Consider the following 123,093-nt stretch of genomic DNA (forward strand, 5'->3'; position numbering starts at 1 on the left):
GATCACTGGTCAAATAGTTTGACCATGGATATTATACCTCAACAAAGACAGAGAAGGTAGTGTCAGCTTTTCTCCAGCTCTGTGTGTCTTTGCATCATATCACCTCAAATCAATGAAACATATCTGGGGGCAAAACTCCAATCTGCATATTAATTGAATTTAACAATGCAGCACTGTAGTCTCAAACACCCTGTAGTCAGTTCCTTTATGAGAAAATTTACTTTTCTTGTGATTTCTTTCTGCATTTGCTCATTTATCTGCTGATTTTCTTCATAGTATCTGTTCATCTAGTATCTTTCTGTCAAGGATCGCAAGGAACATTTACATGCAGGTCAAACGGAAAGGATAAAACAGGAAGATAGGGAAGCCAGCGGGGAAAGGAGGGAGGAGGAAGGACTGAAGAGGAGAACAGTGAAGTAGTATTTAGGGGAGGGCAGGAGTCGAGGTGCTCTGTGAACAAACAAGCGGGTCTTTGAAGGCCTTGGCATTTCACAGCAGGATGCGAGATAGGAGGCAGAAAGATGTGAGGGGAAAAACTTAATTTGGTTTTTACAATGGAGATGGAGTAGTCTGAGCGGACCCCTGGATCTTTTTCCGAACCATCAATCAGTCTGGTGCATTTATCAGAGCCAGACCAAACATCAACAAAATCAGTCCTGGCGGCATATTTCCCGGCATGAAATGAAATCACAGGTTTGGTTTTGTCAGAGCATCTTGCCCTTCTATTTAAAATATGAGTTGTTTTTATATTTGTTTTAATATTACCATCTAAAATATCAGTATAACGATTGCACCATGGGAACTTGACACAGAGACTGTAAACACACATACCCATTTTCTTATAAAATGGGCGCATATACGTTTAGTTTTTTGAAGCCTGGGAAAACCTGCTGAAAAGAGGACTCCTTTCCCATTCCAGCAGACAAATATGCTTTCCTTTTTTTCGGGTGTGTCACGTTTGCTGTGATCTCGCATAGCTATACCAGTCTCCACAGGGCTAAAGAAAGGTTTGGCTCCAGACGTTACCATTCTGGTAGTTGGGAAAGAAACGCTCTGGCTTCTTCTAAACAGATCACAACCTTCTTGGGCAACGCTAAGCCCAGAATGTAGCGATGGTGTCCATGCAAAATAGAGGAAGGCTAGGATAACGTAGAGTGAGATGCACTGCCAATGCCAAGCTTTTATACACAGTCTACATCCGGTTAGTCAGACTACACTCGACATCACAAACGCACCTGAAAACAGGGTTAGTAAACAGTAGAAAGCAGCATGGAGGCAAGTGAAAATGTTACGTCTTTTTTACATCTGTTACTTATTCGGTCTCTATTTAAACTAGGCGCCGACTAATTTGGAACAATGTTTGAGTGCTGCCTTGATGGGAAGCATGGGAAAAGGAGCGGAAATTAGCATTAGCATTTTTGGGATGTATGTGGGTTTTTTTGGTCCAGTCGGAAAGGAGCATGAGTTAGCAGTGGTTGGAGTTGGAAAGCGTTACAGTATGTAGAATAAACAACAACAATACTATCACATTTTAGCAGTGAAAAGCATCTAGCAGTTGACAGTTTGAATTCCAACATTTCAAGCTAGTCAGTTAAATGTCCGTTCAAGTTTTTTGCAAGATCAGTTCTGCTGTTGTCTGGTAGCTCTTTCTTGGGAATTCCCTCTGCTGTATAAGAATTGATGAGTTTTCCATTCCTTTGAGAGTTCTTGAGATTAGCGGCAACACTTTGATTTGACAAAACAGTATTGGGCTGTCAACATTAGCAGGAGCAAAAGCCTCTGACTGAGAAAGCAATGAATAAATGAATACACTAAAAAGAGTTGAGCTCTTATAACAGTACTCTTAATACGTTTTGTTCTCAATGTGGTTTAAAGTGGCAATCCTGAACATTTCACTTCTGGTTGATTTAGAATTTTTAATTGAGTGAAAACATTGGAATTGAGTCTTTTTGTTGATACATACACTTCAAGTTTTCAGAATTGTGTACATAGTTCCATTTTTTATGTGATACAATGGAAATAAACTGCTAGTGGACATTCACATGTTGAGAAACATTAGCCGTGCCACTTTCCTCCTCTTATCCAAGGTGCTTGGGGAGGGTTGCGCTACTATCACGCCTGCCTTTACTGAGCAACCAAAGCCTGCGTGTTGCGATGAAAATTATGATGAAGTGGTGCTTATTTAGCAGTTAGCCTCAGTGACTGAACTAAAGAAAGTTAAAACCGAGAGAAATGGATTTCAACCGTATGTTGTGACGTCCTTGGACAGGAAAGTGCAATGTAGATAAAGAAATCCCGTAGGACAGAGAGTAAAGCTCCTGGTAGCTCGCTTTGACAACAATGGATTTGAAGGCACTAAAAAATGCCACATGTGAAAGACCCCATTCGCTGCACTTTTTCTCTGGGAATGTCACCACAGATGACAATGTCACCCAGTTCATGATTCTGCAAATATATATAAATATTGCAAAAACTGTCATCAGTGGGCCATAGGCTCAATCACCCTTGTGTTATCTCATTCTGCGATAGATAGTGACTCAACAGACGTTTTTTTTAAAAGGCAAATCTTCCAGATTGCCACTTTAAATATTCTATGGAGGAATGAAAGCCATTACATAAGTTATAGCAGTCAATTGGAGAGCTTTATCACTTTGATGAGACACAGAGAGACCGCAGAATACTTGCAATTTCTCACAACGACACTGCATTGCTATAGAAATTTTGAAAGGCTGCATTAATAAAGAGACAGAGGCGCACACATGTCAGAAAGGCACACTGTGTTGTCGTCTGTTAAACATGACTTGGCAGGGCGGCTTCTCACAGGAACTCATATGAACCGATGAGAGACAGAGAGAGAGCTGCTTGTCGACTGTTATCAACTTGAGGACCTAAATAAGTTCCAGCACCAGTTGTGTTGTTGTGCAACTTGATAGAAGCATGAAAACAAGCATACAGAAATAGAGCAGAAAAAAGCTTTTAATGAGCCTCTTTTTTTCTCTCTCTTTTATTGTGTAAACAGATAAAAATGCCTTTGGGTATTTAAAAAATAAAAATGAAGTTTGATCATCATAGCAGCTATACAGCTTTGGAACTGGAGTAATTTTAGAACAAAGCACTGCAAAACTGTAAAAGCCAATATGTAAAGTCGAAAGTAACTATTGTCTTTTTAACTCCTGTGTTGTGCACCTTCAGCAGAAGATGGACAGCAGAGGCATGGGGTGGTGAGGTGGCTCATTTCAGCTGTTTGTTTAATCGCTCCATTTCTCTCCGGTTTATTGTCTCCTTGTGGTTTACAAGCATTACCACCCACTGATTTACGGCATGTAATGTGCAACAACGGGACATTACGAGCAAAATCATGGGCACAATCATGACCGCTCCGAATTAACCATACACAACACCTGTGGGAAATATCTGGCTCTTAGGCTGTTAAAGGTGGTTTCCTCTGAACAACCAACATTTTACCTTCAGTGTTACTCACCACAATGCATTGTGGGTATCCTTGAGGCCTGAAAAATGTGTTTAATGCATTTTTTTTAATCCACAATCACGAGCAAGTGGTCTCCTTCTTTCTCCCTGCCTTGGGATTGCTACATTTCCTCGCACGTTTCTGCTGGCAATGGTCAATTTCTGAGAAACAAATGTGGGACTGGTCACTAGCGTGTGCATTGCGTCACTCGTGTACTTGCCCTTTAGTATCGGTCTTGGACGCGTCAGGGTCAATGTAGCAGATCCAGCTTCATACATGCATAGTGTCTTTTTGAAAATAAAGTTCCATGTTCACAGGAAAGTACTGTGTCCGGTTGCTACAAGCACACAGTGTTTTTTTCAAAATAAACTTCCAACATACATTTACTTAATGTGAAGGTTTACTCTGTTTAGGTTTAGGCAACAACATTACTTGGTGAGGCTTAGGAAAAGATTGTGGTCTGGAGTTGTTACATAATATTAGTATGTTTGCTAAGTTACTTGCTCATAGTTAGCGTAACACAATTACCGTAAACTCAATGTTCACTTTGTTTTACACAGGACACATTCCGCGGCCTCCTGGGTGAAAGTCTTGTGTTTGTTTGACCCATCCATCCGGCCCAAACTCCTACCTAATTGGAGTGTGTCCCTCTTTATACCACATCACTTGCTGTGACCGTCTAAAAATGACGCAGATGGGTTTCACATTGGAGTTAGTTGAGGGGCATGGACGAAGCGTCTGTAGTTTACGAGTTGGGAGTGCGAACAGGTTGACCAAAATGGTCAAGTTGCGGGCAAAACAATTAGCCCTAAGACGCTAAGACACAGCAATATAGCTGTCAAAGTTGACAAAGGTTGACTGACAAAGTTTGATTGACAGATTGTTTTCCCTTCACCTTCCAAGAATATTTTTTTAATGCCTGCCCTTTGTCAAACAGATTCCAATGACGCCCTCTCATGGGTCAGGTAAGGACCCCTGTGTCATAGCTAGCTTTCCTCCCAGTGCAACTGCAGGCCTAATTAACGATGTGTGAGCTTTGTGTTTGCATTCTCAGATTAACCTTATCTAGACAGCCACCTAAACGTCAATGGGTAATTGCCTAAACATGTGGCTGATTGCAGTTGGCAGTATAAATGGTCCTAGAACTTAGCAAATCAAGGGCCTTTCAACACTAAGAAGAATTAAGTGCACACTTCAGTTGATCGTATCAGTTTTGTGACTCCCACATAACTGTTAGCTGTTTTTTCCCACAACGACAGTAGATGGCCTTTACAACACCATAAATTAGCCAGCTCTTCTTCATAAAGGTATCAGCACTGCTTGTTTTGCAATGTAGCTGTCAAACACACTTCCTAGAGCAGACAGAAATCATTGAGCCTGTGGTCCCTCCTTCCTGAGAAAGACGGTCAATACATTGACCATGCATACAGTTCATACACACTGCTGTTATGTGCCATCCTCCTCTTCAGTTCCTGGGTTAGTATTACATTAAAGTGATGTGCATCACATTAATGCTCTTGGTCAGCGATGGAGCGTTGAATAATTAAAGGGTAAATCAACAGCCAATTGCAAACAGGAGTGATCTGTTGCGCTGCTCTATATGGATCAAGACTTTTAAGCTTGTTGTTTTTTTTTATCATCTCCATGCATGTTTTCTATGGGCTGTCAGCAGCGAAACACCTCCTGTGACATCACGGATTGGAGTGTGGTTGAAACCAGGAGGCAACCTGCATTCTCTCTACTGGCCATCAGGGGGCGACTCCTCTGGTTGCAAAAAGAAGTCAGATTGTATCGAAGTCTATGAGAAGATGAATCTACTTCTCACTTAATTTATTAAATCAGTAAACATTGTAAACTTGAGTTTATGGTCTCAGTCTTTAGATTCAAGTCTTTTTCAATACAGCATGATGTTCATTTAGTAAATTATGGTCCCATTTAGAGTCAAATAGACTAAAAAGCAGGTAAGGGGTTACAGAGGGGCTACCTTGTGATTGACCCTCTCTACTGCACATAATAAAAACACATAATTTTTCTCCAATTGTCTGTCTGAATGTACCTGTATTCCCCGTCTGTCTGAAACACTCCATTTTAACACCTGTCTCTTTAAGCCCCCCTTCTGAAAAAGCCTAGCCTTAGATAAGAAGGGGAGCCAAATCTGCCTTGTTCTATCCAATGTTTTCTGATTTAGGCAGCCCACAAAAGAAATATTGGGTTGTTTGTGGTTTGGTGGGAACTCCAGATACCCAATTTTTACAAGCACTGAAAAAGTTGTTTTTTTTAAGATTTTTAAGAACTGTATTGTGTCAATGCAAGCCTGAAGGAGACTTTGGGTCTCCACTGGAGTCTGATGAAATAAGCTGATGGTCAAACAGTCTTTTTTGACTTCCTCTGACCTCTGACAGAAATTCTGCTTTAATCATTCATGTCAATGACAAAGTACAGACATAACCTTATCCCTAAAGATGATTCTTGCCCATCTTGGAATATGTTATCTTGGAATTGCCTTCCTTTGAAGTTGGGCAAGAGCTTTACAGTTTTACTTTTATATTCAGCCATTACTTGAGTTGTGTAAAGGCTTATCTACACAGAGGACATTACAGTTGCGCTTTCCAGGATGCTGTGCTAACGTGCATCCTGTTTAGACAGTGGGTAATCCATTACAGTGAACAATGCATCTGCTTTCATTTTTTGTTAGTGTTATATTATATTGTAGCAATACATGTCTGCATTGCTTTACATAAGAGCCAAATTGAAATGCAGATATGATTTTGAATGTGATAGATTGCACAAGTTGCAAGATTCTACTCATTGATTGTCATGTTGTATGATGTGCCCAGATTTTTGTTTATATGAAAATATAGATTTTTGCAGCTTAATATTAGCTACCTTAAATATATTAAGTTTATGTTATGTCATTCTTTTTTTAGGAACAGACTTGCATTTTGAAAGAGACAAATAAGTAACAAACTTGATTGTTATTTTTACAAAACAAAAAAACACGACTTGTGGCTTCAATGCCTACATTGCAGATATGTTAGTTATCCTCCGAGAGAGGAAAGCTGTCCTGACCGCATGAGATGACCTTCAGTGCAATCATAAGCCATCAATGGCTCCATTTATCCCCTCAGCCTGCAGACTGAATTAGACAATAGCCAGGGCATATCCATTCAATAGCTAATGAACCATCTCTACACTCACGTCATGTGTGATCAAATTATAAAGCATTCTTCTTCTGTTTGTGTGTTGCAACAAGTTTTGCCATTCTTACATATAACGTTAACGCCGGCAAAATACCTGCACCCATTAAATCCATGCAAGAGACTAATATCCCTTTTTGGAAATTACATCCGCTAAGTGTCTTTCACCGATGTTTCTGACCGTGAGTTAACATAATTCAATATTTTTCATATCTTAACATTATAAATCTATAGCTGTTCTTTTAGGTCAAGTCTGTCCCTCTTGTTTTTCCTGAACCAGAGTGTATTTCACTGGTGTTTCTGACTTTGAGTGTTTTAGGTGTGTGACATATATATGTATATTGCTTAGAAGTTAATGCAGTGTTAAGTGTTTGTATGGGGTTCTAGAGAAAGTTGCAATAAGCAGCACCATAGACTGAGCATCTGAACAGGCCCGTTCTGAACAGACACAGCACTAGCACTGTAAATGCACTTGTCCACTGTTCACTTTAAAAAACGCTTATTGACAAGCTTTGTATTCTTGCTTGATTGTAGTGTGAATATGCAATAATTTTATTGTCACTTCTAATTCCATATTATATTCAATAAATCAACTTAGAATTTTAGCATTTCTGGGAAATGCTTTGTCCCATCCAGACATTATATCCACTGTCTAACACACCCTGCGAATTGAAAGGTTCTTTTTTTTCATGGCCTGGAGTGAATTCCTAATGTAATCTGGGGAGGATTTGAATTAGATTTTCCTATTAGCCAGTCCCTGGCTGAACCAAGACATCTGCTTTGAATCTCGCCTAATACAATAGCATTATCTCTGAGTCTGTTCAGTCCATGTCTTCCTGTCCTATCTCTCTCTCCAAGAGCACATCTCTCCATCATGATCTTCCACTCCTCTTAATGCTGTCTATATATCTCTTCATGTGATCTTTACAATGTAATGTACTGATTTTGATACATACTGTACTTGATTGGTGGGTAATTATGAGTGTGATATTTACTGGAGCAAATCGTGTAAAGTGAGGATCTACATTAGCACTGATGAAGTCGTTGTCCGTCGCTCTGTTGTCCAGAAGAATTTGTCTTCCTTACATAAATCCTGAATTTAGGGCATTGCATCGGCACTTGAGCACCTTGAGGGAATCCACAGAAATAACCCAGAGCCAAAAAGAATCAAAACTTCTCCAGTCAAACAATACCTGTATTTGATATGACCTGTATTTGATCCTTTTTTAGTCCAAATATAAAAGTAACTGCTCTGTGAGGTTGGGTATTGAATAAAGTATTGGTATCAGTACCACTTTAATGGCACTGGTATTGGTACCGGCATTGTAATGTTATAAACAATATTTAGCCCTATCTGAATTCCTCACTATTTCTCCAGTATATTTCCTGCCACTAATGATATACCTCATGTAAATCATGTGAGGCAGCAATTCTAGTGCTTTTAAACCATTTAAATATTTATACATCCTACAGAGTTTGCATGCACGCAAGAATTTAAGGGCTTTTCTTACAGCATGGACACCTTTAGCACAAAGAGTTCTTTCTGTTATCTGTAAAATGCTTCTTAAATTTAAAATGTATAGTCAGTGAATGTAATAATGTATTATTGGGAACCTTATTCTTCCAAATGGTATGGCGTTTTAAGTAAGCATCTCTTAAATCAACATAGATTGCTTATCATAACATGGATACTGTTGATAATGAAAAGCATGAATATCCTGAGATTAGTTGTCTCCATTTACAGACACTAAAATATTGCCAAAACAGCAAGAATGGCCTATTAAGATTTAAAATAATAATCATGTCCCTGCACTCATTATGGGTATTCAGGGGCATTTTATGAATTACTGTTTTGCACAACTAAGTGCTTCCCCCAACAGACACCAAAATGTTAAGTGTGAGGTGGGGGGAGTGCGGTGTGCATATATGCAAATAAAATCAGATCATTCCATTTTGCTTATGCTATTTTAAGAGCTGATTTGCATTAAGGTAATCAGAATATGTTCTTGACACGGTTTATGCTTTGATGAGCATTAACAGCGAACATGGCCACTCAGGCAATATTTTGATATTTAATTACAGCCAAACACTGTAAAGAAGAGTGAAGGCAGGAGATAGACTTTCTCAGCCAGGCCTTGGACTGTTAGGTCTCAGCTCTTATAAGGGAATTACAGGCCAGATAGTATCGAATAAACATCATGCAGGAGGTGTAATGAAAAAGAAGATGGAAGTGATAAATATCATATACTATCCAGTACAAAGTTTAGAGGGGGTTGTCGCGTAAACATGAATAGGAAGGAATAACAATGGATGGTTAGAATACAAGGGAATATTTTAGGCCACTTTCAGTTTTCCTATTGAGACCAGATTAGAGAATAAAAAGCAGCTCACTCATTAAATAATGTAGCTCAAGAAATCCCATAGCTTCTAATGTATTAATGTTATATTGAGAGGCTGCACAAGTTATTCTTGTGATTTTACCAATTGACTTCAGACAAACCTCCCTGAAACAATACACAAGAGCACATCAAGGTGCACATTTTCTAAATCCGTGGTTTTCCTTTCACTTCTGAAAAGCAAAAAGAAGCACATCTGTTTCGGAGACTCTCTCCCACTGTAACTCTCAACAGGGATCGATGGATACACCTGGACGCACAGCACACTTCAACAAGCTGCATCCCCTGCTAATTGTGTGTTTGTTTGTCCTTAAAATGAATGAGAGCATTTGCTCATTAGTCGGGGTGTGGTTTCCTGCATCCAGCAGTAGCACTTTACTGGGAGTGCTGCGATGGCTGAGAGATAGCAGATCCACACGGAGCCATACGCCTTCAAATGTCAGTGCATGGATATGGCTATATTCAATGTTTATACCGCTTAAGCCGACAGTCAGCAGTAAGACTATAACGTAAGGTACTGCAGCTTTTCCAGAGTAAAGATGTTTTATAAGTTGATTATCTCCATTTAAATATATTATTCAAGCTCTTAAATCAAGTGCAAGCTAGTACACGAGTATAGTATGTCTGCTATGGCACCAAATGCACTTATGAATACATACATGATTGCATTATCTGTTAAAAAAATATGCCATTATAGATAGTATCTTAAAGGTCACATATTATGCTGATTTCAAGGTACATTTTTTTATTTCTGGGGGTCAACTAAACAATGTTAACATGCTTTAATGTTCATAAAGACATTATTTTTGTTCATATTGTCTTTTGACAAAGCACCAGTAGTCACTTTACATCTGCTCCATCGGCGTCTCTGCAGCCGGGCATCAGCTGTTACCGAGCAACTGTCCTCGTGTGTCACACCATACAGAGGCTGTAATTTGCTTAAATAGACTTTATCCTGTATATACCATGTCGACATAACTGAAGATGGAATCATTTATTTGCATAACTTGCTCATGTTGTTGAAAAAACTCAGAAACTAAAGTATAAGCAGCTTTACTGTGGGACTTAATCTTTTCACTTTAAAAGCTTTTTGTTTTACTTTTCAGAGAGTTGCTGCAATATTAATAAATGTTTGACAAAGCTGCAGATCATCTGTTTGATGGCCTTTTAAAAATACGGAAGAGAATATTGTAGTATTCTGTCAACACTGTAATAAAGTTTGAATGTGAAACAGTGGCAGAGAAATGTGTTTACTGAAATTCAGTATTTACTATCTATAGAAAGGTTGGTTTTTTTAACTAACCTTTGTGAAAGAACGTTGAATGTTATTATTTCCCTAACTGATGTCCAGCATTGTTAAAGCCCCAATGAAGAGGTAACCTCATCGATCCTTCACCTTATCAATGTCCGTCCAGATGAGGTCTATTTGACAGTCTCTTCATTGTTTGTGGATCTTAGAAAGGGAAGAGGAACTGCAGCGGGAACAGTGGATGTGCCAACGCCAGAGTCAGTGGAGGACATGGAGGCCTTGACAGTTGTATGAGAATGTTATTTTCTTTTTTATTAAACCCAAGCAATACGACGCAAGAAAAAATATCTATCAATACAACATTGTAACTGCGGGTCCTGACTCTCCAATGGGAGATGTGAACGCGAGCACAAGATTATGAAAGATTATTTTGCTCCATGGTCACTTTAGTAAATATTGGACCCATTTTTCACGAGCCACATATTTTCATTACTGGCTGACATGAATAAAAAGGCATTTTTCAAAACACACAAATTAGGATAAAATTGTTCTCGACCTTTCTTTGTTTTAGCAAAAAAGGTCTTGCGAGATCGGACAACTAACGTAGGCAAATGCTCTAGCTAACAAATTTTTGTGATGCTGATAATGTGTAACCCGTGCTAATATCTGTTAGCAAAATAAAATACAATATACAAACAAAACACAATCTGCTTTGCGTACATCCACACCACGTCGACGAGACTTCCAAACGAGGCGGGGGGATTGGTTGGAGGGGCCGGACTAGCCATGGCCACACCCACTTAGGCGGCAGGAAGTGCATACAATTTAGCGTTGTTTTATTTGTTTTGTATGTTGATGCTTATGCTAAGCAATTTGAATTGCCTTTGTGACTGCAATATTCTACATAAATTAACTTTCCACAACAAGTAACAAGTCGTGCCAGTATCCTTTAAGACGGCATTATTGACAGAGCTTTGTTTAATGCTTACGGAACAAAATAAGTGAAATGAAAGCAAGTCAGTTCGCAAAGTGAGAAAAATAAAAACTTCCCCATGCCCAATTAGACGTCAAAGCTCGGACATCTCCCTCTGCAGAAAAAGATGCTGTTATGTTATCACAATGTGTTTTTGCAGCTCGAGGAAGGTCTGAAAAGGTCACCCAATAAAGCCCAGCGTAGTGTGTTGCTGTCTATGTGGCCTGCAGAAGTGTGTCGTGACCGCTCCATTACATTCCTTCGCCTATACACCTCACTCCTGTCTCTATAGCAACTAATGTCCTTCATCACGGCCAGGACAGACAGTGGATCCCCTTTGTTCTTCAGAGCCCCTCCACCGCACAAACAGGATTACCACTGGTTATACAAAACGTACACGCAATGCTGTTGAACCCGGCTGGAACAGTACATGGAGAGAACAGAGTAAGGTAAAGAAGAAGTGATTAATACTGGCTTTGTGACCTGCAAATACCCACATGTCCTGTGCATTTGACTTGTTACAAAACAATACACAGTCACCCTATGAGCTGCGCATTGCTCTCTATTCTGAAGGATACCTGCACATAAATCAGGCTGTTCTCATCCAGCGTTCGTTGCGATACCCACAAAAAATGTGCTGTAATTCGTAGATATCTGACGTAGTAAGTCTTATGTGATCCACTTGATCGTTAACCAGGAAGTATAAAGACTGCAAGAAAACATGCCAGCTTGGGGCAAGTGGTGGTTAATGGCTCAAACAAACACCGGTCATTACTCCTGTAGACCGCTGTTTGTGGTGCGTGTGAAACTAAAAGTCAGATGATTTATTAGTAATGGCACTTCTGTAGTTATTTTAATCCAAACCACCATCTTTACTTAAACCCAACCAAATAGTTTTGTTACATGAACCTGACTGAGTTGTTTACTGTGAAGATGGAAGTATATTTTGAAAAGACTGCTTGCATAAAACAAGCGAATGCCTGAAAAAAAAATGGTGGCATTGTGTGTTTCTGCAAACAAAGGGGTACATTAAATATAAATCCATTTCATATCAGCCCTGTGTCAGGCTTGCAGGACGGCATTTTCAAATGTTGTGAATTGAGACTTGAAATGAAATTGTTGTGCATCTCATGTCAAAGAAGACAGCTGATGATGTGTATCAGAATGTTTCCGTAAATGTTAAGGTGGTTGCATGAGCCTCAACTTACAAATACCTTGGTTTCTTCCTAGAAGTCCTTTAAACATCATGCTGAGTCGTGCGGAGAAATTCAGCCTTGTAGTTGGATGAGATTGAGGTCGAATCGCGTTTCAACAACAAACTTCTCCAGAATTTCTTTGTGACCACAAAGAGACTGCTTCCTCTTAATCAGCTGAATTCAACCTGATTTAATACAGAGGCTCGTTCGAAGCTGTTCGTTTTATTTGCACATTGTAAATAAAGTAATTTAGTAATGATGATAGGTAAATCATTTTCTACTCAGTGCTCCATTTCACACTGAGTCACTCAGTGTTCCTTTTAAAAACAATTTCTAACCATATTTCTAAGGTTCCACTTGATGATGGGCCATCGATTTCTTTCGGGCACTACTTTATCTCAGCTCACTGCACTGTGCTGAAGGCTTCTAATATTAATAGCTGTATGACATGATCCTGTCCACTCCTAATGCACGTCTGGTGTCTCCTGTGCTTTTAGAGTCCGTTATCCGTGGAGCCGGCTACTGAAGGTGTTGTTTCAAACCCATCTAGGGATTAGATAGAGAAATAGTGAGGCATATTAACATCGCTTAGGAAGGAATGATGGAAAAAAAAGAAACCGCCAACGGAAATAGACACAATGGGAATTCCCATCTTATACGGTCAAATGCAAGTGCAGAATTTCATTTACGGAAACTGGACAAGTTCAAATCAAACATGTTAGGAGGCACGAGTAAACAAACATGAGTGGACATGAAGTATGATCAGGCACCAGCCAAGATGTTGTGACCGCCGGAGCCAGATGCGCTACTCGTTATGTCCCAGAATTCCCTGTGATATGGGCAACACGGCATAAAGAGTTTTGGTAGAATGGGGGCATAAACAAAAAACAACCGACTGTTGGTGGTCTCGATGCAGAAAAAAGGCCTTGTTGATGTGGAAAATGCCAAGGTTCACATGAGGCAGCCCACGTGTATGCAAATAACAGGTCAGCACAATAGATTAATGACCCTTGAATGAGCGGTATAGGTCGGTACAATTCAGCACCGCAGACAGCTCTGGAGGCAGCAAAATCTCTTATCCCTGATTCTTTCAGCCTTTGTTCACATGATGCCTCCTTTTCAAATAGCAACAGTTTTTTGCATGAGTAATGTATAATAAATTAGGTTGACTTATGATTATAAATATTATAGTATAGTTTCAATTTTTACTCTGTGTCTGTGTTCGGCATAACTAATGATTGCGTGGAAACATTAAACTACGATGACAAATGATCCTGTTGCTGATTCTTTAAAAAAAAAGCACGGAATGACACGCATCAGAAATACGGTTAGAGCCTTCTGTCTCCACTGTCCGTCATAAACAACTCTTATTTCCTGTTTGAGAGTGTGAGTGCATTTGGGATTCAGTTTAAACGCCTTGGGCGCTTATTGTTCTGGAGATAAGGAGCTTATGCATAACACTCTTTTTTAGCATGTGGCACCTTATTGCCCGGGGGTAATAGTTTATTTTCTGAGAAATGTGGGCCTTTTCTTTAAAGGGACATTTCACCTTCAAAATGACCAATTGTATATCAGCTACTCAGCCCAGGTTTCCTTGAATTTTTAATCCAAACAAAGCATTTCTGCTAAAAAAAACACTATTTTAAACACGGATGAGTAGCGTGTTTGTGCAAGCGTGAGACTGTTTATGCATATGGTGTTTTAAATATTTATGTTTTAGCAAAGATGCATGTGTTTGTCAAGTAGTGAGCAAAAGCTGCATGAAACAGATGTTTTGATATAGTTTTGCTGTTTTTATACCTGGCCCAAGTTTACATTAATACATCAAGACTTTTCTCCATTTTTGGATTTGTCGTTCATCCTGAAAGCAAGCAAGAAAAACAAAGTTTTCTTAAAGATTTAAAGGGAACTCAAAGTAACTTTTTTGTCATTTTGTGGGTAAAGTTTTCCTTAAATATGCATAAAAATGTTTTGACCCCTTGCAGGCAGCTCAGAAAGCTTTAAAAACCACACTGACATATTATCAAACTAGCAAACAGTTTGCTGGTTGTTGCTAATTTACACACCAACAGACAAGGAGCAACATCAGTATTCATATGGAGTTGTATAACTATACACCGTATGAACATAAGTCCAATATTCACTCTCCTTTTAGCTCTGTTTTTGGTCTCCACCATCTCCTGAGGCAAATATCTGGCGTTCAGCTGCTAAATGCTCTGCTATGTTCACTAGATACTTGTCAATTTTGTTGTTCTGTTGCTAGGCGGGGATACAGTGGGTTGCTGCTGGAAACTAAGTGAATAAGAGCTTTGAGACTGAACCTAAACATATATGTTTGTGGGCCGTAAAAGAAAAACAATGCTGAAAAATGCCTTAACGACTGAAACATAGAGCTGAGGGGAACTGCAGAGTTGGGTGACCCCCTTCACATTACGTATTCAATCGTTTATATAAAATATTGACTAGCTCAGCTTTAACAATTAGCTCCTGTGAATATTTAGTTAGTTGGCTAAGCAAAATACTTCCCCTGCATAAACTTTAGGCCTTATATAGTACAAAAGATTTGGTATAAAACCAACTTTAGAGAACCGAAGGAGTTGTGCGTGGGACTGTTTGCTAGTTTCGTTTAACAAAACAAACCGGATCTGTCAACCCTGTATTACTTAAAACCAAAACAAAGCTGAAAGACTATAAAACGCTGGTGATAATTATTGGGTTGTCACTATGAGCTACAAAGTTCACATTACAAACACATTTCAACTGTTGTTGAAGAGGCGGTCTTCATTCAATATCGAACAAATGATTATGGACTTGAAGCTTTCATTTACATATCTTGCTGTGTAATATAACGCATGTCTGTCTACAGAAGACATGTCAAAAAGGACTGAGAGATCTTTAGGCAGGTTCAAGAGGAGAGTGAATATTAAAGGGAAAGAAAGTTTAATTTTCCGGTAGTTTCACTGGGAAATGAAGCAGAAGGGGTTTTCAAATTTGCTTGCAATATATATCTATAAAACGAGGATGTGTGGGATGACAGGTTGAAAACATGTCTGCATACTTTGGGGATTTCTGCATTATTAGATCATATCAAATGAACAGTATACAGGAACAAAGAAAAATATATCTTCTATCCTTAATCTATGTTGACTCACCCATTTATCTCTTTATCTTCACAAACAAATGCAAATGCGGACGAGAAAAAGTCTATGGAATGGAAAAGCTGAAGTTCCACAGTGTTAGCGCTGCAGTGAATTTCACTTGAATTAAACCTAATTAATTTCTATACCTGGGGTTGACTTGGCATTCACCTCGGCTTGCTGCCCCAGGGAGCGTCCTGGTAATTACATTTTTAAGAGCGGCGCCGCTGGAAGTCAGAAGACCTGCATAGTAGGAGAGAGACAGATGAAGTGAAAGAGTGAGGGGGGGAACAGAAGGAAAAGGTCAGAGAGCAATTGTGAAACAATTCTAGGAACAAGGGGGCACTTTGGCACACAGCAGAAACTATACCTTTAGCTGTATGTAATGAGCAAGATGAAGTGATTTAGACAGACTAGGATGAGTAGTCGTGAGTTGAGAGAGATATTCAGCCCGTCGTCACTCCCAACTGATGAGTGTCTTTCCAAAATAAACTTCCAACTATAGACTGTATATAATAGGTGGACATATTCATCGTGACGCCACCAATTGGTTTGTGGACTGCCGTTTTGAAGCCTCGAGTTTGGTGGTTTCGCTGTTACCATCTTGGATTACGGCCGTCGCATGCTTTTATTTGACTTCTTGCGGCGGGTTAGATGAGAAGATACCACTCTCATCTGTATGTCAACTATAAGGATGCAGCTGCAGTTAGCTTAGCTTAGCACAAAGGCTGAAAATGGAGGAAACAACTGCCCTGGCTCTGTACAAATTTAAATCTGCCAACAAGCACTTCCAAAGCTTACTAATTATCATGCTTTAAGCCGTTTGCGACTTCCTGTAGTCTTGTTGGTCGAAAGGAGATAGTAAGAACTCCAGGTCAGTGGTAGTGTTACATATAACATCACATGAAACTACAACTTTTTGATTTTACACCTCTGTTTTTGTACAAAATTAACAAATGGATGTATCGACTTTAGCCAGAAAGCTAACCTGTCCTGTTGTTCAAAGCTTGTATTTAAGGGCGCCATCATGAAACCAAATAATGTCAAATATAAATTTATTCATTTCGATATCTATTTTTCTTTCTCAAAGGCCAACATGGGACAAGTGATTGAGTGTGAGTGGTGTGAGAGCCTGAGCTCTTCTTTTTTTTCACTTCCTGTTGCCATTGACAGGCATTAAAATCTCATCATCTGCCAAAAACAAAAACTAGCCCCAAAGGTTGATGATAATGTCAGATCCCGAGTGTGGTGGGAGGTTAACATCACTCATTCAGTCTTGTAAACATATACATTGTATGCACATGCACATGCATATCCACAAACATACCAGACACAAAGTAAATGTACAACTTTGGCCTCGTCCAAGAGAGAAACATGCAGGAAACAGCAAATATGAGCAAACAGTGAAACATATCGTGGACAACACACACACACACACACACACACACACACACACACACACACACACACACACACACACACACACACACACACACACACACAAACACACAAAGCTCCATGGATTACTCCTGTCACTCCTGAAAATGAACCCAGTCGGATGTCTTGCTGAGACTTTATGGATATTTTATAGGTCTCTACCACATATTGTATGAATCTTTTATGAGGTTACATTGCATTGTGTGTGTATGTGTAGTTGGGGTGTGTGTAGTGCTTAGCCAGAAGATTACAAAGTGGTGGTTAAGAGTAATCTGATCACCTTAAAACAAGACAAAATCCTCAACTTATTCTACTTTGCCATGTTTTCTGACTCGCTGAAAACCAATGCTTTATAGTGGGCTGTTTTTTTTTACAGTTACTAACCCCACAGTTCTCTACTTTCTTTTTTCTTTACCGACATGCAGCTTAGCTAACCAGTTTATTAAACATCCAAAATGCACTTATGCATTTAAAACATGTGATACACATCTCAGGATCAACTCTGGAACCAGAACACTGACGCTGGTCTCCCAGCAGCACACTAACGGCCCAATCTTACACCTGTTGCAAAGCGGGAAAAGCGACGCAGCAAAGCACTGAAGAAGGTGCTGCAAGAAAGCGCCACAAACAGAATAAAGGATGAAGTGAAAAAAAATGATGCAACAACGCGGCACAACAAAGCGGCACTAAGGGGCACAAAGCAGCGCACAGTGTCACATCTGGCATTACTCGTTTCAGACCGACGCAATTGTCATTTTCACGCCACGCCCCCAGTCTTATAACTTGCCGTCCTCTTTTCCTCAGGCGCATTGCTATCTTGTGGCAGCAGAAAGTAATTGCACCATTGGCAAAAAAAACAAGGTCAATGGTGCAGTGTTCTCCTGCTATTTAACGGGCGCATTACTTATATAGTAAGACCTACATAGGCGGGTTCGCAAAGAGGGCAAACTGGTCACACACAGGAATGCACAGCAGCCTTTTCTTCCTCCGTTAAATATTTATTCTGTGCATTTGCTCATAAGCAGTCAAAGGAAGTTGATGACACTGATTGGTTTGATTTATACTCCCAAAACACACCTATGATTAATTAACAGACTAAATACAACCCCTTTGCCCATTGTTTTTTTTCTTTGCGCACACATTATGCAACGTTTTACTAGCAGAAGTGGTGTTGGACACGCAATCCTTTGTCACTCATTAAACATTGACTGTCAGCATTACGTTTACAATACAGTATTTATTAAAAGTAAATGTATTATTAGTTATTTAGCATAAACCAATAATTCAACAAAGAGTCAAGCTATTCTTTATAGTATGGTTTTTGCAAACTTATGTCACGTAAAAAACTTACATTTTTCAGCGAGTGCAGTCTTTTACACCAACTCTTCACACAGTCTTCAACAGAAGTCAATATGGACTTCACAGTCACTATGACATTGCTTTAATAAATATTGCAGTGGTTTCAAAATTCATGAACTGTTTTCTTACTTAAACTCAACCACCTCCAAACCTTTGTGTATCTACACTCCATTTCTGCAGATGTTTAAATATTGTACAAATTGTTATGTTTCCATACAAAAACTTAACATAAACTAAAAATAAATTAAAAAAACGCATGAACTCCTAATGGGGACTGTGCCTGGTGAGAAAAAGGGGCCATTTTGTAATTGTATGTGACGATATTGAGTTTCATCTCTTCCCGTCACAGAGTAATTTACACTGGAATGTTTCTGACCAACAGCCACATGAGATCGCCCTCTTGGGCCCAATGAATGCTGGATGTCTGGATATATATCTGCAGAAGATTGCCAGGGATGGATCAGACATGCAAAATTATTATTTGCCCAGCTGTGAAACAAGAGAGGAGATCATGTGTGATGTGGATGAGAACTTGTTGCCAAACGCAGCAGACAGTGCTCCCAAGCACTGTTGTATTCCTCTATTTGTAGCTGTCCAATGCTAATATAGATATTGATGATGTAGAATTTTGTATCGCATTTCTATTTTTTGAGATCGCCACTCTTTCAGGTTGAAAGAACATAGGACTTCAGAATTTTAACAAAAGTGTGTGTGTGTGTGTGTGTGTGTGTGTGTGTGTGTGTGTGTGTGTGTGTGTGTGTGTGTGTGTGTGTGTGTGTGTGTGTGTGTGTGTGTGTGTGTGTGTGTGTGTGCAGAGAGTGACGTTGCACAGGTGTCATTGATTTGGCATAGTGCTCCAGACCTATGGGGTCATGGTTGTACGTTAACTGAAACTATAAACAACATAATTCCTCTGTTGAGTCACCACCTTTACAGCTGTGTGGGGAAGAGAGAGCTCTGTGCCCCTATGGACCGATGTCATGGAACACATAATGATAGTAATAACAATGATAATATTTGTTTATATAGCTAATTTAATACTTAGATTGCAGCTCAGCTTTTTAAATTAAGGCAAGGCACGCAAGACACTTGTTTTTCATGCAAAGTCATTTTTAAGACTTCCATAACCAGTATTCTTTCAGACATTTATTGTTTATTTGACTACTTTGTTTATTTGCGTCTGCAGTTTTCTCCTAAATTCACAGAGAGTGACCATTAGATAATGCCTCAATTATGTATAAAGAAATACTATATTGTGAAGGTTTTTAAAGAGGGGTTTGTGCATATATAAAACATAGCCAGATTTTTATAATCTTTTATTCCGTTAAAAAACATGGAAAAGATGTATTTCTTTATGACTGTTGACAGTATCTTCTGATTTATGGAGTGCTTAAAAAAATATTCAAAAAACCCTCTACAAAAACTTTTGACTCTAATATGACAACAGGGTGAAACAAGAATTTTGATCCTGGCTTTGTCCACCGTTCGGATTTCTGTTGTATAAGAATACGCAAATAATTCATAAGATGAGGCCTCATTTGTTTATTGACACATAATATGTAAGGTAAGTGATCTACTTGAGGAATATACTGATTTGTATCAGTTAAAATTTGTATTCACTTGTAGTGCATCCTCTTACACAAAAAAAGAGAGCAGACAATTTCAACAGTAAAACATTTTAGAAATCAGCAAAAGGAAGCCAAAATAATATTTTAGTTGAGGCAGAGTCTGGGGTCACTATGACAGCTCTCATTCTGCATTAAGTACTTTTTTTCACACTTAATACATTTTGTTAGTTATACTTCTGTACTTAGGGTTAGTAATCTTGAGAAACTAGTTAGAATACACTGGATTTAAAAAAATATCCAACCGTGAAAACCCAGTCCGATGTTTCCAACTCCTTTCCAATGAAAGGTGAAACAAAATGTGTTAAATCTAAATCTCTTTTTTCCGTCATGGCATTTCATTCATTGACTGTGTCGGGATGTAAAGAGAATTCCTGCTTTTACTTGAAGGACAAGCTCAAAATCTAGTCCGTCTTGAAGCAATAGTCAGGTCCCCATATGAACATTGAATAAATGTATTTTTAGGCCTTCTCCTCAAAAGACTGTAGGATGTTGTGGTACTCTTGCTGCAATGTGGCGCCATCTCATGGTAGAAACTTGCTATAATACAGAGGCCTGACAAAAAATAAAATACTGAAGACCTCAACAGAAGATCTAATGTGTGCACCTTTGCTAGCACGTTAGCGTCTTATCCTCTATTTAACCTTGTCGTGTTCACATTAAAGTGCAGCTCCGTGCTAAGCTCTGTGTGGAATATGCACCAGATCTCAGGTACATTGGTGAAAGCTGACAACCAGATGTTGTCTGTCAGAACAGAACAGGAAACAGGCCCAGGTGGCTCAAAAAAAAAGAAATGTAAAAAAGCACCAGATGGACAACCGACAGCAGCCAACCAGGAATTATCCATTAATGGCAGTGACAACTTGTTGGAAGGATATCACTCAGAATATCATCTGGATCACCACGGGTAGTAATAAGGCCAGAAAGTCTTGAAACTCTTAAAGTCAGACATCCATTTATTTATTTATTTTCCGACTTGCTAAGGCTTCAGTCTCCCCAGTCAAAAATAAGCACTGCTTTGGGAGGTTATGGTGATATTAGATAATAGCACATCTCTTACACTGTAGTCTAGAATTAGGAGCAAGAAATTGCTTTGTTGCTATACAATGGGGTGGCTGTGGTGTAGTGGAGAGCAAGGTAGTTCTCCAATCAGAGGGTCAGTGGTTCGATACCCGGCTTCGGCAGTCGATGTGTCCTTGGGCAAGACACTTAACCCCAAGTTGCTCCCGAAGGCTTGCCATCGGTGTGGACTGGATGTTGCATGAATGTTAGTTAGAGTCTGATGGTGGCACCTTGCACGGTAGCCTGTCATCAGTGTGTGAATGGGTGAATGATATGTAATATACTACTGATTGTAAGTCGCTTTGGATAAAAGCGTCTGCTAAATGACTGTAATGTAATGTAATGTAATGTAATACAATGTAATGTAAAAAAATAAAGCCAGTAATCCTGCCAGCTGGAAACACCCTTTGTGTCTTGCATGTGGACAAAATACAAAATGTACTAAATGTACTCAAGGTTAACAGTTATTATCAACTGTGTGTATTTCTTGCACTAAGGTGGTGTAACTTTACCACTTCATCCACCAGCTCCTGCCCCCGTGTGAGGACTGGAGGACGTGTCAGTTGGCCATCTGGAGATTATTACAATAGAAAACTGCAGGGTTGGTTGGACAGCAGGGTCTGAACAGTCTCGGTTTGTTCCCTTCTGTCTCTCTCTCTCTCCCTCTTCTCTTTTGGTTTTCTCTCTCAGATCTCAAGTACACAAACTCCAGAGAAGGGAAAAGGGTGGGGAGAGAGACATTCAGAGAAACTTGGAGAGAGAGAGAGAGGGGGGGGGCTGGGAGGTACCGTGGGAGGGTGAGGTTCACTTGGATCCAAATCCACTGGAGAAACAAGACAGAAAGCTCTGCAGCTGCAACTCTTCAACGCAAACTGGACACACCAGCCATTAAAGGACCATTAAGGATTTCTTTCAACACGCTAAAGACTGTTTTAAACTGTGACTGAACCCGGATGAATTGATCTTTTTGGTTTCTTTTTTCTTCAGTGTAGAAGACTGTTTCAGTGAGTTGTTCTCTGCATGAGTGCTTGAAAGAAATACAGGAAACAGTCTCTTTGTCATTGACAAGGCTTTTCAGACACAGAAATAGTGAAGTTGGTACAGTTTTAGCTTGTGATTTGTCTACAGAAGAACTGATGTCGGGCAGACTGGTTCTTGTCCTTCTCCTGTGTCTCTATCTGAATGTGGGTTCAGTCAAGACACAGGGTTCCTCCCAGGACTCCTTTATAATCCAGTACCTGGAGAGGAGACTGTCTCAGATGGAGGTAAGGTCCCCGTGCCGCATCTGTCAGGTGATAGCATTTCTTGCTATAATGTTACAAAACATTTGACCTTAAAACGAATAACATGAATTATGAATTACAAGAGGCTCAGATCATCTGGCTGCCAAATGTTGTGCCATGCTTTCATTTTTTATAACCTCTTCCTGTGACGGGATATCTGGCGACAGATCTCTAGAATATATCTGTGCATGTGTTAGTCAGATCTGTATAGATACTGTGTGTCTCAGTGAGGTAATATACTATAATGTACTTCATTTAAAAGTGCTCTCCTGTACTAGCATCAATACGACAAAGTGTAACAGTAACCAGCGCTGGAATGTGACTCAGTACATTAACTAAAATACTGGCCTTTTGAAGGTACTTGCACTAGACTTGAGTAATGCTACTTTATACTTCTACTCCACTACATTTTTTAGGCAAATGTACTTTTTACTCCACTACATTTAATTTACAGCTTTTTTATCATTACCACAAAATATAATTCTAAAATGGAGAATCTATTTTTATAGATAAAGCTACCCAGCAATACATAAAGTAATTAAAACTAGCTTCACCTTTACCAGCTGCAACATTAAAGTGATATACTCCATCACTATTTATAATCCAGTAATATAATACATTCTGAAATGGGCACTTTTGCATAGTGAGTACTTTTGCCTTTGGCACTTAAAAGAATAACTTTTTTAATGTTGTAAACTAAATGGTATGACTGTACTGTGATGATACGCATCCATGCTGGTGTTTATATTGACATTTCTAACTAAATTAACAAAATGTGCATGGTTGAAAATCACCATCTACTGTTTTAAATCAGCCTGAATTTTTTAAGGCCAAACCTGAGATGGAGTTTACCTTTTGGCTCTAATCTACTTGGTGAAATAAAAAAATGTTAAAGCCCTCTAATCAGACCCCCCTCCCCGCCTCTCCACTCAGAAATCATCCTTACCATAATAACACAACTGTGGTACCACAGTTTTGCACAGCAGGCGTGTTAGAGAACTGCGTAGGCCTGCAGGTAATGTTAAAACGTGATCGGCTCTGGCTAGAGCCGGTGGTTGTTTTGTCTGCTCCCGGCTACTGTAGAAACATTCTACAACATGCTTAAACCGCATAAAACAACAATTCTGTTTTAGTTGATTATACACAAATTAAAACAGATTTGTGAATATTATATTATATTTCTGCTAATAAATTCCCAAGTAAAAAAAATAATGGAAGAATTATTTTATTTCTCTCAAAATAAATGTATTCTTGCTTTAATTCTGTGTTCACCACATGTTCTCTTTGTCAATGACATTAGGAGCGTCTGAATCAATGTGAGCAAAAGACAGTGAGCGTCACCCAGAAGACCTATGACCTCTCCTCTGAAATCAGGGGTTATCTGTCCACGCTCAGTGTTCTGAGGTAGGCCTGTCTGAAAAGAAAATACTTTATCATGTGACTTAATGAAGGAACTACAGTAGTCACTTAAATCTGCAGAAAAAACTTAAATGAAAATAACTTTTATTCCTATTTGCTCAAATGTCACTAAACACTGACAGTAGTACATGAGACAAATACTCTGTGAAATAATCAGCCTCCTTTTGGTGCTCCTAATGGCATTTGCAAATTCCCCACGCGCTAAAGAAAAACAACCAGTCAGAGCTGAGGAGTTTCTAACGCAGCTGTCAATCACCACTGCTTCAACTTTGATCAAACTATGAAACTGGGAAGCGCTGATCTAATATAAATTAATATTCTGTGACCATATCGCCTATTTCTGTCCTAAAATGTTTTCAGATCAATTTTTTCTGGTGGGCGGTGGTTGGTTAGGCTCGACTGGTTTCAATATGGCGGCCGGTTCACAATTGTTTCCTTTCCAGCTGAACAGTTAAGTAAGATATGTTTCTGAAAACATTTGCGGCGAAAAATAGGCAATGCAATAATCTTGATTCATATTTGAACAGTGCTGCCTAGTTTAACAGTTCATTTGGAGTACATTAGCATTGATTGACAGCTGCGTTAGTGACTCCTAGGCTCTGATTGGTTGTTTTTCTTTGGGGCGTGGTGGACTCTTGCAAAATGCTATTCGAAGCAGTAAAAGGAGGCAGAAGAACCTGACGTTTTCACAGATCATCTGTCTCACGTGCTATTGTCAGCTTATAGTGACAGTTTGAGCAAATATGACAAAAAGTTATTTTCATAAAAATTACCAACAGCATCTTTAAGATGCCTTAGAACTAGTCCTTTTTTGTTTTTGCTGCGTAGATCAGAGGTGAGGAGCCAGGTGGACAGCGTTTCTGTGCGTGTCGACCGGGTGGAGAGAGAGTTGGAGTATCTTGAAAACAAGATTCCCGCCCAGACCGACATTGAGATTGAAGAGGCACTGCTGGAGCAGCAGATAAAGGCCGCTGAGCTGGACCAGCTGCAAAAGAAAGCCAAGATCAAAGTGGATAATGGTAGGAAGTGGGCCGGTATACGGATAACGATTTCAGCATGTTTTAGTGGTCAGTGCTTATGTATTACAAGAGAAGAACCAAAGATCAAAAAGAAAAGATACAAAAATGTAATGAACAGGATGTTGTGCTACAGTTTATTCTTTTCCCTCCAACATCTCCAGACTGCAGAACGGCGCTGAGTCAAATCAAGTCCCTCAAGATTGTGAAGAAGGCAGGAGACACCTACGGTTCCTGGTTCAGGGACCCCACTGAAGGATCAGCTAAGGTCAGTTCTTTTTTAACGATGACGTGATTTCAGTAATAATGGTCTGTTTCCATTAGAGGGATAGCTGATTTTCTTTCTGGCCAGCAGACTGTGTTTTTCTCCTTCTCCATGTGGAGCTGCTGGTGGACGGATGTAAATTCATTGTATTTTTTTGGGACCTAATTCACCCAATGACATTCATCAGGAACGGAGATATGTGATGTAAAAAAACACACCAGCTGTTAACAGTTGATTGAACGGGCTTTATCAGTGGTTATCAGCATCATAGATATGGGTTAGAACAGTCTTTCCCAAAGACTGGGTCGGGACCCAAAGGTGGGTCGCGGGAGATGTTTTCTGGTCCCCAAATGTTTGTATTGTTCTGATTGTTGTAGCCTACTTATAACAGTGAATCTAATATGAAAGGCTAACTTACATACTCTTTGTTTTACTAATGAGAGAAAATGTTTTCTCCGATTAAATGCATTTATTTGGCCTCATTAATGAAGTATTTTACATGTTTTTATGTTTTCAATAACACATGCATTAAGCGAAGTTTGGATTTATCAGACATATGTCTCTGTGAAATGGCTTGTTTATCTATCCGAGATAGTATGGGGTGATGCAGAAATGGCACTAAAAATGGTCATGAACGTTCTTTTCACACAAATTAGCTCTTATAAGTGATTAATAGATAATGCCAAATTGGGTCAGGATGGTTTGTCATTTTTTAAAGTGTTTGGCCAGAAAAAGAGTTCAGGAAACATTGGGTTATTTTTAGTTATTGTGGATTTTTTACTTTTATACTTATTTAATATTCTTTACTGTGTTATTACTTATTTACTTATTTATAATACTTGTTTTGATCTTGTTTTTTATTATGTCTCTTGTTTGCATCCTCTCTGCTGCTGTAATCCTGTAAATTTCCCCGCTGCGGGACTAATAAAGGATTATCTTATTTTATCTTATCTTGTCTTACCTTATCATCAATTCAGTCATCAAAATTGAGTGATACAAATATAAAAAGACGACGCCGATGCCACCACTCTTACTCCTCATGCCTAATCCTAACTAATCCAGTCAACAAAGACAACAAGTACTCGTACCAATCAGAGGCAGAGTAGGACGGGTCATGACCTCACTATAGCAGGATTAGAATTTCTTCACCCTGGAGACCGCGGTTCGTGTCCCGCGTGAAACCAAATGTCAACGTTGATGTGTTTTACCGTATTTTTGTTACCTAAGTTATGTACGCCAAGTTACATAAACAGCATACTTATTTGTATCCAAACCATAATCTTTTCCTTAACTTAACCAATTAGTTTTGTTGCCTTAACCTAGATTTGTTATGTATAACTTTGTTAGATTAGACTTTCAGCGCAGGAGGTGCAGTTTGGCCCACATAAGGCATCGGAATGCTAGTGATAAATATTAATGATATCATTACATTTCAACCAAAAATGGGAAGTCAAACCTGAGTCCACAATAATAATTTCCACTCACTTCTTATTCTTATTCTTCTCTTTCAGGTCTACCTGCTCAGTGGAATCCGTAACAACACCCTGCTGGAGTACGTCTCTCTGCACAGTTTCACAGAGAGGACCACAACACCACCAGTTAGGGTGGTACAGCTGCCCTCACACTGGCAGGGGACGGGTCAAGTGGTCTACAACGGATTCCTCTACTACCACAAGGCAGACACTCCCAGCCAGATCCTGAAGGTGTGTTGAATCAAAGCCTAATACCTGTAGGTTTGTTTCACATCAAGGCATTTCTCTGTTGATTTGAATTATGTTGGCAAAATATGAAAAGCATTGAATAAAATGGTTTGTTCATTCAGTGGTCACGTTGAAGGAGCACATTGCTTGGCAAACTGCTGTGCAGCTTTTGGCTGGAGACTGACTTCAGATCATTTCAAAGGAACTTAGTCATTGGAAGTTGATTGTTTTTTTTAGCTGAGGTCAGTGAGCTAACAATGCCAAAATAAACAATTTTGTTTCCAGTGAGATGAGCTGACTTTTCTCAAGATACAGGAAAGTATCAGGATTGTCTGAAATGTCTCAACAACTATTGAATGGTTTGCTATGAAATTTTGTTCCAACATATATAGTTACCAGAGGATGAATCCTATATACTTTGGAGATCATGGCCTTTTTCTCTAGCGCCTCAATGAGGTTAGGTTAGGGTTAGGTTGTGTCATTGAAATATGCATTTTAATTTTATGTTTTGTATTAATGTGAATAATTGAGCATAGTTAGTGATAAAAATCGCTAGCTTTTTAAGATACCAAATTAATATAGTTTTTATTAAACTAACCACTTGTTAGTACCTCTGCAGCCCACTAGATGGCTCTCTAAGGGCCCCCAGTAGGACCCAGCCCACTGGTTGAGAATAGCTGGTCAAAAATGCATTAAGGGCATATCCAACTCCACTTTTACTAGTAAAATGGTGCATAATCTGGGCGCAAAGCAAGATTTAAGGGGCAAAGGGGTCGTATTGAGTCTCTTAATAAATCATTGGTGTGTTTGTAAATCTGCATCATTACCATTTAAATGGCGCCTGGTGAAGCAAGCAGTTTTCTGCAGTGAAAATGTAGTTTTTTGAAAGGGTAAACGCCAACAGTAAGATTTAAGGAAAATATTTATTTAGATAGAAACATATTGTGAATTTTTGAGAATGACTACAACTATCTTTTTTATTTTTCAATTCATTTTGACTTTTGGTGTAAGATAGGACCAATACCTTGCTTTACCCATCCGATTCTGTGGTTAAAAACACGTCTGACATAACTGAATAGAAATCTAAACTATAATGGTAGCATTTCTGAATTTGTCTATTTCCATCTGCTCCCAACACATAAAGGTAGACCTGTTGAATGGTACCGTGGTGGACAGTACACTGCTACCAGGAGCTGGTCGTCTACCAGTCTACAGTCTGAACCCCGACACATACCTGGATCTGGCTGTGGACGAACTGGGCCTCTGGGCCATTCATGCCGACCCTGAGTACGGAGGAAACCTGGTCATCACCAAACTGGATAAAGGTAGACGGTATCCACATTTTTGCATGTACATACATATATAAGTAACCTGGTATATATTAGATCTTTGTTTTGTTTCTCACCTCAGCAAGTCTGGCAGTAGAGTACACCTGGGATACTCAGTGTAGAAGCCGTGATGCTGAAGGAGCCTTCCTGATATGCGGGACCCTCTATGTGGTCTACAACACACGCTATGGAGGTCGCTCCACCATACAGTGTCTCTACGACATCCATGACACCATCCACAGGTTGGAATACACACAGACGGACCAACAATATAGCCCAAAAACTCACGCAAACTTGTATTCTTAAACCATCCGCATATGTAAACACAAAACGACACCAGATCTTTTTTTTATCCACATTCTGAAGCAGTAGTCTTAATTTGATTCTGTATTTTTTGCCCTTTTCTGCACCACCCGTCTGCAGCGAGGAGAGTCCCGTGATGTTCTTCCCGAAGCGCTACACCAGCCACAGCAGCATCCACTACCACCCCGGGGACAAACAGCTGTACGCCTGGGATGACGGCTACCAGACAATATACAAGGTGGAGACGCGCAGAAATGACCAAATCACTGCAGAGTGAAGATCCACCGTGTTGATCCTTTCATAAACTGAGTATCTTGTAATCTACTGTTGTTATGGTGATCATTTGCTGGCAATGGATGCTATACCTTTTTCACTTTTAATCCTTCTAGAGATCAAGATCATGTCCAGCCCAAGGCATTTTTATACATCTTGTAGGCTTTTTCACTTTGTATCACCACAATAAAGAACATTAAAGTGTCATGTGTGTTTTCACTTGTCCTCAATGAGTGATTTTAAAGTATTTACAGTAAGATTGGCTGTGCTATGATGGTCCAGATGTGGCACACATTTGAGCATTTTTGGCATTTTTGGCTCATCAGATAATCTGGTATTGCATTTAGCATACTAAATTACCGAACAAAAAGATTATATTAAAGTAGTGTTTTGATCAAACAGGAACCAATGCTCCTCTGTTGCTTGCTACCTGTTACTGGTTCATCGACCGTGATAAGCTGTCATTCAATTTGCCTACCTTTGTAACTTTATTCAATCAGGTTCTCACATTTAAGATCTCTTTTTTTTTCTTTAATAAACCTGAGAACCAGAAACATTTATAGTCAAACAACAAAATACAAATAAGACAGAGAACCAAAAATCAAGTGACTAAGTAGACGAAATAGAAACTAGTAGAGTCCTAAAAAACATGAGATAGAGAATATTTCAAATCTGAAAGGGGGAATAAAAAAAATCTAATAGTTATTGGATTTAAGTAAGAGAAGATATGTTAGGTACTTTGGAAGCTTTAACATCTTTACACTGTAAATGGATATCACAAGATGATTAGTCCTTCCTATACACATATTGTGATAAAGAAAGTGGTGATGAATGGGGAATTTGTCATCGTTGACAAAGCATAAAACTGCAAAAGTGATGATGAGGCAGCAGCAGGAAAATACAGTGTGTCTTTAATAAGGTACAAACAGATTACTAACTGTCCCAGCAAGAGTGATAAGGGCGTCTATTCTAATAGCAAGAATATGTGGTCTTCTCCATTTAAAACAAGTTTATGATTAAGAAAGATATCTGGAAAGCATCAAAAGTGTTTGGAATGCACCCACTTTCTATCTGTGGATGACCAATCTGTGAGTCAGCCTAAGTTACTCTTCTATATGACTACATGAGCCTGGGCTTTCCATGCTGTAATGCATCTCCCTCGCTGTGTAGCTGCTCCACAGCGGACAGCCGCTCTCTTCTTTGTTTGAACCGTCTCTGATTCATCCCGCCCATTTTCGGTTGGTGGTGACGTAGTGAAAGGGGGCGGGCCGAATGTGACCGTTGAGTTTGACAGGACAGAAGGGACTCGCCACCAACAGGCTGTTGGCTGCCGCTGGGATTTTTGGGGGAACGGGCGAAATTGTGTTCAGAACAAATGTCTTTTAAAGCTATGAGGAGGAGAAACAGCAGCAACGCCGGCAGGAGAAGCTCAACGATAAGGAGGCGTTTTGATGAATTCGGCTTCGCTCTTACTAAACGAAGGGACCAAAAAGTCCATCACCGAAGTCATGATTACAGGTGCGGGGGGCAGGGTGACGTGAAGGCTATTTAAACGAGCCGCTAGCCAGTTAGCTTTATCTCGAATCGAATTGTCATTAACAGAACATTTATAGTTCTGGAAGACGGTTGAATTAACGGCTTGTATTGACTTAAGTTTTATTTCATTCCGCCGTTGACATTCATTTATTGACGTTACAGAACGTCAGTTACGTCAATTTGACTTTTAGAACATCTGTTAATTAGAACGTTGTGTCGTTTTGGAATTGTGTCTCGAGAGATTTCTTGCAATATTCGACACAAATAACTGAGCAAACATGACGTGAGAACAGTATGGGTACAACAGTAAAGTTATATTTCAAACTCTATTGTTCAAGTTTTCATTCAACATTAAGAACAAACGCTTAATGGCTAATAAATAAAATAGCGGTGCAATTTGAAAATGAAAAAGTAAACTCAATTGGTGCTTTCTTGTCTCTTGTGGCTCATAAGGGGGGGTCATTTAAATGTTTCCTCTGCCTCACAAATTAAAGTTAATTATTTTATGTTGATAATCTAACTTCAATACTGTATCATTACTGAATCAGCCCGAGCTCACCATGTATTATTAATCACATTACTATCCCTATTTTCATAACTATAATTCTACTGTAATAATTGCTGCTGTTATTATAAGTAGTCTTATTATATGAATAATTTATGTCATATACATTGAATGTGTTGTATCTCTGTTATGCTGCTCATTCTGTACACATGACATCTATTGCATTCTGTCCATCCTGGGAGAAGGATCCCTCCTCTGTCGTTCTCCCATAGGTTTCTTCCTTTTTTCTCCCTGTTAAAGGGGTTTTTTAGGGGAGTTTTTCCTGTGCCGATGTGAGGGAAGGACAGAGGATGTCGCATGTGTACAGATTGTAAAGCCCTCTGAGGCAAATTTGTAATTTGTGATTCTGGGCTATACAAAATAAACTGAATTGAATTGAATGTCCTGTTGTCTCTGTCAGCTTCCCCCAGCTGAGCTCAGTGAGGGTCAAAGAGCTGTGTGAGCTGCTCAGCTACTGGAATGGAGCCAGCTTCATCTGCAAGAGCCAGGTGAGACCCCTACAAACTACTCAACCAAAAGTTAAAAATGTAAAAAAAAAAATCTACCTTAATTTTGCAGAAACATAACCATGCATTAATTGGTTTCTCTTTCCGTGTTTTCAGATCGAGCGATTCATCAGGATGGGTATTCCTCCCAGTCTGCGAGGCAGAGTGTGGAAGTGTCTCCTTGCCATCGACAGTCTGAGAGAAACCAGTGACTTTAACTATCAGGTACGAGACATGCACTGGAGAGGAAGTCTATTTATCCTTATATGATTATTGTTACATAGGGCATAACAAAAAAAAATTCCAATGTAATGATTTTACTCTCTTTTATTGAGGCAATGATTTCCAGAATTAAGTTAGTCCGGTACCAAAAAACAAAACGTAGAATAGCGTAATCATTATTTAACAGCCACCTCTGCATCATTTCCCCCAAAAAATGTCACTATGTCAAAGTCAAAATCATAAAATCAACCAGCCAGCAATGTGCGGGTTGGCATTTGTTCTACAATCGATGATATGGTTGATTGTTGGAAAAAAAGCTGACAAATATTTTGATGATCGATTTATAGTGTAAGCTATTTTTCAAGCTGGGAAGAATAGGACCAGATCTGAATAAAGTAATACCAGATTTGGGTAGAACCAGACCAGATTTGGGGAGAATGTGACCAGACCAATTCAATTCAATTCAATTCAGTTTATTTTGTATAGCCCAAAATTACAAATTTGCCTCAGAGGGCTTTACAATCTGTGCACATGCACAATTATGTGATCATAATTAATTCTCTTCACTGATATACTGTATGTGTTTTATGGCTTTTTTTCCCTCGATGAATACAGCATGATCAAATCGAACATGCACAACAATCTAGGCTTGGACAGTCATTGAAATATGGAGGAAGAGGCACATGTTAGGGTCTCATTTAGATGATTTTCAAAACTCTCCCTTCATGCAGATCCTTAGGACTTTTATTCTCTCATTCTGAGCGTATTGGGGACATAAACTCCCGTTCCTATAAATGCAACACCACGGGTTGGCAAATAGATGTCGCCATTTCGCAATTCAGAAATCAGGTTTAGTAAAAACTCTGAGTTAGTGAGATGAGAAAAACTCTGAGTTTTCAGTTCCAGAAAGAGAGGTTACTTAAACTCTGGGTCTGTTACCATGGTAACTTACTCCATGAACCTAACCTGCTCACTGGCAGGTTTTCTTTAGCAAACCCTGAGTTTCTCTCTGTGTCCTCCTCTTACAGAGCCAGACACCCTATCTTATTTCTTCATTCATTCAGTCTGTATAAAAGAAGCGCGTATCGCCACTCAGTAATGAGCCGTGGTTTACTGTCTGTCAGAATGTAAATCCTGGTTGACTATTAGTTTGTTACACAGGAAAATCTAAAGTAACTGTTTTTTTACCTTCACGTTCAAATAGTACACTGAGTCAAGTCCGCTGCAGCTCACAATAAAACCTCTGCATGTCCTTCCTTTTGCTAGTTTATAAATATGAAAACCAACTCGCTGTGACTCTATGCACACAGTTGATGTCAGCTGCCACTGATGCAACAATATTTATTAAATTAGTGATTATATGTCATTTTTTTTGAGTGAGCGGGATCGTGGTGCAGATGTAGAATGTAGTTTTAAAGTGAGTTTTTTTTCTTTTTTTTAAATAGGCTGCTCAAGTGAACATGTTTCAACAGCATTTCAGTGAATTTGTTGAAGTAGCTGAAATAAAGCCACTGAATACGTTTGCAATGCAAGCAACCTTTTAATCACCAAACACATTATTACTTGATCAGATCGGGAGCTTATTGAGCTATATATATTTTTTCATTTCAAGTATATTTTTCATCCTCAGTCCCCTGGGTTTTTTAGACAAAATAAAGCTGTAAAATTGTATTTAAAATGTAAGGTTCAACCACTTTATCATAGTCTTATAAATAATGAATTAATAGACAATACAGAATAAAACCTAATTGTGTTAACTTCCCCTCTCTGACTCAGGCTCTTATTTTAAAGATAAATATGCACAGTCCATATATAGTTTACATGCATTAATATCTCTACTTCCATTGGATTAAAATAGAGGCCTAACTTTTGTTTACTTATTTCCAAAGTGGATTGTGGAATCAGAGATCCATTGATGATCGCTCTTTTCATTCAACACACATGAGCCTAACTCTGAGTGAATAAACTCTGAGGTGATTAAACAAACTCCGATCAGCTGTTCTGGAATATTTTTTCTGTCTCAGGGTTAGTCATCTCAGAGTTCAGGGTTTGGCTCAGACTTTGTTAAACCTACTCTCTGAAACAGGGCCCCTGTTCATTCATTTATAGAAATGTTAATGATTGATTCCTAACAACAGAATGTTTTGTTCTCTCTACCAACAGAAGTGTCTGCTAGAAGTGCGAGGGCCCCTGGTGGACTTGGGAGTCAGCGAGTACGGCATCCTGTCGGCAATCGCCACACTGAGCGACACCCAAAACCATTTGGGTTTGAACCATCAGCTGCCCTCCAGCTGCCCCGAGCCCAGATACTCTGTGGATGACATCACGCTCTTCAGACAGATTGCCCTCGACCTACGTGAGCTCAAGCAGTGGAATGAAGTATTTTGTCGAATTTTCAGGACTGAATTTAAAACTGACCATTCAGTCCTTGAAATGTTGTAAAAGAAAATGATATGTCTTTAGTATGAGTATATGAATTTGAAAACTAGAGGAAAACTAGCAGCATGTTGTATTAATGTGACCTGTTCCACAGAACGTTCCTTTCCGACCCACCGCTCTCTGATGGGGGACAGCCCAGAAGCCATTGAGGGTCAGGCTAAACTCTTCAGGGTCCTCATCGCTTACGCCAAGTACAGCCCACAGGTTGGATACAGCCAAGGTAACGGATCATATGATTTGACTGTATTCATTTATATTCCACATGATCAAAATCAGTTTTTGCCCCTGTTCTAAACACACATTGGGAGGACATTTATTTTGTTGTCTGAGCTTAACTGTGTTATCTCATTCATCATGTTTTAGTTTTATTCACACACCTCTTCAGTAATTTCATGAAAATATCTGCAGTACATAATGTGAACACTTGGTGGAAGCAGAGTACTGTTAATATAGATAGAGTTACCTCGTCATCACCTTCTTCTCTGCTCTCAAGTCTCAGTGAAATGAAACTCTTTTTTACATTATTAATTACACATGTTCAAATATTTGAGACTTATGATTTATTCATTTTTAATGACATGTATTTGAATTGAACTGAACTGAACTGTTTAATAAGTGTGGTGATTTCGATAAATAAAATCACTAAAATTTGGGTGAAAATCTGATTGTGAAAATATCATGGGCAGCACAAGCATTTATTACTGCAGTATTCATTGTTGTTGTTGTTGCTGGAACTCTTAAAATATGAAGTTAAGATCAGAAACGTGTACTAAGCTGTTCTCACCATGGAATAATCCTGTTAACTGTCAACTACAGTGAACAATTCCTCAAGTCCTGATTATATTTGATATATAACATCGCATAAATCACTATGCATCACTATATGACATCACCATATATATGTATATATGTTTGTATACACATATATGTTTTTGTTTTTTTGCTTAACTTTTTGTTCCTAGAAAGTAGTGCTTCAATTGTGATAGCATAGGGGGAAAATCTAATGAAAGTCTTCTTCACATCTTGATATTATAATCCCATTCACGGTTTTATGGTTTCCACTTTCCAGCGATGCCTCTCTGCATCACAGTACGTCCTGCTCTGTATGCTGATTTCTGTATTTCAGAGGAAAGCTGCATTGGTTCTGATGAGGCCAGATATGCACAGTCGGCTATAACAAGCCTACTGAGGTTATGCTCTGCTGTCCTGTTCAGCAGTGTACTTTACTGCTGCTGCTTACTAACGATATTCTTTTGTCTCCGCCATTTGACTAAACATGTTTGAACCTGTATCTGAAATGTTTTAATGGTGTGTTTATGTGTATGTTTGTGTGTGTGTCACAGGGATGTCCTACTTAGCTGCAGTGCTACTGATGCAGTTGGGAGAGGAGGAGGCATTCTGGGCTCTTACCGCCTTGCTGGATAAACCCAAATATCTAACCGAGCTGTTTGACCTCAGCCTCACCAAGTAAGAACGGGTTTATAGTATATAAAAGATGAAAATGCATAAATATATATAAATAAAACAAATATTCTATGACTAGCTCTGTTGTGATTGTACAGACATTTTAAGATGTACTGGATAGAATGTACTTTTAAATGAATTATTTAATAATAATACATTTATTTTGTATATTGCTTTAAAAGGTACTCAAAGACACCTTGCATGGTAAACACAGAAACAGTGAAAACAATAACATTAGAAACAAAGCTAATAAATTACATTACAACATTAAAAAGACAATTACATTACATTACTATGCACCACAGGTTAAAGCATATTTAAACAGGTGAGTTTTGAAAGGTAACCTTTCACTTGTATGGTAGGATTCAGGCAAAAAGGGTGAGCATGGCTCCTATATTTTCAGTCTTTTTGTTTTATTAACAGCATAAAATGCATCCGGACTTCAGCGTGGACTTGGTACACTTCACAGTTAAAGCTAGTTTTGGTAATGTACCCCGCACATTGTTGCCGGCTCTTTCCTTTGAAAGTAGCTAGCAGCACTAGCTCAAGTAATTGTTAAAGTCGGCAACACTGAGGCACATCTCTTCAGGCCTCCCTCGAAGCAGCCTGTTTAAGTCCTGCAAAAGCCACAGATGCTTAATTTATTTTTCTTTTGCAACTAGAAGTGACATGAGAGGGTTTAGCTAAGACGACTGAACGCTGAACAAGGCATTTTAAGCGACCAAAGCGGTTACAATTAAAGCTCTAGACCTTATTTCAGGCATGTAACCAAAAGCACCACTTTGAGATGAGGGAACCTGAAGATCAAAAATGCTGACTCATTTACGGGTTAAAGGACTTGACAAAGAACACTTTGATGGTGTCGTTTGTGTATGGCCACATGACGATGGTATATATGACATATGTTTGAAATTCCAAAAATACTAGCTTTCTGTAACTGCACCTGAAAGCTGGATCTGCTGGAAATGATCCCTGAAACTAAATTTGTATGTAATTCCCAAATTTTATTGTGGTTTCCTTGGATTTGGTGCTCTCTGGCAGACACTAAACTGAACTGTTATCTTTGGTCTAATCAGGGTCCAGCATCAGGTGAAGGTGTTTGACCAGTTCCTGAAACACAGGAAGCCACAGCTCTCTCAGCACATGGTGAGTGCTTAGGAATTTTTACTTTATTTCCTGAGAAACAAGTATGAATTTGTTAACACTGGAAGTAAGTGTGTGTGTGTGCGTGTGCGTGTGTGTCTGTCAGGCTACATATGGCCAAGTGACGAGTAGTTCATCTGCGAGGCAGAGGCCACTGTAATGTATCCATCAGCAACTGGGCCTCTTCTGTCATTCACTGTATTAGGCTCTTGGCTTGTCGTGTTCAGCAGTGTTAGTTGCTGCACAGAGGGGAGGCACAAGCTTATGGCTGTGTAATTTCCGCCCTTCGTCCTTACTGTTATGTATCCCTTTTGATCCAATTGTATTCGGTCAACCTCACAGCAAGCATGCAACACCTCTTTTGCAGCCGCAAGTGGGCGAAAAATGTAAAATGATCTTATGGATAAGGACATGTTTTCACTTCACTAGATTTCTTTGTTGCCATAAGAAATACAGAAAACAGAAGTGGTGGAGCTGAAATACCACGTCAGGGCTACATGCACACAAACATGAAACTAGGAAATCAGAAGATACCTGGGGAAAAAAGTCAAATTTGATAACTTGTTTTTTTAAGAAAGATTGCAAAAGTGCAAAATATGTGGAGTATAATTTGTCACTGGAGTCCTCTGTCCACAGAAAGATGTGGTGTCATGCTGCTGATACATGTTGAAACTGGAAGATACAGGGGTGTGTTTGAAGATTGTTGTGAATTGGTTGGTTATTCTTTACTGTCCTATATATCATGTTTAGCAACGGACATTGTTTGAAAAAGCAGCACAGCTAATTTTCCAGGATGAGATTCTTTGGAATTAAGGATAGATCTTAAGGTTTTTTTTCTTCTGAATTTAAATCTTGAGCATTCTGCTTATATATTTACTTAATTTCTGTTGTTGGACATCTCCTGGGGAATTATACACTATGGAGGTTGTTCATTTTTTGAAGAGATCAGTATACTGTGCTGTTAGATGCTGGTGGGTTTACACAGAGGAATATTTGATTTGCTGTTTTTCTTTTAGTTTGTGAATGATTCCATAAGTGATGAACATAAACATAAAACCATTCACTCAGTATTAATCCAGCTGTTCTTTAGAGGACAGTGTGTATTAAAAACTATACCTTTATGAGAATTTTGAGAAGCCTATTCTGGCTATTTTTTTTGATACATTATATAGGCTATTAATATGTGTTCGTCTTCTTAGTAAAGCCTAAGCAAAGCTATTTAGCATTCAGTAGTTTGTGATGTTTCGGCAAAAGCTTATATTGTTGGACACATCATTTTTTTTTTACAGAATCTCCCAAATGATATTTAGAAGCAGAGCAGGTAAACCCTCTGAACCCCAAACAGTGTCGAGGCACTTCTTGCTCCTGTCACATTTTACTGTCTGTGGCTGTTGTTTTTAATTTCCTGCACCTCTATGGAAGCAGCACAATCATGGCTGGAAGTAGAGAGAACTCCAACATGTCTTTGGGCAGTATAACACTGTTACAATGCCATAAATCATGAAAAAGAAAAAAACCTGAGTAGAATTCCTTTGATAATGTATTTTACAAAAATAGGAAAACAATGGAATCTATATATCAAACATTTTCCCAAGTATGCTCCTGTCCTCTCTTCTATGTACTGTGATCAGCAGCCGGCAGTGACTTTTGGTCTCAGCTGAGTCATTAGTGACTACCACTAGTGTAGTATTTATTTATTTATCTATTTATTTATTTATACAGGTTCTGGTAAGTTCAAATGTTTTTTGGTGTGAAATTTTGAAGGAGACTTATAGAATAAAATAATGAGATATCACAATTTTAAGCTTTAATTTTGAGCTTTTCCTAAGGGAAACTTTTATCCCACATCATGTGTTGAAGGTCCATCAGAAAGTTGAAAATGCCAGCTTTTTACAGTTTGTGATACTGTGATTTGCGCCACATTTTACTTTTATGAAAAGATGTTTTTAAAACTCGCCGGTGGGTTTTCTAGTTCAAAGGTGATGTTTGACTTGATTTTAAAGCCCCTTGCAACCAAAAGTTGTTTTGCTCTAAAAACAATGTGTTGTTGGATGGTACTGTAAAATGAAAATGAAGAGTTAAGTGCTGAACTAAAGTGCAGTTTGTCGTACGGTCAGTCCACCGCTTTAATTCAGACTGAATTGTCTCGATAGCTATTGGATGGATCGCATTGGAATTTTGTTCACATTTGTATCTTTCAGTACCTTTTTAAAATAAACTACTGGATGCATGGCCATCGAATTTGGTAGCAACAGTCGTGTCCACCACAGGATAATATTTAATAACTTTATTGATCTTTTATCTTTTCACATTTTCCCCTAGTCCTGTTAAGTTGTGAAAATAGTGAGCCTTCTTCTTAGACATGTTGCACTTGGACTGTTCCAAATCTTCAATTTAAGTCTGTTTGTACACTCCGATCACTCACTGCTACCATTTGTGTCTTTGAGGAGACTTATACTTCACATCGACTCAGCAGGTCTGGGAGGAAAGCTGCCCTTCTGGCTGCCAACACACACCTACACACACTTAAACACACACCCCAGGGGCTTTTTGTAGGCCCAATAGTTGCCTGCCCTTACAGAAAAAAGCCTATATTGGTCAGCGATTCCTTTGTAATAGAGCTATTCAGTAGAGTTTAGGTGAGCGAGCTGTAAACAGATTTCTGGCCTTCGGCTGTACCCACCAGTCCTGAGCAAACAGGGACTCAATGTATTTTTTATGCCTAACCGGAGGGCCTCTAATGTTATAATCTTCTTTTCTGAGATATTTGTCACCATTACAAGCAGTTCACATAACACCACCAGGGTTTTTCTGTAACAACATTAAAGAAATTCATTAAAGGTGCTAAATTTAGATTTCAGAGCATATCTATTATTGCTGGATTGCCTCTACACGGCTTTCAACATGGCGACCGCTGAGCCTGTGGCTAGCAGCTAATGGTGCAAACAGTGCAAACAATGGCAACAATGCTGACAGAGCTAACAGTGTTAACCTGATGTAGAACCAGAGAGTGCGACCTCCATCTCTGCTCCGGGTGTTGTTTGCCGCTATATTAATGTTCTGAATTTAGAATTTAGCACGTTTTTGGGGGGGGGTTTTTAACACTTAATCAATTGCATGAGTCTTGGATGGATGTTTCAGTTCAGTGGTCAGTGAAGAGTAAAGTTGACAGAAATTGGCAGAGGAACGAGTCTTGAATACATGTTTTGGTTACGCCAAATCAACCCTCCCTTTTTTCTCCAACCCTCCCCACAGGAGTCAGTGGGAATCTTGTCAGTCCACTTTGTGATGCCATGGTTCCTCACTCTCTTCACTTCCCTACCCTGCTGGGACTCAGTCCTGGCTGTCTGGGATCTCATCATTCTGCACGGTATGCATACATTAACACACACACACACACACACACACACACACACACACACACACACACACACACACACACACACACACACACACAAATGCAAAAATGTACACACAAATTGTAGATTTATTATGTGCTTACATTCATTTAGTGGGGCCAAGAGGACTGGTTTCATGGATCGATACCTCACATCATTATTGTTTTTACCCTCTCTATCGTATCTCTTTCACATCTACTTTGCATTAAACAAAGCATTGCTTATGCACAGCAATCGTTTTAGAAACCCTGCTGTCTTCTCTTCACCTCAGGCCTGTCAGCTGTGTTCCGTACTGCCCTGACCATCGTCGAGCTCCTGGAGCCTCGACTGATGGAGCTGAATGACGAGGGAGCGATGTTACCCCTGCTGCTGAGAGTACCTGTTGATGTGTGAGTAAAGTGAGGCTGAACATGGAACGGCTTTATTGATGAACACTTTCTCCTCTGTAGACATACTGTCAGTTCTGTGCCTATAAACAGAAAATATATATATATATATACATACATATATACATACATACATACATACACACACACACACACACACACACACACACACACACACACAGGAAATATACAACTCAGTGGCTTATGACATTTAACAATTTCAATCCCCACATTAGTGTGGCTGCCACAATCCACATTTAATGTTGTACACAATATCATAAGATATGCAGGCCTCAACATAACGCTTACCCTGGGTAAGTAAACTCTGTGTTCGGGCAGGGGGATTGCCTCATGCAGTTATCCAATTGGGCAAGCAAATGTCATCTTTATTCGGCCCAATATTCATAAAAAATAAATTAAAAAATTGATCAGGAGATCAGCATTATTGCCTTCTTGTTGCCGATGCCTGAAAATGCTACATTAAATCTGTTGAAATCTGCAACATTATTACTTATTAACTTAGCTCTCCTCTTGCCAGCTGTTAGCAGCCTGTTGGCTAGCTTTGTCCTGCTTGGCTAAATAACGGAGCTAACAGCATAGCAACATTTGGAACAACTATCTAAATCAGACATGTAGGAATGTTATGATATTATAATAATACTATTATTATAACTTATTTCTATGCATGCTGCTCCGATGAATCAGTGAATGGCTCTTTTTACGAAAGCACAAGGTCTCTCCGTAGCACAGTCCTGCTTACAAAGGAGCTAACAAGCTCCAAACCGTAAAAATGGGTATAGGACGAAGGTAAATTACAATGTTATCATATGTTCAAATGCTATCTTATAAAATGTTGGCAAGAAACTGGAATAAATAAAGTTGTTTGAAGTATATGTTTTCACAGCATTATAAAATAGATATCAGAGGTGACATTATGATTCGTTTAACTTCCTAGCAATAACTCTAAGCAGCTTATAATGCATGATTTAAAATGACAAATTCCCCCCAATTTTTTTTATCATAGCAAATATTATGAGAAAAATACAATCATTTATTTCCTACTCTTTGAATTGTGTGTTTTTATGCAAATGACCAAAATAGATGACAATAACCAAGTTAAAAGATAACATGTTTGACTTTTTTTTGTGTCCTAATTTATAATATGGTCTAGATTTTCCATTCGGTACAAATAAGCTACTTGCCATCATGCCCTGATATGTTGCCATATAATATTGTCCCAAACCAAGCTCATGAATGTATCTCTCATAAGAATTTGCAGCACAGTTCTCAGCGCTGAGAGCTCAGTTTTTCGCTCGGTCCTAAATAAAGAACCCCAGGCAGCTCATGAATATCAATCAGCTCATCAGGACTGGACATATTTTGACATCAAGCATTCCGGGAAAAAGTTTTTGCTTTGGTTGTCTTTGTTACATGTTTTGGATTAAACATCTTTTATGCTAAATTAGTTTCCTCAATGGCGGCCCACGCTGCCTTCAGCGGGACCCCTCTGTCTGTCCCTCGCTACGTTGAATACAAAAAACGTCACATGCCGGCGGACGTGTTTTGTTGACATTGAGCTGTAGTTATGGCAACCCAGCAGGGTCATTGGGTTTGTGTATACAGCCTGTGTGTGTGTGGCGGACTGGTGCACAGTTATCCAGTTTATCATATTTGTTTTCATTGATAAGCTCCCTTCAACTATTCAAACTCCTATGTGCTTCTAGTCGTAGAAAAGGTCCCACGTTTGAACCTAAGTCTGTTTACCTTGGACGGAGATCTGTGCAGTAGATAAATGGCCGGGCTCTACAGCCAAGTAGTTTCCATAAACGTAGTTGTGTCACAGGCAGCGATAAAGCACTTTATCATGAGCCGGGTGGGGGATACGTGTGCTAGGTACGCACCAATGACTTGCAAAGTGGATTATGAAGGACAAATCTTGAGGATTATCGCGGGGAACAGCTAAACAACTGTTAAACCGACCATTAGATGTTCTTTTAATGCTTTATTTACAACATTTTATAGCTTGCTTTTGTAACCACTTAATAGCACAGACTGGTTACCACGGTAACCGATGCTTTCCACGCTACAAGGAACAAAACGATCCATGTGCAAGACTCTTCCTCTGTTTGTATATGCATGCACCAAGGGCAGCGCTGACAGACCCATTATGTTGTGGCGTTCAGTGGGCAGCGTGCCACCGCGTCGCATTAAGGAGTCCTTGTTGCCCGCTTGGCATCCTTACGAGAGCCTGGTCGGAAATCAACACTAAGTGGTCCGACCGTCTCCCAAAGGCAGGATCCCCTTACGCTGGGAAGATACTGTTGAAGGAGTAAAGTGAAAGGGGATGAATGCTGGGTCACAGAGGGAGGGAGGGAGAAGGGGAGGAAGAAGGAAAGAGAGAGAGAGAGAGAGATAGAAGTGAAGGAGGTCAAGATCTTCAACCTCGCTAAATTTCCCTCAAGGATCTCTGCTCTTTTACTCTCCGTGTGAATAATGGTATAAATAGAAGTTGTCATGCACCCATATAGCCCATTCTGATTAATGGATGGTTGAGGGGCTCATCCATCTCCCGTGTGTGTGTGTGTGTGTGTCCATCTACGCGGGGCCGTCAGTCAGCCGTCACCTCCGTCACAGGTTGAGACAATGGCTCCCAGCACACCCTACGTCACCAGTCAAAGAGCAGCTTCACACTCTTTGAATGGGTTTAGTCTGTTTTTCTTGCGGGTATTTTTACCACTACTCTACTACAAAAAGAAGTCTGATTGTATAGAAGTCTATGAGAAAATGACCCTATTTCTCACTTGATTTATTACCTCAGTAAACATTGTAAACATGAGTTTATGGTCTCAATATCTACTTTGAAATCTACTTCAATACAGCATGATGTTAATTTAGTAAATTATGGTCCATTTTAGAGTCAAATAGACCATAAAGTATACTTTAGGGCGAGGCTACCTTGTGATTGACAGGTTGCTGCCAGGCGATGACTAAAATCCCGGATGGGATTGGGCAAAATATCAAACTCGAGGCTTCAGAACCACAGTCCACAAACCAACGGGTGCCGTCACGACGACTATGTCCACTTGTTAGATAGTCTATTGTCCAGCCGAAAATATCCTAACTATTGGATGGCTTTTCATTACATTTGTTGCTGTAACCAACAGTGCCCAGAGGATGAATCATTTCGAGCGATGTGTCGTGACAACTATTGAACTTCTATTAAAATGTGTCACACTCATTCATTTACCCTTCAGAATGAATGGCAATCCCTTTGTTGACCCATAAATACCAAATAGAATTGGTAAAAAATGCATTCTTCATAATTCTACACTCGCTATTATTGAGTTTAAAATGAATAGAAATCTACAGTATGATCTCAATTATTATTATTATTTTTACTGATAATGTCTATGTTTAATGGCTTTTTAGAAATTTTGATTGTACACCTTAAAAAAATACTCATAAATAGTAATAATCCTATCTTACATTTAAATGGTAATAATGAAGAAATAAACTAAAACTTAATAAAATATTAATATTACGTAAACTATAACACTGTTTATTTTTAATCATGAGTTGCCAAACAAACCACCACATCCACTGCCACACTACCGCCCATGTTTCATTGTCTTCCTGTCAGTGTCCATATCTCCTGTGCCCAGCCCTGTCTCTCTTTGTCTCCCCCCTTCGTTCCCTTCGTCCTACTCACTCCTTATACACACAGTTTTTTCTCTGTGCCCTCCACCAGTCCGACCTCTTTCTCTTTTTGTTTACCCCCCTCTTTCGCAGCAGTCAATTCCCATAAACCTCCCCAGGGCTGTCCCTCCTCCCTGCCTCCCTGCCTCCTTCCATTCATTAATTTATTCTCATTGACACACTGACACCCTCGTTCAGCTAGAGGGGTCCACACATCATTTGTTTACTTCACACTGACAAGTCTCTGCTTGAGTTTTTTTTTTTTTTCCCCTTCTCTTTCAAACATTTACGTATGCATGTAGAGCGAGGAACACTCAGCGGGTCCCTTTTGCCTGTGGTCTTTCTTCTTTTGACACGAAACACATTTAAACACTACTTCTACGTTTTAAAAAGCATATTCATTCAGTCCAACTAACTTCCCTTAAAGACACATACCTATACATCATATTATGTAAATTTCCCCTCTGTACGTGTAGATGTATACAGACATTCAAAAATAATTCAGGCTTGAAGGCCTAGAATGTAACCGATGTTAATTCATGTAAAATACCTGCACTCCAGCTTTAAGCTACTTACATACTGTATATACTTATGTACAAGCAGTATGCAAGTCAGTTATGTCAAAATGTACTCAAGTCCGCATACTTCTGACGGTTCAGTATGTCGTATCATCATATGCCATCCATTGATCTGTTGGTTGTTTTTTTGATTAACTGTTAACTCTAAGAAATGTCTGAACATTGTGAACCATCACAATTTCCCAGATTCCAAGTAACATCAGTCACAACAGATCAGCAGAGCCTTAGTCAACCAAAGAAAATCTTGGTTAACTAAAATGCCATCTACTTGTCAACAAATCGATTGGTTGATGTGTGGGAAAGAATAGAATGAGTCGCCAAAGCTGTTTAGGATTCTTTATTAGACCCAAACGCGTTGGACCTTGTCAAGGAGTGATGCGAAAGTAAGGGTATTCTAATATCCGCCCTACCAAGACAACCTTTTACGAGATCCAATCAGCAGCGCCCGACCCGCAATTAATGCATTATTCAGCCGATTTTGACCAGCAAACCGAAAACGTTATGCATTATAGTAGCACAACTGTCAGGACTGAGATTTTAGCCCTCTCAGAAATACGTGGCGCTCCTCCAGTGGGAGGCACGTTGTTTGCACCGTTAGCTACAAGCCGTCGACTCAGCCGTCCCCTCATTGAGGGCTGTGTTTAGGCACTACATATACTCTGAATTTCAAATTGAATGTATCCGATACAGTGTTGTGCAAAAAAAATAAAAAAGAAGTGGGACGGTATCTTGAGTGGCCCAACTGTTGCTACATCTACTAACAAAATGGTTTACTGTCACAAGTTGCACTGCATCTTCAGTAAAATGCTCGCTGGGATCGTTTTTTAAATGAGCTGACAGGAAACTCGCGCGCATCATTCATTCCTCCTCTCCCACGATCGCTCGATTTTCACTCCCCAGCGCTCCATCTACCGCTGTCTACAACTATTTGTCATCATATACTGGGATGGATAGCTCATCCGTGTGATCCATCTGGATTGCACCTCACTCCTTCATCACCTCCTCTGTCTCTGTCTCCTCTTCCTCCGTCACTGTCACCCTCACATGAATGTTGCATTATATGCACCTGAATGTCCACACTTTGATGAATACAGAAGCAGGGTTAAAGGAGGTTTAATGATTCTGTCTTATTTTTGAGGTTTTGAAATCTCATTTTACTTCCGTCTGCAGAGCCCAGTACGCCGTCTTGGTCCCTGCCCTGTGGAATACTGAGGTCCAGGACTGGGAGCTCAAATGTATGAACAGTCTGGTGTTGGAAGAGAGCCACCATGAACCAGGTACCCAACACACACACACACACACACACACACACACACACACACACACACACACACACACACACACACACACACACTACACTCACAAAGCAGTGGCTCTCAAGCAGAAGCTAACAATGCTTAGGGACATCGGGGACCACTCGGCACACAGTCGCTCAAACCCCCCTAACGCATTCAGCCTACATCACTTAACCCTCAGCACACACGCTGATCTTGTTACACACCTACACTCGCACAGTTTTGTTCCCCAATCGCGATGTCAACGTGCACGGTGATCGGTGGACCTTGGGGAAGGCGTCTCAATCTTGTTCCTGAGAGCGCCAAAAGGAGGACAGTGTTTCCCACAGAATTAGATGCTATTAGTGGTAGAAGCTAAAGAGGTAGATGTTCCTAAGGTAACTAGACATTTTAAAGAGGATACTTTAACCATAGACTGTCCTCTTAACGAGCCACCAATTAGCACACAGTGGGGAACAGTTCTGATTCTGTTCAGACACTTTAAGTTTGTCTCATTTTATTTTGGCTCAACAACAATTGATGGACCTTTTTAAAAAAAAACTAAAAAAAAAAAAAAAACTGAGGCATCAGTTGACGATCTCAACTACAGCCTATGCTGTGCAAAAGTTCACGTAACAGGCTGCTTGTGTGTTTGTGTGTCCATCCGTGCCTACTATCACTTGGACAGATCAAAGGAGCTTTTTTATCTTTTGAAGGTCGTTCACATATCAGCTCCTCAAGATCTGGAAACCCCTCACCACTGCAGTCTCCTCTTCACAAAAGATTGGAATGCAGTGTGTGTGCGTGTGTGTGAGAGAGAGCATGGCTGCAAGTGTGCACGTATGCTTATGTCCGTGCATGCAACTTGACAGACTCAGAAAGGGCAATAAGGAGGATGAGTCACAGGTTGGTGGCTGCGGGGCTGTGTTTGTCAATGCAGCCGGGAAGGCAAGAAGAAGAGGGGCAAGAACAGAGACCGCTTGTTAGTGCGTGAGTGCGTGCGTGCGTGCATGTGAAAGAATGTAAGTGAGACAGTATTTGAGAAAGGGGAAGAAGATCTGAGAGGAGCATGCAAGGTTTCCTTTTAGGGCAATTGGAAGCCGTGAAAGCATGTTTTACGGTGGGAATAGACCGTCAACCCTGTCTGTGTGTGTGTGTGTGTGTGTGTGTGTGTGTGTGTGTGTGTGTGTGTGCCCACCTTTTGTGGGTGGGTGTTTGTGGGTGGGTGTGTGTGGGTGGGTGGGTGTGTGTGTGAGTCAGGATGAGTCATCCTTATTTGCTAGCCTGTCAGACTGTCTAGCCCTCAAGGCAGCGTGGAGGAAACGAGCTAATTCATTCACCGCCTGCCACTCCGACTCGATCCTGTGTTTTCTCTCTCACACTTTCACTAACTCTCTCTGTCACCGGCACAGATCTCTGTAATGGTGTTGTTACAAATCCTGTGGCGTGTGTTCCACGCTCCCATCAACAGTTCAGGGCTGTTACGACTGAAAACAAATGCATGTTAATAGCCGCTAATGTGGCATTAAGAGACGCTCTTAGGCTGCTGGTTCCACAGATGGACGGTGTTGAATGCTCTAGAGGTTGAGACTAATTCATGATTTTCGGCTATCAGAAAAACAATAATAATTACAACACGTTTATTTTGTATAGCGCTTTAAAAGGTAGTCGTAGGATCTTAACAAATGCATTATAACAGTAAAAACATAACATTAAATAACTAAAATAAAATTGACATGATTTTAGCAAAACCTCTAGATTGGAAAAAGGCACCTATCCATTTTCTGAAAATCCATAGATCTTTTTCAGAAAAGGGCATTTTTACATTACTAATTGAAAAGCAAAGGTGTGAAATAATAAAATGACTCAATTCCGAATTCCATTTAGCTCACTCAGTTTCAGGGGCCTGGTATTGCACATGCCATCACAATGTCGGGGCTTGCTGGGACATTTAAAGGGGAACTCCATTGATTCTACATGTCAAAGTCTGTTGACAGGTCTTGGGGAGTACTATTGTAGCTACAAGAAATCTGTATGAAGCCTTTTATGCCTTCTGAGAGAGTTGTACGGAAATGTGATGAGTTGCCTTGAGTGATGTCACTAGTCGCCGTGACTACAACTGAAGACTACAACTTTGAAAAAGAAAATATCTGGGGTTGTACAGTGAGGAAGAAATTATCTTACCGGACCTCTGTGCCTGCTCCTCCTCTCTGCTTGAGGCTAGCGGCTTGGAGCAAAATTAGCCGTTACTAGCATAACACACCCAAATCTCCCACCAATCTTTAGGCGGTCAGGCTGCATTGTGGGTAATAAGTTTTGACCAGGAAGAAAAACGTGAAAGTGTTATCTGTGCTTCTGCTTTTTCTTTTTTTTCTTTTGTAGCTGTCCATGGTGAGAATAACAAACTCATACAAGGGCAATGCTAGATTTTGATTGAGTACACCTTTAAATAGAACAGCAGAGCCATTGGCAACACCTGTGCTTTTCCTATTTGGCCTATGGCAAATCAATGAAGCGTCTGCTGTGAACTAAATCTTATTGAGGAATGACTAATAGATGAAATAACCACTCAGGAATGTCTCTTTGGCTAACAAAGTGAGATGCCCGACCAATCCAGGTACTTCATCACATTGACACAAAAAATGCCTCGAATTCACTTATGAAATCAGTCCTGCTCATTGCTTTGCAACATTTGCCCAAAATGTCCTAATATAACCACAGATATCGAGGGTATAGATCATGTGCTTAGGTATCTGAAATTCCCAGAAGGTTGACAAATTTCTACCCTCTGACGATATAATCATTTTACCCTATCTTACTGTGTGAAATCTCTTCAGGACCACAAAGTCAGCTTCTGTAGGTTTAAGCCTGCCTGCTAAAGGTTGTTTGCTTGCTCCTTCACTTAGAATAGCAGCTGTAGCACCTACTCTTACTAGGGCAATGAGGCACATGCAACCTTTGTAGTCACATATATATATATATATATATATATATAACCTATATATATATATATATAACCTACAAAGGTTGCATGTGCCTCATTGCCCTAGTAAGAGTAGGTGTTGTGAATGTTGTTGAAGAGTGTTTCAGGTGTGTCGGTAGGTTCCCCCTTGGGCCCGTCTAACTGCAGGCTGAGTCAGCGATAAAGGACACAGTTGAAGTGACTTCAGGTTATACTGAGTCAGCAGTCTGAGAAGCTCCAGGAGCAGGTAGACGTGTCCTTCTGTAGGTTACTTTCCTATTGTGTTCCTAATGTTTTCCTCACCCCACCTCCCCCTTTTCCTTTCCCCATACTCTAACTACCTTTTCTCTCCCCTCCTTGTCCTTCCTTGCTCCCACGTTATACTCCTTTTCATTCAGCCCTCCCTTCGCCCTCTCCTTCCCTCTATTGTATCCTCCTCTCATTCTATCCGTTCCCTCTCCTGCCCTCTTACGTCTCCTTTTTATTTTCCCCCCGTGACTCCTCCGGTGTAGCAGCAGATGCCAGTGTCCCGTTCTCCTCAGCAGGCTCCCATGATACCGACGCTGTTTTCTTCCTGTCCGCCTGCTGCTCGAGTCTTAGCGCAGTGACTCAGCACACATTTTATTCAGTGCCCCAAAACCGCCTCCTGCAGCCAGTGCCGCTTTTATACTTTGTATACTAGATTTTAACTGAATCATGGTTTAATATGCTTTGCTGACAGTCCTGCTTTGCAGGATTCCTGCAGTGTGATTTATTGCTGCATTGGACCGTCAGGATGACCAGGTGGTTAGTCAGGTCGTCCAACTAAAGGCTGCAGACTTGACTACGACACACTATCATGCTGTTTGTTTCCTTTCTTTTCCCATCAGTGAACTCTATATCCATCTGTTCTCTAAATACAAGTTTTATCCCCTCGTTCACACCATTTCTGACCTCGCTGGAAATCTGTATCTGTTGTTTGGCTCCAGCACACTCACTGCAGTAATTTATGTATATTAGTTTGTGAGTGTTTTTGTGTGCCAGGACTGCATCTTAGTCGGTTCAATACTTTGTGGGAAAAGAAATGAAAACACCATTTCCCCTTCCTCTTTGCTTCCTTGGCTTATGATAAATGGATCAGCCACAGAAAACCTACTTATTGACTTAGTGTCAAGGCGTCTTTCATGTTTTTGCTCCCATTTTGTTTCAGATATATAATAACAACAGAGATAGACATAATCAAAATGTACTTTTCTTGCCCAAGGTGGATAAAGAAAAAATGAGAGCATGCGCTGAGTGAAAATGGAGTTGATAGTTCATGTTGGAACAAGCAAGGTCAGGTAAAAAAAGGAGGGTCAAAAGGAAATCGGCCAAGGTTCAGAGCTGGAGCGGCCACACACATAAACAAACAGATTACAAGAGAGGAGATGAAGGGTGTTCCAAGGGTCACAACGTCGAGTTTATGACCTAATGAAGGTTTTCTCCTTGTAACGTTACCTTTGGCTCCCTAAGGGTTGGTGCAGAGGGGTCACGGACACACACACAAACACAACACAGGTCACATGTGACTGAGACAAAAACAGGGTGTTCAAAATGAGAAGTTCAGGTGAGGTTATACAGCTTCTGGCTCTAGATAGGTTTGTCAGAGCGTCCTAAGAGCCTCATAATAGAAGACCTCAACATCAAAGTAAAGTGTGGTTTGAATAAACACAGATAGACCCGTGAGTAAACTGACGCAGCATTAGTCTTACAAAAAACTCTTAAAAAGAATGTCTTAAAAAGTATTCTTCAGATGTAAAAGGTTGTCAATGGAACATTTAGTCTTCAAAGAACCCTTAAAAAAGCAATTTCTTTCAAATGGGGTTCTTTAGATTTAAAGGGTTCATACTGGAGCCTTTAGTCTTCAAACCTTTCTTCAAAAAAGTGTTCTTCAGAAGCAAATGGTTCTTGGTAGAACCTCGGCCCTTCAGGAAAAACCCCTTTGGAACCCTCATTTCTGGGACTTTGTTAAATCTATAGCTTGAAAGATACCTCTGCTTCACAAAGGCACTCTGTCATTCTGCTATGTGACTCTGATATTAGATTAATCTAATAGTTCAGCTGACCTTGAATTGTTTCAATAGATCTGACATATTGATCAGACAGTGGAAGTCACCTTGCATATTATGCTGATGACATATTTGATGCGGCTCATGTCACGTTAGATGAACCTGCGTTTGCATACAGCTTGTTTTACCAATAGATATAGTAGTATCTGCAGACTTTAGAGCGCTACAATTCTTTGTTTGTTATAAATTATGTTTCCAGTGGTAGAAATGGCGTATTTTGCTAGTACGCCCAGACAAAAATAATGGTTCTTTGGTCCGAGGTCATTGATGGGTCTGGGCTGCATCTATTAGTCCCACAAGAATGTCACCTCTCTAACCTGGATAAGGCTTCTTAGCCGTGGGCACTTAGCCTACCTATGACCCCTCAGTTGGACCTGCTTTCTAGCAAGCTTTGCTCTTTGTAAAGTTTTGTCCTAATCCCCCCCCCCAGCACCCCACCTCTCCTTTTTTTTTTTTTTTTTTTTTTTGATGGTTGAAGTGGAATGCCACCTGCTTGATCAGCCCTAGGCTAACCTACAGCCCTCATTAGACACTTCCCTTGTTAGTGTGACCTTTTACTAGTATCATTTGCTACATACTGGAGCTACATACACTCTTTCTATCACATATGGGTCTATCTCATTCTTTATAAGGTAGAATTACTTGGCCAGGCTTCCTGCAGAACCGGAGGGTCACCGTGCTTGTTTTGTGAAGGTCTCTGATGGTATATCCACCTTTTCACTAACCTCTCTCCTTAGCTCCTGTGGGACAGAGGGGGTCATGAGTTAAGCTTCTTTATGTGCTTTCCACCAACAGTGGCCTAGATATCGCATGTTGTGCAAGTTCTTTTGTTCAACTTCAAGTTGACTAGCAGGTTGCAGGAAGTGGGCCAATGTCCCGGGGCTTGTCTGGCTACTCATGTTGACGGATCAGTAGCAACTCTTGTGATCTGTTATGTCTCCAACTGACATTTCCATTCTAATGACAAATCAAATGTTGATGTCATGAAAATTGGGTTCTATTTCTTTCAGCTTTTTACCTGCTACTTTTTAATCCATAAATCAATGGGAATCCGATCAAAGCTAGTACACTTTGTGCAGTTCAATTTATTTAATCCGTAATAAGGTGACATTTTTCTAGGGTCTTCAACTATTCATTTTTTATGATTGATTAATCTGCAGATTATTTTCGCCATTAATGTCGAAAAAACCCAGATAAAATGAAATACCTGTCACAGGAAAAAAAAAACGGAGTCATATTCCTTGTATGCGTACGCATACTTGGCAAATAAAGCTGATTCTGATTCTGATTCTGACAGTGCTTTAGAGCCCGGACTGACATCTTCAGATAGCATGTTCGTCTACAGTCCAAATATTCTCTACTATCAGATATGACAACAAAATGCAGCAAATTCTCATATTGGAATAGCTTGGAACATAAACTGAAAGAAGGTTTTGGCATATATGCTTGAAATATGACTGAAACCATTAATAGACCATTAAATTACTTCCATTTCTGTCGATCAACTAAGACGTAAGGCCTGATAGCACCGAGACGCGCCGCTGGAAAAGCGTTGCCTCGCAAAAGCGTTGTCTTGTCTTACCAGCGGTTTTTAGACATGCACAAAAGTTCAGCGCAAGGGGCTGAAAAGTTCTCTCAATGTCACACTTGGCCCATGCAGCCAATCAATTTAAGCAAGAGGCGGGCTTTACGACTTTACCACTGCCTTTCTGTGTTGATGCTCCTAGATGTGGGAAGGCTAGTTAGCTGTATGGCTGTGAGAGAATCAAATCTCAAGTTGTGGGAGTGTCATGTAGGCTACAGCAAAGAAGTGAGCAAGCACATTAACCATTGATTTTATTTTTCACCGCCAGCATTCCGCAAAGACCCGCAATGCCCTGCCTCTGATAGGCAAGCACTCGTTGCCTCTTTGTTTTGATTTGTTTAGTTCATTGCTGGTTTGAATGTTGGTAAAGTTAATGATTTGAATGTTTTCGTAAGGATGGCATCATTAAAATTATATAATTACAATGACCTGATTATGAGGGATAATTTTTATTTAATTTTTTTATGTTGCTTTATGGGATAAAATTACAGATCTGTTGGGGATTTTAACTTTGATGCGGTGTAATAATTCAACTTTGTTAACCACAAAGCGTTTGTAATTCAATAGTTGGCTTTACCCATATGTTGCAATTACAACAGTTTTTCCGTGTAAGTTAGGAGTTGTCAAGGGCTAACAAATAGGCAAATTCCTTCAGTAAAAGCAAGAGAACAACGTTCCGCATGTCCTCAGCTCCCCCTCATTCAATTAGCACAAGACAGCCGGTTAGGGATTTGGGCTTGTTTTGCATAGGGTCGTTAATTAGATCAAATTAGAGGAGAGAATTAATTACTTGTGTATAAATGTGTGAGATGGTAGGATAATAAGCTGCAGGTAGGAGAGGAGATGAGAGGGCTAAGAAGAGAAGAACTAATCTGGTTAGAGGGAAAAGAAAGCAAAGCAGCGTTGGATCGGATCCTTCAATACCGAGCCCCGGAACACTTTTCCTCCAGGGTTGGAGCCTAAAGGCTCTCTCTCTGTCTCTCTGTCTCTCTCTCTCTCTCTCTGTGTGTGTGTGTGTGTGTGTGTGTGTGTGTGTGTGTGTGTGTGTGTGTGTGTGTGTGTGTGTGTGTGTGTGTGTGTGTGTGTGTGTGTGTGTGTGTGTGTGTGTGTGTGTGTGTGTGTGTGTGTGTGTGTGGTCTGAGTGAAAGAGAGAGGGGGTAACATGCATGTTGTGTTCATGCATGTGAATAAAGCTGCTCAAAGTAGAACTTTGCTCTCAAACTCAAGCAGGGGAGGCGTTGATTTCATAATTCATAGATTCTCTTAATTACCTTCAGTTCCGTTAAAAACAAAATCTGGGGCATCAAAGAATGTTTATTTAAAGATTGAAAGAAAAAATTAAAAGATTGAAAACATAAAGGAAGAGCAAGACAAGAGGAGTCAGAGTTCGATGATGATTAGAGCTTAACTTCATTTAGCTGTGTTTAACCGTAACCCTAACATGTCAGTTAAATACTTAACATGTGGAGTTTAAATTAGAGGCCCCAGACTCTGTTTAGATTGCTCATCATTCTAGTTTTGGCAGCTGTAATTACAGGTTTAAAAGTAGGGATCTGGCTTTTTTTTAGTTCCGTTCCTGTCCTCCCACTTTCAATCTCCCTTCCTCTATTCATCCCTCAATCCCTCTCTCCCTCCTTTTCTCACAACCCCCCCTCTTAGTGTCTAAAGAGTATGAAATCTGTGCCTATGCCAGCCTGTCCTGTCACGTGTGTTTTACACAAAGGGGCGGGTTTTTTTTCGTGGGATCATTCAAACGTCACTATATTGGTAATTTCTCACAGATCCCAAATACTGCGCGGAAGTATAAAAAGCAACCACATATTTTTTTCCTGTAACAAGGTTTATTTTTCTGAACTTTCAGACAGGTAATGAATGCATCAACCAATCACATTGTGCGGAACGAACATATTCAATACATACACTTAAGTTTACATCAAAACAGGGGCTCTGTAGTCTGAAACATAGGACAAAGTCTTCGTGATGTCACCCATCGGTTTGTGTACTGCCATTGTCGCCATCTTAGATTACGGAGGACGCCATGTTTTTACCAAAATATACCATATTTGGAATGCGGAGGAGTGACTTAGAGACGCCGTATACATCATGCTGTATTGAAGAAGACTTGAAACTAGAGATTGAGAAACTCATGTTTACAATGTTTAATGAGTTAACAAATCAAGTGAGAAGTAGTCATTTTCCCCATAGACTTCAATACAAGTCGATTTCTTTAAGAGGAGTCGCCCCCTGCTGGTCAGTAGAGAGAATGTCCGAAACCAAGACTGCAACCTTTATTACTCCTTTCAATCTTGACACAGGCAGCGCAGACTAGATCAACTCCTTCATTCTAACCTTTCACGATAAAAGCCCTAGATATATAAACTGCCTAACTTTTTTCCAGAGGGAATTCAAATTTATTTAGAGCTTTTTGCTTAAAGGAAACTCAATAGCGTACAGTACCTAAAGCTTCACATGAATTGACCTTACACAGACTGCTGTTGCAACTGTCGCGAATTCACACCGCTGCCAATATGAATAGTTTTGAGTGAGTATTTCACATTTTCCCTGGTGTGCAAAGGCCTTTACTTATTGCTCGATGGCCAACTTCCCGCACCCAGTCCTCTGGAGTCTCGGCTGGACCTTCGCCCTCTGGGAATGAACTTTGACCCTGTGGTAGGCCTTAAGGCGTATTAAGAAGCAGGCTCTGAATGACAGGGTGTGGTGGGGGTCAAAACTCACAGGTCAGTGGGGATTGGTGGCGAACATTTAATTATTTTTGTTAAACCTGTATTTGCCAGGATAGTCCCATTGAGATTAAAAATCTCCTTTCAAAGGGAGAAAATTTCACCCGTAAAAGACAAAATAACCACCTTAAAAACAAAATGTGAAAATCAAGAAAGAATGTACATAAAAGAGACGAGTCACAGACTTAAAACAAACACCAACTAAACCAATGAATCAGCAGTATCGCTCAGTAACGGGACAAGTACTCAGTGCTCAAATAGAAAAATCTAGTTTACAATAATCATATAATCTATTTCAAAGTGTCTCTAGATCACACCAAAATTTGTTTGCTTTTAATTCTTTGTTTTAAATTAATTAATAGTCCTTTAGACTTCAGTCCTGGTTCATTTTGCCACTGTGGTTGCTTCTGGGAGAAAAAACAGTGATTGCAGCTTAAAAAACTACGTTTCAGAATCCCCATGGCAGCGAACACTCCTAGAGCAACTGTAGTGTCAGTTCACAGTGCAACCAAACACTTTTGCATTGTTTTTAATCATGAAGTCAGTCAATAGTTGGCCCCGTTCCATCTTGACGTGTGCTAACGCGGTTTTGATTTCACGTCCGCGAGTAGTTTTCAACACGAGAGCATGAGCGAACAAAAACAAAAGGAGCTGGAGGAGGCTCATAGTCTGCAGCTCTCTGTGGTTGCTCCTCCTTGTTCTGTTGCTCCCTGCGATATTTAAAACTCATCAGCTGTCATACAAAAATGCTTTAATTAATTATAAAAGTGATCATGGTCAAACAGTTGGAACTGAAGACAATCCCGATACTTCTCTCACTTAAATTTGCATTCCTAACTCAGACCCACCTCTGTCCTCTCCCCCCCTCCTCATCTAGTGCCTCGTCTTCATCTTCTCTTTGCCTTTTATTATTCTTTTTTTCGTCTTCCCACACTCCCTTCCAGCTCCCTCTATTCTCCTAACCGTGCCCTGTCGTGGCCTCCACGCTCTCTAAGCCACTGATTTATCAACACACTAAAAGGACTTTTCATTTCTGTGAGCTTTGTGTCTGTGTGTGACTGACTGATTTTGTATTCCCATTAAAGGGACTCAGAGTTTTCCGCTTATTTTCATCAGAAACATGTCGGCGGCGACGTCTGTTCCCAAGAACTGATTACGACACTCCTGTCTGTCAGCTTCGCGCAGCCATGCGAAGAGGCGAACACACAAAAAAACAAACAGCAGGAGTAATTTAGCTGCTGTCTGATTAATGAAGACAGGCAGTCTGTAAGATGATTTGTTGATCCCCTCGGGTACTTAAGTGTTACAGCAAACCCAGACTGTAGTGACAAAAACGAGCGTGAGCATGGGCGTAAGCGTTTGACCGTAATTCTGTTTAAGTGCGTTTGCTCTGCAGGACTGCCTGAGGACATGGATGTTTGCAAGTGGTTGGCCAAAATCGTTTTGAATTCTTTGACACAATAATGAGCGATGATTGAGTGAATCTGTTGTCTGATGCTCCTGAGGCTGGATTAGATATTGTAAACGCAGGTTGCATTCAAGTAATTCTGAGCTAAACCCCTAAAGCCCCTCTTAGAATTAATAACTGATGGACTTCCCCATTTATAGTGGTCAGATTCACATTTTATCATGTTTTTCTTAATGTCACATCACAAAGATATCCGCTTTGTTCTCTTTGGCGATGAGCAGTAACTTCAGGTGTGTTTTCGGCTCTCAACATCCCAGAGATTCAAAGCTTCTTTTGAACCTCGAATTAGTTACATTTTCTATGGATTCCCACTTGTTTTTGATCGTTTCATCGTCTTTAGACATCGCACTTTTCCTTGTTTTCTTTCGGCCACAGTGACTGTTAACTCTTAGAGCAAGCAGAGACCGGAAAAAACGGTGCGGGGCTTCTCACACAAGTGAGTTTAAGCGAGTCACTAACTTATAGTGACTTAAAAGACAATTATTTAAATGAAAACCTTTTGAGGTATTACTTTAAAGCATAGACTGCATGTAAGACGCTCAGAGGTCCCTGCAGCCGATCGACCCGGTCACAGCTTTTTTCTGTCCTGGCCCCTCAGTGGTGTAATGAACTCCCCACTGACGTCAGAACAGCAGAGTCGCTGCCCATCTTTCGGCGCAGGCTGAAAACTCACTTCTTCAAGAAGTACTACCCTGAGCCTTCGTCTTAGCACTTATTGTATTCGTATTAGTTTGTTGCACTTATTGTATTCGTATTAGTTTGTTCCTGCACTATACTTTTGCTCTGGTTTATGCTTTTAGATGCTTGTTTAAGAAAGGAGATGCACTTATGACTTCTGGTGACTAGTAGTTCTCTTGAATACCTATGTTGAATACACTTCCTGTAAGTTGCTTTGGATAAAAGCGTCTGCTAAATGACTGTAATGTAAGAAATGGATGTAGTCACTGTGCCGTCACCGACTGGTTTGTGGACTATGGTTATAAAGCCAAGAGTTCCTATAAAAAATGTTTTTGTAAGTTATGTTATGTTTCTTTAACTTCTTTCCTCAATCTCCTGGCAATCTAATGTCAATCTGATGTTTTTCCTGCTGCCACTGTGCACTTGTGTGAACAGTTTTCAAGCTTTCATTGTGCCATTGAAATTGGAATACAAGGCTTGTGATATCCAACATGTGACAGAAGAGTTTTTCTTTGGTAACTGTGTTTTTCTTTGTAAGTGGACCTCAGCCTCTCTGTGGAAATCCCCTTCCTCTTACTCATAGTATTTGCCTTCACATGTTCATCACTCTCCTCTTTTGTCTTCATCCTCCCTACTGTTTACACTTTGCTCCTGTCCTACCATATTTATCAGCTCAGGCTAAATAAATCAGCTGTACTCATTTAAGTCACCACTGTGAAGTCGAATACAGCCTTAAAGAAACATGCAAGACCTAATGTATCCAACAAAATAAAATTCCAAAAAGAAACATAGTAGGTTGTTCTTTCAGGCCAGAACACGACAGACGGTTTCACTCTCCATTGTAATGCCCTTAATTAAACCTCTGCGTTTGGAGGAATCGTAAGACATCTGCTGAGGGCTTTGAACTACAAACAACTTTGAAGTTAGCGATGAGCTAGCCTGATAAAATAACTACATGTCCACACCCCCGTATTCCATCTGTTAGAGCTTTGATAAACCATCTTAAACCCAACTGCATAAGAAACCAATACCTTTGTGTAGTGATACAGCCTCTAGTTTCACTTAGTTACTTACACTTTCTTGTTCGCAAAAGTTGCTGAAATGGCAATAAAATCTGTATAAAATGTTTAGTTTCTCTCAGATGCCATAAGTGGAAACAATTGATTTAAAAAAAAAAAAAATAGAATTAAAAAAGTAAAATAATGGACAAATATACAAGACTAGAAACACAAGCAAGCAATCCTAAAAGGATTCAAGGGGTGATATATCTTTCATTATTTTGGCACTACTCATATTGGCAATCAAATCATCGGTGACTCCGAGGTTAAAGTGCTGATTTAATCCGACACATGAAAAAGCCACTGATCTGGTGTTTGCTGGCGAGCACAGAGAGCAGTCCTTCTAACCATCAGCTTATCTCCAACTACACAAGACATCTGGTGATTATCGCACCATTTGTCTCTTTTCTTTTCTTGCTTACTATTTTCCTTCCCTCCCCCTCCCTCTCGTCTCTTTCACTTTTTCCTTCTCTCTGTCTTTGGTACAATCCTTTTCTTTTCCCCTGTGATTCTGCTCTCCGCTCTTTATCTTTTTTGCAGACTGTACCCAGTAGCAGAGGTTAAACACTCTTTTGTGTTGTGTGACCGACCAGTGCGCAGAGGAAGGACATGGGGTAACTGGAGGTTGGTCGGAGTCATGTCCAGTAGGCTACAATAACAAATAACTTGACAAGCACACATTGTGCTGTGATAGGGAGCAGGCAAAATATTATTCCAGCCAATTTAACGTTGATAACCTGTAGCAAAACACATTAGGGGCCGTTAATACCAAGACGTGTCCCTAGTAACTCGTCCCCCGTTATACCATTGTTTGTGTAAGCTGCGCCCAGTGTGCCCTGCACTTTTGCGTGGCACACCACGTTTTTTAGGGTGGTTTTTAGACCCCCATAAAAGTTGAAATATTCTCAACTTTTCAGCGCCAAGCACGGAGTCTCACCGCCGTCAATGTCACCCTTGACCGAGGCAACCAATCAAATCAAGCAAGAGACAGGCTTTACTACTTCACCACTGACTTCCTTTTTGTAAGCTGGTGGATGTGGTAGGAAAGGACATTGATATCAGCAATAGTTAATTACGCTGAACTATATCATTTTCCCTTCCTCCCCATTCAACAGCAAAGCAACAGCAATAGCTTGATGTCTGCATTGAATCATTTTTTCCCTTGCTTTTTACATTTGATTGCCTGGTTCTATACGCACCCTGGCTCCACCAGCTCATCAGCTGTTTTGCCCACCTCGCTCTGAAGCGGCGAAACCTGTTGCAACGCTTCTTGGTGTGATCGGCCCCTTAGCATTTATAATGGTTATAATGAAGCATTCTGACCAATATCCACTCTCGCCTTAGCTCTGTTTTGGTCTCCACCAACTCCTGGGGAAATATTTGGCTCTTGAGCTGCTTAATGCTCTACGTTAGTCAACAAATAGTCAAAAAAGTTTGTCTGTCTGCCGTTTGAAGCCATGTAGGGAGCATACAGTCGGTCAATCAGAGCGTTTTTGTCAGAAGTGGATGCCAACTGCTGGAAACAATGTAACAATCTTCATGAAAGCGTGAGAGTACCACACAGAAAGGTTGTGGGCCGTAAAACTAAAACAAATGCCGAATAGAACTGAGGGGATTTGCAGAGTAAAACAAAAAAAAATCCATTACCCATTGTTAATATACAAACAATTATTTTCAATTTGCTCAGAAAAGTAAACTAAGAATTGGGTAACTGGCAACACTACTTTACTTTGTGCCTAAGGACTGACGAATGAGGATTTTTTTCAGTCCTACTTCGTTTAAAATAGAAAGCTAAATATTAAATTAGTCCTTCATTTAACTCGGTGCAATCCTCCCTGACCCAGCTGTTTGTCTCTACTACTCCAACATGTAAACACTTTTGTTCCAGACCTGTTGACACGCAGCTCTGATTAATGACAGGGAAGCTAACATATGATGTCACTGATCAGTCAATCACTCGATGAGCTGAACCAGAAAGATGCTTACCTGATAAAGGCTACCAATTAATGCTACTAGATGAAGGTTCAAAGTATTGCCTCTAGATTTCCTGGAGTTTCTGTTGTAAATTGTTGGATGTTTAATTAAACAATCATTGGTTAATTCTTTAAAAAAAGTGAAACAATGTAATGTTAAAATATTTTTAACTATTGGGATGGCCCATAATCTACACAATATTCAAGTAAATTTGGTATTCGAGCAATAAATTAAATAATTAGGAATAATAATCTAAATAATGACATGGCATTCTTTCCAACTAGCATATTTGATTGCGGTGTCGTCTTTGTTTTGAGGTCATGCCGGAATCAACCCTGACAAAACAAATCAGATTTCAGTCAATATAAGCTAAACTCAGCATAATGGACTCTTATTACAGCACAGAAGACATAATGTAGTCCACTGTCCAAACAGTGGTTTGCCCTTGGGTCATCACATTACTCAAGGTTTTGCAATTTGCAAAAGAACTGCTTGCTAACATCCGTACTCATATAATGGCTTGTTTACTGGCCCGTCTCTTTTATTGAGCCCAGAGCTCCAGTTTAGAGGCCATCATTTTCAGGTGTCACATTTGAGTTACCTACACGTCTGGTTTTATTTCCTCTTTTCCTGTCGGCTAGGTGTTTAGGTAATATAGGACTAGAATCTTTCAATTTTGTCTCCAAGTTTTTTCTCCTTCCATTTTCCTTCCATCAGGACTTTTTCTGTGTCCACCGTTCTAGTTTAGTATCTTGTCATCTTTTTCACTGTAGTTTGCAGGTCTAATACCAGGTTTCGACCCGGCCCAGTCTACTTTTTACACCTCCCTTTAAATTATCAGCACTTAAAATTCTATTGCAGCAATGTCAGGGAGCTCCCAGGCCACGGGATCTGCTGAGCCCAGCCTTACATTAGCGCTTATTTCAATCCCAGCCACAGGTGTTCTCGCCCCGCCGACTCCCAGAGGACGGCAGGCGCTTCAAACCCACCAAAACACAACCTTCAAAAGGCTGTGTGTCATCAGCATTAATTCCTGGACACTGAGGAATCAGCAGAGCACTCTGTCATCTGAAACTGACTTTGAGAGAGCGATAGAGAAAGACAGGGAGAGAGAGAGAGAGAGAGAGAGTGAGTGGGGAGTAAAACACACACTGTCATTCCTACCTTCTCATTATAGCCCTGAGTCATAGATAAAACCCCGGAGCTGAGCTCACCGACACTGACATTCACAATTGTTTGTGCGTTGTGATTTGTACCATGTGTTTTAATTTAATAGCTTAAAGTTACCTCATCACTGTTTGTGTTATGTCATTTGTTTTCATATATCCGTGAGTCTGTCTGTGAGTGTACTGTACATGAGTATGCATGGCTGAGTCTTAAAACAGATTGTGAGGCCAACAGTTAGACCTGTAATTACAACTTAGACTGTCTGACACAGACTCAACCCTTACCCTCTCCACACTACGTACGAGTTAGTGAAATATTTAGAGAGCAAGTTATACCCTGTGCTTGTGGTGACCTGTTTGCAGTTGATCACATTGTGTATTGATGAACCATCGTCGGTTCATTCATAACTTTAATAAAAATGCTCCTTAAATCTGAAAGCACATTGAAAGTAAACTTGGCAAAGGATTTGAGAAAAAATATTCCTACAACAATGTGTTTCACTTCAATTTAAAAGTTTGGTTACTTAAAGAGAACCCTAACATGTTTCAGCCTGATCAAGCCCCCTTAACAAGTTAACAGAAATGCTTTGTATCGCTTACTCGCCGCTGTGATGCTGACACTCCCAACTTCCTCGCAGCTCTGTCTGATCGTTTCACATGTGAGATATTTTAATGTCTACATTTATAAATCCCATTAGTCACCCAGATATCATAGAGCCATAGTTACATATGTGTATATTCCAGTCAGTATCTGGTCACATTTTGCTTCCGTCAATCATATATCCATCCTTTCCAATCCATCCATCCGCATCCATCCAACCATCCGCATCCATCCATCTGGATCCATCCATCTCAATCCATCCCCATCCGTCCATCTGCTGCAGGCTTTGCAGGTTGTTTCAGACGTCCCTCTTCCCAGCAATGTTTTCCAGGTCTTCCTGGGTAGTTCTGAGGTGTTCCCAGGCCAGACAAGATATATAATCCCTCCAGTGTGCCCCGAAAAAACCTCCAAAGGGAGGTGTCCAGGAGGCAATGTGATCAAATGCCCGAAACACCTCAGCTGGCAAATTTAGACGAGAAGGAGCAGCGGCTCTACTCCAAGCTCCCTCCGGATGTCTGAGCTCCTCATCCTATCTCTAAGGCCGAGCCCAGCCACCCTACAAAGGAAGCTCATTTTGGCCGCTTGTTTTCACAATCTCTTCTTCTTTCTTTCAGTCACTACCCAAAACTCATGAACATAGGTGAGGATGGGAACATAGATGGACTGGTAAATGGAGAGCTTTGCTTTCCAGCCACTGCTGACGCTGTGCTGAATAGCCCGTCTTTTTTTTACCAGGACGAATTTGAAAGCAGTGACACTGATGTCGGCTAGCTAACTACTCTTTGCTTCATGCTGCTAATGGTTCATTGCTGTATTTATTTGTCAGGGCTGTGGGGATGAACGTTCCGTTGCTTCGTAATTTGGGGGCGGTTTGTCCCAGGGTCATATATTTGGGGCATCTAGAGGACAGAATGACTGTATTTCCTCTGGAAAAGGCAAATAACTTACATTGCAATGACCTCTACAGACTTGGACTGGGATCAGTTGGTAGTATAAAAAAGTGACTACCCATGTAATTCACTTACTCCAATGAGTGTATTTTGTTCAGCAAAGACATTGAAATTCTTCCGCTGCAGACCATGAATGTATGTTAAAATGTCCTTGAGCTCCAGTCAAAAGTTGTCTATTATGAAGTTAAGCTATTTCTGTCGGGACCAAAATGGTGGACCGACCGACCTGAGCAGCATTACCGTTCCTAGAGCCCAGACACTAGTTTGGCTAAGAATGATGATACCTGATGTGATGTTGTATTGTCAATGGCTTTGCCAACATGTCTTCAACCCTGTCATTACAGTATGAAAACAGGGTGTTTCATTTGTCTGTGTGCTTTGTCATCTATTATTATAGTGTTAGCATAAACCTTTATTTTGGCATCAGGTGTATAAAGTGAGTAGCTGAGGCTTTTTTTATTTGGTGGACTTATTTGATTATCTAACAGCTGTCAGAGCTAAGTCTGAGATATGCTGCTCTGTTAATAAATCCAAAGGTCTTAAGCTCTCATAGCAGATCTTTTTTTATTATTTAGCTATTTGGCCTATAATATCAATTTTAAAGACATTAGTTTTCAAATAAATATACTTTTTTTGCAACTTCAATAAGCATTTGTCTTTGACACCAGCGGTTCACTTCAGTGTGACAGAACAACCTCTGCTACAACAAGCTGTTTGTTTGGAAGTGTTGAATTAATGTTGAACAGGAGCCAGTTTCTGTTGAATTATAATTAGTTTAAACGACTTGTGACGTTAAAGCTATGGCTTTTCAAAGTAAGGGCGACCGTGTTAAAAGCCAGTTAACTCTGTAATAGAGCAGGGAAATGAGAGCAAAAGCAGTGGATTTAGCTTTCATACTTGCAAAATAGACAAATAGTCAAAGACTACAAGAACTAGTGCGTCCGTCAAAATATGCACAACTTATAGTAGCTTTCCCTCTCTATGTCTCTGCCTCCAATTTTTCTCCAAATCTTTATCTGTGCAGCCTCAGCAGTCACTCATTGTCCCTACTGTGGGTCCACTCCAAAACAGAATCCTTCACCTTATTCTCTGGAGAAGATATTTTTGGGAAACCAACGCTCCTCCCACAATTTTCGGCTTAGGCAGTTTGATCCGACCATTTCTGAAACCGACAATCCAACATTCAAAGCAACTTGACGCCATGATTGGTCAGCTGTGGATAAGAGAGAGACAAGACCCATGGTTTGAACTTCTCTCTCTCAAGCGCTCCTTTTTTGTTTTTCACACAACTGGTCGGATGACACACAAACGTAGTACAAATCTAGTTCTCTTCGAGCGTAACGCAACCCTTGCAGCGTGTCATCAGCAGCACAACTCCTCCGTCTATGTAGACACAGGATGCATTTAGGCACAGTTTTGGTCTCCCACCAAAGAGCCAAACACACAATCATTGTAGTTGGGTGCGTAAAACAGAAGAAAATGGGCTCAAAGTTGGAAAATTTGCTCCTTACGTTTTGCTCATGCAAACGCAACCTGTTGGCGACCTGTGTAGATGGAGCGATTGAGTTAAACTAGGACCAATTATGTTACGCAAGACGTGTGAGACGGATGACTGTATGGACAAACCATAAGAGCGTATGTTACTGAGACATATACTTTGATGGCCAAAATAACAATTTCTGTTGAAGTAAACAGCTTACAAGTCTTCAAACTTAAAGACATGGAAACAGGATTTTTGGTCAATCACTGGATGCAGTGCAACTGGCATCATGGGGCTTGATTCTTTGTTAGGCTTTGTGTCTGCAAAATGACCTCACCTGGAGATTTCCTATTCGGTTTATGCTTTCATGACATGGAAATAATATTGATTCATTTAAATATCAGGATACTGTTACCAGAATTATTCTGTATACTGTGTAGTGTTTCCTACTAAAAAAGCTCTACTTTTTCAAGACATCTAAACTGTGAGAATGAAACTGACTGCTGGGTGGCAGCTTCAGAAGGAGAAGTAGAACCGGCACTGGGCTGAACCCCAGCAATAAATCACACAGTCATTCAGACCTTCTCATTACAACCCTTGAGTCATACAGAAACTGTGCAGGTGAGCTCACCAGTGTTTATGCATACGTAGGGTGTTTGTGTGCACACATGCGCAACTACTTTGCCATCATGAAAACATTTATACGTGTAATATGTGATTATATTGTCTGGCTTTGTAGCCGATCATCCAAGAGAAGCGTGGCGTTGTTAAAAGAGGCTTAAATTTGGAAGTAAAGAGTCAATGGGGGGGGCGTATTGTCAGAGCTACAATACTCACTAATATCCCCTCGCAATTTACCTCAAAACGCCATGTGTTCCTATCTAGTTAGTCTCTGGGTGGCTAACGGGAGACACGCTGTGACACGTCAAGTGTTTTTGAAGTTGGCTATGGAAGGGAACCTCTCTTTAACCAACGTCTGACAGTGATTGAGATAGATCGGAGGGAGGGAAGGAAGGAGTAGAGAGGACATGAGGCAGAGGGAGAGAGAGCCACGGGCAATCGGAGAGGGGAGCAGGAGGAGGGTGTGTCTGGGGAATGGAGTTGTTTTAACATCAAAGATAACCTTACTCAGGACTCTGCAAAGACCTCGCATTAGGCCCAGGAGACACCGCTCTTTATCATCGGCTCTTCCTGTTTGGCAGAAGCCGTATCCTTGAGGCTCGTGTTAAAACACCGATATGCGCCGTTACAAATAAGAAGTCACTTCCCTGGCCTCCCACAGGACACAAACGTATGCTGACCTGCAGCTCGGCCTTACTAAGTAAAAAACAAACAAACTGGACCAAAGTCATTGATGCTCCCATGGTAAACTCTGGTCCAGTTACTTACTAGTTAATCTGATTGGATAAACACATATGGCAAAAACTTAATAACCTAACTTGCCAAAAGAAAAAATGTATTCAACAAGTAGTTGTTAACTGTTCAGAATTTACCATCAGCTTTTATTGTACATTCTGCAGGACAGTGGATGGTGTTGGCCATTGTGTGTAAGAATGGGTCAAAAGGGTCAATTAACAATCTCCAGATTGCTGTAAACCAGACCTACATGGCAACTTCTGACAACCTCAGAGAGCTCAATAAGCCAGTTTATTTAGTCAGAAAGGAAGAGTGGAACTTTGACTTTAAAAAATTTGACTTATTTTAATCATAAACTAGCTAAGGCTAACATGTAACAAACAATAACCTATTCATACCCCCAGGAGACACAGAGCAACATCAGCTTCAATTGACCGTTCTCCTCCTGAGAAACAAATCTATCTCTTTAGCTGCTAAATGCTCCTTAGAAAATAAGTTGATGAGATCGGAGATGTCGGTTTGATAACCAGAAGAATGATACAAAGAATACTAATAGGCTCCATGGAGCTAAAGGCGACTGTTGGGTTTGGTTGTGCATTATTTCACCGGTGATACAGAACTTGATTTTGGCAGACCCTGTGGTCAAAAAGCGGTAGTGTTTCAGAGCACCAGAGAGCCTTTGGAAGACCTTTCATTTTACAGCAGGCATCTGACAAGAGGCCCCGCACAGTCCTGGTTCTCGTCCAGGGTTTTGGTCCTGGTTCTGGTTCCCATCCTTCGAGCAGGCCCAGCAATACGGCTTGGGTCTCCAGATGCTTGGTGTTTTAGCTGGTTACCAGTGGGGAATTTTGTAGAAGGGGCGGCTGAAAACGGGGACAGAGCTCTCCACCTCCCACCTGAGCTCAGGCTGCAGGTTTAAGGCAGCAGCAAAGCCGAACCTGGTTATGTCTGCGCAGGAGGCCCTGCTGGAGTCTGAGCTGAAGGAGTTTCTGATGAAGCTGCATGGTTTCATCTGATTTCGTCAGAATCTACTCACTAATGGTCTTGTTTAATTCTCTGTCATATAGAGGCATCTGTATTACATTGAGACTGGTGTGAGACACTTCTCACATTAACTTCAAATACTTTTAAAAGGATCTCTGAAATTATTATTATATATATATATATATATATATATATATATATATATATATATATTTAAATGCATTCATCTTTTTTGTCAAAATCTGACGCCTACATTACCCACTAAACAATTTGTCCTCAAATAGCACTGTAGAACATTTAAGTTTGTTATGCTAGTAGCGGCTAATGTAGCCTGACGTTTTAAATATGGTGCTCTCTTTCTCAGATCCGTGTCAAAAAACGAAGGCCACACTACCAATGAAAGTCAATGGAGGTAAAGAGAAAGAAAATGTACCAACACCTCCAGAAGGGAAAAGACCACTGAGAAAGGTGAGTGTGTGCGTGCTATGCCGCTACATGTGTACCTATACATTTTTAAGATCTTTCTCATTCAGTTTTTTTCGGGTTGCCATGACAATTTTAGTCTATGCAACAGGTCCAGACCTCCCACATCCATATATCTTAGCCCGACTGCTGAATGGTCCCAGCTAATGCAGGAAAATAAGATGTCAATGGTACTAAATCACTATCAAGACAGCTGCTTCAACATGGAGCAGGTTTGAATGGGAAAGGGTCGACAAGTAGAAGCCTGCAGAATAGTGCATTAAGTCACAATTCTGTTACATGTCGAGCCTCGGTAGTATTTGAATTCAATAGCTTATCATTGGCTAACTCTAAGACTGAAAAGCCTCAAACTATAACTTAATTTGAGACTCTGTTGTACAACAAGCGCATGCTTCCAGTTTTGCCACCACAGTTTATCACCCCTCATAAAACGTACTGTACCCCTTCTGCACAGTTGCCACAAGAAAAATACTTTTTCTTCAGGTAAAACTACTCTCTATTGGCAAATTAATTGTTAAAAACCCAATGTTACGTCTTAGAAAATGTATCCAATAATACTAGTTTTTAACCGTCTTTAGGGTAAGGTTAAGTCCGTTTTTTATTTGTACAGTGCATTTTGATTTGGCCATAGTTTCCATTGAGGTTCATGTTTTTTTAGACTTTGACCATAATGTAATTAATAGAAATTAAATACTTTTTTGCACTTGTTTTATTGCTTTTATTATTTTATTTTTTTAAAGGCCTATCTAGGCTTTGGTTATAAATGGTGTGGTATTTTGGTGGGTATGTGTTAATTCTATATCCTTGACCCTTATATGAATAAAAATAAGTAGCACTGATTCAAACCTATGAAAAGGGAAGTTATGCTTTTAGCAAACGGATCATTTAGAAACAGAAAACACAAGGCAAATCTAATCTAAATAGCTTGAGTTATCTTATCAAATGATGTACAGTAAGCTCTCTACTCATCCCCAGGAGAATGTGGCACCAGTACCACATGTAGGTAAAAGTGCTGTTGACTCTTGCTCTACTGAGCAAATTAATTTAAAAAAAGAGCAAATGCATCACATTTTTGAATAGTAGGCTGCAATAAAGTTCCAGGAGTTAGCAGAAATCGTATTAATGCTACATCAGTGTTGGAGTTCGATTTGTCCCGTTGTTAAGAAGGCAAAGCAAACCAGGATTTATTTTCAACACAGTCGACCTTGGATTTCATGCTCTCTCCTTATGTTGTGAAACATGAGATGTAGCTTTTGTGTCTGTTTGCGCGAGTGTTGCTTGCACACAAACACGGACAGTACATTGTATAAGTGGGTCTTTGTGTTCACAGCTTGCCTAAGCAGGCAGATTCTGCCCCCTGAGTAAACATGGTGAGCCACTGATAACATTAATTTGAGTACAACAAGGACACATTCACACAAAAAACACACATACATACACAAAGACAATTCAGTGGGGGGTACGTCTGTCATGGAATGATAACTTATTTTGTTAACAGTATCACTTTCCATGATTTTGGAACTAAGTGGTTCTTTGGCCCTGCATGTCTGCAAAATGGGAGTTTGATTATAACAAGATGGACTATTTTAAAGGGCTTGTTACACCAGGAGAAGATCTCTGATCATTTCTGGTTGTTTTTTTTCCCCCAACAGAATCTGTTACTGGCACTAAAAGTGTACTGAACCGGGCGATGTGCCTGGCCCAGCGTTACCTGTTGGACCCAATCGGTAGAAAGAGGGCTGAGGCGAAGGGTTCTCAAACACAAGCCAAGCCCAGGCAACGCAGTCCTGCACCAGGACGAGTGTTCCGGATTCGGACCTCGGCTTCACTAACTCAAGCTCAGGTAAAAAAGCTATTTTAGTACAGCGCTAATCAGGACATGAGAGCCCCTTAAACATCTTCTTCATAACTAGTATTTTCTCTGCAGCTTATTTAACTTTGAGTCTTTGGAAAGTAAAGCAAGATAACTCACTCTCAGAAGTTACTGATTCTATTCTTCTCCCTTGGAAAAATTGTGACTTTGTTCTTCTATTTCTGTCCAACTCATTTGGTAACTGGGGGTTCTCAGTTTTAACTTTTGAAATGCATCTTTAGTTGCATTCAGTTGAAGGCAATACAGGAAAATTCTAATTGCAATAATGTTGGATTTAAGCAATCATATCAATGACTTACACATACATGATATTATTTCATATTTCATTGTGTTGCAAAATAAAAATGGGGACGTTAAATAATGCAATTTCAACTTTAAAAGGCACGACATCAGGCATCATCAGGCTTGACTTAAACATTGCTTCCTTACTTTGTAAAATAAAATGTGACAAATAAATACATAGGTAAATATACAGAATTGTTATTCATTAAAATAATGGTATCGGATACCTGATCAGCCTATTGCCACCTAAACCCGTCTGTATCGGAGCAAAATCTGTTTCGGTATTGTTGCTAAACATATACCTTTAACTTGCACATTTGTTATGTTATTTGTTATTCTTTTCTTGGCATTCTTAAAGAAATAGATTGAAATATTTGGAAATGCACATATTCCCTGTCTTGCCTAAAATTAAATTAGAGATGATAGTTAGCAGCTTAGTTAGCTTAGCTTAGCTTAGCTTAGCTTAGCTTAGTGTAAAGACTGGTGCAGAGCTATTGCTTGGTTAGCCACAGCAATTTTTTTGTTGTCACCTTGAGGTTGACACACAACATGCAGAAACTGCGGGAAGTCACAGCTTTTGGGATCAATAAACAGTATGGCAAATATAATTCTATAAAAAGTCGTTTTAACACTGTGGATCTGCAGATTTAGTTAGTTTTGGACAGAGCTACTCTAGCTGTCTCCACCTCTATTTTCCAGTCCCGCTGCCAAGCTGAGCTAATATTTACCAGACAGGTGTGAGAGGGACATTGACCTTCCTTTTAAAACTCACTGCAAGAAAGAGAATAATTGTATTTCCCTAAATGTTGAACTATTACTTAAACTTACCACTCAACAATATTACTTCCCTTCCATGTGTTGCTTATTTGCGCTCAACTCTTTTGGTAAATCATGTGATTGGCACATATCATATTCCGTGTGTGTGTGTGTGTGCAAGTGTGTGCAAGTGTGTATGTAAGAACAGACATAGCAGGTGTGCTTGGCAACTCCTTGAAAGACGCATCACTTTGTGCCTGCTGTTTTGATTGTGCCAGTACAATAAAGCTCTTAATGTTGGTTCATAGGTAAACTGTGTTAATAATGCAGTAAGGTAATCTGTGTGGCCATTTCACCTCAACTGCAGTTGTCGGTAACGTTGGTCTCTGCTGGCGACCGTCTGGAGACTCTTTCCTAAACAGTGTAGGGTTTTCTTTAGCCATTAAAGAAATCAGGATCCACTGAGAGCCAGCAGTAGTCTGGAAGTCTGGAACAAAGGGGCCGAGTGTCTGTTTCAACAATGTCATTCAGATGCCAAATCCTTCTACTAAAACCAGACCGGGCAGCAAGGCTCACTGAGTTGGCTTCTGATTTGTAACACTTTAGACACAACAGAGTTATCTCTGTTCTTACTGAGTTAAGTTTTCATAATATTTGGAAGCAAGGTTTTCCTGAATGTTTTTGTTCCTGCTGCCAGAACAGTAGCAGCTACTCCCGAAGGTTGAGGTCAATTAGGGATATGTTGGATAGATAGATTTGTTATAATTTAAATATATATAAATATATTTACGTTTAGTTTGAAGCAAGCATAAGGGAAATTAAAAGAAAATAAGAGATAGAAGGCAAGGAGAATATAAAATGAAAGTAAAACCACCATCTACCACAAGATATGAGACAATAAAGTTTTTCTCTGATATGTTTTCTTCCTCTGATCATTTGGGGAATGCTGCCCTTTAGAGTTTTTCTCTTGTGACCTGGCATAGTTCTGTGTTCATCAAAAGGAAAGATAGAAGTCTGTTGTCATTAAAAATGATTGGAAGCTTTGCCCTGAGCATTTTTCTCGGGATAGGAATACATTTTGTACCATGTCATCTCAGTGATTGGAGCTATCAATGTTTGACAGCCCTCTTGGTTTGGCTCTGGGTAAAGATGGTCCACATTTTAGCCCCCCAAAAAAACATCTTCCCATTTGTCACACTCTTTAACTCATTCACATGTAGCATGCTCATGTTGGCACTTAGCTCAGAGCACTGCTGTTACCTAAGTAAAGCCTCAGAGCTGCAACCTTAGCTGTAGACTCTTAGTCTTGTTTAAGAATGGGGTTGGCAACAGTTAGCTAGATTCTTAAAGAATCCAGCGGTACCAGGTCCAAAAGTCGCTATCTCCAGCGAAAAAGCCACCAAGTCGGCATCACTGACAGCCCGTCTCTTCTGGCCTCACTCCAAAGCCACGCCCCCAAAATGATCACAATATTTTGATGTTTAAATGTCTACATACTAGTATGATTTTTCTCATTCATTTATCAAAGGACAGGATTGGCATGTCACCTTAAAAAATATAAAGAATTAACAAATAAAGAAATACAGTAGGATATGTTCTTCTCATGGGAAGTACTTTAAATGGGATTGAACGTCAAGGTGTAGCTTCAAGTGGCTTTCTACACACACACACACACACACACACACACACACACACACACACACACACACACACACACACACATTGGGCTAAACTGATTTAAAACACACCTTTCAGCAGCACCTTGTTGATGCTGGTTAACCACACAGACTCATGAGGGTTGGGACTGTGGCTCAGGGCGAAACCAGACATTCCTCTTCACTATGAAGGATCATCTGGTTCATGGTCAGATAGATATCTACGGTAGCTTCACTCTGACTCACAGACTGTATATAACGTGAAGTCAGAAGAGTGACAGAGACGCTGCATGCGGCTCTGATAGGGTAGCGACCCGTCAATCACAAGGTAGCCCAGCCCTGAAACATACTCTGCTTTATGGCCTGTTTTACTCTAAATGGACCATGATTTACTAAATGAATTGTATTGAAGAAGACTTGAAACTAGAGATCAAGACCATAAACGCATGTTTACAATGTTTACTGAGGTAATAAATCAAGTTGAGTAATTTTCTCAGACTTCTATACAACCGGAGGAGTCGCCCCCTGATGGTCAGTAGAGAGAATGCAAGTTTTAAGACACTTCCACATTGACTTTACTCAAGCACCCTCTTTGTTTCCTCTTTTCAGGTCAGATCCCGGAGGCGGAGCCAGCAGAGAGGCGGGGCTCAGCAGCCGGTGGTGCAGGGGAGTGACGGCGCTGTTGCGGTGACAGATACAGCTGGGAGAAGTGACAGGTGAGGACAGAGGTTAAACACTGCAAACAAAAGACATGCCTGCACTCATGCACGGCAGCTCTTTCCTCAAGTGTTTGTTTCTTTAACCTTTCACTGTGGACCTCTTAATGTACATTCTAGCATGTTGCTGCTAGTAGTCTATTTTTCTCCCCTTTACAGTAGCCCCACAGTAAGCCTCCTCTGAGGCTCATGATGTCATTAATTTGCTCTGTGAGGCAACCTCATGCATATTTCAGTTTGCATTCTTTCTCTCTACATTTTAAACTCTGTGTCTTTCTGTACCATTGACCAAATTTACATCTTAGGATCCTATTTTTCATGGTGGTGCAAAACAACAAGCTCTCTGACCATTAGGTAGTTCCCTGATCTCTGTGGTATTTCAGTGCACAGACAGAAGCAAGGAGGAGGTTCATTCACATGAGGCAGCGTAAAGCGATTTGTTTATTTTTGTAGAAATTATGTCTCAGACTTCACCACTCTCCCAGGAACTTGTCAATCTGCTGCCAACCTTAGGATTTTGTCAAGAAGAGCAAACAAAATACAGCACAAACACTTACAAATGGGCAGCAATAACAGAATAATGCTCAGCGTGTTAAGAGGCTTATCTGATTCAACATTTACCAGCAAGTGGATGCATTTGAATGAGCAACAAGGAGTATCAGTTAATGTGGACAAAGCAGGAATGCCGGTAAAGCAGAGTGCATTGATCTATAAATGTAAAGTGATTCTGATGATCTCCATTGTCCAAAGCAGCTTAATACGGTTTCAAAAGCTTCTTCTTCAGTTGATAAAATCCCTGCAGCCTTCTGAACGCAGCAGGACACAAACTGCAGCCTCTGATTTGAGAGGTGTCGCATCAAAGCACAATGCCACTACGCATCGCCGTCCAAGGTTATTTTATTGTTATTATTAATAGGGTTGCGCAATGAAATGCAGATTGTAGTCCCATTTTGCTACATATCAACAAAAAAAAAAAGAGGAAAGAAGCTGTTCTGAAGCCTGGTGGTTCGGCAGCTGATACTTCTGTATCTCTTTCTAGACAGCAGCAGGGTGAACGGGCTATGGCTGGTCTGGATGTGTCTTTTAATATCGTTTGAGCTTTATGCAGGCACCTCTTGTCATCAATATCACTGATGCTCAATAGATGGGTAACAATGAGGTCCTGGGAGGTTTTAATCAACCTCTGTAGAGCCTTCCTGTCGTGGGCCGTTCACATCTGCAAGTTTGTAATGTTTCCATTGAGGATGCTTTCTATGGCTCCTCTGTTATGAGCTCTCTTACTGGGTTTAGCTTTATTAAATCACATGCAAACGACGCCAGGCTGCAACAAAATAACCATACACCTTAACACACTGGTCAGTTATATCTCAGCACCAGGAGCTCATCATTCCTGTGCGTCACAACCTCCTTTTAAAAAAAAAATTTATGAAAGAAAATCAGATGTCCATGTTTAATTCTTTAAATGCATTATTTACGGAGATGAAAACATTGGCAAGGTATTACAAAGAATGAAGTGGCGTTGGATCGATGCGATCATATAAACGGCATTACCAAACAATTAATATTTTATTTATTTCCATCTTCGTCTACCTTGATATTGCTTGAGCGATTCAAATTCTGTCACTCCTCTCTTTCTTCATCATCTTTTCCTTTGTGCTTGCTCAAGTAAAACATTTGATGGGATCTTTTGACTCCCAGAAGGATTTGATATCTTAATATTTCCCCCTGCAACGACAGTCATCAGGCTGCAAATTACCCTTTGTGTGCACTTGATTCAGTTACAAATTGGAATCTGAGATTATTATTTTGTCCCGAGGGTTTTTGTGTCAATCAGGGGGCCACTTCTCATCAGTCCCTGAGCTTGATAAAATCCTCGTAATAAAACCAGCTGCTCCTTCAGCAGCACTTAGAATTTCACAATAGTCCTCTAATCCTCTCATTGTAATGTTGTTTTTTTCCCCTCTGACTGGCACACTGCTCAAAACAAAAGGCTGTCACTCTCATGTTAGTAGTGTGTGTTTGTGTGTGTGCGCGTGTTTCAAGCATACTTGTCATTCCTCGCAGGCTTAGTCTTCGTGTTTAGTGGTTTAGGTTTGTTTTAACCAGGCTGCGGATCGTTCTGGGTCATCGGGGGTCACCAAAAGGATTACTGTAATCGGGTCGCAAATTAGGGTTAGAGGACGGAAGTGGACAATGCTGTCTGCCAGGTGTTTAAAACATCACAAAGTCATATTAACAAGACTAAGTCCAACAAACTAAGTCCAACAAACAATGAGACAGAGGGAAGCTGAGGTACAGGTGGAACACTAGATGAAAGGAGAAACAGAAGTTAGAGCCTCTTTAGCTCGTGTACTGCGACGCATTTCACAGACGACTGGGATATTTTAGCTGGGTACAGTTACCACAGGGTTTTAGGTCAAATAATTTACATTTGATTGGATGGCTAAAAAGTGGGCGGGCTTAGCTCGATTAGAGACAGTTTTAACTTTATATTTCAGTCTTAAGCCCTTTCAGACATGGAACGTGTAATATTACTGGCTTTATCTATCCGTTAAGAAGATTACTTTTTGTAATCATCCGACCTAAGTTTCTGTTATGCAAACGTTGCTCGCGGCTTTATGCAGCTTTGGGGAAAGAGCCGCAGTGATCGCACAATATTTAGCCCCTGGTGCTCAAAGGGGAAGCAGCGCTGATGAGGGACAGCGGTTAGTTGGGAAGTAATGACATGAAGAAGGAGGAGCGTTTTCTATTCTCTCACAGACTGCATCACTGTTGGATTATAAAACTTATTTTGCTGTTGATGCATTTATTAATGACCAGGGAGCTCCCTGTGACACTTTCTCATCAAATCCTTTTTTACATATCTGACACAAGAAGAATCTCCTTTTAAGTTTTACAATTGGCTGATTATCTTTTTTGGGGGGGGTTTATGAAATTATAATTTTTTCCTATCACTAACACAGTTTCAATCACTGAGAAAATAAGCATGGCTCTTTTCGTTTAAAGGGCAAAATAACAGACACAGTATTGAGGGGTTTTGTCACCAAAGTCATTTTTTTTACATAAACAAATAAGATAAATAATTATTTTCCCAACTAGGCAGATCTCGTATTTATTTTTTACTCAGTTAAATTAGACCTAAATAGATATTTAAACTATCTTTTGTCGTCGTCATATCAACTGAATTAAATGAAGAAAGTTTGCTACCACTCCAAACATCAAAGAACAAAAATCTACCGTTGAGGACTTGGATTATATCAGGCTTTGCTGTGTGGATCCTGCTTCGTAGTGGTTCAAAGTTCAAGAATCGCTGCCCTTACTCAGCCTTAAAGGTCACACTGCTTGAATACCACGGTCACTTGACGCTATACCACGACAGTGTGACATATCTCCCGCTATACTGTATCGTCTAAGCATCTCTGCCATCTCTACGTCTTTGTCTCTGTACGAATTATTGTCGGACATGTTGAATTTGTGAAGAAACCGGTAGACACGTAGACACAAAGCGACGTGGGCCACAGGGGAGCACTCAAACAATAGTAGGAATGCTCGACGCTCCTTTGTGGCATTTGACTCTCTCAGAATTCCCCCTGCCCTCCTTCCTGCCTCAGCAGGTTCCTATGCACCCTTAACACCAGGGTTATTCAATTACTAATTCACTTGGGTCTAGATTTTAAAAAGCAGGAAATGTAGACATGCCATACATTTTTTTTGCAGCCTATTTATAACCTTTTTTATTTTTACTTTTAGCTTTTGAGTATGACATATACAAAGGAATGATGTATAATTAACATTGTTTCACTTTTGAAATAGAACATTTTTGGTCACATCTGACCTAAACACATCACATAAATCCTATGACTTGTAAAAGATAAGATTGGCGGTGTCGCTGCACAATCCCTACCTCACATATGCAACTCTCAACACGAGATGAGCAGGAAGAGAGGTGGCTCATGTGTATGCAGGTTACATATTTTGTCACGTATCAGATTCATGTATGGTGGTCCACGCCGAGGTTGCCTCTGGACCCGGACGTGGGCGGCTTTACACTTTGATAGTTTGACAGCTGATAGCTTGTGTTTTCGGGTCAGGACCCCAAATCTGTCATGGGATGTTCTTTTATGACATAACAGCTTTGAAGACGCAGGATCAGAATCATGTAAAGACCTGCATCACTCTTTCATGTTTTACCCCCAGATATTAGGTCACAAATTAGTGAAACTATGCAAGTCCCCACTTCTTCAGCTCCCCAAACATCCCAGTCCAACATCTAGTCCCCTATTGCATATAAAGTTAACTAAAATAGTAGTTCATTCCCCAGATTATAATTATTTTTTTATGATTGAGTTATGTCCTACTTGATTTAAAAGACTTGTTTTAGCAAATAAATCAATTTAATATATTATTTCTCTGTTAAAATGGCATTTAATTTGCATTAGATTTGCATAGAACTTGCCTGTCTTGACTGGGGACTAGAGAACTATATACTTGAGACTTTCTTGTGACTTGCCAAACAATGACTTGGTCCAGCCTCTGCAATACATTACATTGCGTTTTCATATATTAAAAAGAAAACATGCAGTGTCATCCCAATTTCTTTATTATTTCCTGCAGAATGAGCCATTCTGCCTTCCCTGCAATGTGTTTCACTAGGCATCACCCAACCCCCCACCTCCCCCCATCCCCCACTCTGTAATGAGGTAGCCACTATGCAGGTGTTTCCTGCAGTATGTCGGTGCTGTAGCCCTGCACCTGAGGATGAAGGGCATATCACAACGCTGTGGAAATACAGTTATTATCCCTTCAGAGGGTTATGGGGGAGAAGACGAAGGGGAGGAACGTATTTTAATAGTTGAAGTCTTTTAGATTTTTTTGAAACTTTAGGAAGAACATTCATTTCTGCCATCTTAAAAGTTTAAATGCACCATGAATAATTTGATGATCATTTGAATTTTCACTTACATCCAGCGGTGCACCTTTTTTGAAAAGTTTTGCCAGAACCAATTGCCAACTAAATAGTAAAATGACCACTAAATGTAACATAAAAGTACTTACTAAATCAAAAATATGTAGATTTACTGTTTGCATTGTATGAATCCACTTTGACTTTATCTATTGGTCGTATTATTTGGGTACCTATAAATCCCATAGTGTGTGTGTGTGTGTGTGTGTGTGTGTGTGTGTGTGTGTGTGTGTGTGTGTGTGTGTGTGTGTGTGTGTGTGTGTGTGTGTGTGTGTGTGTGTGTGTGTGTGTGTGTGTGTGTGTGTGTGTGTGTGTGTGTGTGTCAGTGTGTGTGTATTGTATTAAAATTTGCTACTGCAACATATGAATTAATAACCAACAGGAAAGTTATTTAGACCCACTATTATTCTTTGTGACTTTGTTTACAGATCGGAGCCAACCCTCAAGAGGACGGGCACAGGACCTTTTGGCAAGGCGGCCGGTCGCCGTAGCAACCACAGCCTCGTCCAGCCTGTCAGAATCAAGTCTCTCCGTCTTCTACGAAACGGCAAAAACCCGCAGAGCCAGGCCCCACACCCCTCTTCTGTCCTCCCGCCGTCCCTCCGTTCCTCGACCCTCCGTCCATGTTCCTCTGTCATCCCACCTCCGAGTCCTCCGTCGTCCAGCGCTCCCCGAAGCGGGGAGCAGCAAGATACGCCCAGGACAGCTCTCATCAAGTAAGAACCTTGTTTTTCAAATAGGTTGGCCTTTTCACACAGGAGATAAAAATCACGCTTTCAGACGTTCAGAACAACGCAGGTCTGGCATCAAACCTGCGACTGCTCTACCTGTCCACACGCTCACCTCCACCTCCCGATCTTCTTTGCGTATCTGACTGATAATGCATAAACACAAGGTGATTATTCCCGCTGTGTAATAAACTCTTTCATTTGAGATCACAGAATCAGAGATGATAATAGAAGGAATTAGATTTGGGGTGTTTAACACTAAACCCACACAGCCAAAGGGAATAAAGCTTAAAATAAGTTTTTCCGTTCCGTTTGGGAACTTAATGGTATAAATCATTGATATCACACACAGAATTCAGAACGTTGTGGTGCAGTTGCTGCATTGTGACAGGAGGTAGTAAGATGGGAGAACCTTCCTGGTAATTAACTAGATCAAACCTGCCAAGTAATCCCTTTTATTGGCAGATGACGGATGCAACTGACTGGGTCAAGCTCCAAATAAGTGTGGTGAGCAGAGCAAAACCACATCACACAGCATATCCAGTTTCACACTATCACACCAGCAGCGTGTAAACCCGTGTTAATCTAGTTCCAGGCTCCGTTTGGAGGAAGTGAGCTTATTTTAGAGACGGCGACGCCCCACATCAAACGCCTCCCGGCTGATCAATCAAAAAGATGCCGGAGAAAACTTTTTTTTTTTTGTTGCTCTCAGCTTTTGTGAAACGATGAAGTGCGAAGTAAGCTGGTTAGGATCTGTGGTGTCAATCAGTTAGAATGGTTATGTTTATTTATAATTGTGTTTATTTCTGTGTAATGGCATTCCACAAGACACTGTTATATATATTAACATCAAGACATTTTCCAGCAACACATACTGGTATGTAAAACCAAAAGAATTTATCATTTATACATCTATATCTATATATATATGTATTAGCTTTTTTATAGCAGAAAGATTGTGATTAAGTTGTTTAAAAACTTTGGTTGACAAAAACAGTGTTCAATTTTCACTGAAACCTGTCAACCTGTGTATTTTTGGGAAACACTTAATGTCAGGGAAATATCACCACAACATTCCTTTATTCATTTGCTCAGTCGAAAAGCAACTTTTAAAATCTGTCAACGCGTCCATGGAGCAAGACTGGTAAATCATTTACTACGGGTATTTATATTTTTATTCTCCTGTCAGAATATTTTTTGCTCTGAGTGATGAGTGTCTGATATTGCTAAATGTCATAGTTCTAACCACAAAAACAAAACAGAGAATCGCAGACGGGCGATTATCAGACAAGTGGGTTTGTTTCTTATGCCTGGGTGTAAACCCTTTATGTGGACGCGTCAACAGTCTTTCTAAAGGGGTATTATGAGACAGAGAGAGTTGGACCCATCCTGTTGTGTTTTCCATGGCTCTTCACAGCAGAGCAGGGTGGGGACACCACAGCACAGAAATAGACCTGCAGTTTCCTGTTTAGTAGGTTACACACCTTCTGTACAACTTGTCCCTCCAAAGAATCTCATGGGCGGTGCACATATCTCCGCTATTGATCCACCAACTTTTTATATTTTTATGCGTGTGTAAGCATTCCTGTTAGGGGATTTGTATTGATAGAGCAGTTTGTGACGATGTGAGGGGTGTGCAGATGTTCCTTTTGTGTGGGAAAGGAGGAAATACGACTGACCTGGCACAGGAAGATGAGCTAAGCTGACCCGTCTTCCCCAGCTCTGATGGACAGTATCTGCCTGCCGGAGGCGCCGACACACCCAGCCTGAAATTATTTCCATTCTCAGTGGCATCCGTCGTGCAAAACTACAGATCAGGGGACGGAATTTAAAAGAGAGGGAGATTTGTCGTTCAGTAATCTTTGGCTTCTTAGAGGAAAAGAATGAAACGGATCCACCTCTCTAGAGACAGTTGTATACTTGCTGGCGAGTAGAATTTCTCACTTACAAAAAACAAAACCAACAAAAAAAAAAAAAAAAACAAGCAGATGAATGCCAGATGCTATTATGTTTTTTAATCATTCTAGGTTTGCATTGGCAACCAATTCTTTGACTGGTTAAAAAAAGAAACGAATATACCAAATACTATGCTAAATATCAAATTTGTTTAAACAAAGTATTCAGCTTCTCCACATGTCCAAGGCCACTGCCTTGTCATAGAAGCACCATCTACCTTTATTTTATTTTTTTTAATAATTTAATTAGACTTAATTATACTATTGAACCTATCCCTTTTCACATTAGCTATACAGATCAAAGAATAAGGACACACAAAAGAATATGTATGAAAGGTATGCCATTGTGATTACATGCATTATCTGACTGACCTACAGCAACACTATTGTCCGATTTTTCCAATTTCAATTTAGTTTAATATGTAACTGTCTTTTGGAACATGCTCCACGTTGGCCGAATCACATCAGACTCATATTCAACAGCATTGTGACAGACGGATTGGCAGGCAGGAAAACATTTTTTCCAAATCACAATCACAGTGCCAGGTAACTAGCTCAACCAGTATTCTGTATATCATAGAGACACTCATGCATACGTTCTTTGACACGCACATTTGCACTCATTACTAAAATAACATCCCTGTATTGTATAAGATGTTTCATGTTGCATGCATTTTGTATCTTTTTGCCTATTAACTGCAAGTTGCATGTATTTGTAATTTAACTTTTGTCGACACACTGACGAAGAGAAACGCACCAACACTCACTTTGGCATCTTCTCACAGAAAAAGGGTGTGTGTGGTTTCTTGATTAAATCTTACAAAGACCTGGCTCACTTATGAAAGCATGTTAAAGGATTTGTTTTTAATCTCTTTCATATCACATTATAATAAGACAGATTTACTCATAAGACATAATTGTTTGTAATTGAGATCTCAGCTTTGGGAATACTTTCGGAGTACTGAGTGCTAGCTTAAAAATTCTAGAACCATCTTAATGTACAGTATGTGTATCTTTCTACCTGGGCAACAGGGTTTAAAGGGTAACTTTAGTATTTTTTAACCCTATTTTCCCATGTTTTTATGTCAAAGGGACTAATAGGATTTTTTTTTTTTTTGAATTGGTCCAGTATTGAGGGATAATGCTGCTGACCACTATAGGGGTAGCAACCTCCAGTTCTGAAAAGTGAAGCCAATGCTGAAATTACTAAACCTGCATTCTTTCTACTGTCCAGCAGGGGACAACTTCACCGGTTGCAAAAACAAACAAGATGGCAACGGCCAAAATGCCGAATGAGGCTTCAAAACGTCAGTCCACAAATCAATGAGTGACGTCAGGACGACTATGTCCACTTGTTATAGACAGTCTATGGTTGGACACAACAGCCTGGATCAAGAAAAAAGTTTTATTTTTCCGTAGAGTCCTCTCCATAATGTTGTCAAAAACAAGCATTTTTAGTGGACGCACATGGATGGCTAGGAGTTGCGCTTAGCGATTACATTGCAGCTTGTTTAGCGGCTGCCATCTGTAGCTTTCACCCTCATTATTGGACCAATAACATAAAATGTTTTCCCCATTACTCATTTTGAAATTAAAACGTGGGAAAAAAAGGTTCCAGGCCCTGTGTGCAAGGACACTCATAGAAGCTGATCATTGTGTGCTGGACTGATACAATTATAGCCATAGTTTGTTTTGTTTTGTTCTCCCACATTAGATCAGCAGAACATATGTGGCCCTTTGCGGCCTGCCAGAAGTGTATGGGCTCATTGAACAACTGTGTGTGTGTGTGTGTGTGTGTGTGTGTGTGTGTGTGTGTGTGTGTGTGTGTGTGTGTGTGTGTGTGTGTGTGTGTGTGTGTGTGTGTGTGTGTGTGTGTGTGTGTGTGTGTGTGTGTGTGTGGCTGAAGCTTGTCATCTGATCCCGCGGTGTTGTCGGCTGTTATGTTCAGCAGTGTGGGAGCCGCTCTCCGTCCCGTACTCACCTCTCGTATACGCTCCCCGGGGGAAACGTTTGCCTTTACACATGTTTCACGTACATGCCCACGCTTACACAAATCAGCCCATGTTAACTTAACATTAGAGATTTTCATTGTGCGATCATGTGCTTTTTGTATCACGGTTGTTCATGAGGTTATGCAGATGCGCCTTTTGAGTTGTGCACGGTTCACGTGACTAAACACGATGCAAAATATAAAATCCCGGGTTTTTGCCAAATGCAGGAAAAATCATGCATGGTTGCACTTGATATACACACACACACACACCACCTCTGCCATTGTTAAGGGAATTTCTAAGATGCAGGTGTAGCGGTGTTATGTAACAGCGTAGTGAGGATACAGGACGGATGAGTGATCAAACACACACACACACACACACACACACACACACACACACACACACACACACACACACACACAGCTCATCGTATTTAAACAAACAAAAGGGACAGTGAAAGGCTTACTGCAGTGTTTGGTGCTCAGACCAGCCAAGTGACGCCTTCATTCCCCCCCTGACTACCACAAACAAATCAAGCATGGCTTCAGTGGATGTTTAATGTACCGTAGTTCAACATCAAAAAAATGAATTAGCTGACAATATGTTGTCTTTTATAATGTAATCTCTTTAAGTTCCTTTTACATTGCAAAATGTACTCACTGTTTCAAAATACGTAACTACAAAAATAAGGATGGACAAACACTTAACACAATATACAGTAAATTCTCTTGACTTCAGTTCATACTGAGATAAAAATAACTCATTGTACTTTGGATTATCAAATATAATCACTTACTCCATGTTACACAGGCTTAAACGCCAGTCTCAGCATTTACATTTAATTAAGGCAGATGGTAAAGATATTAAAAGCAAGGTAAAATACATTAAAGGCAAATTGCCATAGTCTGACAGTGAGTAACATTATGGTGCTTGAACCTAGTAAAAAAAATGTATTTGACAGGTATAACCTTATCATGATGTATTCACATGTAATCTTGTAAAATGTAGTTTTGGTGTGAAAGAAATATACATTTATCTATAAAACATCCAATCTTTTATTCCCCAATCATTTGAATTGTGTGTTTGTATGAATATAAACAATGTAGATGACTTTAACAAAGTAAAATGATGTGGTTGATGATAACATTTTAGTTAATTAGCTATAGGCTATTAAAAATATACAGATGTAGAAACTAGCCCCGTGGATTAGCTTTTATAGCAAGTGCAAAGCTATTGTTTTGCAGTATTAATAAACACTTTTCGTTTTTTACATATTGCCTTTACGCTTGATCATTTTGGACTAATGTTACGGATGTGGCTTTATTTATGAGAACATAATAAAACAGCTACTTACTCATATAAAGAGGCTTGCCATGTTCATTGTTATAGAATGAAGTGCATATCCTTTTTTACAAAGCTTGCCTTTCTCTTATATTTATGGGTTTTATTACATGCAAACATGAGTGTTTATTTTGAGCATGTATTCCGTAAATATAGCTTGTAAAATTTAGCAGCCTGTCAGAGCTTTTAAATCCGTTTTTATTTTGTTTTTCTGTAAAAATAAATAAATATATATGATATTGTAGAATCTGAATGTATTTGGGGCTCATGGACCGACTGTTCATCAAGCTTTTAGCGTGCAGCCCTCATCTACGCTGCATTTCCTATTCAATAATGGAGGCTTTTTGGAAATGCTCATCAGAAGATATGGGATGTTGATTTGCTCGGACTGCAATGTAGATTTTGCATATAAAGGGGAGCCACTGCTTTCTTAAAGCATTTATTTTAATTTACAATTGTCTTTCATGAAGACAGGGTACCCATCTAACTGTTTAGTAAATCCTGCTCTTAAAAGTCGTGGTTCAATGTGACAGGCTCAACCAATGTGAAATATGATTGAAGTTTGGTGTCGAGTTAAAAAAAAAAAAAAAAAAAAAAAAAAAAAGAATTCAGCAATTATGCTCATGTGCTCTTCACGTTGTGGTGAACACTGTTCTCTTGACACACTACACCAGTGTAATCTTAATCATTCATGACATCACTCCAGATTTCCCAGCGGTGCCCAGCTGTTGTTTGGTGTGTGTGTGTGTATGTGTGTATTTAAGCAGGCTTTGTCCATGTGAACAGTAACATTCCTCATGTCACACACGAGTGGAAAGACTCGCACTGATATCCCAAACACTGTGGTGTTTGTTTGATCAAAGACTCAGCCTCGAGACTCACACACACACACACACACACACACACACACACACACACACACACACACACACACACACACACACACACACACACACACACACACACACACACACACACTGTACTTCCTGAAAAACGTGTCAACCCCTAAGCCTGAAAAATTGTAAAGAGAAATACAATAGCAGAGGTGGATTAACTATTTCAACCTCTGGCTGAACTTTATCTCCACTTTAGTTTTTGGCATACTTCAACTACAGTTTGTGGTGTAAACGTCCATTTTCAGTCTTCTTTCTATGTTTTGCTTTTTCAGTCCAAGGAACCTCTTGTTATGTTTTATTAAGTCATGGTGTCAAGTTCAAACCAGGGTGTTACTACCTTAATTCAAACACGAAAACCATTATTATGCTTATCACATAATCATAGTGGCACATGTATGATCAGAGTTCCAAGGGTCAAGGTTTACACTCAGAGGGGGTCAGCCTCAAGGCAGCATAGAGCACCAGTGAATGGCAGCTTTGGCCCACGCCTCGCTGTTTATCTCGAAAGGTGAACAAAAGCCAACAGGTATAAATGTAAAAGTGAGTGAACCATGAATGGACCACACCTCACTGTTTTCCTAAGAGCTGAATGGAAAAGGTCCCCACCCCCACCCCCGTCGCCTGCAGTGAAAGGAAGTGATAAATTGAAAAGATTGAAAATAAATTGCTCTGTGAGGTACGCTCTTTGTTTTTCCAGCAATGTGACAAAGGGAACTGTCATTCCTAATAGAAAACGGACAAAGATACATTTTTACCAAGAAACATCTCAGACATTGGTGCTTATCTTCTATCTTAATGAAAGGGTTTGCTTTGAATGCGAGTCATTGCAGTAAAAGGTCAAAGTTAATGGAAGGGAAAAGGCCCTCAAGGTTATAAGTGAATAGAGGCGCATTAAGGACAATGCAGATTCTAAGTTCTGTTGCAAATGAATGAGGATGTTTTGTTTGTAGATGTTCATTCAAGGATTAAGGGATTTGTTTGTCACGCACTCAAAATTCCATGTATGCAGTGGATTGCAATGGTGGCACACTAGAGAACTTCCTCGTAGGTCAATTTTCAATCATGATAGAACACAGTCCATTTAGCAACTTTGATCACAGATCTGGGCCAATAGGACACCCTTCAGCAGCACTGCCACCCAAAGCAGCAGGCGTGATTCCGATTCCGAGGTGACCGTTACCGTGGGGATGATATCGTCGGCAAGCAATGCTGTTAAGCTTGTCATCACTTCCACAAACCGGATGATGTTATCAGTGCTGTTTTAAAACACATATCCTATTTGATGTCAAGTGGCATGGCCTGCGACATAGCCTCTGATATGACCTCTTTGGTCACCGCACCTAACCATAGCATTTCACTTTGTTTATGTTCCGGCGTGATGGGATTTTCCGTATACTGAATGAGAATTAGCCTTGTGATCTGACTTGAGTGGAGATTCAAGGGATGTCCCTTGGTCCTGGGACACTTGATCGTGTGACAGCCTTACCTCTGCCTGGTCACTCACGAACTTGGGAAAACTCCCATCGCATGACAAACGTATGGTACTTGGGTCATACGTTGACACCTGACCAAGTTCCATTTGCTAAAGATTGGGATACAGTGGAAAGATCTGGAGATGTTAGCATGCTAATACCCAACGACAAGATGTTGAACATGGTATACATTATACTTGCTCAAAAGTGCCATTTTAGAATCTCATTTTGAGCATGTCAGCATGCCGCTGTTAGCATCACTGTGCCATAACACGGCATCATCTGATTTGATGCCTTGTGTTTGTGGCAGTATCAACAGAAACGTGGTTTGAAAGATAGAAAGAAAAAAAAGTTGGCATGAACAGCCACAATGACTGAACTGCATTGGAAAAAGCACCAACTATAGAAATTGAAACCCTATCAACAGAACATCCAATGAAAAAGATATGCAATTGAACAGCAAAGAGAATTTCAAATGGCTTTTTATCAAAAAGAATCACATCTTTGTTTACACGGTATGATAGTACAGGAATTCCACTCAGACCTGCAGTTTGTGCAGTTTAAGGAGTAGTGAAATAAGTGAATTTGCTTCTAATGCACCCATCTCCTTGTGTTTATGTAAGAATCTGACAAAAGACTGCCCTTTGGCAGTAGTGTGAAAGGTAAAAAATATATCTGTACCCTATTACAACTATGATAAATAAGGTTCAGTCTACAGGCCGAGAGGTGTTAAATTGAAAATGTAGTAAAAGTAGAATTAAACTAGCATCTCAGAGATCCTGCTTAGGCAACTGTGGAAATAGTTAAAGATACGAATCACTCTGTTTCTACCCTGATCTACATTTAACCTGCTTTGAATGAACTGCATGCTGAAAGTCTTTAGTAACTTACCAGCACTTCCTATATCCCGTATCTAAGATTGTATCTGACATCTGCTGTGTCTCACTGTGAACACCTGCAGAGGACAGGATGAGGGAGACGGGCCGTAAAGGTTGGTGGAGGGTGATCGGGTCTATTGTCTCTATTTGTGAAAGGCAGCGCTCGACACTGAGTTGTCAAATAAACGTATCCAGGTTAAACAAGAAGAACACAGGCCCTTTAATAAAGAACAAAACAAAATACAGTACGGTGAGATTATTTTCTAATTTATAGTACCATCAAAGAAGGGCCAGATTGTTAACCCCCCCCCCCAATTCAACTCTCCTACACTTTCTTCTAATTTACCTGTCGGAACACCTTCCCCCAGTCTAGGAGGATGTTTGAGTTCAGCCCGCATCCTTGGGTCAATTCTTCAGTCGTTTTCCGCGACACTTGTTTGACAGTAGCTGAGGTAAAGTTAGATTCCAATTTCATCTTCTGATTTTATGTAGCCATCTATAGTAAGTCCATTGTACATTCATATAGTATGACTTCTATATTACAAATGCAAATATCTGCAAAAGTAAAGTTTACAGGTAAAACACATACTTGTGTACAAGTATTAAGATATGCTGTTAAAACTATAAGTCTTGTCATCAAAGGTTTATATACAGTATATGTCCAGGGAAAACAATATGATTACTTTTATGAAATAACTTCATTTTTCGCCAATAACTGTTTGACTTAAAATGAACCACCAACAATTTTGATAATTTAATGACATTTTAATAATAACAATAAATTCATTCATTAAGCAAAACTGGCCCAATTTGTGGTTCCAATTGGCACCTTGAATGCAGACTGGCCAATTGTAGCGTAGCATCAACCGGCTGGATGAATTGTCATGAAATATAGTACAGACATTTATCATTTTTCTTTATGATACTGTTCTGATAGGGTTCCGGGACAGAGGATGTCACATGTGTACAGATCGTAAAGCCCTCTGAGGCAAATTTGTGATTCTGGGCTATACAAAATAAACTGAATTGAATGGATAGCCCTAGCACCTACATTCTGTGCGTATGATTAATATTAACATTTTATTCATACTCGTATTTTGGCTTGTGACCAGATACCTTACATAAGATATTGCCATCAGCATCAGTTATAGTCTTCCTTTGGTGCTGATCAGCAAATGTTAGCTAGCTACCACGCCAAACTAAGATTGTGAACATGGTTAACATTAGCCTCTTAGAATCAGCATGTTAGCATTGGCATTTAGATTAAGGATCTGCTTTGTTAGGCTGCTGTCACACCTAAGCTTTTTTTTGTCTGGTCAGTACGATTCATTTGGACTGGTGTGAAAGCTGTCAATTGAATCCTGATGAGGGACCAAAAAACCCAACAACCGCTCTTCCACGTGGACTCTGGTTCGTCTGTGGTCTCAAAGCGAACCAACCAACCACAGGATTTTGTTATAGCAGATATGCGATAGTAGCATTACTTCAAACGCTAAACTACTAATAAATCCATGTGTTTATCGTGAAATCTGTTGAGGTACTGATTTTATAATTGATCAGTATAAGGCCTTGTATATAAACTATTTACGCAAATCATTTGGTTACCTGTGCGAGAATTTTCCCTGATTAAAATGTCAGAGCTGTTGAAACTGCTGCGCTTGAATCCGACTCTGTTTTTCCTCAGTTCATTAAGTCCATTAAAAAGTGTGTGACAGCGATCCCACAGTAACGAGCCCTGAGTCGTTACTGAACACGACTCCTCCTTTTGCTCCTGTCTCTACCTGTCAGTCATTATACATAACATGCGGTGGATTTGCAGTCTAATAATATTAATATTATATTTATAATATGACCAAAGGACATAAATATACAGCATTAAGTGCTGCATAAACTTCTGTCAGTCACCATAATTTGGTTCCCAACACGTCATGGACAAGCTCACAGTGCCATACCGCAAGTTACACATTGTTCCTCTGAGGTGCATTAGCCACCGGTGTCAGGTGTCACTGATGCTTCTCTGTGCTAAGAACCTTGTCAGGGCCGAAAGTGCTGAGTAACTGAGCCCAGTCGGTGTGACTTGCCGAGTCACTGCAGAGGAAATGGTTTTACTGGTGCAGCGCATTACGGCTGCCCCTGAGTCTCTCTCTCCAGTTTCCTTCTTCTCCTTGCAGTGTAATTGAATTTGAATTATGCATGCTTTTTGTCCGCTGGAGCAGAGCGGTAATATTGTCTCTCTTTGTTCAACTTCATGTGCATGTGCGCCCACATGTCTATGTATACCTATACATGTGCATGCATAAAAATGTATATAATTAGTGTACTTTTTATCATGTGTGTGTGTGGAAGGAACCTGAGCTCAGTGCAACAGACTGGTGTTACCTTGCTAACACTTACTGTACGAGGCACACAAAAGACTTAACATGACCGTGTGTGTGTGTGTGTGTGTGTGTGTGTGTGTGTGTGTGTGTGTGTGTGTGTGTGTGTGTGTGTGTGTGTGTGTGTGTGTGAGACAGAGCTCTGTCCACATGACTATGTTACTTGGCCCCCTTTGTCTAAATTATTCCCATCCCAGTGTAGCGTGGTCCCAATTTGACACCCAGTCTAAATGTTTTAGAAGTTCCATTGTGTTTTTTTATGACTGGAAACTACATTAACTCAGCAATTTTGTTAGACAGGGAAGCAAACTAAACTTTACATTTGGGACAAATCATGTGGGGCCAGCTCGGATCACACAGCTCAGTCTGCCAGGCCTCAACATGTCATTTATAGTTCGGTATCTCCGGATAGCCGTGAATGGTACCATTGTCCTTTTATTCTTAAGGTCTGAGGTTTGGGGGGATGTTTTTAACAGATGCATAGCAGATATGAACTGTGACTCTTAGCCTCAGTAGAGGTCCATATCTCTGGTTTATGATCATTATCAAATGCTGTCCCAGCCCATAAACATATCGGTGGACAATATCTTCAAGCTGAAATCTGTATGAATGCTTTCCTGTTAACAACAAAAGGCTGCATTGTTAGGCTGTTTTATTTATGAGTGGTTTCCCAAGACCTCTGGTACCTAGAGCAAGACCGTACCCCCGTCACTCAAAACTACATGTAAACCTGCTGGTATTGCCACACAAAAAAAAAAAAAAAAGGTGGTCACCAGACGCACAACGATTCATCATATAGGGACCATGAATGTCTGTACATTATGTTAGTGCCAATTAATCCAGTAGATGTTGAGATATTTCATAGGATAAGGGAAAACTTTGACCTGCCTGTGGCGCTACAGGAAAAGTCATGGGATCATCCTCTGGCCACCATAGATATCTGCACCAAACAATCCATAACATAGTAGGACTCATTCTCTGGGGACCATGAATGTCCAGTAGATATTTAGGCTGTCCAGATTGGCCAAGGGGAATCCCAATATTAGCTCTTATAGACACATTGGTTCAAACTATTCCAAAAATGTGCGCACTATGGCCATGACAGCATGTCCTAACTGGCGCCCTGTTTCTGTTGTTTGGATGAGAAACGTCTGATTGGTCATTTACAAATTATCAGAAATATATAAAAATAAAGATCGCTAGGGAGCCGAAAGTTTCCTATTTGCTGTTGGCTATATTGTATTTAATTTCCAATTTAAAACGTGCATTTTCTGTTTTAAAAGTACAAACGTAGGAGGACGTAGTAATACTCAGCCATCTTTTTAGTGGTTTCTGCTCTATTCTGATCTCAAGCTGATAGGTGATTGTTTAGATTATGTAACAAAAAGTTTGCTGTGAGGACACGGTTTCTCTCTCTCTCTCTTTGGCCGAGTTTTCTGCCATCATTAGGGTTGTTGTTGAATTATTCGTAGTTCAGCCTGACCTCATTTTTCATTTAATTTTCAATCAATGATTTGAATGATCAATCATTTTCAGTGTTATGGCAAGTGAACAGCCAGGTGCAGTGACTTCCTTGAGTCTTGTAACCGTGGGGTTGCCAGGCAACCAGCAGAGGCACTACACATGATGAATGGATGTCATCAAGAAATAGTTACACTACTCAACTTTCTCTATCCATTCTTTTTGCTAAGCAAAACATAGCTAAGCTAACTGTCTCCCAGCAACGTACTTGACATACAGGCATGAGAGTGGCGTCAATCTTATTAGTTTACAACCAGCATTGTTTTTCAGTTTTAGTGACGTTTTCATGCAATAGTAGGGAAGCAACGCGAGAGAGAATGAAGGGCCAGAATAGAGATTGAAGTTAGATGACACAAGGAGGGATGGTTGGTGCTTTCACGAGTCCAGTCTACTGTAGGTTCCCCCTAGACGGGAGGAAAGTGCATCTGCATCACGCCAAAGTCCTCCTGCTCCAGTGATTGTGTGAGAGCATTTCTATGTGTCTTTTATACGTACGTGTTTAGCAGTGCTTGTGCGTGGGTGGCAGCTGGTTCGTGTTGGGTTTTAGTTTGAGCCATATGTCGTCATACTTTAGTACCATTATATTAGGTGCACCTTAGTCTCTTTAACTTGGCCTCTTTGGGTTTAAATGTGATTATCCGAGTTCATTTAAAGGCTGTGGACTGAATAGCGAGGGGCCCACCTCGCTGGTTTGCTCTTTAGGCCCCGGCTGAGCCGCTTAGCAGCAATGGATGACTTGGCCATGTGCTTGTGCGTTGGTGGGGCCGGTGTCAAGGAGCACCGTTTGCCATAGAGTCAATTCTTCCGTGGAATTACCCCCACAGACTTGCATTGTGGGGAACGCCAGACTGAGGGCTAGCCCCAGTGAATGGCCGCTCGCCGTCGTTGCCGGGTCTGTCTGCAACCACATGTGGCTAAAGCCACCGTGGCTAACCTGCTCAGGGTAATCGCTGAACACAGTGAAATATCAGGCCAAGACACACACTCAACAAGGAGCATTCTCCCACAAACACCCTCATATCTCTCTTTCAGGCTCATGGCCTCCCCCCTCACACCGCAGTCTAAGTCAGACATTTTAACGCTTTACAAACAGCGGGAGATTGTTGTTTGCATGATCCTGTTTGAATCCATCTACAATGAAAACCATAAGAGCAAGATCCTTGGTCTTTCACAATGTCACGTTGTATGCTCGCAATGACATCATTACATGTCCTGGAGTTGCACTCTACTCATTAAGATGAGCATATGTCAAAAACAAAAAAAAAAATTTATAAAGTTCAAATAATGTTAATTGTGATGACAAATAATGCTTAATTCAGAATTGTTTAGGACAAATATGATTTGAAGATACTGAATGAAATGGCAAAAGAAAAACAGTGACGGCTCTGGGGAAATACTTTTATTGCAGATGAAACTATGAAAACGCCTTCGCATATCTCAAACTACAAAATGTACATAGTTAAATAAAACTACTTCCACGTTTAGAAACCTTTTGGATAAATATGTTTCTTTGGTCAAATTTGATGAAAAAACAAATCATATGAATTATTATGGTTTATAGTCAAACATAACATTAAGGCTTAGGTTTGTTCAGATGTTAGGGATACGAAGCATTTGTAGAAATGACATCACAATAAGCAGAAATACCAATGAACGTAGGCGCTGGCAGACCATTTCCATCGCAGAGTTCAAAGGGTTAATCCAAGCAACAGAAGTAGTGTTCATGTCACGTGGAGTGGAGGTGACGGAGCAGGGTGAAGCAGCACTGACGATAAAGATTACATGACTTTGACTCCCCCAAAAAAGCTGAACTGTCATATCATGCGTAATGTTGTGAAATGACCAGCATCAGGGGGTCTGCTAGAATGGAGCCTTACGAAAATAATCGCAGGTGGCATCTGAAATATTTTCTTTCAAAATTCCATCCGTTTCTTTTCAAGATGTTTTCTATGCGACTCCACATCGCTGTAGTTCTACTGATGGCTTCGGTTTAACGACCTCAGGGCGTGCTCACAAATGTCTGTGGTTTATTGCTACTCAACGAACGTTTTTACCAAGTTAGCTGGTTTTTGGCAGATTAGCAAAATGTACTTTTGGGCTCTTGAGAATGTGAATCTTGGTCCGGTTTCAGAGAAACTGTGTTATGGTTAGGAGTGAGGATATTATCAGGAAACCATAACCAATAACTCAATGAACCCAGGGAAATTGACAGTGGTTTAGAAATTGTCAAATGTCCAAAAAGTCATACAAAGTTTGTCGTTCATGCAGTGTTTGGTAAGAATGGAGTATTTTTGATGTGCACAGTTGCACCTCTAATGCTTCAATGCTTTACCTTCTTCTGGTGTCTTTTATATATATTTATATATATATATATATATATATATATATATATATATATATATAATATATATGAATACCTTCTTTTTTTTCAAGTATCTGTTTTCCAAGGTCTGTAAACTGAACCTTCAAGCTGAAGAACCAACATTGATTAAATCTAAATAATATGTGTTGCTATATTTCCCTGTGTGTCTCCTCTGAACCTTTTCATTGATTTGCCTTTTCTCTTCCAGGGAGTTGTCTTCCCGACATCAGACCAGCTGCCCGTTCCGGAACGCCAGAGAGTCTAAGCTGATCTGACGCTGCAGAAGGGAGACGCACACGCTGGAACTGAAGACGTGCTACATTAGTTAGCAATAGTTAGTTATGTAAATCAGGTGACAAAATAACGAAGTAACTAACTCAAATAAGGACCCGATTAAAGTTCTCCAGGTGTCATATGGTGACTCCTGTACAGGGTCCATACCAGCATGAATCCATATGAAGATCTGCTCAGGTCCTGTAGAGTATTAAGCTAGTGTATCTTTATACTTGCAGTGTGCATGTAGCCCAGATCTTTTTTTAATACTACCTTGCGCTGGTGCTGTTTATTTTTCCAGTTGAACCATAATGACTCTGTTTTAAATTGTCTTGCACAGTTGGCACTAATAAAATATTTATAATCTTTTTAATGGAGACTTGTTATTTATTCAAGAGGATGTCTGTCCAGGGCTGCAGGGCCGCTGTACTTAAAGTGCGTGTGTGGTGACATATCCCTGTGTGTGTGTGTGTGTGTGTGTTTGTGTTTGTGTGTGTTTGTGTTTGTGTGTGTGTGTGTGTGTGTTTGTGTTTGTGTGTGTTTGTGTTTGTGTGTGCGCGCTCGCAAGTGTTTTTCTATAATGAGTCAGTTTTTTTTTGTTGGGCTTCCAAAACCGCACTCATATCATGTAATTATCTTGGGTCTGGTTTGGAACTTCTTCTATTTGATACATTACTGCTCGATAGTGTTGACAGTTCTCACAGTCTGTTGTGTTTATTTTATTTAAATTGAGGGAGAAACTATTTATGCCATTGAAATTGAAATGTCAGTTGGGGTTTATCAGTTATGCTTTAAAATAAAAAAAAAAAAACAGTGGCCCTGGTTCAATTGCTTAAAATTATCATATTTTCCACGTCAAGAGACCTCACGGAAGCGAGGACCAAAGTAGCAATAATAAAGAAAACGGAATTGCAGATGTACAACTTTTTTTATTGTTTCTGAGCACTTTAAAAAACTACCGGTCCATATTGTTATGTCCATGTTAAGTCAAAACTTTATTGATATAATTTAATATATGAAGTTTCGACCCATACATGAAGTAAATAACATGATGCCACTTACGGAAAAGTGACATGTTCATCTTAACGTCTATCAAACTGTTCCCTCTGAGTCTTCATTACCTGGAAACCCAAGTGTCTCCCTGTTCTTTAGCCCTGTTGATTTACTGCCACTATTAATCTGTCATGAGAGAGAACACAATTTGCAGTGGATGCATGAAGGGGCGTGGCTTGAAACAAGCACACACAGATCCTAAAGGGTTATTTAACACTAAAGATGGAGCAGATCATCTGAACTTTTTTTTCGGGGCCTATATCTCCCTGTTTTCTACAGGATGTCTTTCGTCATGTAATTTAACGGTTTTGTTTGGTTCCATGTATCGAGTCTTTTTGCTAGTGACCTATTATAAGCTGTGGAATGTACGGAGTGGACCCTCTGACCTTGTAGCAGTTTGACTCAGTAGTTCAGGATCAAAGGCAAACTGCACAAACCTGGAGAGAGAAAACGCGGGGGTGGGACAGAGGGGGTCGCATACCTGTGTTCACTTATCTTGCACCGTTTCACTTGCTTCTGATTATGAAATCACTGTATGAGAAACATTAAGCTTCAACCTGCTCGCTTGGATATTTAAATTTGTTACACCAGCTGGTGTGTCTGACTTTACAGGAAACTAAATCTATTTTGAGGTTTCGGTCAAACATTAACATTTGGCTGTTTTTACTCACACAAGTCCCTATAAATATTATTATTCTGCTTTGAAGATTTGTATATATTTTAGGAAGTCTACAAAAGCACACAATACACATCAAGCAGTCCTGTGCATTATTAGCCTTTTGCTCAGGCAAAATGATTAATAAGGTGTATATTTTCAGTGCGGTACATGATATGTCTTTTTTTCAGGAGTCTTTGTGATCATAGTAAATGTTTTTTGCCCTTGTGACGTTTCACACAGAAGAATCCAGAAAATTGCTGTTTTGGGACGTCCTGCCAGCTGAAGGATATAAGGCATGTAGCATATTATTAGTCATTGTTCTCGCTCATCTTTATTGTTTTCTTGCTTGTCTTGAGGCTCTCAAAAGATTTCAGTGAATATAGGTTAAAAGCCGGGTCATGGCACAAGGAAGTTGTTGGTGTGGTTATCCCATCACAACCCTGCCTACTAAAGATAGCGTAACTATGCAACTAAACCGAATTCCCTTGAGCGTTTTGAGGGGAGCATATTTTTTTCCCCAGATTTCGTTGCAGTTTTAAACACGTGTTTGACGCTGTGTATTGAAACAAAACAGAATGGATGAAGGACAATTTACATGAAAGGAATCTGGAGAGAGTTTGAAATCCATAGCTGGATAGAAACCTGGAGGTTAATGATTGCCTCCCGTTACCTAACATCCTCCCCGTTGAGCTAATCTACAATCACATTCTTTCGTTCTAGGGGAAAGTGGAGGAGAGTCCCTCTGAACCTGATATCTCTGCAGTGGATGAGCGCTACGGAAAACTAACCTGGGAGTGTCTCACTTCTTAATCCTGGCAAGGACTGCAGCTTCATACCTAATGATAACGGCATAAATATCCACTTCAAATGTGTATATGTGATGAGTTCAAGTACCGGCATGACAAGACACAGAAATTAGGCTACAGGAGGCTGCAACGCTGGAAAGGGAAACGCCCTGTAAAGTTACATAAAAGCAGAAGTGAGGAAGTGATTTTAAATGTCAAATCTGGCTTTGCTTGGATAACTCTTATCCCGGTTATTTAAGTCACTTTGTTCTCAGTCGATGCATGTAAACATCGCACTGCAACTGGGTCAGAATAACAGAGTAAAGCTTGCGAGATTGTGAGAAACAGTGAGAAGATATCTCAGCTATATATACATGGTCCATGTTGGGCCCAAAAAAATGAAATGTGTTGAAATATTTGTTTGCGTGAAAAATCCTCCCTAAATTCTTAGTAATACTTTCTTATTTCAAACTAGTAATATTCTAATTTGGGTTGCATCGTTAAAGATTTAAAGGGGCAGTTCACCCCAACAAAATCCAAAACACATATTTTTCCTCTGACCTGTGGAACTATTTATCGATCTAGATTGTTTTTGGTGTGGTTTGACTTGTTTTGGAGATATTGGCAGTAGAGCCTTCCCTTGCGGAGCTCTAAGCACAAAGAAAAACTAAACAGCATGTCTGCCTGAAAATAATAATGACCCTGACAATCCACAAACCTTGTTGTGAGCAGTTTGGTGAAGGAACTATTTCCTTTCTACCTAACTACACGTGCCAACCGTATCACTGCGCAGAAGGAAGCGTGCATCTTTACTTTATACTGCTAGCTCACCTAGCACCGCTGAGCTAGCTAGATCATCTTGCACTCTAGCACTGCTGAGTTGGCTAGCTCACCTAGCACTACTGAGATAACTAACTCACCTAGCACTACTGAAATAACTATCTCACCTACCACCGCTGAGCTAGCTAACTCACCTAGGACTACTGAGCTAACTATCTCACCTACCACAGCTGAGCTAGATGGCTCAACTAGTACTACTAAGCTGCCTAGCTCAACTAGCACTGCTGAGATAGCTAGCTCACTTAGCACCGCTGAGCGACAAACTTACCAAGCACCTCTGAGCTAGCTAGCTCATTTAGCACCAAAGAGCTAGTAGTGTAATGTTTACATCTTCTCACGCTGACAATAGCCTCTCATCCACGAGTGGATGTACGTTTCCTTCTGCCCGCTCGCTGATGGTTAGGGTCTTTCTTATACCCCCTCTTACACAACTTTTCCAGCTATGCTGACGAGAGCAGAAAAGAAAATGGAAGACTCTCACGTCTTATACGAACACACACTGCAGAGGTAATAGGAAGTGGCAGACAGGAAAGCGAAAGGCAGCATCTGTTTCCCTCTATTCATCTGCCGGTGACGATGAAGAGGCTGGAGTCAGAGTGGACATCCTGCATGGCGCTATCGCCTGTGTGCCATTTCTCCATGTTATAATGCTATTTGGTTAAGTGGACACAAGCACAGTATCAACATTTTAAGATGAGAATATTCGAATTCTTGCCTAGAGTTAGATGAGAGATTTGATATTAGTCTCAGGTTCATACAGTAAATATGAAGTTACAACCAGCAGCCAGCTAGCTTAGCTTAGCTTAGCATAAAGACTAGAAACAGCTAGTCTTGCTCTGTCCAAAGGTAACAAAATCTGCTTAACAGCACCTCTAAAGCTCACAAATCAATTTTACCTGTATTGTTTAATCTGTATTACAGAAACTGAAACGTTAATATCTAAAAGTCTATGTGCCTAATTATGCTAACCAACTGCTGGCTATGGCTTCATATTTAGTGTACAGACCTGAGAGTGGTATCAATCTTCCCAATCAACTTTCAGCAAAAAGTTAATGTGTTATTTCCCCAAAAGTGAAACTACAGTATTCCCATAAAGGTTCACAGAGTTTAAACTCTCAAACACAGGTCATGGACGCCCAGGTAGCTCATTTGTTGGATATATTTTAAGCTGTCACCTTAAGAGAGGTGGGAGAGTTATTTTCTGTCACTCTCAATTGAATACTTCTAATGAAATGTAATAAACTCACATGACAGCACTTCCTCCAGACAGATTACAGGTTTCGTTGGAGACACAAGCATTGTTAGCATGCACGCCAACAAAACCCATTAAAAGACCAGAACCAACAATTAATTGATCCTACCAACAAGTTCCTTCCTAACAACGAACACACTCTGTGTTTAAGTTAATGCTACATACACCGCCCTGCTGCAATAAATACTCACTAAAGCACCAATTGTGTATTAATCCGCAGATAAAAATAGTCCAAAACAAATGCACTTTTTTCTTTTTGCTAAAAACTGCAGTGCCCAGCTGTTTCAGGTAATTACTCAGTAGCCTTTTTAAAAATGAAACAATATATGTGTGAGACGTTTTTTAAAAAAGATTTATGTCTTGAGAGATATAATTTTTGAGTGTGTGTCATCTTCTGTGGTTGTAAACCCGCCACTGCAGCCTGTCTTTCGCCTTCCTAGATGATAAATGGCGTCATTATGTAATTAGCTGCAGAATCTGAGGCTACAATATATATATATATATATATATATATATATATATATATACACTCACCGGCCACTTTATTAGGCACGACTGTTCAATTGCTTGTTAACACAAATAGCTAATCAGCCCATCACATGGTAGCAACTCAATGCATTTAGGCATCTAGACCTGGTGAAGACGACTTGCTGAAGTTCAAACCGAGCATCAGAATGGGGAAGAAAGGGGATTTAAGTGACTTTGAACGTGGCATGGTTGTTGGTGCCAGACGGGCTGGTCTGAGTATTTCAAAAACTGCTGATTTACTGGGATTTTCACACACAACCATCTCTAGGGTTTACAGAGAATGGTCCGAAAAAGAGAAAATATCCAGTGAGCGGCAGTTGTGGATGAAAATGCCTTGTTGATGTCAGAGGTCAGAGGAGAATGAGCAGAGTGGTTCGAGATGATAGAAAGGCAACAGTAACTCAAATAACCACTCATTACAACCAAGGTATGCAGAATACCCTCTCTGAACGCACAACACGTCGAACCTTGAAGCAGATGGGCTACAGCAGCAGATGACCACACCGGGTGCCACTCCTGTCAGCTAAGAACAGGAAACTGTGGCTACAATTCGCACAGGCTCACCAAAATTGGACAATAGAAGATTGGAAAAACGTTGCCTGGTCTGATGAGTCTCGATTTAAGCTGTGACATTCAGATGGTAGGGTCAGAATTTGGCGTAAACAACATGAAAGTATGGATCCATCCTGCCTTGTATCAACGGTTCAGGCTGGTGGTGGTGGTGTAATGGTGTGGGAGATGTTTTCTTGGCACACTTTGGGCCCCTTAGTACCAATTGAGCATCGTTGAAACGCCACGGCCTACCTGAGTATTGTTGCTGATCATGTCCATCCCTTTATGACCACAGTGTACCCATCTTCTGATGGCTACTTCCAGCAGGATTATGCACCATGTCACAAAGCTCACATCATCTCAAACTGGTTTCTTGAACATGACAATGAGTTCACTGTACTCCAATGGCATTCCACAGTCACCAGATCTCAATCCAATAGAGCACCTTTGGGATGTAGTGGAACGGGAGATTCAGATCATGGATGTGCAGCCGACAAATCTGCAGCAACTGCGTGATGCTATCATGTCAATATGGACCAAAATCTCTGAGGAATGTTTCCAACACCTTGTTGAATCTATGCTACGAAGAATTAAGGCAGTTCTGAAGTCAAAAGATGGTGCAACCCGGTCCTAGCAAGGTGTACCTAATAAAGTGGGAGTGTATATATACATATATATATATATATATATATATATATATATATATATATATATATATGTATATGTATATGTTGTAACAATACCCAGTCCTAAACCCTTTGAGTAATGAGAAACCCACCCTGCCAGCATGACAGAAAAGGGTAGGCTCATTTTGTCATCAAGAGCTGTCTTTTTTATAACACCTGGACGTCACAATTAGACAGTACAGGTAGTTAAATGAATCAATAAAATCTATTTTTTTTAATCTGCAGCTGCAGTTTCTCTTCCTCCACAAATCTCTAAATCTTAAATCTGATAGCCACTTAACAGCTTTGTGTTCTTTAACCCGGAGCTTGCTTCTTATCTTATCAAATTTCAATCAGCTTCCTCATTTAGCCTCTATTACACTGTGGCCTGACAGCAGAAATCTGTAAAGGAAGAAGGGATTCACAGAAGAAACACAGATGTTTAATGTCTTTTACAAAGCAAATATAAATTAGTAAAGTTTTTGAGACACCCATTGCATGAGTGTTTGTGTGTGTAGGTGTGTGGTTGTGGAGGTGTGTGGGTGTGTGTGTGTTTTACAGTGTGAGGCTTCATTACCTGTCTCTAATTCCTTTGAAAGATGATTGATAAGTTGTTGGAGCTCAGCTCTGATACCACCCACCTGTGGGAACTTGTTTTTGTGTTCACACACACACACACACACACACACACACACACACACACACACACACACACACACACACACACACACACACACAGTCAAGGAATGCTATAAACTGTCTGCTCTTTTCTTTCTGGGAATACTTTAAGTTTGGTGAGAAAAAAGGACGTTACTCTCACGCCTCTCACACACAGACATTCACCGATCTGGTAAATGTCACATCCTTCACTGTTTAAAAAAAACCCTGAAACAGGAAGAGTCTGTTTGCCTTTGACAGGAGGGAGGAACGTGAGGTCAAGGCAGCTCCGGGGCAGTGTGTGTGTTGACTCCTGGTTGATGTTTAATCCAGAGTTTACATTACTGCGATGGGTGGAGCGCTGCCTGCCAACACGAATGCTGAGGAACAACCACCAAACCGTTATACACCGATACACTTGGATATGAAATCACAGTTTGACTGACCTATCAAAGCAGTTATCAGTATGTTTGGATTGAAACTGCAGAGAGAGTTGTGCTTTTTTACTGGAACTACTTTCCACTGAAGAAATAGTCCCAATATAATCAGTCAGATATCTCTGCATGTTTCAATATCTGTAGATGATAAGTTTTTTTTAACTGATGTTGGGTGAGCTGACCCTTTAAAAGATGCAGCAGTAACTAATTCAACAAGATTGGATGTTTTCCATCACATCCTATTTTTCCAGTCTGTCTGACCCCGGCCCTGCCCATCTGGAAAACTAACGACATAAATAGATCAGTGCACTCCCTCTGTGATGTCAGTGAAGTCGAGATCACACCAGATTAACTGTTCCGATGTTTGATGCCAGTTACTCAATGAGTCTTTCATCTCTTTTTTTTCCGACAGATGATGCGCTGTCGCTTCATCAAAATGTGTCCTTCCCCCCCTCCATCTCTGACCTTCGCTCCTCAACGCACGCGACCAACAGTTCTGAATCTGTGAGTGCTCAGTTGACATTTCACAAACTGTGCTTCCATTTTTCTCAAAAACAAACACAGCACTTTAACCCAGGAGGCCCCTGTTCGTCTCCCATGTATCACAAAAAGTAAACGCTGACTTTACGCTTCCAAATTACCGTTGTTGACTGTACATCATTTATTCACGCTAGTTACGTTGCAGTTGTTACATTATTATCACAAAATAACCCATGTTTTTTAACCATAACAAAGTTGTTTTGTTGTCTAAAACAAACAAATGGTTTCTCAACGTGGTATTGTGCATTACTGCAACCATGCTACAAGGCTGACATGAAACGTCTTTATGACACACATTTGTGGTCGACATTCAACGTGTTCCGCAGTCTGCAAAATGCCAACCTTTTTTTTTGGTCGATAGCGCTCTGTAGTCATTCAAGAACTATTACAAACACATAAATTAACTTTCCTGACAGACATGTTCCTTCACAGGCTGGTCTCAAAACTATGAAAAATATTGCGTAGTAATTCATAAATATCTTATGATATTTTTCAGTATGTTATCAACGCGAGCATGAACGAAGAAGCACAAACTTTCAGAAAGGAGACTGCTGTTTGTGCCCCGTGTGAAACGAAAAGTCAATAATGATAGTATTTTAAGGCCCATTCCTGAACTTAACCAAGTAGTTTTGTTGCCTGTTAGGAGAGACATTTTATTTGAAAAGTTTGCATCCATGCAACCAGCAGAAATTGACGTGTTGCTGGTTTTTGTAGGAAAACGCACGAAAAATCAGTCACTTTTCGTACGATATCATACAAACCATTGTATGAACACTTTTACTGACTTGTTTATAGCCAATTAGACACACCGTTCTGCTGCCTGAATACTCACTAACAAACAAGATTTGTGTTAATCTGTGGCTGAAAAGAGTCTCCAACAAATACACTATTTACAGCACTCCTGTTTGCGTAATGTAGGCTAAAAACTACAGTGCCCAACTGTTTTACGTACGTATATTTTTTAAAATAAGACTAAGAGTCTACAGTCTCTGCAGGGCTTAAATCCAGTCAATTGATTTTATTTATAAAACCCAATAGCTCCAATCACAAATTTGCCTCAGGGGGCTTTACATTCTGTAAATCTTGAAACCATTCAACCACAAGCCACTCACTGTCACTACCAACCAAAGTGTAGCGATGGATCACATCAGAAGGGTGTCGATTTTCATTCCTGGTGGTTTTATAATGTAAGTTCCAGATTTGACTTTTAAGGTCTAAAACATTTAACTTTCTGAAGCATGAGGAAGTCGTTTGTACTCAGTAAAAGTTGAGTACATATATTTTTTTAACCACAGTACCAGCAGTCAGGTCAAAATAACCTATTCACACCTTCAGGTAACACCAGATCTTCAAACCACTTAGTTTTGATCCAAACAGATTGATAGAACTCACGTTGTTTAACAGATGTTCTTTGTTTACCTCTGGAGCTTTCTAGTTCATGTATGTGTGTGGGTGTGTATGTCAGTGTGTGTGTGTGTGTGTGTGTGTGTGTGTGTGTGTGTGTGTGTGTGTGTGTGTGTGTGTGTGTGTGTGTGTGTGTGTGTGTGTGTGTGTGTGTGTGTGTGTGTGTGTGTGTGTGTGTTTGTGTGTGTTTTTTTTTCTGTTTCTAAAATCCCCACCGCCACTCTGTCTGTCTGGCTGAGCCTCTTTCGTGAAATATTGATCATCTCCCCGCCCTTCCTGCTGGCATTTGCTTTAAGTGACTGGCAGAGTTAGTGCGGGGAACGGAGCCGGAGAGATGATTGAAGTGACGGAATAAAACCGGAATGGAGAAAAGAACAGAACCGGCTCGTCGAGTTCATAACGTCAAGGCCCGATCTCCCCCCCCCACCTCCTGCTATAAATCACAGCGCCTTGTTCCTCGTGTTTGTCATCTGTTCTCACACTCTCTCCTCACTCTCTCGCTGCTGTTTGGCCTCTCTTTCTCTCTCTCTCTCTCTCTCTCTCTCTCTCTCTCTCTCTTGTTATGATCTCTCTCCATCTCTGCTTTCTGGGTAATGAGTGACAGGGCACTTTCATGACACGGCAAGACCCTTAACAATCCAATGCAGAAAACAATGTGTTAAGTTCTATGATATGGATGGGTGTGTACATTTTAAATATTTAACCAGCCTAAGCTACAACATAATGCTAGTAAAAATGTCCCATCTCCACTGTGCACTAAACAGAGGTTTTGCCGTCCAATCAGGAGGTAAACGAATCAATGCTCGTAGAATAAGTTGACGACCTTTACATGCAACAAATGTTCCTGTTTCTGCCTTTTGCTGGACAAAGTTCCTAATAAGCTGTTTACATGGCTTAATGAAAATGAATATTCAACTGATATTCACGTTTAACGGGGGTCTAAATATGCCCTGATGCCCCAACGTGTGGTTTATCACGCCCAAATACAGAAGAGTGGAATCAGGAGACACTACAAATATATCTTTTTTTTCATCGGAGGCAGACTTGTAGGACCTTGCGAACACAGCCTCCCTCTTTCTTTCCTTCAACCACCATTTAGAAAAGGACGGCATTGCGATATATGTGCATATGTAAAAACCTGTTGATATTCAAGTCCTTCATAATGCTTAAAAATAGTTAGTTTCTATTTCCAAACCAGAAAGGTGGGCTTTTCTTTTTGTTCATTCATCTCTACTCCAGCTTTTTCATTAGATTGGTTTCTGTTCAACGACCAGCTCTTTGTACAGGTGTGTGGTAAACAGGAAAGAGGCTGTGTGTCGCAAAGTACCGTAAAAACCCGGTTGAGAAGCACATTCTCAAAGCGTTGTATACATGTCTAAAGAATGCTTTTATAACCAGAATAATATCGGCATATCCCACATGTCTTAATCAGAACATTCTCCATTCGCAATAGGGGTCAATTCAGAATATCCAAACACATTTTGATGTATACATTAACCATATCAAATTCAGAATGTTGTCATATTCTGAATAATAGTGGAATTTGAGGTTTCAGGTAAATGTAGTCAGTGTCTTTCTTATCAGGATGGGCACTATGATAACCTTAACATTGATTTATATGGTTGTTTATGTTAAGCGTTATCCTAGTTCCAGTTTGGACAAGTAGTTAAAATCCTACATTGAGTTGTTTATAGCTGCAGAAAAAAAGGTCAACCCCCCAAAATAACACTTCAGTATAGCTGAAAATATCAATATGCTAAATTTGTTTGTAACCTGCAAACACTAATGAAAAAGTGTCAGCGTTTCGCGGCGGGATGTATTTCGGTCTCCAGACGTGTCAGGCAGCGGGGAACACCGGCATGCCACTCTGACACTGTGTTGACTAGAGGCGTACCAGATACTGAAAGTCACATTTTTGGTTTCTGACACACAGCGTGTGTTCAATCCCTAATGTTCCTCAGCTCCAGTCGCCTGCTTTCATCTGCTCCCATAAAGGGCGGCCTCCTTTCTTCGGACTGGAAAAGCTTGTTCCTGTTCCATGTTTATTGCTCTCTCTCTCCACCTACATTAATCAAATGCATCGCTGCCAACTGTTTCAATTGGAAAAACGTCATCAGAGTTGTCCATTAGCGTTGAAGATATAAAGTCGGAAGTTGGCGACATTAAAATTCAGCACACCTGTTCCCTGGGATTGTCACGGAAAGGAAAACACATAAAAACTTATTAAAAATATAATGCAGTATGGCTCTCAGGCTTTTAAATGTTATTCTCCTCTAGATCAACTATTCTCATTTCAAGGTATCTCTGCTGAATCTAAACACATGTAGGCTTTATTTACTCTTCCCTCCTCTTTTGTGTCCTTAACCTCTTTAAATGTGCATGTGGTACTTCTTCTCCTCAACAATACTCAACATTTATTCACTTTGATCATTTATTAACCTCCGGAATTTAATAGCTCAAATGTGTTTCAGCATGATTGACTGAATAAATGAAAATTTGATTACATCACTTTACTAATTACTCAATTGCAAAAATGAGTTACAGTATTCATTTATTTGCTTTTGTTAAAAGTGCCTTTATTTAAATGTTTTACACATGTAGATATTGAAAACAAGACATTGCAATAAAAGTCATTTTTCAATGTAATCCCTTACTTGTCCTCCTCCTCATTCCTTGTCACTTTCTACAGCGACTACGTTAACAGAAGCAGTGATTATTTGCACAGCACCATCACCTGGAGCTGCAAAGGATTCAATGTTTTTCACAGGGTGTAATCATACCAAGCACATTTGAACCAGTTGTTTTCTAAAACCTGGAGTGTTTCGCCCCCCAGGGTTCGGTTCCTTTTGTGATGCGAAGCCAAAAAACTGGTTCCGAGATCGCCTAAAGAAAGGTGGTCTGTTTGGAGTCTAACACAATTAGTCTTATAAAGATAATCTGAGCAAGGTTATATGATCAAAACAATTGTTGCGCAACAAGTGCGTGGCGGTATGCGGCTGTCAGAGCTCATCTCCGACAGCAAACTCTCCGGGTCATGGAAGCTTTAGGACCGCCATTGAATGTTGCCATGTGAACACAAATGAACCGATGGGCAAATGCAACAATTGTAATTAATGAGTCCCTGAATCAGAACAAATCAAACAAAACGCCCTCAGAGACACTTCAGCAGGAAGGAAGGAAGGAAGCTTGCTTTTTAATGGGGTTGAAACCACATCTTGGTGTTGAGGTTTGCAAACCACACAGCTCTAATTAAGTGTGCTGTTAAATCATCTTCAATCCTCTCCTACTTTTTTTATTTTATCTCTGCTGGTCTCCGACGTGCCCGCTCATGCATTTTGACTGCTGTCACCACATAGTGACATTCTAAATCAAATGTATGATTACATTCCATCCCTGCTCGCCTCATGAGTTCCCGTCTTAATGCAGGTTGACTTGGCAGAACATCAGCTCCGGCCCTACAAGCTGTTTCTGCTTCATTATTAACGAGCTGCGTCTCCCGACAGTGACGGCGTTGGTGGGTTTTATAGAGGATGCGGACTCAGACGCATTCTGCCTTCTGGTAAAAAAAACCTTCTAAATAAATAATACCGCTGACAAGCTCGATAAATCATGAGCTAAGTGACTTGTTCCTCAGGGGTCAGCGCTCTACGTAAGCTGTGATGGAAGGTTAATGAAGGAAGGGGATCTAATAGGCCACGGTCACTGAACAATGCTGCTGGAACATGTGATCGAGGTCCTCCATGAAGCTTTTGTCTCGATAAGTTGTTGTTGTTTTTTTGCCATGTCAGCTTTAAGGAGGCCATGAAAGTTAATCAGGTACTTTAGTTCAAAGGGAAATATCTTCAACAACTACTTCATGGAGGAAATTAGTCACAGAAATTCATGGTCCCCAGGATATAAACCTAAATGACTTTGGTGAACCCCCTGGCTTTTCATCTTGCTCCACCAGCAGGTTGACATTTTTGGTTCAGAGTGAAATGTCTCTTCAACTATTGGATGGATCGCCATGAAATTTTCCCATTAGCCATTTCTCCCTAGGATCAATTGGTATAACTTTATTGATCAACTACAAAGTGGAATGCATTCAGTACTTTGATTTATAATCCAATATGTACATTGCTAACTGCATACCCATTATCCTGGTAAATATCTGTATGTGCATTGTCATTGTGAGCATTTTAGTACAAGCATGACTGTAGTTCAATGGTCCAAAGTCACTCCCCGTTTACTAAATAGTGCGGTATATCCACCGTCCGCCATTTTATTTGAAGGTCAGAATTCCCAAAATTTCCATAATGGAACCAAAAAAGTGGTGTCCATGACATATAAATGAGGTATTTCCTGCGGCAGGAGATTATGTATTTGATTGTCCGTGTGTGCCTGTGCGCGTCTGTCTGTCTGTCCCCAGCTAATCTTGCATACTGCTGGACACATCAGCCTCATATTTTTTGTGCACATGTATGACTTTATGTTCAAGGATCTCTCATGGTTGCGAGAAGTGAAAACATTTCTGATAAGCTTGATGCGTAGACGAGTGGGGGACCATTGTGATTTTTTAACATTCAACACAAACGCACTTGGCGAAAACCTGCACCACACTTTTTGCACATTTCTCGTTTGTTATGTTTTCCATATTTTTCATAGAGTGGTTCAAATTTACCGTGGAAAGATGATTTTGTTGTCTGTGTACTAAAGTTGTCTCCTTAAGAGAAGTTGACCAACGAAACGATCTCCCAAATCCTCTTTAGGATGAGATAAGACACTTCAGGACACAGCGAGGAGGTGAGGTGTGGGTTTCTCTCTCTCTTATCACGGTGTGTCTGATTGCTGCTGAGGGAAACAAGCTGCTGAAGCACATAACACATAATGTCCACCAGGCTTTTAGAGAAATGAACACAATATATCTCTTCTTCATATCTCTGATATGATCGTAATAAATCATTTTAAAGGCCTTCCTGTAGGGTTTCATTTTAACTGGATGAACTCCTGATGAGGTGTTTCAAATATCCGACAACAAAAATGAATCTGCCACCAGCTGTGTCATCGACAGCTGTCCCACCGACACACACACGCACACACGTTACACACACACACACACACACACACACACACACACACACACACACACAGCAATGAGTCAACTAATCAGGAAAATGAAATTTTGTTTTAGTATGTTGCTCAAACAATGCGCCATTGGTTTCTGGTAACTGTAGAACCATTTAAAGTGTTCATCTCCAAATCAATCCCTCTTTATTTATTTATTTTTTGCCAAAAGGCATATGAGGAGATTAATACCACTCTCATATGTTTACAGTAAATATGAAGCAGCAGCCTGTTAAACAGCTGGCCTGGCTCTGTCTAAATGTAACACTTTTTTTTATTTACTTATTTAGTTTTCCTTTAATTACAGAAGATTTTTTTTACAGAAAAATCCCATTGATATATAATGTATTCTGCCAGGGAGTCCTGGTCAAGATGAGCAGCAAGTAAAAAAGTTTCATATATGAACACAAACGGGGTAACGTAAAATATCTTACTACATAGTTACGCCTTCTTTTTGTGTGTTTTCTAAAGAAAGTCCTGCATTTCGGCTCTCTACATGCATACAGTCTTTTCAAAATAAAACCTCAGTCTTCACGGGACACAACTTAGTTAGGTTAAGGCAACAAAACTACTTTGTAAGGTTTGTTAGGTTTAGGAAAAGATCTTGCTTTGGGTTAAAGTAACTACAGAGGTGGCTTTACTTTAGCATGGAAGTTAAGTGACAAATAAGTCTATGTTCACGTTTCACACAGGGCATTAACAGAGGTCTCCTGGGTGTTGGACCCGCTGGCCCCGTATGGGTTTTTGCGTTTCTTCACACTTTCTGGTTCCATAATAACGCGCATTGCTTATCTATGTATTCCAGTGAATTCATTTTTGTAGGTATACCATAAATGCTGTGTGAGAACAGCCTGAATGGGGACAAATAACATCACAATGGAAAAAGAAAATTGTTAGAGTTAAACCAACCAGCTGTAATGGTGTAGCTCCATATTTAGAATACAGAGGTGAGAGTGGTATCATGTTGGTCTCCTTTAAATCATCCTTTTTCTTCTTGTTAGACTGTTCTCTTTGTTCCAGAACATCCCGTTTTGAACTGTAACATTAGTGTCTCAAACATAAAAAGACAAAAACGTTCATGCGAAGTGCACACAAAACACATCAGTGCTCGCACATTTTTGCACTCACATACACCGTATATAGTAAATGCATTACGTTCACACACTGTTGGCTAAGTCCTATAACCAGTCAGCCGATGTTCAAACATGTACAGCATGAGTTTCAAGGTCTGGTTATATAAACTGTGGCGTTTTTGCTGCTTAACCCCCAACACACACACACACACCATGGGGTCCAACACACACACAAGATACTCTAACAACCTGACTGTACACACATATACACACAGTTAAGTATCCCCTGCAGCCTAAAGGTCAAGTTACATAATTTGTGTTTTGAGAAAAATTAATGGACTCACGCTGCCTTGCACAAACAACCCATGTAGGCTAATTCCAAGCCATATAAGAATAGTAAAGCCTTTTATAAAGATGTTTTTGTTTGCATGCCACTACAATAGTTTGTTTCATTTGAGATTGGCAGTTTTTCACTGAGAGAAGATTTGGTGGTTGGAATAAACTGGGCGTACCTCTTCTTTTTAGAGAAATAGGTTATGCTGTGGTTTGAAAAGTTTCTATGGATGTTTTCTTTCAAGTTTTCCTCTGTGAAAGCTGTTGATTTACATTGAACCTGACATGAATCTAAGCCAACACTTTTTACAAGCCTATTGGGTTTAAGTGTTTGATTGTCTTAGACAGATTTTTAGGGGAATATAAGTTTTAACATACTGGTTTTCCCTGTGCCTTCTAGAGCTCGATGTGCAAAATTTGACCTTTGTAGTAACTCTCTGCAGTGTAATACTATCTGCATTAAAGTGGAAGTGCACTTGAGATTTGAAAAGAAAAAAACAACTAATTATATGCACAATTCATCATTTTTGGGAGGTTAACGTTCTTGGTCTCTTTCCAATGGGGAGATGTAAAGTTTGATATCTATCTCAACTATTTTAACATGTTGATTTTGATTTGTTGTGCAAATAGGTAGCAAATATCGATACATATGTATATGGAACAAATACTCTTTACTTTTTTCGTGCCTTTTTTCCTTCAAATGTCCAGAAACACGAGCGACCAGTTCACCTGTTTAAAGCCCCTGTGATGTTTAGGTAACAAAACTACTTGGTTAGGTTCAGGAAAGGATAGTGGTTTAGTTTAAATTAAGTAAGTTTGATGTCACTGTGGCGTCATTAAGTAGGAAAGTAACGTGACAGTTTAGTCAACTTTGACTTCTGGTTTCACTCGGGACACGCACACAGCACTCCAAAGTCGAGTGCAATCACCCTCCTTCATCCTTAGACCAAGTCATGTGTTTAGAATGCATATTTTGTGGATTAGTTATTGTTACATATTTTGGTAATAATTAGTGCATTTACTCTAGACTCGGCTCCGTCCAAATTATAAAAACACACAAACCAATTGATTGATGTATCACATTTGTTTAAGTTGCACGTAACAAAACTGTCAGAACAAAACTTATTTATTGTAAGTTAGGCTTGAACATTTTTTTTATTACTAACAACAGCTGACCCAAATAATTTATCAGGTCGTGTGTCCATCACTTCCCAAAAACATGCATTTTTTAAAAACACTTCCGCCACTACTTTCTCATTCACGAACTTGCAAACACTCACTATTTACTCCTTTTTTCGGATTCTCCGTTCACCATGGACACATAAGAGATTTCTTCAAGAATTCAAGGTAACAAGGTCATTAACGGATATACAAATGGTCATTTTAGGAGTGGAATATTCATTTAAGAAATTGTTCCAGCACATAACTTGATACAGTATGTTAATTAGTGAGCTTTGGACGCAGTGTTCCCTAATGCTAAGCTAGGCTAACTTAATCCTGACTCCTGCTTTATACTTAAAACACTGACATAAGAGAGGTTTCAATGTTCTCATCTAACTGTTGGAACCAAACCAAAAAATTGCATTGCCTAAACTATTTAACAAACGGTCATTTTGACATCACAGGCCTCTATGGGATCAAAATGTGAGGACGTGGAGGCTCATCAGAAGAAAAGAGTGGGTGAGGAAAGCAGAGAATGTGATCCTATCAAATGAACCCGACAGTGTAACTTAACCACAATCTGCCACTGAAGACACAGGAGAAAGTGGGTTTCATCTGCCAGCTTGAATCATTCAAACATTCACATCAATCCAACTAGATGAACTCACTTGTCATACGCAGCTCATGTAGCCATTGATGAATTCATCAACTGGTGAAACGGAAACTAGAGGGATTTAAAACCAGTCAGTGAAGGAATGAAATGGATAGTACAGTGAGTGACACATTTACATGAGACAGAGATCAGCAGGCTGCCAGTCGACTGAGCTGTCAGACAGTGCCCGAGGGACAACATCGTACTGACACGTGATAATGGAAAAGTTTGAATCAGTCTTTGCTGGATGTAAACTTTTAAGCTATTTGCCGTGTTGCTGCTGCAGCCATGTGAAAACACACCATATGATATTATATTCATATGGTTTTATTCTTTATATCCAAATATGTTGAGAGTGGTTAAACATTGATTTTTTTTCCATCAGTGTCACCAGAACCTGGGCATTAAAAGTTTTATTGCAACACTAAGGGGTACACATATTCTCCTGTTTTGGATTTTTCTACTTATACACACTCCCTTGGTATTCTCAAAATTGATGTTTGTAATCCTCAAGTCCTGTTGGCTAAATAATTCACTTCTTTAATCTCTTACTCTTTGACATCTCCAACACGTTAAATAACGCAGCTTGGTCAGTGTTCCTCACTATTATGTGGCGCAACCACCCGCTGAATTTATAGGCAGAGCGACTGACGTAGTTTTACGTGCAAGACAGTCCACACAGGGCGAGTTGTAGGAGAAGCGGATAGGTGAAACAAACAAAGGTCTTTTGTCCAGTGCTGTTTGTCTTTTGTGCAAAAGTAAAAGTGACAGATGACATTTTGTCACGTGAGTCATAAGTCACCTGACTCACGAGATTCGCTTGTCAAAGGACTTTTTAGGCACACGGTAGTCACGTGAGTCGTTTATCAGTAAAGTTCACTTCAACCGTTTCAACTTTTCCTAAACCTAACTGGGTGTCATTGTTTACTAAACTTAACTTCCTGTGAAGAAGAGATTTTATTTATTTATTTTATATATACACGGTGCGTATACCATGTGTGTATTGGCACACTATCACTGACATTGTTCATAAGTGATGCTAGAGGCATGCCTTGGGCGCCACAGTGGTTACACCTTAACTGACAGTTCCACTGCTTTTATTTTGTATTCTTTAACTCAGAGCTCACCTTCTCTCAGTGATAACACTTAAACTGACACCTCAACTCCCTGAAGTGTTATTCCACTGTTCATATGTAATCTTCCCCTGCCGCTTTAACATTTCAATTGACTTCTTTCAATGTATTCACATTAACTTACATTCATGTCTCCTCTTAAACTGAAACTTCTGAGTCCGAGTCAGTTTATCACCTTCACTCTGACGACTTCAGCTCCTTTCAGTGATTGACCTTCAACTGACTCTTCAAATACTTTTAGTACTTTGACATCAACTGATATTGCAACTTTACTCAAGGCCAACACCAGCACTCCATTTGTTTAGCAGTTCGAATGTATCTGCCATTTTTAATTGTTTCAGTAACTGTGCTGTAACTGCCACTACAACATTTTAATTTATTTTTCAGCTATTTAAAATCTTCAAATGCAAACTTTCAGCAGCATGTGAACGTAGATTAGCTTTTTTGCAGCTCTTACTGCATCTCACACTATTTCTTTCAACAGCTCTCAGTGCTTACGCTTCAGCCGACAACTACAACTAGCATTCGTTTATTACAGAACTTCCACTTAAACTGACACTTCCAAAGCAATTCATCGCACTTTGTCGAATTCATATATTGTCAGTGCTTGAACCTCAGACAAATGACTGAACCTTCCATTTAAACTTCTTTCAGTTATTGTTTTTTGACTAATAGTTCAACTTTAACCTTACATTTTTTAAATATTTTAAATGTCTACCAGCTAATTTTTAGCATTGAGCAAACATAAAATTCTACTTTTGTTGTTCTTTCTACATATTTCAGCAGAATAAATACCTTCCTGTTTGTATATTTCCCCTTTTACACATCCGCAGTTATTACGTTTTCCCCCCACTAATGCTCATAATACTCACAGCCTGTGAGTATTAGAGCGTTTCCCCTGTGGGTGTAGATATAAGGTTTATTCTGTAGACACAGGCTCTGTGGAAAATGCTATACATGCCACACGTAGCTTCATGACACCAGGGCGTGGTATAATCAACAGAAAGATGCATCACAGAACAAGGAAAGCTGGCGCAAAATTATAACCTTTGTTAGGAGACACGTCTGGAATTCTCCTGGTCTAGTAGGTGTGACTTGTCAGTGACAAAAACAATGAGAGACGCATTGAGATCAGATTTTCACTACACTATTAATGTGGCCAAAATAATTTATGGTAAAGATATGATTGCAATCATCTGTAGAATAACTTCAATAATAATAATCCTATCAGTCAAATTCATCTTTAACTTTGTTAGATGTTTAGTCTCTATTTTTGGCAAATAAATTACACCCAGAATCTGAGTGTAGGGAGGTGGAGAGAGAGTCTGTAACCATTACTTTACTAAAGTGTGAGTCGGTAGGTTGTTATATGTGTATTATTAACTTAATATACATACTTCTCTTTTTAAATGTCACAGTAATTGTCAACACCAGTGTACCGTGACACCCCTAATCCAGTCTAGACACAGTCTAGTTAGCTCTTCCTGGTGCCCAATTCAATGGAGGTGAATGGAGCATTATCATTGCTCTGGATAATGCACAGACCTCGAAGTAAAACCCTTAAAAACTGTCCACAGTGTTTGAAAAGGGATGCCACTGTTAAATATTTTAAATACCACAAACTGGATTCCATTCACCTCCATTCATTTGGCTGGATGCAAAAACCTCAAAAACAGATATTGCAACACTTTGACGGATAAAACCAAAACAAACTGCATAGATAGACACCATAAGAGGTAGGTGAAAAAACTTGTGGTTTTTTTAATATATAATTTGATGAACTAACCCTTTAAGACGTCCCCTGAGGAACATGTGGAGGTATGTGTTACTAAATGGTAACCCGAGCTGTGTAGCGTTCAGCTCTCTGTACATCCAGGTCTCTGTTTCATCCTGTCATGATTAATGCAGGAGTTCATGCAAGAGTGATCGGGGGAGCAGCAATTAAACACAACTATGCGTGGCGAGTATGACAGGATGACATGGTATATAGAACAATACACACTACACAAACACACACACACACAAACACCCTTCACTGTTGAGTGCTTTGACTAAGAGGTACGCAAGCTACCTTTCCGTCCAAAACACCACACATGAAACGCAAAAAACTACAAGAGGAAAAGATGTTTAGCCAAATAAAGCCACACTGCAAGCCAAATAGTTTTTTCTCTTTATTTCAACACTAACAGTCATGTGAGATAATGTGCTGACTGGCGTTACGATGAAGCCACAGTGCGTCTGAGTACTCTCGCTGTGGCCCCCACAAGAGATGCTGATCTAGAGCCAGCTAGCAGGCTGGATGTCGAGGACCGAGAGGCCCCAAAAACTGTGCCTGATCAAGACACATATAAATTAGCAACACATTTTGGTATTTGGATACAGCTAACAGCTAACTCCACAGATACAGGTATCATCAGTGTCTTCTAGGTGTTACAAGGTTATTCATTCTCAACGTTTTACAGTTAGACAAAGTCAACCATTTAAAACTTGACATCACAACAGCCCGACAAAAACACAGAGAGGTTTAGTTCAAGGACAATCTGGAAAATAATGTTTTCTGCTAGCTTCTGTTATTATTTTCTGCTGCTCTGTTCCTGGAAGGGTGTACCGGGAAGCTAACTTTTTTTTCAGGATGTAAAAGTGAACTGAGGCTTAAAATAGTTCCCCTTAATGTCACAGTGTTCAGAGAGACAGGGACTGTGGGATGTATAAATGGGGTCATTTCTCCCGAAAGCATCTTAAAAATTCAATCTTACAGGTGTTTGTACTCACAGATGGACTAGACTTAGATAAAACACTGAATCATCAAGTGAGTTAGGTATGAAAAGCCAAGGAGGCCAAAAACACATGCTGTCCAATGGTAATCGATATGTTTCTGGACTTCCTGTCTCCCCATATATTGTTAAACACATTTGTTAATCAAACGAGAAAGATATAATCTGTTATCTGTAGATGTGTTTGTTTTTCTTACACAATCACTTGAACAATCGGAGAAAGCCTCCCTTCTTATAGAGGAAGTAATTCCTTGTTTTGAACTTTATGTGAACAAGAAGCTTTTCTTTTCTGCTCATTGATTACGGTTAAGTAAGATGCTTTTTGGGGGAAAAAAGCCACCATCAGAACCTCCAAACTGATGTTTTGTTTACTTGTCATGAGTAAAACAGCTCTCCAAAGTTTGAAACATCACCAGAGTTATCTCATGTTCACCTAAAGCCTTGACTTCAGATTTAACATTTTTAACAGAAAGCCCTGGGACTAATTAAAGATACAGTTGCATTATGAGAAATGTAGAAACCGGTGTTTTGGGGGGCTTGAAACCTTAATAGGAACTAAAAATCAAGATATCTCAGTCTGCGCTGCTTCAATTTCAACCATTCTTTTTTTAATATGTCTCTTGTGAGTACTTCACATTTATGGGAGTGAAACACTAAATAGCTGGAGTGTCCCTTTAAACACAGCTGTTTCACCAGGAGGATAACGCGCTGAATTTACTTATTACCTGCTTTAAACCAGTGGTTTCCAACTTTGAGTTTGTAACCTCTGGAAGGCAGTCAAAATATAAATCTGAAGAATTGTGTGATGATGAAAAAATGTTTTAGGATATTCATTTTTTTGTCTCTATAGTTATTCAATTTAAACAATCTGATCAATAAATTAGTCTTTGCTTGCTTGAAATATTCACAGCTCATAGAGATACGTAACTTCTGATGAGGGGTCTGTTTTGTTTTAAAGGGCCAAAAGCCCCAAAAAAGTTGAGGACCACTGCTTTAAAACAACAATGAAATGGCATAATGAAACAGCTGAGATGACAAAAAGTAAGCATCAGATGTTTTTCAGATGACTCAGCTCTTAACATTAAATAAATAGGGCTTTTTGTGCTTTAAAGATGGACACTATTCACACTGAGGACAACGCCAAAGCGATCTGCTCTGCTTAGCCCGCAGGATAAGAATCAGTGTTTCAACGCCAATCCACAAAGTCCATCCATCCATCCATTTTCCGTAACCTGCTTATCCAGTTAAGGGTCGCAGGGCAATCCACAAAGTGTTTTCCAAAAACGAATAGCAGTAGCTCTGGTATTTGACCGGCTATAAATCTGATTCTGAAGAGGCTGCGGTAAACTTTTGCATTTGTTCGACTGAAAAAGAGCTTTCAAAGCATGTTTGCGGTGCATTAAGGTGCACTTGATGATGACCTTTTAAAGGACCGTTCACAGAGTACAACACTCAGCTGTATACCTTTCAGTGGCTTCAGCAGAAAATCAGACTGTATCCTGACAAAAAAAAAGCAAGCTGTCATTAACTCTTTGTAAACCTGTGATAGAGTTTACTCTAAAGTTAGTTTTCTCGCTGCAGACTACAGATTATAAGTGGTTTATCATAACGCTCTAGCTATTTCTCTTAATTAGTGGTATTTCTGTTGACTCTCCTTGTGGAGGTCAAAGGTCAGCAATGGAGAAACACGGCCTACAAAACCTCTCCAAGCATGCCGTCCCTCCTAGCTTATTGTGCAACTACATATAGGAATTATTGCTATAGAATTACAGTGTCCGTGCTGTGGTGCATTGTGGGTAGGGAGGAACAAATCTCCCCTGTATTGCCAACACTGACTCTCTCTGCCCCTGAGTTTGTGGCTCTCCATTGCATAAAAAGTCCAACACTTGCAAATAAAAGCGAATCTACACAAGTGACTCGCACACAGGTGGGTTGTCAGAGTCCTGGCTGTGCATGGAGCTCAGACCCGTGTCCGAGTCCTCGTCGTTTGTGCTGCAGGCCTTGGACAGACCCCTGGCCTGCTCCACCCAGACGCTGCTCTTCTCCACCGACGCCGGCTCGGCCTTGGCGCCTGCCGCGCCTGGCTCCGCCTCGCCATCCCCAGTCAGTGCACTGTCCACCTGCTCTATCTCCATGGTCTCCACTTTGGCCAGCAGGTCCAGAAGTTCACTCTCCCTGGTCTCCCAGAGGGCCATGCTCAGGTCCAAGTCCCCCCTGATGGCGTCCATGTCCGTCTTCAGCCGCAGGCCGATGTACAGGCTGGTGTCCAGCTGCGTCTTGATCCTCTCCTCCTCCAGAGCGAACTCGTCCTCGGACAAGCTGTCCACATCTGGCTCCTCCGCTACGCCGCCCGCGTCCTTCGCTGAGTCCGCTCCCCTCTCGCCGCGCCGCCGCTTCATCCACCGCCGGTTGAGCTCCTCCTGGATCTCCCCGGTGATGCTGTCCACGAGCGCCTCGCGCTCTGTCAGCTCCTCCTGCAGCCGCACCACCTCCTCGCAGCGGCGCGCGTACTCCTCGAACTGTGCTACCGACTCCGCCGTGCACCGCGCGTCCTGCCGCTTACAGTCCGAGGAAGCCGGAGCCTCCGAGGAGGATGAGGAGGAGGAAGAGTCCACCATGTATGTGTCCTGCACATAGTTCACCCCGTGTCTCTTGATGCGGTCGAAGTGCACCTTGGCCTCGTACCGCTCGATCTCCCGGTCCAGCTCCTTGATCCTCTGGACCTGCTGGCGGATGGTGTGGTCCTGGGAGATCACCAGGTGAACCAGCGTCTCCATCTTCTCCGCGGAGCCCTTGTCCTTAGAAACAGTCTGCTCTTTCTTTTTGTTCATCTTGTCCAACTTCCTGAAAGCCTTCCTGACTATGCGTCTCTGTTTCTCCTGGGACAGGTTGGCTGCGGTGGCCGCGGCGGTCCAGCAGGTCTTGGCTGTGCCCCGCAGCCCGCCGCCCGGGCCACCGCTCTCCCGGCTCTGGACCACCCGGGCCTCGGCGCTGCGGGGCCCGTTGTTGGGCAGCGACGCCTCGTTCTTGACCAGGACGAAGCGCACGTTCTCCTGCTCGTCCCCCCAGGCGCCCCACAGCCGGAGGACTTTGGTCTTGTTGGGCAGAATCCTCTCGAAGCCCCTCCATTTCTCCACCACGCAGTAGGACTGCGGGGAGCCGGACAGCATCGCTGCCGAGGCGCCCTGCTGCAGGTTCTGGTCCTCCAGCAGGACTTTGACAACGTCCCCGCAGGTGGTCCGCTTGGTCAGCCCGGAGACGAGCTTCTCCTCCCGGCAGACCCAAACGGAGATCTTACCCTCCTCCGGCTCCATCTCCGGTCCGAGTCAAAAAAAAAAAAAAAAGTTTCTGTTTGTGTGAAGGAGAAGAAAGTAGTCCCTCGCTACATTTGAAGTTGATTTAAAACATAACCAGCTCTATATGCGGTGAGAGAAACGCATCCTCCGCGCTCCCGTCGCTGTTCATCGGCTCCCACTTTGGTTGCGCTCAGTCCGAACATAACACGAGCTTGTTGCGCCTTGAACGCGCCACAGAAACTTAACATCCACTCATATTGTCCCAGCGGTCTGATCCCGGTGCTGCCTGTCGGGACATCACCTCTCTCTCCCGGCAGATAGTGACCTGCCCTGCGCGCTGCTCCGGAGAGGAGAGGAGCGACCTTGGTGTGTCAGGGCCGGCTGCTCTGTCTGCTGTGTGCGGGACGAAAACAGGAGAGGGGTGCTGGGACGGCCGGGACACGCCTCCCTCCCTCACCCTTCCTCCCTCTCCCTCTCTCTCTCTCTCTCTCACACACACACACACACACACACACACACACACACACACACACACACACACACACACACACACACACACACACTTCTCCTACAGAGATAGTGAAACAAACAGTCTTTTGGGTTTTTTTTTTTTGAGTTTTAAGGAAACTCCTGTTTAATGAAAGTATTTTTTTGTTTGTTTTTTGCTAAATTCACGCGCCCGCGTTTATCTGATCCTTAATCCCAAATCTGGCAGTTTCTGCATTTAATCTGTGCTATTTTATACTAGTCACGTGCATTTTACATCACTGTAAAATAACGGCAAAATACTGGCAGCAGAGACGCTAGAAATGTAATAATAATAATAAAATAATATTTAATTATGCAGCGCATTTCAAGTGCATAGTACATTTAACAATAAATTAAAACAGTAAACCTTCCATTTAAAGATAAAAATATATAAATTGGTAGGAAGAAAGCATGCATCTTGCAAATACATTTTGTGAGTAATTAAAAAAATCCAACAGATGAATTAAAACTGGAAAACATTTAAAATGACAAAATAAAAATGTTGACATTAAATTGTTTAAATACATGAAAGATAATTTGAGAGACATTGTTTTTTTACGGTGCAGCTACTGTAATTATCTTTAACAGTTTCTTATATTCTCGTATATTTGATTACAGTATGTGTTAGTAGAAGAACTGTGTTTTACAGTAATTTTACTGTAGATACCAACATGTTACCGTTTATTTACAAAGAGACATGCATGATAGTGTCTATACTGCCTGGTGTGTCTTCAAGGTCAAAGGGCAGTGTTTGGATTTGTGTCAAAGACACCCATGATTCTAAAATGTATCATCGGTATAATAGTCTACTATTATACAAGTATATTTACGGAAGAATTGTACTTCAGCTTTAGTATTTACACTTTATTCTCCTCAAAGTTGTTGTCTGATTTGTGTGACTGCAAATTGGTATAAATATCCTGATCTTTAATGCAGAATTTAGGATCAATTTATACAATATGTCGCATATATATAGATATAAAGTACCCAAACCTTGTATAAAGTAGCATAGCTCCAGCTACAATATGCTTATATTGCATCAATAATCAAACAGTAAAACATGCTGTATATGATAGTATAACACCAGTCAAAAAGGCTCATATTTAAGTGCATTTTCATGGTAATACTTTTACTTGAAGAACAGTTTTGAGTGCAGAACTTCTACTTGTAATTAAGTGTTTCTGTACAGCTAATTAAAGCGCCTAAAAACTTCTCACATCTTGATTATTTTCTCCATAACATTTAATATTAATCAGATTAGCTCCCAAGGCAACAGGAACAAACAACCCTGCATTTGATTCAAATTCTGCACAAAGCAGAAGCCAGTGTGAAGAAGCACAGAATAGCTCACTCTCTCATGTGAAATAACGATAACTGTTAAAACATTAGCAGAACATTGTGCGTTCATTAAGGATCCCATCGCTCGTAGTAAAACACTGATTTCAAAAAGAGTTTTCTGGCCTATAGAATGTTTTCCAACTTTTTGTATAAATCATACTATAGTCAGCACAGCAGGTAAAGGATGTAGCTTTTTTTGAGGATGTTGCAGGACAAAGGAACAGTTCACCCCAAAATTAATAATACATATTTGTCCTCTTACCTGTAGTGCTCAATCTAGATTGTTTTGGTGTGAGTTGCCGAGTGTTTTAGGAATTTTAGTTCTTGATATGAAACTGCTCACAAGGTATGTGGATTATGTTGAGTAACCAGGTCATGATTTCTGGAAAGAGTTAATCCAATGTTTTTTTACTAGCCCAGTGACATAAAGTCCAATTGGAGAGAAGGCAGACATCTCTTGATAAAAAGCACTACAGGTTAGAAGGAAAAAATGTTTTCCGATTTTTTATTTAATATGGAATCTTTTTTTTTTATATGGATGGTTTTTCGAGATAAGCCCTTAGCGGGTTTCTACCTCCACCTGCACATGTACTTTATTTCTATTAACTTTGATTCACCTTACCTCTAACAAAAAAATATTCAAATAAAACATATTTATGATATTTATGTTTATTTACAGTAGTCACATGTTTACAGAACTGAGCACATTTGTATTGCTGCAGTTCTGTGGATGTAAATAATAGTGGGGCTTTGTTTCACCATCTTCTACACAAAGTAGAACTAAGGTCACGAGCCAATGAACAACCACAGACTGAAGCTAAAACCCAGATGAAGCTCTTACTCAGCAGCGGCGTTGCCTTGCAGTATGCATTGTCATACAGCTTCATAATTCACACGCAGTCCAACGCCTCAGTGTGATGAAGCTCAGCTGGACCGATCATAAAGCAGAAAGAACTGCATTTATTACAGCCTGCAGTGTCTTAACCCCATAATCTGCCCTTTTAACTATTTCCAGGACCCAATATGGTCGCCCGGACCCATAGAGAGATTTATCTGCATTAAGAGTGTTTTGGTGTGTGTTGAGCATTACATTAATGGCTGGTGTTTTATCCCCACCAGCCACCATTAGTCCGTTTGTGTGCTCTAACCTCGGCTCAGAGTGATGCATCAGGCCAGGTTTGTTGATAAAATAACCGCGTGGAAAACCATCTGGGGAGTGTGACCACACGCCAACGCATGTGTGTGCACATATCAGACACAAACACACGGCATTACTCACAGGGCATGCACCGCTAAACACACTAGATTTGGATAAAGAGGATTGTCGGTGCTGCGTCTGGGATGCGAGATAACAGGAGGTTCTTTTTCTAATCTTTGATCTCGTTTCCCGTGAGGTCATTATGACTGTCTGGCTTGCAGACTTAGCATTTGTTGGCTAAAAGGTCCAACGTTGGTTAAAAAGAATGTAAGTGTTAGTTGATTTTCTTTCCCCCTTTGTGGTTTAAATCTCCATTTAGGATTATGCATAGGTTTTATCCATTAAATGTACTGAGTTGTGGTAATAATCCCATTATCTTATTAGCAAGTTAATACAAATGATTGGGGCTGTTAATGCACATGTGTGCGTGAAAGTGATGCTTTAAGGTGACCATGCCTTGAAAGAGCAATATAGAGCTTTGGGTTGAATTCCTTGAGTACCATTCCCTCTGGTGTTCATAAATGAAACTACACCATTGGAGTCCCATTCATCAGATGAAGCTCTCTGTGTGGCTACAACATTCATTTATGACAAGATCATTTTATGTTTTTGTTATCAGTTGTTTTGGCAAAAAAAAAATAGAAATAACAAAATAACAAAAAATGTGCAAGTATAGTATGGCAGAATAAATGTCATAGTATAGTATGCAGGAGAAAAAATGTATAGCATGGTATGCCATGAAAATGTCTAAAAAAGTAAATGTATAATATGTCGAAAAAAATAAAAAAAGAGCCATACTATAGTATGTCAATAAAAATAATAAAATAGAATGCCATAAAAAATTCATAGTCCAGTATATCATTAAAAATTGAATAGTGTCATTTAAAAGTAATTATATTGATTTTTTTTTTTAAATCACGGAAAAGTATGTAACAACATATCATAAAAAACTTATTGTAAAAATACCCCAAAATGTGCCTAAATCATAAATCTCATGCTGTCTCTTTCAAGTGGCACTAATCTGTAATTGTTTTATTTGATGTTGCAGTATTTGTTTTAAAAGTTGTTTTAGTAGTTATTGCTGTTGTAGTAGTATGCATGGTAAATGATTGTGAAGCAAATTCTTATGTTGTTCCTTCTCTTCTTTTCTCTCCAGATGAGCAGAGTTTCTGGACCAAAACTGAAGATGTCAGCGTTTTTCACTTCATCCTTCATCCAATGTTGTCTTCTTCTACTGTATGAATGTACTCAGTGGGGTCATTTTATCGTTTTAAAGATACTATACTATGGCTTTTTGATGACTTCTTTTGACATACTATACCTTGACTTTTTTCAGCATACTATACGGTTACTTTTTTATAACTTTTTTCGACATTCTACACTATGACTTTTTTATGACGTTTTTTTGTCATACAACACTTTTACTATGCAGCTAATTTTGAAGACTCTAAATTACCCGTAGGTGCGGATGTGAGCGTGAATGGTTGTCTGTCTATATATGTCAGCCCTGCGACAGATTGACCTTCGCCCGTTGACAGCTGAGATCGGCTCCAGCACCCCTGCGACCCTTAACTGGATAAGCAGGTTACGGAAAATGAATGAACACTGTTACTTTTTATTTACTTTTTTTGACATACTAGGCTATGA

At 40.2% G+C, this 123,093-nt stretch overlaps 3 protein-coding genes across 3 annotated transcripts; 2 read left to right on the top strand and 1 right to left on the bottom strand.

Moving 5' to 3' along the window:
- The first annotated feature begins 21,930 nt into the window (after nucleotides 1–21,930).
- Nucleotides 21,931–28,886, top strand: olfml1 (olfactomedin-like 1). The gene is made up of 9 exons (XM_054620482.1): nucleotides 21,931–22,104; nucleotides 22,229–22,365; nucleotides 23,684–23,787; nucleotides 24,631–24,821; nucleotides 24,983–25,086; nucleotides 26,595–26,786; nucleotides 27,928–28,108; nucleotides 28,194–28,353; nucleotides 28,535–28,886. Exons 2-9 carry the CDS (start codon nucleotides 22,237–22,239, stop codon nucleotides 28,689–28,691), a joined length of 1,218 nt encoding a protein of 405 aa, XP_054476457.1. The 5' UTR covers nucleotides 21,931–22,104; nucleotides 22,229–22,236; the 3' UTR covers nucleotides 28,692–28,886.
- A 1,015-nt stretch (nucleotides 28,887–29,901) lies between these two features.
- On the top strand, nucleotides 29,902–93,827 carry si:ch211-266k8.4 (carabin). The gene is made up of 15 exons (XM_054620543.1): nucleotides 29,902–30,205; nucleotides 31,189–31,276; nucleotides 31,391–31,498; nucleotides 33,659–33,851; nucleotides 34,029–34,154; nucleotides 35,278–35,401; nucleotides 36,475–36,544; nucleotides 39,797–39,911; nucleotides 40,211–40,328; nucleotides 45,770–45,876; nucleotides 67,328–67,435; nucleotides 69,099–69,289; nucleotides 72,622–72,728; nucleotides 78,120–78,407; nucleotides 93,422–93,827. The coding sequence occupies exons 1-15, from the start codon at nucleotides 30,063–30,065 to the stop codon at nucleotides 93,486–93,488; spliced, it is 1,953 nt and encodes a 650-aa protein (XP_054476518.1). The 5' UTR covers nucleotides 29,902–30,062; the 3' UTR covers nucleotides 93,489–93,827.
- A 20,658-nt stretch (nucleotides 93,828–114,485) lies between these two features.
- rassf10a (Ras association domain family member 10a) lies at nucleotides 114,486–118,749 on the bottom strand. The gene has a single exon (XM_054620053.1). It carries the CDS (start codon nucleotides 118,398–118,400, stop codon nucleotides 116,991–116,993), a length of 1,410 nt encoding a protein of 469 aa, XP_054476028.1. The 5' UTR covers nucleotides 118,401–118,749; the 3' UTR covers nucleotides 114,486–116,990.
- Between the last annotated feature and the right edge of the window lie 4,344 nt (nucleotides 118,750–123,093).

The sequence above is a fragment of the Anoplopoma fimbria genome, chromosome 19, assembly GCF_027596085.1.
Source record: "Anoplopoma fimbria isolate UVic2021 breed Golden Eagle Sablefish chromosome 19, Afim_UVic_2022, whole genome shotgun sequence".
Lineage (NCBI taxonomy): Eukaryota > Metazoa > Chordata > Actinopteri > Perciformes > Anoplopomatidae > Anoplopoma > Anoplopoma fimbria.

Excerpts from the sequence above, each read along its gene's own strand:
- olfml1 (XM_054620482.1), top strand. The coding sequence starts at position 22,237 with ATGTCGGGCAGACTGGTTCTTGTCCTTCTCCTGTGTCTCTATCTGAAT. Across the intron at positions 24,822-24,982 it reads CAAGATCAAAGTGGATAATG|ACTGCAGAACGGCGCTGAGT; the intron begins GTAGGAAGTGGG and ends CAACATCTCCAG. Across the intron at positions 28,354-28,534 it reads ATCCATGACACCATCCACAG|CGAGGAGAGTCCCGTGATGT; the intron begins GTTGGAATACAC and ends ACCCGTCTGCAG.
- si:ch211-266k8.4 (XM_054620543.1), top strand. The coding sequence starts at position 30,063 with ATGTCTTTTAAAGCTATGAGGAGGAGAAACAGCAGCAACGCCGGCAGG. Across the intron at positions 30,206-31,188 it reads CACCGAAGTCATGATTACAG|CTTCCCCCAGCTGAGCTCAG; the intron begins GTGCGGGGGGCA and ends TGTCTCTGTCAG. Across the intron at positions 45,877-67,327 it reads AGAGAGCCACCATGAACCAG|ATCCGTGTCAAAAAACGAAG; the intron begins GTACCCAACACA and ends TCTCTTTCTCAG.
- rassf10a (XM_054620053.1), bottom strand. The coding sequence starts at position 118,400 with ATGGAGCCGGAGGAGGGTAAGATCTCCGTTTGGGTCTGCCGGGAGGAG.